At 42.5% G+C, this 121,896-nt stretch overlaps 2 protein-coding genes across 4 annotated transcripts; one reads left to right on the top strand and one right to left on the bottom strand.

The window, feature by feature from the left end:
* Positions 1 to 21,304: 21,304 nt before the first annotated feature.
* Positions 21,305 to 47,673, bottom strand: METTL11B (methyltransferase like 11B). The gene is made up of 4 exons (XM_033151001.1): positions 47,449 to 47,673; positions 35,170 to 35,345; positions 24,492 to 24,741; positions 21,305 to 21,839 (listed from the first exon to the last, which is right to left on the bottom strand). The coding sequence occupies exons 1-4, from the start codon at positions 47,600 to 47,602 to the stop codon at positions 21,550 to 21,552; spliced, it is 870 nt and encodes a 289-aa protein (XP_033006892.1). The 5' UTR covers positions 47,603 to 47,673; the 3' UTR covers positions 21,305 to 21,549.
* Positions 47,674 to 53,627: 5,954 nt separating this feature from the next.
* On the top strand, positions 53,628 to 121,549 carry KIFAP3 (kinesin associated protein 3). 3 transcript variants are annotated; one of them, XM_033151335.1, is made up of 20 exons: positions 53,628 to 53,648; positions 59,772 to 59,903; positions 60,571 to 60,725; positions 62,827 to 62,882; positions 63,535 to 63,676; positions 65,850 to 65,949; positions 66,162 to 66,286; positions 66,750 to 66,848; positions 68,895 to 69,073; positions 71,091 to 71,253; positions 78,893 to 78,993; positions 85,823 to 85,931; positions 86,865 to 86,977; positions 87,679 to 87,844; positions 88,651 to 88,776; positions 91,131 to 91,229; positions 93,156 to 93,241; positions 97,623 to 97,812; positions 99,883 to 99,982; positions 121,157 to 121,265. In XM_033151335.1, the coding sequence occupies exons 2-20, from the start codon at positions 59,860 to 59,862 to the stop codon at positions 121,263 to 121,265; spliced, it is 2,262 nt and encodes a 753-aa protein (XP_033007226.1). In that variant the 5' UTR covers positions 53,628 to 53,648; positions 59,772 to 59,859. The 3 variants fall into 3 exon arrangements, with proteins under 3 accessions (XP_033007226.1, XP_033007224.1, XP_033007225.1); XM_033151333.1 differs by lacking the exon at positions 53,628 to 53,648 and adding an exon at positions 55,941 to 56,119 and having other exon boundaries at positions 121,157 to 121,549; XM_033151334.1 differs by lacking the exons at positions 53,628 to 53,648; positions 121,157 to 121,265 and adding exons at positions 55,941 to 56,119; positions 117,555 to 117,672.
* The last annotated feature ends 347 nt before the right edge of the window (positions 121,550 to 121,896 follow it).

Here is a 121,896-nt window from a genome sequence, read left to right on the forward strand (position 1 = left end):
ACCCCCTATTCAGTCCACCCAAATGCCAAAACAGATCTGCCTACAGAACACTGTTTCTTTCCCTATTTTTGTGTGACTGATTATTTGCTCATAAATGCCAGCAGGGTATAAAAATAACCATTGCCAACTAAGCCCACGAGGACTGATTTTTAAATTTTATTTTTTGCACGTGCAGTCATGCTACATTTATTCCCCACAAAAAAAATATTATTTTACTCTAATTGGAGCCCTGTTTCTCATCTGTGACTAAGCCCTTCTAATTTTTAGCACCGAATAGTTCAAATTCTGGCATAGGATAAAAGATGCTGTTTCAGTGCGTTACACCTCCAGAAGAAAATGGGTTCCCTTTTTTTGTTCGTTTCACATCAATGGTAAAACAATAAGGCAGAGGAATTAAGGTAAAACATTGTGGTGAAGCCAACTGACAAAGTCACCTTGGTGGGATATGGAGGTGAAACACCAAATGCACACTCCAAGAGGCCCATTTACACATTTAGGGTTCGTTGAATAGAACCTGGGGTCATCTAGACAGTGAAAAAAATGGAAGCGCCAGGGTAGCATAAGTAAAGGACCCCTGGACAGTAAGTCCAGTTAAAGGCGACTATGGGGTTGCAGCGCTCATCTTGCTTCAGGCTGAGGGAGCCGGCGTTTGTCTGCAGACAGCTTTCCAGGTTATGTGGCCAGCAGGACTAAACTGCTTCTGGCACAAAGAAACACCATGACGGAAACCAGAGCGCACGGAAACGCCGTTTACCTTTCAGCCACAACAGTACCTTCCGGTATTTATCTACTTACACTGGCGTGCTTTTGAACTGCTAGGTTGGCAGGAGCTGGGACAGAGCAACGGGAGCTCACTCTGTCGCGGGGAAGCGAACCGCCAACCTTCTGATCAGCAAGCCCATGAGGCTCAGTGGTTTAGACCACAGCGCCGCCCGCATCCCATAAGTGCATAAGTGGACAGTGCTGGACACTGCCGGTGCCACCAGACTGGTGAGCCCATCTAATTGGTTTTCACTTTCTGGTACCAGAAATCACCTGGTTGGGGGGGAGAGCTACCATTTGTATGTGACATTTTCCATCACCCCAGGTTCACACTGCAGTTTGAACTGGGACCCCATGCGATGCTACAGACTGTGAACAACTATGGACCAAGACTGCCAGGAAATAGACCTGAAATAGACCAGAAACAAGGAGGAGATTTTGTTCTGCTGATGAGGAAAATGGAAGGTTCCTAGCATTTATATCAGGTCCACTCAATGCAGAGGTCTCATTCTGCTCACAGTTCCAGGGGATGAGGATGGACATCTTTATTCACTTCCATGCCCAAAAAAGAGGTCTCTCGGTATATTAGGGACTCAGCAACATTCGTCAAAAAACGACGTTTTGAATGTGTTATAAACATACAACACCAGATGGCGCCAGAGAGCAAAAAAGTTTTCTGTGAGATTTTTACAAAGCGTTTTTTCCCCTCTTTTGTTATAATAATTTAATTTCTGGCTTATTTGTAGCTTTTTTCGCCCTGTGTGTAGATCCACCCACGGTCGAACAAATCGCTCGGGACAGTCCCTACCTCAGAGTATACAGGTTCTATTTCTAATCCTAGATCCCATGACACCTCAAGGCGAAAGTGTGCACCACAATCACCCAGCTCCTACTACCCTTCTGAGAAATACCCCACCCCACCCTCCCACTATATCTAAGGGTCTGGTGACTTCTGTTTCAGTGTATCTGAAGAAGTGTGCATGCGCACGAAAGCTCATACCAAGAACAAACTTAGTTGATCTATAAGGTGCTACTGGACAATTAAAAAAAAAAAATCATTCCCCCCCCCCCGACTGCGTCAGACCAACATGGCTACCTACCTGAATCTAGAATCACAAACAGAGTTCAGTATAATTTTCCCCTGCTCATTAAACAAACAAACACACACACATGAAAAACAGTCACTGCTAGGGCTGCCATATTCCAAAAGTGAAAATCCAGACAAAGTTGTTGAGCTTGCTTTTTTTACTTTTACTTCTTTTTCTTTTTCTCCCCCCCCCAAAAAAAATATATTAGTTTTTTTAGCAATACATAAACAAGCAATACAAAAAAAATTACAACAAAATACAAAAACAATTAACAAAAACACTTATTTAACTCTATCTGTCCTTCTTTTTTAACATTGTGAGTTGACTTCCTCACGTCCTCTCCGTCTGCGTTCCTTAAAAATCATCTTTAGTGATTTCTTTACCTTTTTATGTTCTCATGTTAATACACTAATCATCTTCTCTTGTCTAATAACCTTAACATTACTTCATCTATTTCTACACCTTATTTCTATATCTGCTGCCTTTCTAATCTTCCTGCTTATTTTAAATACTACCGGTAATCTTAGCATAATTCTTTAAATATACTTTAAATTTCTTCCAATCTTTCTTCTTCTTCTTCTTTTTAATTGCTGAGCTAAGCATATACTTTTGTAAATCAAGAAATCTTTAATAAAATACTAAAAAAAATATAAAAAATCCTCCCCCACCCCATCCCCCAATGCCATACATCCAGGTTTTCCCGGACATTTTGCCGATTTGGCAAAAATCTGGCCAGGAGTCATTCTGCTGCCTGAATCACGGTTGTGTCCGGGAAAATCCAGGTGTATGGCAACCCTACTACTCAGAAATCAAAGAATGGTCAGTGAACCGCCCTCTTTTCGGTGAACCGCCCTGAGACCTCTGTGTATAGGGTGGTATTTAATTCAATAAATAATAATAATAATAATTGTACAATTAAACAGTGCTCAACCTTTTCCCCTGCCTTCCCCCTCCCCCTTTCCCCTTTCAAAACTGCTGTCCTCAAACTGCTTTGCTCCCTATGCGGGGAAATGCACAGAAACCGATATGTTTTCCTCTCTGAGGGAAAAAGCAGCTTTAAGTGACAACTTTAAGAGATCCTCTTGGTTGTGAGTCATGGAAGACCTGCTCCCTGCTATGCTAGCCTGGAAGGCGAGGCCTTGACTGACTTCAGTCACAAAACCCGAAGCTGCTGTTTAGGGGTTTGTGTCGTTATCGATATTCACTTTTTACATCTTTATTTTTAGACCTTATTATGATTTAATGAACTAATGGTTAATTTGGTTGCGTACTTTTTTGCTGCGTTTTATTTATTGTGTATGACCATTTTTAAGATTGCCGGAAGAAATACCTCAGATATGCTCGTGACACAAGCTTGATGGCAGAAAGTGAGGAGAAATTAAAGAACCTTGTAATGAGGGTGAAAGAGGAGAGTGCAAAATATGGTCTGAAGCTCAACATCAAAAAAACTAAGATCATAGCCACTGGTCCCATCACCTCCTGGCAAATAGAAGGGGAAGAAATGGAGGCAGTGAGAGATTTTACTTTCTTGGGATCCATGATCACTGCAGATGGTGACAGCAGTCACAAAATTAAAGACGCCTGCTTCTTGGGAGGAAAGCAATGACAAACCTAGACAGCATCTTAAAAAGCAAAGACATCACCTTGCCGACAAAGGTCTGTATAGTTAAAGCTATGGTTAAAGATATGGAAGTGATAGCTGGACCATAAAGAAGGCTGATCGCCGAAGAATTGATGCTTTTGAATTATGGTGCTGGAAGAGACTCTTGAGAGTCCCATGGACTGCAAAAAGATCAAACCTATCCATTCTGAAAGAAATCAGCCCTGAGTGCTCACTGGAAGGACAGATTCTGAAGCTGAGGCGCCAATACTTTGGCCACCTCATGAGAAGAGAAGACTCCCTGGAAAAGACCCTGATGTTGGGAAAGATGGAGGGCACAAGGAGAAGGGGGCGACAGAGGATGAGATGGTTGGACAGTGTTCTCGAAGCTACTAACATGAGTTTGGCCAAACTGCAGGAGGCAGTGGAAGACAGGAGTGCCTGGCGTGGTCTGGTCCATGGGTCACGAAGAGTTGGACACGACTGAATGACTAAACAACAACAACATGACAATTTTTGTTATGTTTATTTGTAATGATGTGGTGTTTTTTCATGTTGTAAGCTGCCTCGAGTGTGGCATGAACTATGGAAAGGCGGCATACAAATGAAATGATTTATGATTTATGCATTCTGTATGAGGATGGGTGAATGGTCAGTAGGGAAAGGGTTAAGCACCCCCTCCCCACCCCCTCTTTTTTCCTTCCTGATTGCAACAGCTGTTTTTCATATTAAACGAGCAAACAAACAAAAAATGACTTTTTTTGAAGGACATTTGTTGACAGCCTAATCAGCAAATGTCCTCTGGGCAGTTGCAACAGAGTAAAAACAATATACAATTAAAACTTTACAATATTAAAACATTAATTAAAACGTTTAAACCCAATCCATTTCCTTCCTAAAAACTGGTGTGTGCAGCGTAAGAGCTTTTAAAATGCAGCTTAGACAATATGTCCCAATAACAAACAAACAAACAAACAAAAAAGGCAGGGCAGAATAAAAATCAGAGAAAGCTATACTGTATCGCGCTATGCCTAACATGTAGTCTGGTCTTTAATCCCAAATGTTAATACATCAAGAGTTCCAAAATTCAATGCATGCTAGCAAAAGTTCTATAGAAATAGTGGAGCAAGAAGCTCCAACCGTTGGTGGAAATCCATTCACCACCAAAAAATAAAACAAACCAACCACCTGAAAGAAACCACCCACCAATTACCGTATATACTTGAGTATAAGCCTAGTTTTTCAGCACACTTTTTGTGCTTTAAAAGCTGCCCTCGGCTTATACTCAAGTCAACCATTCCTTAAGAAGTGTACAAGAACGGCGGTTCTTTACTCTCCCCAGGCAGCTTGTTCCATTCCTGAACTGCTCACATAAATGCAAACTTTAGACCCCAGAAGGCAGAAAGCCTATCAGTTAGGGAAGTATTAAAACCCCACAGGTGCTCACTTTCCCTGGCTCCTGCTTAAACAGGACAGGATCCCAGCCTTCTCTGTATAACACAAGGGAACATTGCGCTGTGAGTTAAACCACAGAGCCCTAGGGCTTGCTGATCAGAAGAATGGCGGTTCGAAACCCTGCGACGGGGTGAGCTCCACAGCAGCAAAGGAGGAAGAGGAAGGAGCAGCCCAAAGGGCTGCTTTGGGCTGCTCGTTCCTCCTCTACCACAGTGGCAAAGGTGAAACGGCGTATACTTGAGTCAATAAGCTTTCCCACATTTTTGTAGGGAAATTAGGTGCCTCGGCTTATATTTGGGTCGACTTATACTCGAGTATATACGGTAGTTCAAATAACATTAGAATTCACTATAAAGTTTCCAGAGACATGAAGAGCTTGCTTTTGGCATTGTTGATCAATTACTGAAAGGTTAAGGTTAAAGCTTACTGGGAAATGATATATAATGAATTGAAAAAGATGTTTAAAATAATGTTTGTTTTAAAAAAACCCAGAAGCCATTCTCTTGGGAATTATAGAGATAGAACTACCGAAACTGTGTAGAAACTTATTCATGTATGTGACTACAGTGGTAATAATGTTACTTGCCCAAAAATGGAAATAAGAAAAAGTCCCAGCAAAGGAAGAATGGATACAGAAACTTAGGGGATATGCAGAAATGGCGAAACTTACTGGAAGAATATGAAATCAAGATAACAAACCTTTTATAAAAGAATGGAAATGGTTTATTGAATATTTACAGATAAATTGTAAACAGATGAGAACATTGGCAGGTTTATTTAATAACCTGCAGTTTTATAAGAGTATATATTTAAAGGTGGCTCTGTGGTCTAAACCACTGAACCTCTTGGGCTTGCCAATCAAAAGGTTGGCGGTTCGAATCCCCACAATGGAGTGAGCTCCCGTTGCTCTGTCCCAGCTCCTGCCAACCCAGCATTTTGAAAGCACTCCAAAAAAGTGCAAGTAGATAAATAGGTACCGCTCTGGTGGGAAGGTAAATGGCGTTTCCATGCCCTGCTCTAGTTTTGGTGTCCCGTTGCGCCAGAAGTGGCTTAGTCATGTTGGCCACATGATCCGGAAAAACTGTCTGCGGACGAACGCCGGCTCCCTCAGCCTGTAAAGTGAGATGAGCGCCGCAACCCCAGAGTCATCTGTGACTGGACTTAACTGTCAGGTGTCCTTTACCTTTACCTATATTTAAAGTAGATAAATAAATGAGAGCAAATTAAGTTAATTTGGATCTACAGAAGATGTTAAAAATAAATTTAAGGAACCGCAGAAAGAAGGGGAAGGGAGTCGAGTTTTGAAATATTAAAATGATTGTAAAATCAGCGAAATGTATAAACCTGAAAAGTATAAATAATAAATAAAAAAAATAAAATAAAAAATAAAGAACACCTGTAGTGTCAGGGAACTGTCCCCGGCTCAGCGCAGGGTGGTGGAAGGGCTCTCGAGATGCTACAGAGAGCCCCGGCTCCACCTGACCACCAGCAGCAGCTCAGGGGCTTGAGAGCAAAGGCTCTGGGGATGTTGGAGAGACCCTGCACCCCACTCGCTCAGCAGGCGAGGAGGGAGACACGCCATTTCCGCCGCCCCAAGTGCGCAGAGGGGTGAAACGCAAGGAGGGGAGGCGGAGATTTCGGATACTGAAACTCTTATGTTGGGGTCCCAGCTGCAAGGGGCCACTCCTGGATTCTGCTAGTGACTGATACGCTCATGTTTTTCAGCACTCTGCACTGTAAATAGTTTGCACAATAAAACTGTTAAAAGACAGTTTGGACTCATGCCTGCTTACTCGTGAGCAACCCAACGCAGACCTGACATGTAGCACTGGATATAAAACGATGGTTTTTTCTCTCTCTCCCCCAAGGCTCTCGTGATCACTGCAGATGGTGACAGCAGTCACGAAATTAAAAGATGCCTGCTTCTTGGGAGAAAAGCAATGACAAACCTAGACAGAATCTTAAAAAGCAGAGACATCACCTGGCCGACAAAGGTCCGTATAGTTAAAGCTATGGTTTTCCCAATAGTAATGTATGGAAGTGAGAGCTGGACCATAAAGAAGGCTGATCGCCGAAGAATTGATGCTTTAGAATTATGGTGCTGGAAGAGAGTCTTGAGAGTTCCGTGGACTGCAAGAAGATCAAACTTATCCATCCTTAAAGAAATCAGCCCCGAGTGCTCACTAGAAGGACAGATCCTGAAGTTGAGGCTCCAGTACTTTGGCCACCTCATGAGAAGAGAAGACTCCCTGGAGAAGGGGACGAGAGAGGATGAGATGGTTGGACAGTGTTCTCGAAGCGACTGGCATGAGTTTGGCCAAACGGCTGGAGGTAGTGCAGGATAGGGGTGCCTGGCGTGCTCTGGTCCATGGGGTCACGAAGAGTCGGACACGACTGAACGACTGAACAATAAGGCTCTCATGGTGAGATGATAGTATCCTTCACTGCACCTGAGGTAGAAGGCCAGACCGGGGTCCCAGGACATACCACGGGACAAAACAGGACTAGCCAGGGAAGGTTTGGGTGGGACAGTGGCTGTCCCTCTGCATTTACCACCTGAAAGAGTCACCAAACTCTGCTAATGGGAAGGACGGACCTGTGACTTCTCCTTCCTGAGTCTCAGGGTTTGGGGCTTCCCACGGCCACCCAACTCATTCTCGTTGCTCTGAATACAGATGCAAATTTCCCAAGAGCAGCTGGTGGCCATCTCAGCCTCTTCAGCAAGTGATATGGAAAGCAAAAAAGCCATCCTATCCATTTCATGGAACTCTTAGAAACAGCATGGTGGCTTCGGCAAGCCTTAAGCTGCGAGGGAGAAGCTGAAAGCCTATCCGTAGATCATCTGTGGTATGCCTGAATTTCTGCCAAGGTGGATAAAAATAAAATAAGAGAAAATAAGGTCAATTTTTTATATATGGGGGTGGGGGTAACATTACATTTGAAAATAGGAGTAATTGTGTTCTATATCTGAAATGGCATCTGAAAATGATTTAGCTGAACAATGTGGTTTCTGATTGGTATTTGAATTGGTTCCAGAACATTTTTAACAACCATCATAAAGATCCCAATTATCTGATCCTTCCCCCCTCCCGATCCACCCCCCACCCCCAGCCTGGTTAGAGAGTTAAGTTTCCCAGAGGGAGATATTTTTCCCTCCTTTGCTTTCTGAACCTTGCACACAATTCCAGGACTACACATGCACATTCCTGTCTAAGTGAAAGCTACTCGTGTGCACAGTAAAAGCTCTTGATGTGTTTGAAATAGCAGGGTTTACAGACGGGTGCATTCTTGTACTCCGGTCTCGTGAATGAGGCCGCTAATTCTAGGCCCACTTGCTATTCCAGGGGCTATCCACGACTCATTTATGAAGCACTGTAGATCTCAACATTCCTCAAATAATTCCTTACTTAAACAGCTCCGTAAAACCCAACAATTGCAGGAAATACGAACCAGAAACCTTTCCTATTTACCAATGGTATCAGGTCTGGATGTCAGACCAATTTCTGATGTGCTTCCCCACAAACATCATCCCCTTTATGTCAGTAAAGAGTCCTTAGTACCGATAACAAACCTTGAACATAAATCTGGCCTGGCTGGGAGGTGGAGGTTTTCTTTTCTGGACCAGTTGCCAGATTGTGTGTGTGTGTGTGTGTTGTGTGCAGGCCAACATTTGGGTCTGATTGCCATAATATGTTTGACTACAGCTGGAAACTGGAAAAGTTGGCAGAATCGTGTTCACATGCTTGAGCTGTGTAGCTCACTAAACCTGCAAGCCAAGCTCCACTTACCTGGCAGGAGACACCCCCCCCCAACAAATTCAGTAGGACTTACTCCTGAGTAGAAATGGCTAGGATTACAGTGTAAGGACGCTTTCAGTGCTGAGCTCTGCTTCAACACACCATTGCGTTGCATTTTGTTGCCCTCCCAGCTCCACTTAACAGAAGCCAGCTGAACTGGTGGTGGAATCTCATATGAATGCTGGTGACAGAGTAACATCCTCTACCACATGGGAGGCAAATCGGGTCCTCCCTCAAAGAGGGCATGTGTTGCAGTAAGACCTGGAAACCGACACCCTGTGTTGTGGGTGGGTACGATTGGTCAGCCACAACATCCAGGATATGAAAAAAGGCAACACATGGACCAAATAATGTAGGGCAAAATGTTTCTTTATAATGTCAAATAATATGCAGCGAAATTTCTTTATAATGTCAAATAATATGCAGCGAAGACAGCATTCCGGATAAGTATACTGTTTCAGTGTAATCTTCTTCAGTTCATAACTATGAAAAAATAATAATAAATAATATATAAAATATAAAACAGAATATATACATCTAATCAATCATATAAAGGATCATTTTATTTTTTTATTTTTATTTAGAGAAGAAAAAGAAAGAGAAAGGAGGGGGGAGATATTTTCGAAGGTTCTCTTTAACCTCCTGACTTCCCTCCCATTTCCTTTCATGGTTCATTGAATCCTTTTCTGCATCCGTAAGTAATTTGCATTTTATTCTTGGCTTTTTCCCTTTCCAGATAAATTTTGTAATACCTTTTTGCCATTCTTTGAAGCATCTCGTGTTATTTATCACTGGGATTGATTGAAACAAAAATAGCATTTTGGCCAATACGTTCATCTTAATTACTAAAATTCTTCCTATAAGTGATAAATTAGTGTTTGAGGACTAAGGAACACAGAGTGGCTCCTCTTTTGCTTCAGACAAGAATAGAGTTTGAAACTAAGATTTTCCTCTACCAATTGTTTCGGAACTTTTACTATTCTGTAGCCAAGCGAAGCTTTACCGCCTGTGCAACTTTTTCTGACTGCTGTATGGAAAAGCACATGAATTTGGAGAGTTTTGTAAGTACCGGTAATATGAAAATGTTATATTGATGGTACCTAACACCGAGTAAATTGGTAAAAATGTATAAATCCAAATCAAATAAGTGTTGGCAATGTAAAGAGAAAGAAGGTTCATTTTATCATATGTGGTGGTCTTGTAGTAAGGTTAAAACTTACTGGGAAATGATATATAATGAACTGAAAAAGATGTTTAAAATAACATTTTATTTTTTTTAAAAGACCTAGAAGCTTTCCTTTTGAGAATTATAGGGATAGAACTACTGAAACTGTATAGAAATTTATTCATGTATACAACTACAGCGGCAAGAATGTTCCTTCCCCCAAAATGGAAAGAAGTCCCAGTGAAAGAAGAATAGATACAAAAACATATGGAATATGCAGAAGTGGAATAACTTACTGGAAAAATAAGAAATCAAGACAACAAACTTTTTTTACAAATAAATTGTAAACAGATAAGAACATTGGCAGGATTATTGTAACAACCTGCAGACTTATAAGAGTATATATTTAAAGTAGATGAAAAACAAATTTAAGGAACCGCAGAAAGAGGGGGGAGGAAGTCGAGTTTTCAAATGTTAAAATAATTGTAAAATTAGTGAAATGTATACAACTGAAAATCATAAATATAATAATAAAAATGAAGAGTTTTGTAAGTAAACCATTTTATGACTTACTAAGCGTGTGGAAGTGAGAGCTGGACCATAAAGAAGACTGATCGCCAAAGAATTGGTGCTTTTGAATTATGGTGCTGGAGGAGACTCTTGAGAGTCCCATGGACTGCAAGAAGATCAAACTTATCCATCCTTAAAGAAACCAGCCCTGAGTGCTCACTGGAAGGACAGATCCTGAAGTTGAGGCTCCAGTACTTTGGCCACCTCATGAGAAGAGAAGACTCCCTGGAAAAGACCCTGATGTTGGGTAAGATGGAGGGCACAAGGAGAAGGGGACGACAGAGGATGAGGTTGTTGGACAGTGTTCTCGAAACTACCAACCTGAGTCTGACCAAACTGCAGGAGGCAGTGGAGGATAGGGGTGCCTGGCGTACTCTGGTCCATGGGGTCACGAAGAGTCGGACACGACTGAACAACAACAAAAGCATGTGGTCTAGCTTTGTGCTTGGGAAGTGGGATACTTTGGAGAGAAGCATTAAAAGTGGGATACTTTCATAGTTCACCAGAAAGGGCACATTTCAACGATCTTGCAGCCCATATTTCCATGCTTTCGTTTGCTGCATGTTTTGCCATGTTAAATCTCTGTTGGGGTTCTCTCCCCATAGAGCCCTTGCCCCCATACTTACTTGGCTTCCAAGGATTTCCAGCACTTGTAAGGTCAGCCCTGCGGTGTTGCAGGAGAGAATTGCAGGGTAGAATCAGAACCAGATGGTTCCTTGATGGCTCTTCTTTTCAAAAATTCATTTCTATGAAAGATTAAAAGTACATGCCGACGTCGGAAGTCTATATTTTGGGTAACTTTTTGAAACATGGCAACCCTAAAATAGGAGCAGCTCAAGAATGTGGGCAGGTCGGTTTGTGGGAGCATGGGGAGGGGTTCTATTATTATTATTATTATTATTATTATTACTATTATTACTATTTATTAAATTTCTATACCACCCTTCAGCCGAAAGTGACAGGATAGTTTACAACAGGCTTCCTCAACCTCAGCCCTCCAGGTGTTTTGAGACTACAATTCCCATCACCCCTGACCACTGGTCCTGCTAGCTAGGGATCATGGGAGTTGTAGTCCCAAAACATCTGGAGGGCCGAGGTTGAGGAAGCTTGGTTTACAATATAAAAACACAAAATACATACCATAATAACAAAAGGGAATAGTACCCCCACCCACCCACACATACATAGTTTAAAAGGCCATAAATTGTCACCAGTCACCTAAAATTTCTAAATGTCTCCCATCAGCAGGAGGGGGGCAGGGTGAGTTGAAGGGTCGTTTTTTGCTCCTGCTGTTCCCTTTTAGATGGTTTCCAAAGAATGGGAAAATGCTCTGGGAGTGGAGAGATGGAACAATGAATGCTGACCATCCCATGTCACCCTCTTTTGTTTAGGGCTTTGCACATAATTTATGAGGTGTCAGACCAAAATGGCTTTGGGCAGGGCCCATTTTTACACTTCAGTTGTGGTTTAATTCTGTTTCTTTCTCCCGCATGGTCTGTCTGCTTAATCAGCGGAGCCTCACGCCTTCCAGAGATTATTTGTATAGTAAAGTAACTATACTAAGTCGCAGTTACACCAAGACATGTGTTGATCCCCGCCTTTTCCTTACTGGCCTTTTCATCCCTGATTAGATGGGAACTCCCTTTTCTTGGGGCTTGGCCATGGAAACGCTGGCTTTGACAAATTGCTCCGTGTGTGTTTTGAGAAGAGCTGGGAGGGAGGACCGTTATTAAAGATTCCTCCATACACTTGAAGAATCAGGAACTCGGGCAACCACCTTCATCAAACCGCAGCAAACCCAGATGCATCTGGATCCTAAGGTTTCTTTGCTGGGAATTTACGAAGGGAAGGGAAGAGAAAAAGAGGCCCCAGCTCAGCCGTCTCCTCCAAATCCGCTACACGTCTCTGTCTCTGTAAAAGCGTTCTTGGGACTGAAGCCCTGTTTCCTTTGGCTGGCATGCCCAGCCTCCTGGCTCCTCTTGACATGCAAAGCTGTAGACATTCTGCGGAGTATCTTGCAACCTTGCTTGCCAAGAAAACCCAATGTCTCCACAGAGAAATCTCAGCGGAGGCTCTTCATATCAAACCTCAGGCAGAGAAGAAGGGAGTTTGTTCCTGCTTTTTGGATTTTGAGCCTTTTAAGAAAAAGAAAGAAAGAAAGAAAGGGAGAAAGAAAGGGAGAAAGAAAGGAAGGAAGAAAGAAAGAAAGAAAGAAAGAAAGAAAGAAAGAAAGAAAGAAAGAAAGAAAGAAAGAAAGAAAGGAAAGAAAGAAAGGCAAACCATGTCAACGTGCTATATGAACCGCCCAAGGCAATGGAGCAAAAGTGTTGTCATATTTGGCTAGAGATGGAGACAACTAGAAGGTGCCTGATGGATCCAAAAATCCAGTGAAACCGCTGGGATTCTGAAAATAGTAGATTCAAGTTTTTCAAGTCTCTTAGGAATAGATTTATTTCTTGAAGTTTAAATACCAGGTGAAAGCAACCAGTACACGTCGACTTTGGGACTTTAAGACTCTATTAGCTGAAGAAGAATCACTGAAACAGGGCCTTGTCCTGGCACATTAATTTCACATGGTATATAAACTTCAAGAAATAAATCTATTCATAAGAGGCTTGAAAAACTTGAATCAATTGAATCATCATTGTGGCCTCAGTTCTTGTTTTTCTACTATTTTCTGCATCGCTTCTGCATCGAACCTCCCTTTCACACTCCCCTCCCCTGTTACTAAGTTTATTTATTTTTATTTTTTTATTGCTCAGGTGTTCCGGCTCAGACTAATTAGCCTCCCCACCTGTCCCTCGGAGGTCCATCAATGAAGTAAACACCCTGGTAGATACAAAACGGGAGTATCTTAGTAACCGGAGTGTCTTTGTCCAGCTGCCGCAGCCATTTATAATCCTTGCTCTGGGCTTCAGGGGTTAAACACCTTATTGCCTACAGCCCCAGGGTCTCTCTCTCTAGATCCCTCACTGTAGCAGTCTGCTAAACCCTTTTAGCAACTCAGTGGCATACACAATGTTTCAGCCCGCTAGCCCCTCCTGAGTGAACCCCCTAAGACACAAACTAACACCCCGCAGGACAGTTTGGACTCTTCCCTGGGTTCACCTCTTCATGAGCAGTTTATAACCCGCTGGACCCACAAATTGACGACGACTGACTTATAGCAACAAAACTAGTCTTTATTTTCTTTTTAGAGCATAACGGTTTCAGAGAATCAAATGTTTAAACGTAGTTTCATAACAGCATAAAAGGTTTTCTATTCAGTATAACATACTGTAGTAAACCTTCGACCTAGCCTAACATACCCACCACTATCCTGGTCTCTAACCCTCTCTCCCTCAGTCACCACTCACTCCCTCTTTCTCCCTCATGACCAACTGCCGCTCCCTCCTTTTAAAGGGTGAAAAGTCCCGCCTCCTGCGAGTGAACTGCCCCTCAAACAGACGGAACCTTAACTCTTCACACGCTGGGGTTTCTGACCATAACCTGCCTAAGAGCAGATCCGTTACAGCTTCTATCAAGAACTCCAACTTTTTTAGTTATTAGCCACTGGGATTCTGCCTTTTTAAAATAGCAGCAGACGGTTGCAGTAGAAAGCTTCCTTTTCTTCATTTCTCTTTTAAAAAATTGTGCTGCCACCACTGCAACAGGGTAAGACCTTGGAGTGAATTTTGTTTCCCCAAAATCACAAAAAATGCCTACCCCCTTCAGATGGAGGCATCTGGAATCAGAGAATATGAGTACCCTGGACTTGACCACAATTTCATTTGTGGGTGCATGTATTTTAAATGCAGGTAAGTAGCCGTGTTTGTCTGACGCAGTAGAAATATATACATATAAAATAAATTGTCTAGTAGCACCTTAAAGGTAAAGGGACCCCTGACCATTAGGTCCAGTTGTGTCCGACTCTGGGGTTGCAGCGCTCATCTTGCGATACTGGCTGAGGGAGCTGGCGTACAGCTTCCAGGTCATGTGGCCAGCATGACTGAGCCGCTTCTGGCTAAACCAGAGCAGCGCATGGAAACACCGTTTACCTTCCCACCGGAGTGGTACCTATTTATCTACTTGCACTTTGACGTGCTTTTGAACTGCTAGGTGGGCAGGAGCTGGGGCCGTGCAACAGGAGCTCACCCCGTGGCGGGGATTTGAACCGCCGACCTTCTGATCAGCAAGCCCTAGGCTCTGTGGTTTATTATATAAAATAAATAAATAGTCTAGCAGCACCTTAGAGACCAACTAAGTTTGTTCTTGGTATGAGCTTTCGTGTGCATGCACACTTCTTCAGGTGTATTTAAAATGTTCCATCATGCTTTCCCATTAGGACAGCTTCCAAGGCATCTTAACTCCAAGAGTTAAAGCAATCAGTTTAAAACATACAACAATCAAGATCATATAAAACAGCAGCAAAAGACCAATAACAAAACAATAAATCAGCAGTGAAGACAGAACTTTTCACCCCCATACCTCCAACTACACCTGTGGCTCCAAAAAGCCACCAATCAGAATGGCCGGGCCACTTTTCGCCTGAAAAGGCCCGTACCGATTCAGCCAGTCGGCTGCCTGTTACAGTACATATTTTTGAAATACTTCTTTATCACATGTGCTTCTCCGCTGCCCATACTTAGGGCCTTACAACTGGGCCAGCCCTTAGGTTTGCCTCCCATCCAAATGGCAGTAAGCCTGTTCCTCAAATAACATTTCAGTCAGTCGGCGGCACTGAAGAAGAAGAAGAGGAGTTTGGATTTGATATCCTGCTTTATCACTACCCTAAGGAGTCTCAAAGCGGCTAACATTCTCCTTTCCCTTCCTCCCCCACAACAAACACTCTGTGAGGTGAGTGGGGCTGAGAGACTTCAGAGAAGTGTGACTGGCCCACTACACCACACTGAGCACTTAAAAGCTGGGGACTCAGGTTTCCCATAGGCAAAGATGGGATGTGTTATGTACTGAGCCGAATCCTAGAACAATAGGATTCAGAATGCAGCAGTCTGATTGGTTCTAGAACAATAGGATTCAGAATGCAGCAGTCTGATTGGTTCTAGAACAATAGGATCCAGAATGCAGCAGTCTGATTGGTCCGCAGGAGCCACCCAATCCAGCTCCAGGGGGAAGTGAATCCGCAACCTGATTGGCCTACAGGAGTAGCCCGGAATTAGCCAATCACGTGGGGCGCCTGGTGTAAATAATGTATATATAGCAGATGTTTTGGGGAAAGATTCATTCATTACTACTATGAGCTGAATAAAGAGCATGAAATGCACACTTGACTCTGAGTATATTTCAGGATGGCAACGGAAAGTTGTTGGATGCTCTACAGATTTAAAGAATATGTAGTAAAGGTGAGACTCCAAGACGGAGAGAAAGTTCATAGAGATGATCATCCGCTTCCCTTTTGTTTGGTTGGTTTTAGGTAAGGGCTTCCTTGCCTCTGGAAAGCAAATGTTGGGAGAGAGGAGAGGTTTCTTAATCCGAGCTCCCAAGCCAAAAGAAGGATTAGTGGAAGGAATAGCTCCTGGTGGATAAAGGTCTCGCATGGATTTCTCTTGGCTTTTCACCTTAGCAGTCTTGGCTGGGGATTCTGTGCTACTGAACTCCACACAATGCTGCCTCTGAAAAAGCCGACCCAAGTGCCTGCTGGGAAGAGAACTCTGACACACCAGCGCCAAAACGTTTAGACAGGGATTTTGCCCTGGGTGAAGCTTCCAGAGGGCGCCATGGATGCTCTCGGCACGCCAGCCAGTCCACAGTGGCTGTTTCTCCCCATTTTACTGTCTGGGCTTCTTTCCAGCTCCTTTCTCTCTCACCCAGAGACCCTTCCCTGCAGCCCTGGGACACCCCTTCAGCCCCAAAACAGGGAGCTCACCCAACCCTAGGAGGGAAGCAGCAGTGCAACCCTTTTGAAAGGAGAAGGCAACACAGGAACGCACAGCAGTGCGAGACAGACACTGTGGCTCGGGTTCTGCAGGCCCAGCACCTCCCGTGGGGCCAGCGCATGCCAGTTATGCCCATCTGTGGCAGTCGGGGGGGGCACACAGCAGCTCGGTGTGCTGCGAGCCCAGCCCTGGCCTGTGCTGCTTTGGGGAGCGAGCGGCACGCTGGGCTCTGGAGTGCGTGGACTTGCACACCACCTTGGGCTCCGGCGTGCTGCCCCCAAAGGTAAGTGCCGTCAGGCACCCCTCCCCCCCGCGCTATGCTTACTGAAGCCCCCCCCCCCAGCCACGGCGGCAGCAGCAATCATCCGCAAACAAACCCCTGTGTTGCAATGTAGACAAGCTGAACAATATAACACAACACGATGGCCAATAACAGTGGCACTAAACACTATTTATAGACTAATACAAATGATCAGAAATGACAACCAAAGTCTCCAAATCTTCTTCACCAGTCGTGGTAGAATAATTCAAAAGTTCGATATATGCATAATCTGTCACCAAATATCGCCGGAACAGAGTTTCCGGATAACCAATCCGCATCGTTCAATGCTTCATCAGCCAGTCTTGATCAATTCTTCATCAGCCAGACTTGTAAGAATTAATATGAGAAGGACACAGTTCAATTTCTTAACAAGCCAATCATACATGTAAGCAAATATAAACGCTGTAGAAAATATACTCTGGATCAGTGCTCATATGATACTGTAGTCACTGATCAGCAGCAACAGCAACAGGAGGAGGAGCCACCAGCCACCCAAGGTGTGCTGGAACCAGGGGCGTAGCAAGGGGGGGCGTAGGGGGCAGACCGCCCCAGGTTCCATAATGGAGGGGGTGACAAATTATCAAGGAACAATTACTGCCCTACTAGGGCGTTTCATTAAAAAAAAACTTTTTTTTAAAAAAAAATGCCTGCTGCAAAGGTCTTATCTTACTATACTAGGGATTATATAGCTATATATATAATTTCATGCATATTGGTTAATATCTTGACCCTCCTCCACCAAAATAGCTGTTCACTTGGCTGTTTTCCTATGTCGTGAAGGCTGAAATTTCAGTTCTGTGGAGCACTTACTGTTCCCAACCCTAACCCCGTGGAAAGCCATCTAATTAGACTTTCATTTGATTTTGAGATGTTTTTAGGGGATAATTTAATTATTGTTTGATTTTATACCAATGTTATGTATCTGATGTTAGCCACCCTGAGCCCGACTTCGGCCGGGGAGGGCGGGATATAAATAAAAGTTTTATTATTATTACTTGTTATTATTCCTTTGTAAGAAAATATGAAATAATGCAAAACCATTTTTGCAAGGGGAGGAATCAATGGGGGGGGGGTGACAAGAAATTTTCCGCACCAGGTACCACCTGACCTTCCTATGCCTCTGGCTGGAACTGGCTCCGAGTGTGTCCCCCCCCAAACAATTCACACCCCTAAAAATATTGCAGGGCCCAAAGTGCCTTGGCCCCTAGGAGTTGGTGCCTATGCAGGTTTCTATGTTTGTGTGTGTGTCCCCCTGCAAAACAAATTCCCCCCATCCCGCAAATTCCCTTCCTCTCTAGGAATCTTGCTCAGTTTATTTTTAACCCTTTGAAAGGAAGGCCAAGCAGCACTGCCATCTCCCCCAGGTGGTCAGAGGAGATGCTAAGGAGGAAAGAAGCCCAGTCTCGGATGGTCCTGCCCACCCTATACCCAATGAGATGCACAAGCTGGTGCCCCTGCTGAAGGTCATCTCACCCATTCTACTCATGGCAGCCATGGCACCTGAATCCCTCCTGGTCTCAATTGTGCGAGGCTCCAGCAAAGTCCTCCCCACCCCACTTACAGTGGGGCTCCCTCCAGATCATGGGTGGGTTGGTGTCTTGCTGCAAATGAATCCATGAAATCTTTGAATACCAAGTTTTGTTTTTCTATATAATAATACGTCGCCTGCTTTTTATGCCCTTTAAAAACAAAAAGTGTTGAGGTGTATGTGCCAGATTGAGTCTTTGACTGGGTGAAATAAAGCCTAGTTTCACCTCTGGCCACACAGTCTGCAGTCCAAAAGCAATTTCTCACCATGATCTATGTGCACTGATGTATTATTGGTGGCAGGCAAATTGTCCTCAATCAATAGACCTTGCACAATTCCTCCGGAGAGCAACTCCATCAAGGCCCATTGCTTCAAAAGGGACTTGCTTTGGAGGTGCATTTTTACTATACAATGCTCTCCCCCCCCCATAATTATCTCATGAAATGTGGATATGCTGTCACACAGTATCAAATCCTATGTTCTCAACGTTAAGGAGATCAACGTACTGTACATCTTCTCCAAGCGCCTCAACTCTTCTCTGTCCAATGATGGATGTAAACGGTTACTCAGTTTCAGCAGCTTTCATGTGGATCAGGATTGGGCCTGTAAAGATGGAAGCAGTTTGCAAGTGATTTGAGCTCCGAAAGAGACACCTGGAAAAAGCTGGAACTTATGTCTAGCCCATCGACACAGTTTTTATGTTGTGATGATACTATTTTTCCTAGATGAAAAGAATTGCTTCAACCAGATTTTCTGTTTATTTACCAGGGTTATGATGACCTTCCAAAGGGAGAAGGAAACGTTTGCAAATAACTGCAGTAGCCTTTTCTTGAGTTTATCAGACAATCATCAAAAGAAGAAAAGAAAAGGGAATCAACACAACTGGTTTTAATCACACGTAACAGTTAAACGCATCTGACCATTATCTGACAGCGCGACAGGAGATGCTTTATAAAGGAAACAGAAAATCATGATGATGGCAACACTAGTCAGGATACACATATTGTAGATGGCTTTATTACATTAAATGTGAGACTCTGGTTGTGCACAATTTGTGTGTCCAATACAATGACCACTCCCCACATCAAATGGGGGGGGGCGACGTTTGAGTGGTCGTGCGCAGCCCCCTGAATTCCTGGGCGACACCTGGTAGTTCGGACTGGTTTTGCCTTCCTCCAGAAGGGATACCTGGGGTCTCTGCCTACCCAGTTAACCGTCCAATCCCGCCTGGGGGAGGCGTTGCCAAGGGATTGGCCAGGTAAGGGGAGGGACTACCTAGCCCACACAATAGAGTGTGTAGCTTACCTAAGAAGCAGCAGTCGGCTCCAGAGCTGCTCCCACCCTCCACTCCCTCAATTAATGCTCATGTTGCAGGTTAACCTCTTCTTCACAGGTACGCAGGCACTGCTATGCCAAGGCCACTGTTGAAGGGCCAGAAAGGAAATTCCCTGCACTGGCAGGTTTCGCCTTTCCCGTAGCAATTCGTCACAACTTTGGCGGTTTCAGGCCTTGGGCAGAATCGTTTAGTCATCTTCCTAAATGGGGGGAGGCGTGGGGCAGTGACTCCACGCCCCCAGTGTGGTGGCGATAACAGGCTTCCCCCTTAAAGTGGTATTGGGGGGAGGCATTGTCCATACGCCGAGAGGTTGTCATTGCTCTCCCCCACCAGTGGCGGCAAAACGGGGAGCGGGCTCTCTGCTTGAACATATGTTCTCCAGAGCCAGCCCAATCCCCACACATTCTGGATAACCCTGAAGTTTCCCAGATCCCTGGCTGGGGACTGGGAAGGATAAACGCCCAATGCCTGAGCCAAGGTCTCCCTACATCTGAATCTTAATAAAGTTGTGGCCAATTTTAATCCCATAGCATGTTGTCTTGTGTCATTATTCTGCTCGGGAGTCGCCTAGGGTTTGGGGGACTCCGCCTGTCCACGCAAATAGCTAATTATTCCCATGGACACTTTACGTACGTTGTTGCTATAGTCACATTGAAGGCCATTAATTTGGCTTCGTTTCTGTGTGCCGAGGAGCAACATGAGTTATGTACAATTTGCTCGAGGTGGGTGTACCATGAGGTACAGCCAACTCAGGCAGCAGACAGGTTTGGCCCATGTGGCCCAGTCCATTATCTCCCACTTGGACTACTGCAATGCACTCTATGTGGGGCAGTTTGAAGGTGACTTGGAAACTACAACTATTCCAGAATGCAGCAGCTAGACTGGTGACTGGGAGCGGCCGCTGAGACCATATAACACTGGCCCTAAAGGAATTCCACTGGTTCCCAGTGCATTTCAAAGCACTGTATACCTGAAGAAGCGTCTCTACCCCCATTGCTCAGCCCGGACACTGAGGTCCAGCTGCGAAGGTCTTCTGCTGGTTCCCTCACTGCAAGAAGCAAAGTTACAGGGGACCAAGGAGAGGGTCTTCTTGGTAGTGGCGCCCGCCCTGTGGAACACACACCCTTCAGATATCAAGGAAATAAAAAACTAACTGACTTTTAGAAGACTTCTGAAGGCAGTCCTCTATTGGAAAGTTTTTAATGTTTGACTTTTTTTATATGTGCTGTAAGCTGCCCCGATGGATGGGGTATTATGTTGTTGTTGTTGATGATGCTGTTGTTGTTGTTGTTGTTACCATTAGACAGTTCCCCTGCACAAAGCCTACTGAAATGAAAAGAGCAAGAGATGAATATAAAATAGGCTTATTTAGGAGAACAATTCGTAAATAGATTGTGCACTATGCATGCTATTTAGTATGCAAGGTTTTTATATATAGCTGAGGTGCCAAATTGTTGTCAGCAAATCGTAAGGTGTAAGAATTCGTTTATTAATTTTTCTGACAGTAACACAACATGCCCCTGTTGGAATTCTCCCTTCCCCTCTGACCTGACATTTCACACGTCATGAGGGTTTCTCCTGACACCTCCAAAATGCCATGTTTCGCTGGAGGGATTCAAGATGCATACTTTAGGTTTCCACATTTGAGGTGAGTTAAAGCAGCTGTGGCGCTGTGGTCTCTCTCTAAACCACAGAGCCTAGGGCTTGCTGGTCGGAAGGTCGGCAGAAGGGTTAACAGAAGGGTTAACGTAATAAAGAGTTGATTTCAAGACAAGAGAGGCAAATGACAGAGTCGGAAATAGAGTAGATGCTATCCCAGTCTGTTATCAGACTGCATAGGTTAGGATAGCTGTTTGATGGGTCCTCTACACCCATTGCATTAAAAAGAATGGCAACCATTCTTCTGAGCTCCGAAAACCGTTGAAACTGAAGAGGAAAAACATGGCAGTGCAGTGCTGCTGCTGTTTTACGACGAGAAATCCAGTCTGGAAACACTACTTCGATTCCCCCTACTCTGTTGCCCTGAATCCCAGCCCTATGTCAATGGCCCTTACAACATCCCATTTCTCATATGGATAGGATTCTTCTGCATGGCTATCATCCAGATTGGTACACACTGCTCAGGGAAGCCCTCTTGCTTTTCCCGTCTCACGATGGTGAGACCGCTCTTTTCAATAAGACTGCTGAGGATGTTCAGATCTCGGATGACACTGCTGTCCAACGGGTCGAGGACACAGCCCTCCCGTGCCACGTTGTCCTTCAGGATAATGACGCCGTTCTCCTTCAAACCATCCTGGCAGCGAATGAAAAACCCCAGTAAATCCTTATCTGTCAGGTTTCCTACAGGAGGTCAAAACAGAACAGGGCTATACTTCTCATTGGAACAGCGGCTTCAGCCTTGCAACAGTATGAAGTTCTTTAAGGTGTAGATGCAATATTTATTACTGCAAATTTTGTACAACATTGCCACAAGAGACAGAATAGGGACAAAGTAATTATTTTTGGGGGGGGAGCATTGCATTACATCTCTGATTTCTGGGGGGGGGGGCGAGAGCAGGGGGCAAACTAGTTATCAGAGGAGTACATTGCACTCACACCCTTGCTTAGCACCATCCAGGAACGCCTAACAAGTAACTATACTTAATATTCTGTAAACTCCACAACTGCTTCACTTTGGAACACTTTGGTTAGGGACGGATGGACATGTAAATTCTGGTCCATCCCAGATCTCAGATGAAATGGGACTAAGAAATTATGAGGTGATTCAAGGTTCGCAACTATCCTGTGTCTCCCCCCCCCCCCCAATTTTTCATTAAAAAAACTTCTAAAATAGGGTATCCAGTGACCCACATTCTAAGCAGCTAGTATTCATGGTTCCTTGCTACTACATATTTTGAATGTTCATAGAGCAAGTCCCCTTTGGAGCAATGGGTCTCGATGGCATTCTGTTGCTCTCCAGAGGAATTGGACAGAAAAAGCAAGGCTGTCCCCATGTAAAACTTTGCAGTTCAAGGATATATTCCAAGGAGACAAATACATTGGAGGTAGGCCCAGAAAAGGGTTGCCAAGGGGTGTGACCTAGTGAGAGAAATGTGGAGGGCAGTATTGGACCACATCCCTGTGCTGTAAGCACTGACTACCCAGGGAGTTTTGTTAGGAAAATGGGAAGGGTGCCTTATACCAAGTGCACTGAGTTGGATCTTCTAGATACAGACCCTTGTTCAGTAGGCCTTGGTTCTGTACCTGCAGCCTGTGATGCAGTGTGTGGCCATTGTCTGTACAAGGTATGAGGAAAGATGGAGAGAGGTAGCCGGGGGACATTTGGTCCACTGACGCCTAGGGCTTATTCACACCTAAGTTTGCCCAGTGAACCCTGCTCTACCTCTCTTTCAAATCTTTCAAGTGGAGGCAGTGAAGGTCCTGTGTGAGTTCCTGGAGGCAGTTGGAGGATGGATGGCAGCTAACAGATTGAGGTTGAATCCTGACAAGACAGAAGTACTGTTCTTGGGGGACAGGGGGCGGGTGGGTGGGGGGGACTCCTTGATCCTGAATGGGGCAACTGTGCCCCTGAAGGAGCAGGTGCGCAGCCTGGGAGTCATTTTGGACTCACAGCTGTCCATGGAGGTGCAACTCAATTCTGTGTCCAAGGCAGCTGTCTACCAGCTCCATCTGGTATGCAGGCTGAGACCCTATCTGCCCGTGGACAGTCTTGCCAGAGTGATGCATGCTCTGGTTATCTCCCGCTTCAACTACTGCAACACACTCTATGTGGGGCTACCTTTGAAGGTGACCCAGAAACTACAATTAATCCAGAATGCAGCAGCTAGACTGGTGACTGGGAGCTGCCGCCAAGACCACATAACACCGGACTTGAAAGACCTATATTGGCTTCCAGTACTTTTCCGAGCGGGACCCAGGTGGCGCTGTGGTTTAAACCACAGAGCCTAGGGCTTGTTGATCAGAAGGTCGGCGGTTCGAATCCCCGCGACGGGGTGAGCTCCCATTGCTCGGTCCCAGCTCCTGCCCACCTAGCAGTTCGAAAGCACGTCAAAGTGCAAGTAGATAAATAGGTACCGCTCCGTCGGGAAGCTAAACAGCATTTCCGTGCGCTGCTCTGGTTCGCCAGAAGTGGCTTAGTCATGCTGGCCACATCACCCGGAAGCTGTACGCCGGCTCCCTCGGCCAGTAACGCGAGATGAGCGCCGCAACCCCAGAGTCGGACACGACTAGACCTAATGGTCAGGGGTCCCTTTACCATCACCTTACTTTTCTGAGCACAATTCAAAGTGTTGGTGCTATCCTTTAAAGCCCTAAATGGGCTTAGCCCAGTATACCTGGAGCAGCATCTCCACTCCCATGTTCAGCCCGGACACTGAGGTCCTCATCCAAGGGTCTTCTACTGGTTCCCTCACTGCGAGAAGCGAAGTTACAGGAAACCAGGCAGAGGGCCTTCTTGGTAGTGGTGCCCGCCCTGTGGAACGCCCTCCCATCAGATGTCAAAGAAATAAACAACTATATGACATTTAGAAGACATCTGAAGGCAGCCTTGGACTGTTTTTAATGACTGATATTTTTAATGACTGATGGAAACCCAGCCAGATGGACGGGCTAGAAATAAATTATTATTATTATTATTATTATTATTATTATTATTATTATTATTATTATTATTATTATCCATCTCCCTAACCTACCTCATCTGAATCAGAACAAACAGTGGCGGATTGCCATTTGTTCCAATTCAGCACTAAAGAGCATGTTTTGGGGAGGAAAGCAGCGAAGTGCTCCTACCCATGCTTAGAAAGCAGACAACAGGACAAGCAGAAAACCACTTTGACCCATGTGTTCTAGGCACAGGAAAAGCAGAAGCGTGGACAGCCCCTCGCTGCTGCATAACCTGTGTCACTCGCGAACACGACCAGTTATGTGCCCTTCCCATAGCTTCTCTGGCTCACTCGTTTTTACATGGGGGGAGAAAATGGCGGAACTGACCTGAAACCCACTGGATCCAGATGACGTCATATTTTCTTGGCATTGGCGTGAATTCCTGGAGGCTGCAGCAATAGTACATGTCGACTTTTTCTCCCTGGCCCTGCAAGTAGTTCTGAGCTTCTGTCAGGAAAACATCCATCATGTCTACCAGCTCCACGTGCTCGAATAAGGGAAGAAGGACATGTTTGCTCACCCTCCCAATTCCCGAGCCGCAGTCAAGAGCGAAGTCGGTGCCCGCTTTGCCAGGCCCCTGCGGAGAACACGAAAAACAACGCTTGAGCGCTCTGACCTCTCACATTCATTACCTCAGTAAACCTTGCGGAAATCTCGCAAGGCCAGTCTTATCCTTCTGTTATTGTTGAAAGAGGCAAGGAAGAGAAACAGTGGATTGCCCAATGCATTCACAACAGATACAAAACCCTTTCCTTTTTCTTTTCTTTTTTAAAAACCCAAATAAATTGTTTTTGCATTTTCTATTTTACAAACAATAAGCGGAAAGCAAAAGACAAAAAGGAACAGAATACAGTACAAACAACGTATCACAGGGGTCAGCAAACTTTTTCAGCAGGGGGCCGGTCCACTGTCCCTCAGACCTTGTGGGGGGCTGGACTATATTTTGAAAACATATATATATATAAATGAACGAATTCCTGTGCCCCGCAAATAACCCAGAGATGCATTTTAAATAAAAGGACACATTCTACTCATGTAAAAACACCAGGCAGGTCCCACAAATAACCCAGAGACGCATTTTAAATAAAAGGACACATTCTACTCATGTAAAAACACGCTGACTCCAGGACCGTTCGCAGGCCAGATTTAGAAGGCGATTGGGCTGGATCTGGCCCCCGGGCCTTTGTTTGCCTACCCATGACGTATCCCCTTTGACTTCCTTCCCCTCCCCCCACCATTTATGGATCCTTATGTTACTATTTCCCCGCTGCATCTTCTCAAAAATTCCAATTATTATAAAGCCTTAATCAATAGGTAATTCAGTTTTTTTTACTAAAAGGTTTCTGCCAATCCCACTAATGTGTGTAATTTTTTGCAATAATTTTTCAGATACATTATATACTTTCTGTTATGTATTGAAGTTCTCACCCTAGGCCACTAGGGGTGTGTGTATATAGCTCATTCTGCTGCAGTTTTCACTCAGGTCCGCACATGCAAATGAGGGATTGAAAAGTGACGTTCAGGGATTGGGTAACTACAGAAAGTTGTTGCTGTTGCTTTGTAGCTGAGTTCTATATAAGCAGGCTGCTGAGGCCTTCAGCTCACTTCTGTTCCAGCCTGAGAATAAACAAGAGCTGTTTGGAAATCACTGTGTTGTCTGCTGTGTCCACCCACTACTTAACACTTTCCCCATGCCTTATTCAAGGGGGTTGAAACCCTTTCCGCCCCCTATAGCTGGCACCCCTGATTGACCCTGTGGGGTTGTATAGAATAACAACAGATTCACATGGAAAGCCTTCCCCGTCACTCCACGATACCACAGGAGCGATTAAGTTAGACTCCCTTCCCAACCCCTGGCGCCACATATATAGGAGCTATCCCAGGGCAGAATTTGGCTCTAAATAGTCTCCCTCTAACATTACTAATAGTGGTAAATCATGTCAGGTGCCCATATGCCATTTCTGCTTGGGCTGTGCTTCAGTGATTAATTCAGCAGATTATTAAGGTCAAACCAGGGGCAAACAGACAGTGTCATAGCTATAAATATCCCTGGTTGCAAAGAGTAATTGTAGAATAAGCTCAGTGGGCATTCTGCCCCCACTTTGCTCTGCTGGTGGTACCGTCCTCAACATAAGCATGCAACACACTTTAATTTGCTTTTTAATTTGCTTTTAGAAGGAGGAGAAGAAGAAGAGTCCTTAGTTCTCGCACAGGTGTCATGGGAGCAGATGTCAAATCCTCAGGCAGGTATTAAAAAAGGTAAAGTACCCCTGAGAGTTAAATCCAGTCGCAGACGACTCTGGGGTTGCGGTGCTCATCTCGCTTTACAGGCCGAGGGAGCCGGCGTTTGTCCACAGACAGTTTTTGCGGGTCATGTGGCCAGCATGACTAAGCCGCTTCTGGCGAACCAGAGCAGCGAATGGAAACGCCGTTTACCTTCCTGCCGGAGTGGTACCTATTTATCTACTTGCAATTTTTTGGCATGCTTTCGAGCTGCTAGGTATAACAGGTGGTTTTCATGCCAGAGGCAACAACTGTCGAAACGACCGGCTGTTTTGAATATATAGCTTTAGGACAAAATCCCATTTTGGAAGTACACAAAGTCTCTAACTCAGGAGTGGCTAACCTGTTCAATCGAAGAGCTGGGAAAGACTGTGGAAGCAAGGTATCAGATTTACGGCGTGTAATGTTCTGAGAGAAAATATTATGAAAATGATGTATAGATGGTATTTGACACCTGTGAAATTAGCTAAGATGTATCATGGAGTGAGTAATGAATGTTGGAAATGTAAAAAAGTAGAAGGTACCTTTTATCATATGTGGTGGACGTGCCCAAAGTTAAAGGAATTCTGGGAGAAAATCTATAACGAGCTTAAAAAAGTGTTAAAAAACACATTTGTTAAGAAACCAGAGGCCTTCCTGCTGGGCATTGTCAACCATGAGATTCCCAATAGAGATAAAACATTTTTTTATGTATGCCACAACAGCTGCTAGGATTTTAATAGCGAAGAATTGGAAAAGTAAAAATTTACCGACAGTGGAAGAATGGCAGATGAAGTTGATTGAATACATGGAACTCGCTGAACTGACCGCGAAACTCCGAGACCAGAGAGAGGAAGCGGTGCAAGAAGATTGGAAGAAATTTAGAGATTATATGAAAAAATGCGAAAAGATAGAGATTTGAATTGGAAATCAGTTGAATTAATGGCAACAGAATAGATTATGTTTAGTAAAAGTAGGATATAATTGCTAGAATTGTTAAGGTGTATAGGAATGATATAAGTTGTTAAAGCTAGAGATAAGATGATAGATAAATAAGGTATGGATTAATTGTGAATGATGATTTAAAGTTGTTATAAAGTTACTAAAGTAAATTTGTAATGAACGCAGCATAGAAGATGGGAGGAAGTCTATTAAGTAAGAATTAAATAAGTATAAGGATGCTTAGGATTTTTTTTGTTGTTGTTGTTGTATTTTTGGTGTTTTTAGTTTTTGTTGTTTAGTTGTAGTGTTTGTATTTTGTATTTTGTATTTTGTATTTTGTTTTTCTTTCTGTTGTTCCTGAAATATAATAAATTCTCTTTAAAAAAAACAACAAAAAACGAAGAGCTGCACACCAGTGGAGGGTGCCACCAAAAGTGGGTGTACGCACTTTGCATGCACACACTTATGGAGAACACACACAGGCGCCACCTCCTCGACTGTTCTGTGCTGCAAGCACAGCAGCGGGGATCATTCAGTGTGAATCCTACCAAGTTCAAGTTGTTGCAATACCATAAAACACCATATGAACAAATGGAAAGCAATTTTAAAAGACCAGTCAAAACTCACAGGGCATCTGTCACACATGACAATGGCTACAAAGACCCTCAGCAATTTTCGAGGAGCCTATGCGGGGAGAGGGAGGCATTTGGTAAACTCTGATTTTGCCTATTCCCACTTGTTTCCACACTTCCAATTATATTCACAAAGCAGAGCATTTTGTATAACATCCTATGACGAATTTCAGGGACACAAGAAATTTCAGGTGTTATGAATGCAACTGAGTAAGCATGCAAATCCATCTGAGTAACAGAGCACGTGGAGTCATTTTAATTTACACTTAAGCACACTCACTGAATAGACATTTTTTTTCATTTTTTCATTTACATTTATGATATGCAGTATAGAGTTGGGACTCTGGGAAACTGGGAAGGGATTAAAGGCAGGAGGACCAGTTGCCATTGTTGTTTTAAATTCCATTAACTTACCGGTACACTAAAGAAAATGAATATGAATTAGGAATAATTGATATTTACTGCAATCCTGCTCAGACAGCCACAAAACTTTATCTAGTAGTGTAAGCATTTGGATGGTGGTTAATGGACTGAGGTTAAATCCTGACAAGACAGAAGTACTGTTTGGGGGGGGATAGGGGCGGGCAGGTGTGGGGGACTCCCTGGTCCTGAATGGGACAACTGTGCCCCTGAAGGACCAGGTGTGCAGCCTGGGAGTCACTTTGGACTCACATCTGTCCACGGAGGCGCAGGTTAATTCTGTGTCCAGGGCGGCTGTCTACCAGCTCCATCTGGTACGCAGGCTGAGACCCTACCTGCCCATACACCATCTCGCTAGAGTGGAACATGCTCTGGTTATCTCTCGCTTGAACTACTGCAATGTGCTCTACGTGGGGCTACCTTTGAAGGTGGCTCAGAAACTACAACTAATCCAGAATGCAGCAGTTACACATGATTGGCAACAGCCACCATGACCATATAACACTGGTCCCAAAGGATCTACACTGGCCCCTAGTACGTTTCCAAGCACAAATCAAAGTGTTGGTGCTGACCTTTAAAGCCCTAAATGGCTTTGGTCCTGTGTACCTGAAGGAGCATCTCCACCTCCATTGTCCAGCCTGGACACTGATGTCCAGATCTGAGCGCCTTCTGGCAGTTCCTTCGCTGAGAGAAGTGAAGCTATACAGGGAATCAGGTAGAGGGCCTTCTCGGTAGTGGCACCCGCCCTGTGGAACTCCCTACCATCAGATTTCAAACAGTTGTTTATTTGACTTTTAGAAAACATCTGAAGGCAGCCCTGTTCTGGGAAGTTTCTAATAGTTGATACTGGGATACTGGGGCAACGCAGTCATATGGGCAGCATATTATTATTATTATTATTATTATTATTATTATTATTATTATGCATTTATTAGGTTATGTTATTTTGCAGTAATGATAAAGTTCCCTATTTGTAATATTAGCATCTTAAACCGAACCAGCAATACAATATTGGTAATATTTGGAACAGCTCCTATTAGTGTAATGAGTTTGCAAATTTTCAAGTTTTTACCGAACTTTGTCAGACAGAATGTAAAGGCAGCTCACTGTCAGACATAGAAGAGAAGGTTTTCTACTAGTACAAATTGAAGGGGACAGTTCAAATAGCTAAATATCCCATATTGATTATGAATGCCTTAATTGCTTTCTAAGCTTGTCTATTTGTGTATCATTCACAGCATTTGTGCATTAATATATTTTCTGTATTTTTCTGTAATATTAAGAGAGACAAAGGAATGTGCCTAATGTTGCTTCTTCAACTATTTCTGGGAAATCAGCCAAAACTAGCCAGCAGCTTCAAGGTAAAGATAACGGTGCACGATCTGGAATTAAAACAATGGCCTGTTAATACAGAAATAGCACCTTGGCTGTTACCATAGAAACACCATCACGAGAGAGGGGGACGGAAAGCCCCTTTTAAGGAATGTGCCGTTAATATTAATTGTGGTTAGCCTTTAATGGGCTTAAGAGCTGGTCTTGTTGATTGATCATACTGGAGGCATCAGGCTTGTTGGAGTTGTGTATCCTTACATGTATTGGTATGTATTGATTTATATTTGTGTATTGTTCCTATGGGTCTTTGGGAGAGGGGCAGCTCTGAGTTGTGTGAGCAAGGGGGGGCTCTCAGCCTTGGACGGGATGCATGCGCTTTCTGAACAGCCGGGAGGAATGCAGCTGGAGTTGGCTCCTGCCACCTGTATTAACATTATATTCAGTCCATTAAGATGTAAGGTATTTCCTAGTTAGTAGACTCATCCCCTTGCATGGGTATTATTGATTTATGCCTTTGTATTTCCTATCTAATGCAATAAGTATTATTGCCGGTTAACTGAAGTTATGCTTTCTTGCTGATTAGACACACACATGCCTTATGAATAGGTTCAACCTTCAGCATACAATAGGGGACTGTTGTTGCTTATGTTGCTATATTTCTGGGAAGCCTGCCAAGTACATTCAAAGCTCGCCAGGTACACATTCCCAGACTGGGGAGGCTTTGGGAGGTTACCCTCCTAGGGAACATGTGAACCTTGAGCCAATTTTCGGTTTCTATTTTCGGTTTCTGTATTATCTTTATAAGGAATACGCGCCAGTCTCTCAGTGCTCAGTCCAACTTTTGGATTGTGCCTTTTGCTTTGCATATGCAACTCAAAATAAATCCTGCTGAACCCTGCATGGTGTTTTGCCTCTTCGTGTTCCTGAATCCACCACTCAAGAGCTCAAGAGCCCATTATGGTCTTACAAAATGAGTTGGCAACAAAATCCTATCCATGAAGAAAACCCAAATTGCCATTTGCTCTCAATGAATGCTAAACAGTGCTCCCTGTGCCCTCCAGTGGGGGGTGGTGTGGGGGGAAGCAGCTGGACAAGAGGAATTGCGGATAAGCGCGTAATCTATTTAGCAATACAGTGGTACCTCAGGTTAAGAACTTAATTTGTTCTGGAGGTCCGTTCTTAACCTGAAACTGTTCTTAACCTGAGGTACCACTTTAGCTAATGGGCCTCCCACTGCCGCTGCGCAATTTCCGTTCTCATCCTGAAGCAAAGTTCTTAACCCGAGGTACTATTTCTGGGTTAGCGGGGTCTGTAACCTGAAGCGTCTGTAACCCAAGGTACCACTGTATGTACTCAACAGGATCTAGGACGGGGGTCCCCAAACTAAGGCCCAGGGGCCAGATGCGGCCCAATCGCCTTCTAAATGCGGCCCGCGAGCAGTCCGGGAATCAGCGTGTTTTTACATGAGTAGAATGTGTCCTTTTATTTAAAATGCATCTCTGGGTTATTTGTGGGGCATAGGAATTTGTTCTTTTTTTTTTTTTTCAAAATACAGTCCGGCCCCCCACAAGGTCTGAGGGACAGTGGACCGGCCCCCTGCTGAAAGAGTTTGCTGACCCCTGATCTAGGACATTATTGTCTAGCGTATCATAGAATCATAGATTTGTTGCCACCTATTTCAGCCATGTGATAGGACTATGAAATCTTCACCAGAGGTTTCAAGTTCCTTGGTTCCCATTCATTTAGGGTAGCTCTCAGTCATATTCTCCTTGAACCTTATGCCAAGCTCCAAAAATACACACGACACCTCTGCCAATAATGAATTAAGACTTAACTCATTCCTGGTGCTCATGGTTCATGTTACTGGGTGAGAGACCATCCATAGATTGTACCCATGCTTTATGTCACAAGTTTCAAAGGGAAACTGCTGTCAGTTTTGGAGACAGAGCTTTATTAAAACTTAGAGCTAAACTCACATACAAACCTGGCACGTAGGTTGTACACAGGAAAGGAAGGGCAGTCTGAACTGAGCACCCTCTGTCCTCTAACAGAGAATCGTGATAATTATATTTCGTATTTATATAGCACATTCTAATTCACAAAGTTCTTCATGTATGTTATCTTTTTGAAAACATCACTGCAATGTAGGTGAGGGATGGAGGAGAAATTTGATTTAGTTCTCATTTAAAGAGAAGGAGGAATTAAAGAACCTTTTAATGAGGGTGAAAGAGGAGAGCGCAAAATATGGTCTGAAGCTCAGCATCAAAAAAGCTAAGATCATGGCCACTGGTCCCATCACCTCCTGGCAAATAGAATGGGAACAAATGGAGGCAGTGAGAGATTTTACTTTCTTGGGCTCCATAATCACTGCAGATGGTGACAGCAGTCACGAAATTAAAAGACGCCTGCTTCTTGGGAGGAAAGCAATGACAAACCTAGACAGCATCTTAAAAAGCGGAGACATCACCTTGCTGACAAAGGTCCGTATAGTTAAAGCTATGGTTTTCCCAGTAGTGATGTATGGAAGTGAGAGCTGGACCATAAAGAAGGCTGATCGCCGAAGAATTGATGCTTTTGAATTATGGTGCTGGAGGAGACTCTTGAGAGTCCCATGGACTGCAAGAAGATCAAACCTATCCTTTCTGAAGTAGATCAGCCCTGAGTGCTCATTGGAAAGACAGATCCTAAAGCTGAGGCTCCAGTACTTTAGCCACCTCATGAGAAGAGAAGACGCCCTGGAAAAGACCCTGATGTTGGGAAAGATGGAGGGCACAAGGAGAAGGGGACGACAAAGGAAGAGATGGTAGGACAGTGATCTCGAAGCTATCAACATGAGTCTGACCAAACTGCGGGAGGCAGTGGAAGACGGGAGTGCCTGGCATGCTCTGGTCCATACGACTAAACAACAACAACAACCTAATCTCCATTTTCTGAAACAATGTTTGGGCCAAAACACAACCGTCCTTCAATATTTGCACTTCTCTGAATCTTTGTAGTGCAGTTCCCTGGCCAAGCAATGTGTTAAAAATAATAATAATAATGCACACGCTAGGGCAAAGTGTGTTAGTTAAAATAACATACAAGCATGCATATTAAGGAAAATTGCTTTGGGAACATGTATATAGTAAACAAAATTGCACACAAATGTGTATATTGGAGAAATCTGCACAAAAATGCTAATGAATTCTCCCCACCCCCACCCCATAAACTGATGTGGGAATGTGGAGAAGTGGACTGAAGGCTGGTAAAACGAGAAACTCAGAGAAACAGAAATTGGCCAACACATCCATCCATCCATCCATCCATCCATCTATCCATCCATCCATCCATCCATCCATCCATCCATCCATCTATCCATCCATCCATCCATCCATCCATCCATCCATCCATCCATCCATCTATCCCTAAAGGTAGGTGTGAATTATTACCCCTATCTCACAGATTGGGTAGTTGAAGCTGAGTGTACGGCTTGCTTAAGATCACAAAGCAAATTCCTGGCAATGGGAAGAATAATAAAAACCATTGGCTTCCTGGTTTGGTCACTTGGTCCCTATGCTAGCTTTTACCTTGAGCATGAACTGGAGGCTATGTGTGAGAAGGCTCCGTTCATGAAAGCCATCCATATTTCATGGCTGGTGCCAGATGTGACTTGGCTCTAAGGAATCATGAAATGACAACACAGCATGAGAACAAAATCTAAACATGTAGATGAGTAGCTCTTTGGAATTTTGGGTTGATTAAATTTTTAACTTTTTGCTGTACAAGCAACCATATAAATGTGACTGCTTTCAAGTCACTGAACGAACAGTTTGATCGTTGCTAAAAGTCACAGTGAGCACGGTGACTGAGTGAAAGGATTAAGTACCACTTGAGAGCTGTTTAAACAGCCCTGAAGTAGAATTTATTACACTTAATCCTTGTTCTGGCTCCAACGCCACTGAGGAGTTACAAACCTCTACAACTAAATTATTATTATTTCAGATATTTCTGATTGATTTTGTAGGTTAGGACCTTTTGACATCTTCTCAGAAAAGTTTTGTTATTTTCAAGCGACTAACTTTTTTATATTGAGACATGCCACCCCTGTCTCCAAGCGGTGTGAGATTTCAGGGATTCCAGGCACTTACACAGGGAGGAAGGCACAGCAGAGGCTGCGGCGGCAAACCTGTGTGGCCCTCCAAATGTTGCTGAGCATATTATGCATTCCTGGCTGGGGCTAATGCAAGTCGAGAGTCCATCGACATTGAGGGGCTGCTCTGCCAGACAATGGGAGAATTTCGACACTGTCATCTGTGTGCATGTTTCCAGTTGTCATTTTAAAAATCGCCTTTATATTCAGCATGGGTTGATTTCTATTCTGCAGTGTATTTCTAATTGGTTTTAAATTTGGTTTGCTTAAATGTCTTTTATTGGTTTCGTACATTGCTTTGGGGGCTAATTTTTTGCAGAAAGGCAATTGAGAACTGTAATAAAATACATAAATAAATCAACTGGTTGTCTGAGATACATCTTTCCAGTCTGTTTAACTTCTCCTTAAATGAGTCCCAGGCTTTGTGGTGTTGGTTTTTTCCCCCTCCAAAGTTGTTTTCCCTTCCTATAGGTCTATTCCTTCTTTAAAAATTAACGAAATGCTGACAGTCAGATATCTCAGGGCAGCCGAATTATATTAATGCATTGCCACACCTGGTGGAAGGCATTAGAAGCGCACTGAAGGAACATAAAACTGCTACCCAGGAAAACGTACAACCAGTTCGAGTCTCTGAGATAAAAGAGTTGCAGATTGTCATGGCTGACCGGAACAAATGTACAAAAGCTGTCGCTGCTTTCTTGCAAGGAGCCATTGAAATATCTTGTCATTGGAAAAAATGTCATTTCCTGTCCTTACCCTCAGCGAATACGTATACAGCCAGTTAAGGCCGAATTCTTCTCACAAGGGCCGACTGGATTTGAGCAACACACTTCCAAAGGCAAGTTTCAAATTTGTGGGCTATTTCCCCTCAAAGACGTTTACACACACAACCCTCGAAGAAGAAGAAGAAGAAGAAGAAGAAGAAGAAGAAGAAGAAGAAGAAGAAGAAGAAGAAGAAGAAGAGTTTGGATTTGATATCCCGCTTTATCACTACCTAAAGGAGTCTCAAAGCGGCTAACATTCTCCTTTCCCTTCCTCCCCCAACAAACACTCTGTGAGGTGAGTGGGGCTGAGAGACTTCAGAGAAGTGTGACTAGCCCAAGGTCACCCAGCAGCTGCATGTGGAGGAGTGGAGACGCGAACCTGGTTCACCAGATTACGAGTCTACCGCTCTTAACCACTACACCACACTGGCTCCATATTTCTCTTGCACAAAATGGGGGCATAATGATAAATCCAAAAGGGTTTATAACAAGAGATGTGAACTTCGAAGACAGGCACAACTCACCCCTATAAAATTCTTAAGGAATTCCCTGGAGGACTCAATATCTGTGTTGGACAACTCGATGAAATCCCCCATCATGCCTTCTTCCGATGCTGGCACCTCTTTGTAGAAATGTTTGGCTCTGGCGTAGAACTGCATCTCACCGTTGATGACTTCGCTTGTCAGAGCATAAAGTTTGACTGCCAAGAGACAAAAGCAATAACTGCGTGTGGACTTTCCCAGTTGTATAAACTGATTTTTTTTAATATAATTACTTCTTGTTAGAAGGCAGCTGAGCCGGCCCAACCATTAGCCTCAATGAATCAATTGCCTCAAGCGGCAGGTTGCAGAGAGCTGGGGCTGGGGGGAGGCAGATCTGGAAAGGATAGAGAGGGGCATCCTTGCGTGCCTTTGCAACTTTTCTGGCGGCTGTGGCTGCAGAATCGAAAGGATCTTGCTGCCACCCACCTGGGCATGGCTCCAGGTCTGGGTTAGTTCAGGTGAGGAGAGGCACTCCTTGAGGTATTGGTGTCTGTGTCACACCCTCCAACATTTCTCCGATGAAAATAAAGATTAACAGCTAAATAACGTTCAAATGCGGGCAAACAAGGAGTCTCATGCATAGGGAAGGCTCCTTGATGCAGGACCTCCCTTTTCATAAAACTCCCTTTTCATCATGCTTGCCCGGTACAAGTAACATATGCAGAGACTACAGCTGCCATTTTCTGTTATGTAATTCATAAAATCTACATTGCCTGCCAGTACAATTGCATTATCTTCTGGGTTTTCTTCTGCATTAACAAAAGTCACTTGCCGTGATACATATTGTTGGAAGTACAACAGCAGTTGTTTTGTGTTATGTTTTATGTTATGTTATGTTATGTTATGTTATGTTATGTTATGTTATGTTATGTTATGTTGGAAGGGACCCAGGTGGCTCTGTGGTTTAACCCACAGCACTGATCAGGGCTTGCTGATCAGAAGGTCGGCGGTTCGAATCCCTACGACGGGGTGAGCTCCCGTTGCTCGGTCCCAGCTCCTGCCCACCTAGCAGTTCAAAAGCACGTCAAAGTGCAAGTAGATAAATTGGTACCGCTCCGGCGGGAAGGTAAACGATGTTTCCGTGCACTGCTCTGGTTCACCAGAATCGGCTTAGTCATGCTGGCCACATGACCCAGAAGCTGTACGCCGGCTCCCTCAGCCAGTAACGCGAGATGAGCGCCGCAACACCAGAGTCAGACACGACTGGACCTAATGGTCAGGGGTCCCTTTACCTTTACCTTGTGTTGTGTTGTGATGTTATATGGGTTAATTTTGTTGTTGGTGAGTGAGCTAATCAAGAGGAAAGGGTAGATTGTTGTTTGGTAGAGTGGCAGAGTGGTCTGATCTTCACTGAGGTAGCATGTACTCTGATTGGCTATGTAGTTTTGAGGGAATTTTCCCTCTGTGTTTTGGTTGTATGTCTCCCTGCTTTGTACAAGGTTTAAATTAAGAAAGAGAAAGCCTCTCTGTTCCTTTCTCCTCCGATTCCATACTTTTGTGTTCAATTTCCTCAGTAAAATGTTATCAGGATTACTTTCCTCTCTGGAATCCCTCTGCCTTATTCAAGTGATTTTGCTAACACATACATTGTGAGAAAGACTAAAATACACTCTTAATTTGGTCATTTACAGTTTTGTTTTCTTTAACATTTGCTACTGACAGCAAATCCAGAAGTGTAGGACTGCACAGTTTAACAATGACGACATCCCTTGCAAGCATCAAGAAAATGTAATGGGAATAATTCACAGCAAGGCAGACTGTGAGAATAGGGCTCTTAAGTTTCATCTAAACAACATGCCTGCGCTGTTGCTCCTTCCAACAAAAGCAATGTTCCCAGCCCTCCTTGTCATCACCTGCTTAAGACAACTGCTGAGCGGATACTATTAAACCTTTAATCCATTACACATTTATGTTATGCCTGAGAGATGTATGCTGCAAGTGAGTGCTGAACTCAGCACAGGTCAGACCTGGGGTTGTTTTTACACCCCCTGGCGATTTATTTTTGCATCCTCTGCCTCAAACAATTTTGCAAATGGAAACAAACAATGGCAGATGATCCCCTGGTTGTGGGGACTGGGCTGTAATGGTTGCTGTGCAATTTTGGGAGCTTCTCTTTCTGTCTCCTGGCACATATATAAGCCACATATGACCTGCGGAAAGGAAATAGCATCTGGCTTCCGGTTAGGTGCCGAGTCAATGGCGGACGGGAGTCCGACGGCTCCGTCCTCCGCTAGGCGATAGGGATTTCCGTGCCTGCGCCACGGGTCCCTTAAAGCCACGGGAAGAGCGTCCCGTGGACCGACGGCTTCGTGGGTCCCAGACGTGCTGTCTCCGCTTCTGATTGACCCTCGTAAGAGGGAAAACCAGGCGAGCGGAGCCCCAGCACGGGACTGAAGAAGCGACTGCCTGCGGAGGATCAAAGCAGCGATCCCGCCAGACCTGAGCACCCGGCACTTCCTACACAGAAACTTCCAAAGAACTCTGTAAGTTAAAGAATTGGATTATTTTACAAGTTTAAAGAGCACTGCTTGCAGAGGAAATTGCAAAAGGAAGCCTGTTCCCTTTGAACTGTTTGCGCAAGCTTGGTAGCGCTAAAAGATCAAAGCCGCGACTAACGGGAAAGTTTTGCGAACTCTGCCAAACTTTTTAAAAGTTGATTAAAAGTTGCTTAAAGGATGTTTAAAGACTTAAAAACAGTTGATATGGCAAAAGAAGATGCCCCTCACCCTCTGGATTAGGATTCCGGGTCAGTAGCGGGCTGTGATACATTGTTGCCATTTTTTCTTTGTTGGTGTTTCAGTGACTGTTTACCAGTGGAGACATTTTGACTTTTTTGTAACCAGATACAAGTTACTTTATGGACTTTGGTGGTAACACTGCAAGTTAGGAACTGTTACTGACTTGGGCTATATGAAAATAAACCCTTCTTGGCTTTAAGGAATTTATATTCTGAAAAATTTAAACTCTTTGCCTAAAAGCTGGATTTTTGGGACTGGTGTGGGCTCCTGGCTCAGCAGTCTCTTTGTTCTCAGAACTGAGCTGCTGGCCACCTGGTGTTTACTTTTGGGACTGTTGGCCTTCTGCTGTGAATGTCTGAGATTGTTACCACAGCAACTGGAGTGACCTTGAGATTACAATTGCAGAGCCCACAGGAGATGGACACTAGATCAAAAACAACTGGTGCTAGCTCTGCACAAAAAAGAGGCTCTGTTTCCCTAACTCTACAGGAACAAATGGAGAAATTGGTTGTTAGTGTGGCAGAAATTGCAGCAGGATTGAAAAGCGTTACTGAAGGGTTGAAGCAAACACAAGATCAAGTTTCATCAGGAAATACAGCAGTGAACTCAGCAATAGAAAAATTACAAGCTGACATAAAAGCTGATATTAAAAATTCTACGCAGACCCTGGAAAAATCAATTGGGCAAATTGAGGAGAATGTAAGGAAGAACAGAGAAGAAATTAATAGGATTGGGCAGGAGGTGACCACCCTGAAAAAGGACTCAGAGGAAATTAAAGTGGTCAAGGAAAAAATAAAAAAGGTGGAGGAAAAATTGGACAATTTAGATTTGGAGCAGATAGAGAATATTGGAACACGACAGAGAACTGTTGAAGAGTCTCTCGCTTTTCTGCAACTACATCAGAGAGAGGGCAACATCCGTCTAAGGGGTCTTCCAGAATTAGAAGGGGAAGACCTAAAAGCATATATTGTGAAGCTATTTTCAGGATTTTGGGAGGTAGAAGAAGTTAACGTCTCAGCGCGCATAGTGAAGGCCTTCAGATTTGGTCCAAGAGGTTCCAGAGGAAAGAAAAGTAACAAAACAGTTAGTGACTGTTTGATTGTGTTACACGATCGACACGATAGGGACTTTTTTCTGGACCTGCACTATAGAAACAACCTGGTGGTAGAGCAGAATAAAGTAATTTTTTATAAGGACATCCCCAGATTTTTCCTGGACAAAAGAGTTCCTTACAACGACTTGGCAACTGAGCTTAGAAAAAGAAAAATTCCCTTCAGTTGGGAATTTCCAGAAGGCCTGGCATTTACGTTTGAAGGAAAAAAGATAAGAATAAGATCCTTGGCGGAGAAGCAAAAGTTTTTGGACAAGCATCTGGAACAATTTAAAGGCACACCACTCGACCCAGCACAATTCTACAGGTTCCCAGCGGAATTTCCATCACCGCCGGGACTACCAAGTTTACCAGGTCCAAGCCAGGATCCAGAGAAAGACAAGAAAGGAGAAGCAACTGGAGGAGAAGATTAAAGAAAGGAAAATGGCGCTCAAGTTAATGACATGGAATGTCCGGGGATTGAATCAGAGACCAAAGAGACGCAGAGTGTTTTACAGCATAGAAAAGAAGAATTTGGATATAATATGTTTACAGGAAACCCACATAGCCCGACGTCATAGAAGATTACTACAGAACAAAAAATTAGGCCAAGAGTTTATATCATCGGACAAGGTCAAGAAGAGAGGAGTAGTGATATATGCAAAGGAGAAATATAGCCCAAGACAGCTTTTTAAAGATGAAGAAGGGAGATACATCGCAATTGAAATTAATATACAAGGCGAAAAACTTTTGATTCTGGGACTTTATGCACCAAATGATGGAAAGTCAATTTTTTATAAGAAAATACATGATCTGCTGTTGGACTATTTGGATTATAAATTAGTTTGCCTTGGAGACTTTAATGGTGCAGTTTCCACATTAATGGACAGATCTCAAAGAACCAAATTAACGAATGATGGGAAACTCCCAAAGACTTTTTTCGAAATGGCGGATAATTTGAATTTGGTGGACTCTTGGAGATTAAAAAACCCTACAGATACAGAGGCAACTTATTTTAGTGAATCTCAGCAGTCATGGTCGAGGATAGATTATATTTGGATTTCGAATGAATTGGCTCCAAAAATACAAAAGGCAGAAATTGGTCCTAAAACTCTTTCAGATCACAATCCGGTACAGTTAAATTTAAAAATGATTTCCAAGGATTCTTTTAGATGGAGAATGGATGACGCTTTGATGAGAGACACCAAGCTAGTAGAAAGAGCGGCAAAAAAGATGAAAGAATACTTTCAGATAAATTGGAGTTCCGAAGTGGAGAAAAGAATTGCCTGGGATGCAAGTAAAGCTGTAATGAGGGGATTTCTCATTAGTGAAAAAGCAAAAAAGAAGAGACAACAAAATGCAGAAATGGAGAGATTGTTGAAATCAATCAAAGAAAAGGAAAAAGAATTAAGAGGACATCCCAGATGTGTTAAAATCCAAAAAGAAATCAAATACTTGCAATCCCAATATGCTAATATAATGAATCAGGACATTGAATGGAAAGTGAAAATGATGAAACAAAGAACATTTGAATCGGCTAACAAGTGTGGAAAACTACTAGCTTGGCAATTGAAGAAAAGACAAAAGGCAAATGTCATCAATACTTTGGTAGTAAATGGAAAAAATGTGGAGAAGCCGGAGGAAATCAGATGGTGTTTTCAAAGATTCTACAAGCAACTGTACAAGGAGGAGAAGATAGATGAAGCAGAAATAGACCGATTTCTGGAAAAGAACGGATTGCAAAAAGTCCCAGAGGAAAAATTAGCCACACTCAACCACCCAATATCGACACAGGAGATAGAAGATGCAATAAACAACATGCAATTAGGGAAGGCTCCAGGACCGGATGGATTAACAGCAAAATATTATAAGGCATTGAAAGACTGGCTATCGCAGCCGCTAAGAGAAATTTGCAACAAAATACTAGAAGGAGATAGGGCACCAGAGACGTGGAAAGAAGCCTTTATCACACTGATTCCAAAACCAGATACTGATAAGACTCAAATGAAAAATTACCGTCCAATATCCCTTTTGAATGTGGATTATAAAATTTTTGCAAATGTATTGGCTACAAGGCTGAAAAGAGTGTTGAAAGATTATATACACAGAGATCAAGCAGGTTTCTTACCAGGAAGACAAATTAGTAACAACACGAGAATTATTGTGGACATTTTAGAAAAACTGGAGAGAAACATAAACACAGATGCGGCACTACTGTTTGTTGATGCAGAGAAAGCATTTGATAAAGTTTCTTGGACATTTATGAAAAAGAATTTGGAAAGGATGGGAGTTGGAGAAAAATTCTTGAATGGCATTAAGGCCATCTACACAGAACAAAGAGCTAAAGTAATAGTAAACAGTGTGATATCGGAGGAGTTTGAAGTTGAAAAGGGAACAAGACAAGGGTGCCCTATCTCCCCTTTACTTTTTATTACGGTCCTGGAAGTCCTCCTAAATATGATACGAAAGGACAAACAGATAAAAGGAATTCGTGTGGGAGAGAAAGAATACAAACTACGCGCCTTCGCAGACGATCTGATGTTATCCCTGCAGGAACCGGAAAGCAGTGTCCCCAGAGCCTTGGAAATAATTGAACAATTTGGACTTGTAGCTGGTTTCAAATTAAACAAGCAGAAAACCAAAGTCTTAGGAAAAAATTTGAGTGCAGAACAAATTCAAAGAATACAGGAAGGCACTGGCCTCAATTTTGTCAAAACAGTAAAATATCTAGGTATCAATCTCACAACCAAGAATTTGAACCTGTACAAGGACAACTACGAAAAACTGTGGATGGAAATAAAGAAAGACATGGAGATATGGACAAGATTGAAATTGTCGTTAATGGGAAGAATTGCCGTGATAAAAATGAATGTCCTACCAAGGATGCTGTTTTTATTCCAAGCCATACCAATTTTGGACAAACTGGATTGTTTTAAGAAATGGCAAAAGGACTTATCAAAGTTTATATGGCAGGGCAAAAAGCCAAGAATCAAGTTTAAGATTCTAACAGACTCTAAAGAGAGAGGAGGCTTTGCCCTGCCGGACTTAAGACTTTACTTTGAAGCAGCGGCCTTTTGCTGGCTAAAGGATTGGTTTAAACTAGAGAACGTTGATGTATTGGACTTGGAAGGATATGATAATATGTTTGGCTGGCATGCATACCTTTGGTATGACAAGGTTAAGATCCACAGAACTTTTAAGTCGCATATAGTTAGAAAATCCTTGTATCAGGTTTGGATTAGATATAAAGACTTGTTAGAGAGAAAGACCCCTAGATGGATTTCTCCAGTGGAGGCCAAAGCCTATAAGAGACCGAACATGTCTGCAAATTGGTTGAGATATATGGACATATTGCAGCAGGAAGGGGACTCTTTTAAGCTAAAAAGCTACGATCAAGTGAAAAGCCAGGTCCCCGACTGGCTGCATTATCATCAGGTATATGAAACATTTAAAATGGACAAAAAAGTTGGTTTCCAAGTAGAAAAATCAAAACTGGAAACAGAACTGATAGAATCGAACTTTAAAAACCTTTCCAAAATGTATAATCTTTTGCTAGAGTGGCATACGAAAGATGAACTGGTTAAATCGTCAATGATAGATTGGGCGAAAGATGTAGGACATAATATTATGATGGATGACTGGGAGAGATTGTGGCAAAAAGGTATTAAATTTACTGCTTGTCATAGCTTAAGAGAAAATATAATGAAAATGGTTTACAGATGGTATTTGACACCAGTTAAGATAGCTAGGATGAATACCAAAATGTCAGATGTATGTTGGAAATGTAAACATGCGCCGCAACCCCATAGTCGCCTTTGACTGGACTTAACCGTCCAGGGGTCCTTTACCTTTTACCATCTTATAAAATTATTTTTAAAGCAACACATGCTTATTTATTTTGTATATACAGTGGTACCTCGGGTTAAGAACTTAATTAGTTCTGGAGATCCGTTCTTAACCTGAAACTGTTCTTAACCTGAAGCACCACTTTAGCTAATGGGGCCTCTCGCTGCTGCTGTGCTGCCAGAGCACGATTTCTGTTCTCATCCTGAGGTAAAGTTCTTAACCTGAGGTACTATTTCTGGGTTAAAGGAGTCTGTAACCTGAAGCATCTGTAACCTGAGGTACCACTGTAAACGTTTATCTTTCAAACAATTTTTTTTTTTTTTAAAGGCTGCAAAACTACTTTGGCAGTTGGCGATATCGTAAGCCTCAGGCAATACTAGGATGCCCAAGACATGCAGATTTCTGCTGACACGAAAGAGGAGTCATGCTGTAAACCTGCAGAACTGCAGCCCACCCACTCACCCACCCCTGTCACCTGCTTCAAAGCTCATCCCAGAACAAAGGAAAGAAGTAAGTGGGTTTGGAGGACAGTGACAAGGTTGCCCACTGTTCGTGAAGTGACATGTCTGCCTTCAAATTGAGACAACTACCCCCAGTCTCCAGCCCGGCTGAATACAAATCTGGTGTTCTAGTTATTGTTAAAAATTGTTTGGCATATGACGTTTCTCCTTTGCTTGCTTCATGATCGCTGCGTGAATGACAGTTCTGTGCTTACTGTGCTTCAGATTTTTAAGAGGTATGTGACAGCTATTGCAACCAAGCGCCTGGGTGTTTAGCTTCACAAGATCTTGCACCACAGGGGTTTCTCCGCAAATGTGTTAAACATTTTTGCTAGACAATGCATCTAGTCCTTCTCCCAGATTATTATTATTATTATTATTATTATTATTATTATTATTATTATTAGTACCCCGCCCATCTGGCTGGATTTCCCCAGCCACTCTGGGCAGCTTCCAACAAAAATCAAATACATTAAAATATGTAAGAAAATACATTAAAGTATGTAAGAAAACGGAACTTTAATGGATGTAGTAGGTACCACTAGAACAGTGGTGTGGGTCCATGCAAACTGGGGGTCCCAAATAGGATATGTGTCTTGATTGTAGACCCTGCGGGACACTGTGTACCCCAGTCAATGCTACTACAGGTATACGCAGCAGCAACAAATGCATCCAGACAGTAGTCCAGACCAAGGGAAGTCATAAAGGGACCCCTGACCGTTAGGTCCAGTCGCAGACGACTCTGGGGTTGTGGTGCTCATCTCACATACAGCTTCCAGGTCATGTGGCCAGCATGACTAAGCCGCTTCTGGTGAACCAGAGCGGCGCACGGAAACACGGTTTACCTTCCCGCCGGACTGATACCTATTTATCTACTTGAACTTTGACGTGCTTTCAAACTGCTAGGTTGGCAGGAGCAGGGACCGAACCGCCAACCTTCCATACCTCTCTATTCTGCATTGGTCAGACCACACTTGGGAGTCCTGTGCATAGCTGTCAACTTTCCCTTTTTTGTGGGAAATTCCCTTATTCCAGCGCCATTTCCCATTGCAAAAAAGGGAAAGTTGACAGCTATGGCTGTTTCCCAATGCAAAAAAGGAAGGTTGACAGCTCTGGTTTTGTGTCCAATTTTGGCCCAACATTTTAAGAAGGATGTGGACAAGCTGGAACATGTACAGAGGAGGAGGACCAAGATGATCAAGGGTCTGGAAACCAAGCCTTATGAAGAATGATTGAGAGAGCTGCGTATGTTTAGCCTGGAAAAGAGGAGACTGAGAGGAGATCGATAGCCATGTATCTCAAGGGCTGTCACATGGAAGATGGAGCAAGCTTGTTTTCTCCTGCGCTGTAGGGTAGGACACAAGCCAATAGCTTCAAATTGCAAGGAAGGACTAAACATCAGGGAAAAAACTTTCTGACAGTAAGAACTGTTTGAATGTGGGACAGATTCCTTCGAAGGTTGTGGACTCTCCTTCCTTGGAGGTTTTTAAGCAGAGGTTGGAAGGCCATCTCATACCCTCCAACATTCTCCAGTGAAAATAAGGACATCCCATTCCATGATAATTTTACTATTTAAACCCCACGCATCTTACTGGGCAGCTTCCAACATATATAAAACATAATAAAACATTTTTTTAAATCCTTCTCTGTACAGGATTGCCTTCAGACAGCTCAGAGGTCAGATAACTTCATACCCACCAACATTCCATCAATGAAAATAGGGACATCCTAAGGAAAAGTGTGACATTCTGGGATCAAATCAGAAACCGGGATGGCTTCTCTAAATCAGGGATGTCCCTGGAACATAGGGACACTTTGAGAGTCTGTCATCTGTCTTGTTTGCTTTAGTTGAGATTCCTGTATTGCAGGAGGTTGGAATGGATGACCCTTGGGGTCCTTTCCAACTCTACATTTCTATGATTCTTTATGTATCAGCATTAGCCATGGACTTTCAAAAATGCTGGGGGACACATGGGAACTGACAGTGGCTGGATCTACACACACCCAAGAAGCATTTCAATTAAATGCGTTTTAAACTTTGTATGAGAAATCGGGTTGGCAAAAACGGAACTCCACAGCGCCATCTGGTGTCACAGTGTTAGAATGCATAAGCAACGCATAGAAAGTACTTTTTCTTTGCTTTGCCAATGTAGCTGAGTCCAGTATCACCTCTTAGCTTCTCCCACTGCTCAAAGGTTGCTAGGTTCTTAGCAGGGGCAATCAGAATAAGGGCAACTATCTGACTGTTGATTCAGGACCCTAAACTGTGCTCTTATACTAAATTTCCTTTTTTTTCTGTGTATATTGTAATGTTTTGTTGTTGCCGTGGCCATCGGCTGATGCAAATAAAGTTTTATCTTAGTCTTAGTCTTCTCCCACTGCTGCTGGTCTCGCACATTCCCTTTGCTCTAGTAACAGTTTACCCTGTGTACATTAGCAGATCTTAAAACCGAGCAGCATACAAGTGAATTTCAAACACAAGACACAGCAGGATCATAGAACTGTAGAGTGGGAAGAGACCCTGAGGACTGATCTCTGCAAATTCTCTTTTCTTCCTGGGGTTACTGGCTGACCTGGTCCATATGACACACTAAGGCAAATCATGGTTTAGCATGAATATGTGGGCAAGTACCGATAGGTCCCCGGGGAGATTTTGCTTCTCCTGGTGCTGCACTGTTGCCAGCTAAGCCATGGTTTGGCATAGTGTGTTATCCAAACCTTGTGGTCTGTCTTGCACGAGGCAAGCCATGAACTGTAACCAAAGTTTGTTCTGTTTGTCTGAAGGAAGCAAATTACAAGCCCAGATTCGGATGACATTGGAAGCCAAACCATGGCTTAGCTCATAGCGGCGTAAGGGCTGGAGAAGCGCAGCAACTGCAATCTCCTCTCTGGGGACCTTCAGGCTTGTGGTATTTTTGCTCTAAGCCAAGAGTTTGACTTAGGGCTCGTCCCATGCATAGAAACCATGGGTCTGAGGCAGTTTTCTGCTTGCCCCCTGCTTTCTAGAATTGTTTCCAATTAGTTTTCCCTTTGCCGTGCTGCTTTCCCATGGAAAAATAAGCTTTTTCGTGCTAAATCAGCACATACGGATCATCTGCGGAAAACCCAGTTGCTGTTTGTTCCGATTCAGTGCTAAACTGCTGGCTTTCCTGGGGGGAAATAAAAGGCAAACAAAAATGTGGACGGGCCCTTAGTGTTATGTGTGAACCAACCCACTGACTCATAGTACTACATAGAGTACATAGAGTAAAGGTAAAGGGACCCCTGACCATTGGGTCCAGTCATGTCCGACTCTGGGGTTGTGGCGCTCCATCTCCATTAATGGCCGAGGGAGCCGGCGTACAGCTTCCGGGTCATGTGGCCAGCATGACAAAGCCGCTTCTGGCGAACCAGAGCAGCGCATGGAAACGCCGGTTACCTTCCCGCCGGAGCGGTACCAATTTATCTACTTGCACTTTGACGTGCTTTCGAACTGCTAGGTGGGCAGGAGCTGGGACCGAGCAACGGGAGCTCACCCCGTCATGGGGATTCGAACCGCCGACCTTCTGATCAGCAAGCCCTAGGCTCAGTGGTTTAATCCACAGTGCCACCTGCTTCCATAGAGTACATAGTACTAAAGCAGGCTGTACCCATACCTTTCTAACACAACCTGCAACTATAGGGGCATGCAAGAGACAGAAGCAGGCAAGGGAAAGGGAACCTGGTCAAACCTTGGTGATGGATTCTGGGGGTGGCCCACTATCGATTTTTAATATGCAATCAGGCCATTAACAACTGGTCGGTGGCATTGACTAATGGAGCTTACAGATGCTTCCTTCAGCAATAATTAAACATTTGGAGACGTACTGCCAAGATTTATTTTGCCGGTCGACTGCCATCCATATCACATTTAAAGATGACTGCAGACGAGTATTTCAGGAGCAAATAAATTGATTGATTTCACCTCTGTGGAAACTTTTCAACCAATATGAAAAGAGGGTGGGGCTTCCAGGGCAGAGGTCCAAAACCCCGGCCTGCTCTTAATTTCAGAAGCCAAACATACCCTGGCAAGCCACTCAACACTGCTGCTGCTTTTCAGCTTACTCACCCAAAGGCAGCCGCTCCAGAAGGTAGAGATAACTCTGGAAAAAATCGTTCCGAATTGCCTTGTGGAGGATGAAGGACATGCTGTGTCGACAGAGTTCCTCATCTGTCTTGTGCCAGCGTGATTTAAAGGCTAAATGGGCCCCCTTATACTCCATGCTGTTCAGGATTTTCTGGAGGAAGTTGCCTGGGTGCCAAGTGGGACCTGTCTGCCCTCTCAGAGGGCTCCGGCGGTGTCATTTAAACCACCGTCCATCTCTGTCACTCTATATGTGGCTGTCTGTCTGTCTGCCTGAGTCTCCTGACACTTGCTCAGAATAATCCCTGAAGTGTCATGCTCCCGCCCTAGCAGGTGCTGGGAAGTGATAAAAAGCCAGATTGCTTAGACAGGGAAAAAGTATATCTGCTCTTAGATAGGTCACTTTACCTCTCACCTTAAAACTCGTTAGCTTCCTCTTGAAAGGGACTGAAACATTGTCCCATGGCTACTCCTGAACCCCTTAGCACTGTTGTTTCCTAATACAAAGGTCATGTATTTAGGTTTATAAGCCAGCTGCAACCCCTAAGGGCTCAGAGCCACACAAAGACAACATGATCTTGCACTAGGGCATGTGAGAGGTCATCTACATTAATGAGAATAAAACAGAAAATTCTTTGCAGTAGCACCTTAGAGACCAACTGAGTTTGTTCTTGGTATGAGCTTTCGTGTGCATGCACACTTCTTCAGATGCATGCACACGAAAGCTCATACCAAGAACAAACTCAGTTGGTCTCTAAGGTGCTACTGGAAAGAATTTTCTGTTTTGTTTCGACTATGGCAGACCAACACGGCTACCCACCTGTAACTGGAATTAATGAGAATGTATCTGTAGCATAAAAGAACTACAAGGACACCTTCAGATTGTAGCTATTTGGGATTGTAGCTGCTTGCAAACCCTGAAACTTTCCCCTGGAGGTTCACCAAATCTGAATTTGCACTTTCATTCATTCTGAGCTGATGCAAGACCTTTTTTTTTTTTTTAATGCAAGCGGGCATTTAGTGGCCATGAATAAGCATATGCTAGCCACATTTCTCGAAACGACTAGCATGAGTTTGGCCAAACTGCGGGAGGCAGTGAAAGATAGGCGGTGCCTGGCGTGCTCTGGTCCATGGGGTCACGAAGAGTCGGACACGACTGAACTGCTGAACAACAACAACAACAGCCACATCCTAAATATCTGTATGGGCATAACTGCCTGTTGCACTGCTACATTGTGAAAATGCTGGCAACGTCACATCGTTCTGTCATGTTGTGCGGACACAGTTGTTGACATGCCACCTCTTCCACACACACCCTCCCTTTTGCATTTATGTTACCCTATCAAAGTAAAATCATGGCACCAAAACTTGCCCCCTCCCCTGGTGCCTGTGTGATGCTGCAGCAAGACACAGGATGGGGCATTTAGCAATAAGTTCTGTTTATTGTTTTAGGGTATCTGGGATGTGTCTGTATTTTTCAAAACACTGCAAACTGGGGTTTTTTGGGGGGGTTACACTTAAACTCTACGTGGGAAATCTCTACGTGGGACAAGAAGCTACAGTTAGAACTGGATATGGAACAACTGATTGGTTCAAAATTGGGAAAGGAGTACGACAAGGCTGTATATTGTCTGCCTGCTTATTTAACTTATATACAGAATTCATCATGCGAAAGGCTGGGCTAGATGAATCCCAAGCCGGAATTAAGATTGCCGGAAGAAATATCAACAACCTCAGATATGCTGATGACACAACCTTGATGGCAGAAAGTGAGGAGAAGGGGACGACAGAGGATGAGATGGTTGGACAGTGTTCTCGAAGCGACTGGCATGAGTTTGGCCAAACTGCGGGAGGCAGTGAAAGATAGGGGTGCCTGGCATGCTCTGGACCATGGGGTCACGAAGAGTCGGACACAACTGAACGACTGAACAACAACAACAACACTTAAACTAGGAGTGGGCCACATTTCGGCCACATGGGGTGGTGAGTGAGTACCTAGGAGCCACATAGCAGAGTTGTGGCCATAACTGGTGGTGGACTTAAGTAACCAATTAAGTCATAAATGCAATAATGGACACATAACAAAATAACCCAACTGCAAACCATCATGCCAAATTATATGGTATGCCACTTATTATTATTATTATTATTATTATTATTATTATTATTAAGCTGCTTTTTGTGTATAGTTATTTCAGACTGTCAATCCTGATATTTGTGTTCACTTTTCCTTTACTTTCTGACGCCTTGCTATCTGCTTTCTTCCCCTGAATCCTTCCCCCCTCCCCTTTTTTATCAACAGACTTTTCTCCTTCCTCATTCCCAGCATTGAAAGCTTCCTTTTTATTAGGCTCACATTCTATGACCTTGCTACAGTTACGGTAGGTAGGCGTGTTGGTCTGCCATAGTCAAAACAAAACAAAACAAAAAATTCCTTCCAGTAGCACCTTAGAGACCAACTAAGTTTGTTCTTGGTATGAGCTTTCGTGTGATTCTGTTTCAGTGTATCTGAAGAAGTGTGCATGCACACGAAAGCTCATACCAAGAACAAACTTAGTTGGTCTCTAAGGAATTAAACTGGAAGGAATTTTTTATTTTTTATTCTATGACCTTGTAGGAGCTGGCATCACAGAACTCCCTCCTCAGAGAGGCTCGCCAGATGTGTTCCACGGAGGCCCTTCAGCTATGCCATTTCACGTTTACTGCTAAATCAATTATATACAGAAATACCAGAAGAAAGGCCTCTTTTCTTCAGTCCCAGGGTTTCAAGGCAGGATTGCAGATATGGAACCTAGAGCGCAGAGCCTTAGGTTCTATCAGAGCTGTGTAGGTGATCCTTTCACACAAAGCAATGCCCCGTATATAAGAGCTCTCTCGAGAACCATTCCAGTTCAGCTGCCATATTCAATCCGTGACTGCGCAGCCTGTGACGGACAAAGCCAAATGCAGTCCACCAGACATGCGCCATGGCCTGCAAAGAGATTGACACCCCGGAAACTGCAATTAATCCAGAATGCAGCAGCTAGACTGGTGACTGGGAGCGGCCGCAGGGACCACATAACACTGGTCCTGAGAGATCTGCATTGGCTCCCAGTAGGTTTCCGAGAACAATTCAAAGTGTTGGTGCTGACCTTTAAAGCCCTAAATGGTCTTGGTCCTGTATACCTGAACGAGCGTCTCCACCCCCATCGTTCTGCCCGGATACTGAGGTCCAACGCCGAGGGCGTTCTGGTGGTTCCCTCACTGCGAGAAGCAAAGTTACAGGGAACCAGGCAGAGGGCCTTCTCGGTAGTGGCACCCGCCCTGTGGAACGCCCTCACATCAGAGGTCAAGGAGATAAACAACTATCTGACATTCAGAAAATACCTGAAGGCAGCCCTGTTTAGGGAAGCTTTTAATCTGTGATATTTTAATATATTTTAATATTTGTTGGAAGAGTGGGGCGGGGTACAAATAAATTATTATTATTATTATTATTATTATTATTATTATTATTATTATTATTATTCCCAGCTTGTGCACTCCTAGACAGAGATCAAAAGCAAGACATTTATTGTGTTCCTGGCAGGCCAAGGGATACAGCTAACCGAAGGATATTTAACTTGGTGGGTCACAAGTTGTGCATACAGTTTTATAATCTGAGAACTTGGCCTTGAGTTGTTTTGGATGCCTGTGTGTGTTTTTAAAAGAAAAGTCAACAAACTGTATATACCAATAGATAATTTGTGTTGGAAGACAGTGGTTTTTTTTTTAATGTTCTGTCAAGTGTGAGGATAATTTTACTACTCATATGTTTTGTATCAGACATTTATTTGGAGAGCCGGGTGGTGGTTTTAAATAAATCCACAAAACTTGATGGAATCTAGTAGAACACTACAAATGAACAGCTTTTGATATGGCTAACTTTAGAGCTTGGTTTGTTATCAGTTGGTAAGTGGTCATTTGTAATTATTCACTGACCATAATAAACATATTACAAACCATTTTATCTGCTTTAATTTTTAGTAGTTTAGTTTTACTGTATAGTCACTAATAATAATAATAATAATAATAATAATAATAATAATAATAAACTGCTTTTCATTTGAGGATCACAGAGCGGTTTAGAGTATAAAACCACAATAATACATAATGTAATTAAAATATTTCTATCTGTTCTTTCCTTGCATTGACATGACTTCAGCTCTGTTTAACTCAGGACTAGTAGTTAAAATAACATTTGTATCAAGTCGTCTCCAGTAACTGTGAAATCATTGTGACACGGAAAGACTAAAGATTTGCTCCAGAGATTGGGGATAAGGAGTCTGATCAAGTAACAAATGTGAATTTAAGAAAAACGCTTGAAGTGACCTGACAAGGGAAGCATACATTGTATTTTTAATGGGTTGGGTTGTACAAAGCTGTCCCAGGAGGGCTGTATCTCACTAAGAAAGCACCATGTTAAGTTTATCAAATATCCAACACCTAGATATTAATCCTTGGGGACTCACAGGACAGTATTTCCCCTGGATTAGTAAAATACATATTAGTAAATTTGTATGAAGACAATCTCAAGTGCCAGAGCTTTTAAGGTAAACATTAAAAGTGTTCTAGTTACAATGGAAATCTCATTGATAACCCCTGCTTCTTAGGTTATACTGCTTTTCCTTGAGAAAGTTTCCATAATTATAATGTTTTATTTTGAATCATTTCTTTGCAGGCCTTTCCCAACCCCACCCAACCTAGGAGGGTGAGGCCCTGAATGACTACAGATATAAAAACTGAGGCTGAGCAGAATCTTGGGCTAGGGTATGATGGTTAGAGTGTTGGACTATGGCCTGGGAGACCAGTATTTGAATTCCAACTTAGGGCCAGTCGCCATCTCTTAGCCTAACCTACCTAAAACGTTTGTTGCAAGAATGAAACAAAGAGGAAGTTCTTGGAAGATAAAGGTGGCCGGTAAATGAATGAATGAGTGAATGTGTTGTTTTTTTAAATTCAAAAATAATCTTTATTTAATCAATTTCAAAACTCACAAAAGAAAAATTCATCAATAAACATGAAAAACCCTTTACATAAAAATTATATTTTCCCCCTTGTCCCACCCCCTCCCCCTCGTCCGTGCATGATTTCATTTACTCAATATTCCAAATTCTCTTTCCTAGTTGTTATTACTTTCCTTGTTATTCTCCTATATCTTTATATTTCCTTACTATTTCCCCCTGAATGAATGAATGTTTAGGGTTTTTTGTGGGAGGGGGGAGCTTGTTGCTACTGTTGATTTTTTTTTGTATCCTTATTTGAGAACTTATTATGATTTATGTGGAAATTCTTAAATTTTGCTGTGTACTTTTTGACATTTTATTGTTTATGACATCTTTTATTGTGTTTGTAATTATGTATTTTTTCATGTTGTAATCCACCTTGAGCATGATTAGAACTATCAAAAGATGCCGTACAACTTAAATGACATATGATGTATGCTGATATAAATATTTTGGGCGGCATTCAGCATCACACTAATGAGATTGTCCTGTTATTGCAAACATTTCACCCCTCTCTTCCTGCAATGTGCTGTTCTGAGGGTTCTCTTGAGTCTCCTGAACAAATTTGGAAAAGGCACAGGGGGAGGATAAGGGGGGAAGTCCCACTGCACTAGCAAGACTTCTTGTGCTGGCTTCCGTAAGCACAACTTAGTTAAATCTGGCCCACTGTAATTAAAATGTTCCCTTAAAAATACATCCCACGTATAGGGAAGGAGGAGAATTTCATCTGGTGAGCATTTTTAAGCAAATGGACTCCATTTAGATGAATCAGAACATTATAATCATTTGGATTAAAATGTATCTAAATCTTACAAATTTGGCTCAAAAAAGGACCAAAAATTGTAAAAAATAATGTTATTTTTAGGACAAAATATGTTTAGAGATGCATGAAAAACAAAACCCCAGAAAGACAAAGAGCACAAGTTAATGACCACTGTGACTTTCCTTTTCTTACCAGCAAGTAAGTCTGGAGTTATAGTGATGTCACAGTTCACCGGTCACTAAGATGCTGGGTCTCAGCAACACCAAAGCCCTTTTCACCAAAGCTGCCTTTAAAGTATCAATTCAGGCAAATGCTAAAAGAACATCATAGACCATCATGATGGGCGAGGTACCTGGACAGCAGGAAGCCTTGGACCCATTTTTCAGCATCGTAACTAGGTAGGACTGCAATAATTCCATTTTATGGGCAGAGATCCCTTTTATAGTCATTTTTACCAACAACCATTTGTAGGTTGACTTCTGTATTAAATCAAAGACTATCAGTTAAAGTAAATTAAACAAACACTACAGACACAAAGTAAGGTTACGGTCTTATCTTGTATTAAACAAACTTGGACACTCTCCCATCACCTGCAGTGCAGATAAATTCTGAGTTGAATTCTAACGCTATGCATTTTATAACTTCACACAAAGAGGTCCCATTTAAAAAACCGTTCCTGTCATTCAAGTATCTATAATACTCCATTGACTAGCAGTGAGATAATGGGTTTTTTTAATGGCCCACCCATCTTCATGGAGATCAGTTTTATATCTAGGGAGCCATTCCCAGAATATTCCACATAATGAAAAATTGTTTCTATGTTGCTTGCTTTTTGCATATACGAACTCATATGGACCATTACTGGCATGTATAGGACTGTTTCAATTTCCCAGTCTGTAAATGGAAATATTTCATTAGAATTGGCAGTGGGATTGCTCACTAGAAGGACACCACCATTAGGATTACTTACCAAAATCCGTCCAGTAATCCTTTACTCCTCTGTCTGCTAAGCATCAGAGCTGTACAGTACATCCCAATCCCAAATTAAAGATTAGACTGAAAGCTATGATTGCCATTTGCAAATATCTCAAAGGCTTGTCACATGGAGCAATCTTGTTTTCTCCTTCTCCAGAGGAGAGGAACCGAACCAATAGCTTCAAATTGCAAGAAGGGAGATTCCAACTAAACATCAGGAAGAATTTTCTGACAGCAAGAGCTGTTTGGCAGTGGTATGGATTCCCCTGGGAGGTGGCGGACTCTCCTTCCTTTGAAGTATTTAAGCAGAGGTTGGGTGGCCATCTGTCAGGGTGCTTTAGCTGAGATTCCTGCACTGCAGGGGGTTGGACTAGATGACCCTCAGGGTCTCTTCAAACTCAAAAATTCTACGATTCTATGAACACAGTGGGACTTAACCCCACACTATTAAATCCGAGAAGAGCAGCCTCCTCGCCACTGCCAGCATGCTTGTGAATGAGGGGGGTGGGGAATACCCAAGCTACTGGAAGATTGCCACAGCGGGGAATACAGGCTTGCATTTGTGCACAGGGTATTTTGTAGTTACTTCTAACACCCGGAAACCCCAACCCAGCATTGCCATAGCCAGCATTTTTGTTCCCCCCCCCCAAAAAAAATTGTTGATCCTAACCTCCCAAAAGTTGTCAATTGGGTGTTTTTAAAGCTCGCCCAAAAAGTTGTTGAGCTTTGGGAGACAGCCCCAAAAAGTTAATGAGTTTTCAAAACAAAATAAAAAATTCCTTCCAGTAGCACCTTAGAGACCAACCAAGTTTGTTCTTGGTATGAGCTTTCATGTGCATGCACACTTCTTCAGATACACAGTTTTCAAATCTGAAGAAGTGTGCATGCACACGAAAGCTCATAGCAAGAACTAACTTAGTTGGTCTCTAAGGTGCTACTGGAAGGAATTTTTTATTTTATTTTGTTTTGACAGTTTTCAAAGTTTGTCCAAAAAGTTGTTGAGCTTTGGGGGACTCCCCCGAAAGTTGTTAATTTAGTGTTTTCAATATTTTATTTTATTTTATTTGGGAGGGTAGGGCAGTTGCCCTCCCTGCCTCCATGCACACCAGCCTACACCCCCTCCCCAGAAAATCTCCTCTATTATTATTATTTATTTATTTATTTATTTATACCCTGCCTTCCCTCCTCCCCCCACGACAGGAACGCAGACCGGCTTGCAGATTAATAACAAGAACAGTTAAAAACACAGAGGAATAGAAACCCCATCATTAAAAAAAAAAAAAATTATTATTAGAATCAGAAAAATCTTTTTTTTGCATCAGGCACCAGCCATAGCAATAAAATAAAATGTACTGAAGATAGAGGTAAAAAACTTAACTATAGAAAGTACATTTTGGGGATTTACATCAACAATCAAATAGTAGATATTATTGATTGATTGATAGATACCCTGCCTTCCCCCCGCCCCCACGACAGGGACTCAGGGCGGCTTACAGACTACAAACAAGAAAAGTTTAAAACACCGAGGAATAGAAACCCCAACATTTAAAAAAAGGCAACAACGAAGCATTAATTGAATTAAAACTCCCTCCATCACAGAGAGACGTAAAGAAACATATTCCAAAACTGACAGAGCTATTCGCTCCGCCCCTTCGTGACGCCACGCGCGCCCGCGCAGTTCGGACGCCGCCGACTGCGCCTGCGCCTCGCTGCCCTCCGCCCCGCCTGTCGCCTCTCCATCCCTCGCTCTCTCCGTCTCCCTGGCAACGGCGCCTTCCCCGCCCCCTCTGGCCCCCCCGATGTCCACCGGCGACGGGCGCCCCTCGCAGCCCCCCTCGCGCTTCAGCACCGCCGCCGCCGCCATGCAGGGGGAGGACGCCCGGTACCTCAAGAGGTAGAGCGCTTCAGGGCCTGGTGTTTAGGGAGCGGCGGCGAAACGGCCCCACCTCCCCCCCCCCCGGCCGAGCATCCTCCCCTTCTCTCCCCTCACCCCCCCTCAGGTGTCAACAAATTGGGGGGAGGGGCGTCGATGAGGGGTTCGCGGAGAGGTTTGGGGTCGGGGTGCTGTGGGTCGGGAGGTGGTGGGAGGCGGAGAAAAAGCCGGGGGGTGGAGAAGATGGCGGCGTGTTTGGGGAGAAGGTGAGGGTCTTTGGGGTGGGGTGGGAGGAGAAGGTGAGGGTGGGTTTGGGGAGAAGGTGAGGTTCCTTGGGGTGGGGGGAGAAGGTGAGGTTCCTTGGGGTGGGGGGAGAAGTTGGTGGTAGGTTTGGGAAGAAGGTGAGGGTCCTTGGGTGGGGTGGAGGAGAAGTTGGTGGTGGGTTTGGGAAGAAGGTGAGGGTCCTTGGGTGGGGTGGAGGAGAAGTTGGTGGTGGGTTTGGGAAGAAGGTGAGGGTCCTTGGGTGGGGTGGAGGAGAAGTTGGTGGTGGGTTTGGGAAGAAGGTGAGGGTCCTTGGGGTGGGGTGGGAGGGAGGAGGAGGTGAGGGTGGGTTGGGGGAGGAAGTGAGGGTCCTTGAGGTGGGGGAGAGAACCTAGTGGGATGGAGGAAGCTGCCTCAGGTTGAGTCAGACCATTGGCTCATCTTGCTACGAATCGGGTCCCCCCCTACACTCCGGTGTTGGATGGAACACAACTCCCATCATCCTTAGCCAACTTCTTCTTTGGCGATCCCTCGTAGCTGAGTAAGATTATCTTCCATGAACACGGCCTTAACAATGAGTCCGTAAGTGACTGTGGAGGCCAATTCTGGATCCACATATCCTTCCACAGTGGGGACAAAGGTTTCCGGGTGGGAGTTGATCACGGTGAGGGTCTGCCAAGCATGCCTTCCTCTTAGCACAGTTCTCCCTTTCGTCCTGAGTTTGAGCATCTTCAAAGCCCATGACATCTTTGGTAAAGGCTGTTCTCCAATTGGGGCGTTCACAGGCTAATGTTTCCCAGTTACCGGTGTTCATACTACATTTTTTAAGATTTGCCTTGAGAGAGTCTTTCAACCTCTTCTGTTGACCACCAATATTACGCTTTCCATTTTTAAGTTCAGAATAGAGTAGTTGCTTTGGAAGATGATATTCAGGCATCTGAAGAACATGAACAATCCAACAAAGTACATGTTGAAGAATCATTGCTTCGACACTGGTGACCTTTGCTTCTTCCAGTACACTGGCATTAGTTCACCTGTCTTCCCAAGTGATGTGTAAAAATTTTCAGAGACACCATTGATGGAATCTTGCGAGGAGTTGGAGATGGTGTTTATAAGTGGTCCATGTTTAGCCAGCACAGCCAGTGGTCAGAGATGATGGGACTTGTACTTCAGGGACATCCAGGGTTTCAAGCAGGGATCTCTCCCAGTCCTGTCTGGAGAGGCCAGCCCCAGCGTAAAAACTAGGTGCAAAAAATGGCTCTTTAAAACCAAGGTTGCTGTCGCCGAAACAGAGTGTCTGGTTGCTCTTTTGGGGGGTGAGACGACTCTAAAGTCTTATTTTCCAAATGATGGACTGACCGCAATTGATTATCAGTTCAATGTCTGGCTGGTTCAGAGGACGACCTTGAGCTGGGTTAAGAACGCTGAGAACTTGAAGAAGAAAAGTCCCTTGATCCAATAACAGTCCACACACACACACACACATATATATATATTGACCTATTCTGAGCTCTCTCTTTTTAACGCTTACTGCTCCTGTTCAGGGCTCAAGCTGCACAGAAAAAGCAATTTGGTTCCAGAAATTCATTCTGATTGTGCAGATAAAAGATGATAATTTTATTATTTATACCCTGCCCATTTGGCTGGGTTTCCCCAGCCACTCTGGGCATCTTCCAGCACATATAGAAAAACAGATGTCTTCTAAAAGTTGGGTAGTAACTGATAAGACTTCTACAGGATTGGCTAGTAACTGATAAGACTTCTACAGGATGGGTTATTAGTGTGTGAAAAGATTCCGGATCCAATGATTCCCCAGGCATACACCTCCAGATGGTGAGAGATCAAGTGCCATCCTGGCACCCAGACATCTTCACTTGGTTGCAAGTCTTCGAAAGCTAAGTGTAAAATGCGCCTGGCACCTTGCTAATTTCAAACACTCGCCAGCGGGGGGGATTGGACCTGGGGGGACCATCTGCTCACAAGGCACATATTTTCTTCCACTGAGCGTTAGGTGAGAGAGCTTGACAATGCCACAGTCAGAAGTGCTTTTGAATGAGAATAAAGAAATCTTGTATCTTATAAGAAGAAAGCAGACCGTGCAAGGGCATCTTTCTAAGGCATGATACTTAGAATAAACTTTAAATGTGAGGGCACTTTTCAGTGGCTGCTAACATTCATGTCTCTGAATGTTAGTTCCTGGGGAAGAAGAAACAGGAGGGATGTGACCTTCATTCCCTGTTTGTGAGACTTCTTTCTGATCACTGTTGGGTTTTGCAGCAGTCTAATAGTACTTTTTATATTTTTATGATCTTGATGGAAGGCCAAGTAGTGTGCTCAGCTTTATTTCTTCATCCGTTACTGTGACAAATAATAGGTGCTGATTGCTATCTGAAGTGTCATCCATGTATACTCTGAGACAGCTGCTTGAAATAGCATCTCCTGTATCAGTGGTTCCCAAACAACAACTCATGAAAATTGTTGAGGGTTTTGGTGGACCACAGTGCTTTTTCTGTCTGTTGTAGTAACTGAAATGTGTTGGGCTAGATGACACACTGTGGAGCATGTCAATGAAGCTTATGGATTATGCATGATGCAAATATGGCCTGGAACTGGTAGATACTGCTTTACTAGAAGCACCTGCATTTTGCTCTCTCTCCATTTGTCAAAATGGGAACAGTAGTAACTGCCTCAGCTGACTATTCCAAGGATAAACAAAAGAGTCTAAAGTACATTTTGCACTAAAAGTTCTCTGTAGGTAGCAAATAATTCTTTTCACCTGAAAAGGGTGGGGAGAATTGTATCTGCTTGTTTTGATGATGGGAAGTGGTCATTGGCTATGTCATTCCTTACTGAATTTTCATTAGAAATTGTTTTAATAGTAGTTAGTTGTATCCCACATTTCAGGAGCAAAAAAATGAAAGTAAGGCTTTGTACTGAGAGACAAAGCCAAGAAGATCAAATATCTCCACAATATTTAGGCACTGTTTAAAACAACAATAAACTCACCTAGAAGGTATACCACAGATCAAGAACTGTACCACCAGGGCCAAGAGGATGTCTTTGTGGATGAAGGAAGCTATTACAGGCAAGAAGGCTTTCTTCAGAAAATTTGAAGTCTTATCCAAATGAAGACAATAAAAAGCAACATATACTTTGGCCAAAGAAATGCAAGCAAGTCAATCAGGGATGCTAAAAAGAAAAAAAGGACTTTAGGAGCATATTGCTTAAAACATAAAAGACCAACACCAAACCAGTCTTTAAAGAAATACATTAGTAGCAGGAGACCGGCTAAGGAGGGCGGTAGGACCTTTGGATATCAAGAGGGTCAAATATAAGTTTTTCTTATTGTATCAAATACAAGTTTTCTTATCACCCAGCATAACTGCTACATGTAATTTTTCTTAATTAACAGGAAGGTAAAAGGGGGAAATATTGATGTACATCCATCAGAAAAGGCACTTATTGTTCACTATGAAGTGGAAGCTACCATCCTTGGGGAGATGGGAGATCCTATGCTAGGAGAGCGAAAGGAGTGTCAAAAAATGTAAGTGTATAGTATTCAGAAATTCTTGTTAAAATACCTTTGATATCTAGCTTTTTCATTTTTAAAGTTTCAAAATGTTTAAATCAGGAAATTTTCAATAACCTAAATCAGTTGAGACTTGATTGAGCATATAGTAAACTATATCAACTCTACATACTATATAAAAAATTGGGAGGAGCATTACTGGTTTGGCTTTTGTTCATTTTTATTATATATTTTGTGTTCTCATTTTGCATTTTAATGTTGTGAACCACCCTGTGATCTTTGCAAGAAGGGCGATAGACAAATAAAATAATAATAATGTCAAAAAGGTTTCAATAGCCAAATATTTCAGGAAAAAACAAAAAAGCATCCATTGTAACATTCTAACTTGAAATTGTGGGCAGCGGGCAGCTGGAAAGTCCTTGTGGCTTGCTAAGAGACCCACCCCAGAGCCCGAAGAGGACGTCAATGAGCCGAAAGTCCAGAAAAAAAGACTCTGAGAGCTCCAAAATGGCACATGGGAGCTCTCACTGCTGCTGTGCTGCCCCACTCAACAGCTGTGGGGTGGGAAACTATGTACTACAGTGGGCTCACCACAGAATGTAACCCCTGCTTAAGTGGGGAGTCACCTGTATATGAGATCTGCATCAGCTAAGAGTGAAAAATCTTGGATTATATTTTACAGCATCCGACTGAAGAGTCTCAATGCAAACACAGACATTTCTTCCCTGGCTCGGAAGGTGGTGGAGGAATGCAAGCTTATTCACCCCTCCAAACTAGCAGAGGTAGAACAGTTGCTGTACTACCTGCAGAACCGCAGAGACACCTCATCAGCAAAAGGTGGGCAAAATGCAGACTTTGAAGCAATCTGTGGTGTAGGCACCTCTCACTTTTATCTTTTTATTGAGGGGAGAAGAGCAATGGTGAAGGCAGCCTCTCTTTCCACCAGATAAACAACTTTATGGGCAAAACATAACCAGCCAAGTATAAGACCACTAAAATATGAATATCAGTATCAAACAATATCGCTGCGCTGGCATTTTTGTTGAAAGTTCTTTCCCAAATGTGTATTTATTGAGATAGAGAAAGATGCCACATGATGTTATCAGCTCTGATGAGTGTTTTTTATGGTGGGATGGGGTGGAGAGGGAAGGTAGAAGGAAAGTCCTTAAGGTTGGGATCTTAAAAGGTTGCATTAAATGATAGCCCCCAGCCCCCTGCAATGTCCTATTTACAGAGTATTTTAACCCATGATTCCCAAGCTCAGCAATGGCTCCCACTAACAAAAATCCTGGCTACACCCATGCTGCCTTTCTAATGGCAAATAATAACAATTGTAAAGTTATTTACTAGAAACTATTTCTCAAAATTAAAAGATGCGGGTGGCGCTGTGGATTAAATCACAGAGCCTAGGGCTTGACGATCAGAAGGTCGCGGTTCGAATCCCCGCAACGGGGTGAGCTCCCGTTGCTCAGTCCCTGCTCCTGCCAACCTAGCAGTTTGAAAGCATGTCAGAGTGCAAGTAGATAAATAGGTACTGCTCCGGCGGGAAGGTAAACGGCGTTTCCATGCGCTGCTCTGGTTCGCCAGAAGTGGCTTAGTCATGCTGGCCACATGACCTGGAAGCTGTATGCTGGCTCCCTCGGCCAATAAAGCGAAATAAGTGCTGCAACCCCAGAGTCGTCCGTGACTGGACCTAATGGTCAGGGGTCCCTTAACCTTTACCTTTACTACTCAAAATTAAATACAGTTTTTCATAATGTCAAAATCAACATCGTGACATAACATATTAAAATGTAGCTTATTCAGTTAACGACCAAGTCCAGTATGTACAAAATGCAATTCCTATTTTGTCAGTCCCGTAGTATATTCATTTCTTCATCTTCTCTTGTATATTTCTGTCTGACGGAGAGTACCATGGAATAGTCTTCTAAGTGTCTAATGATGATGATAAGGTTGGTAGACATAAGAAACTGGCACTGGTAGATGCTGGCACAGGCAGACAAGTCCTGGATATTCCCCTGTTTTGCCCCAAGGGGCTTCATCATTCATTCATTTCAATTGTGTAAGGTTCCCAGTTAGTTGCTCATGAGTAACCAGCCGATTCCGTTGCTTCTTTTCGTAGGTTTATTTTGCAAACTATTTACAGTGCATAGCTTACAAATACACGTCTGTCTCATCCATCAGCAGAATCTGGGAGTGCCCCCTTCCTGTCCCCCCCCCAGCAAAAAAGACACGGGATGCGGAACCTCCTCCTCCTTGCCCTGCATGGCACCCCTCTGCGCAACTGGGGGGACGGAAGTGGCGCGCCTCCCTCTGCGCCCGCAGGGCACAAGGGCTCTCCCACGTCCCCAGAGCCCTGGCTGCCCGTTCCCTGAACAACTTCCCCTTCTCCACTTGAGGTCTCACTGCTGCCCCCACTGGAAGACAAAGTGCTGCTTCTCAGGAGTTGTCGGGGCTCTCTGTAGCATCCCGAGCCCCCCTCAACTCCCCTGTGTAGGGCAGTTCGCTGACAAATTGTTTTTGTGTAATATAGGCGTTCTAGTGGTTTTGCCTTTCTAATGGCAGCTGCTCCTCTGGAATGTCATTCTTTAGGTTGCAATGAGCTGCTGCTAGGAGGGATAGTGTCCCCTTAGGTGTGCCCAGAGAAGCAGTTTGTGTGCTCTTTTCTTTTGTATGTAACCTAAGTGGTAATCTGTGATAATGGACTAGACTGATAGCCTGACCTCAAAATACGTCTACCTAGAAATAACTATACTCTGGATTTCAGTGGAACTTCCCCAAGCATGCATAGGCCTTTGGCATGTATGAGTGCGACTGACTCAGCACTTTTCAGTTCTCCTCCAGATCCTTTTTTGAGCTGAACATAAAGAGACGGTTTAAAATAAAGTGATAATGTTAAAGGAGCCTTTATTGCTATGACTCTGTTTTCTTTCCATAGAAAAGAAGGAAAAATCCAATAAGCCAAAAGATCCACCACCTTTTGAAGGGATGGAGGTAGGCATTGTTAAAGTTAGAGGATTGTAAATATTGTATAGTTAAACTTTTCTGTCATCTCCTCATTGACTTGTTTGGAATGAATTCATCTATTCTAGGTGAATAAAAAAATTACTGAAAGATACAGTAGTACATGATATTAATGTACTTCATAATCATTTTGTAAAACTGTAAAATGGTGATTTCCTTCCTTGAAGGGGTTTTAAGCTGAGGTTGGATAGCCATTTGTCATGGATGCTTTAGTTGAAATTCCTGCATTGCAGGGGGTTAGACTCGATAACCCTCGGGGTACCTCCCGATTATACGATTCTATATTGCTCTTGGTTGTTGTTTTTAATAATAATAAAAGTTTGATATAATTTTATGCTGCTTAACTATGGTGTTTAATGATACTGAAACTGACACTTAATAAAATGATTAATTTGGGTAGCATATTCATGTTCATAATGGCTATCTTCCCCACCCCAGAAGTTTTCATTCATACTTATCTCTCAGTGTCTCATTCAAACCTGTTTATACAAGATTTCATTCCTCACTAGCTACTTATACGAATTATCCTTTAAATGTGGTGGGGCTACTTATATGAAAAATAAGGAATTTGTTTCCTGGCGTGTCTGCAGTATTTTTCTTTTTCTCTGCTTGATATTTTCAGATTGATGAAGTAGCCAATATCAATGACATGGATGAATACATTGAACTACTTTATGAAGATATTCCTGATAAAGTGCGTGGTTCTGCACTCATTCTGCAGCTGGCCAGAAATCCTGATAATCTGGAAGAACTTCTGCTTAATGGTAATTTTAGGCTTATTTCTAACTTTCAGCTTGTGCTGGGAATTTTGCCTCAGTAAATGGAGCAAGCTTAGTAGTCAGATTTTTAGATAAGCTTTTCAGATTTTCAGGTAAGTGCTAGCTGAAGGCCATGGCGTCATCCAAAGAAGGGAAACAAAAACAAGAATAGCAGCCGCTACATATGCAGTAAAACCATGATCATATCCACCAAAACTTATTATTTCACAGAATAAAGAGTAATTCTCAAAAAAAAAAATGTGCAAATTCGATCTCGGAGTCCCCTTTGCAATTGACCGCTAGCCCATCCAGTTCTTTCTTCCTAATCTTCCTAGCCAGTGCTTTTTCTGGGGGAACGCATGGGTACTCATACCCCTTTGAATCTAAGTTTGGCCTCTCTGAGGGGCAGTATTTCAATATGAGTAGGAAAATGAGAGCACCCTTAAACATTTTTTAAGAAAACAAAGCACTGTTCCTAGCTGCTAAGGCATAGTCAGCCACCGTATAATCACAGAGTGATCAGTATCAATCAGCAGCCATTTCACCCTCTCTGCCCTGGTTGGACTTAGTAGTCTTTATGCATGTTTGTTTAGTGTCAGGGAACTGCCCTCGGCAGGGCGGGAGGTTTTGTCGATGTACCGAGGGCCCCAACACCCCCTCAGTAGTGAAACCTCTTCAAGCGGGAAAAGCGGCACCTCCTCCAGCGGAGAGGGGCAGGCTGGAAACAGCCAGGTGAGATAAGGGCTTGGAGATGCTGCTGAGAGCCCCAGCACACCTCATGAGTTTCGTTCTGAGGGGAGCACGCCAGTTGCGCAGAGGGGTCAAAAGGAGACCGGGGAGGCGGCGCTTTGGGGTGCCGAAATTCTTATGTTGGGGGGTCACAGCCGGAAACGGGCACTCCCGGATTCTGCGAGTGACTAGGACGGTCATGTTTTCACGTTCTCTGCACTGTAAATTGTCTGCACCATTAAACTGTTAAAAGGCAGTTGAGACTCATGCCTGATTACTCGTGAGCAACCCTAACGCAGACCTGACAGTTAGGTTTAGCTTAATTACTTATTTTTTAATATGCATATGCTTCACTCTGCCTCACAGTTGCTTGAACCAGGAATATTTCAGCCACTGGTTTGCAAAACTATGTTCCCTTGAGACACAGAATTCTAACTTCTAGCAGTGAGAAGCTGAAATGGAAGCTCTTTAGACACTGACTGTCTTGTTCTGGTGTTGGCTTCTTTTGCTTTGCTTTCTGGCTCCTAGTCGTTATACCTCTCCATCCTTGCTCCTTGCTGTTTTTTGTCTTTTTCCTTTTTAATTTTTTTTTAAAAAAATATTTATTAGATTTGTACATCGCCCTTTACCCGTAGATCTCAGGGCAGTTCACAACATAAAATTACACAAAATACATAAGAACCAAGAACAAATACATAATACACAAGAAAAAAGACAACGCAGTAATGCCCCCTTCCACAACACATTTAAAAGGGCACTGGATGTGGGTCAGCCAAAGGCCTGGTTAAAGAGGAATGTTTTCACCTGGTACCTAAAGGTGTATAATGAAAGTGCCATATGCAAACCTCCCTGGGGAGAGCATTCCACAAATGGGGAGCCATCGTGGAAAAGGCCCGTTCTTGTGTTGCCGCCCTCCAGACCTCTTCTGGAGGAAGCACACGAAGAAGCGCCTCAGAGGATGATCTGAGGTTGCAGCTAGGTTCATATGGAGAAAGGCGGTCCTTGAGGTCCTGAGCTGTTTCAGGCTTTATCGGTCAAAACCAGCACTTTGAATTGGGCCCAGAAACTAATTGGTAGCCAGTGCAGTCAGGCCAGGATCGGTGTAATATGCTCAAACCACCTTGCCCAGTTGAGCAATCTGGCTGCTGAATTCTGCACTCACTGACGTTTCTGAGCTGTCTTCAGAGGCAGCCCTTTGTATAACACATTGCAGTAATCTAACCTAGAGGTTGGTTCCCATTCTCTCTGCACCTACCGCAAACTCGCTTGTCGTTTTTGTGTGCCTAGATAGCATATTGTAAAGCAAGTTCTAGAGGGGTGCTAATCTAAAGTAACATGGCAGGATGTATTTTGTGGCTAAGTGTGTGTTTCAGATGGTCTTAGGGGCAAGAATGTTTGCTTTCTGATGCAATGTAATCCGCAACCTGATCGTACTCTTCCCCTTCTTTAGAAACTGCACTGGGTGCTTTGGCCAGAGTTCTACGAGAGGACTGGAAACAAAGTGTAGAACTTGCTACTAATATCATTTATATTTTCTTCTGCTTCTCTAGGTATGTCACATAATCTATAATGTATATGAATGTATTCTGATAATTTAATAAATATCTTTTTAAATGAGGACGCTGAAGCACAGAGTAGAACCTCTCTGTCGTTGCAACATCACTGATCTGTTTTTGTGTGTGTTAGATTGGCAGTAGAAGTTTTGTTTTAAAGCCAATCACCCTGAACTGATTTTTTTTAATTGGTATTTTTCATAACGTAGTTTTTCTCAGTTTCATGGACTTATCACACACTACAAGATTGGGGCTCTCTGCATGAACATCATTGATCATGAATTGAAGAGGCATGAGCTGTGGCAGGAAGAACTCACAAAGAAGAAGAAAGCTGATATCCTTTCTGTAATTTTATCTTAGCCTTCACCTTAGCTTTGTTATCTGCAGTAGACAAGTGGGACTACGACACAATATTGTAGCATTTAGTGCTCCTGTTCAGAGCTCCAGCCAGTCAACCACCTTCCCTTAAAAAATCCAGTCATTACTGTGCTTTCACTAAGCACACTCAGTCTCCATTGGAGTATTTTGGGGTCCCCTCTTTGGGTTCCTCCCCTAAAGTATTACTTCTCTTTAAGACTGGATAGTGTCATTTTGACTACATAAAGATGCACACCAATGGGATGAGCTCACTGTTCATAGGGATGAGACAGCAAATTGCCTCATACTAATCTAATTGCTTTACTTATAGAAGTTGCCAGATCCTAGCTTTGAATTGCATCAGACTGCTTGTCTAAAGAGTTTCTGTTCTTTATTTTTTTTCTGATGTGTTGAGAATATTCTTAACTCCCAATATTCACTTGATGAAGATCCTGATAATCAGACCCTGAAAAAAGAATATGAAAAGACCTTTAAAAAGTACCAGGGGCTTGTTGTCAAGCAAGAGCAGCTACTTCGAGGTACAAATTCCTAATTTAGTAGTTACTTTCTCAGTTCTTAAGGGAAATGGTTGACAAGGACTCCAAGGTGGTTCGTGTCCTTTTAACACTGAAGCTATTTGGGCTACTCAGAACTGCTGTTTCAGCGAAGCTTATTTTAGTTTTGCAGCTATTAATAGCAGGTGGGAACCTTTGCTGAACTGGTGTTGTTGTTTTTTTAACACCTGTTAAAAACATTTTTATTTCAGCAAGCTTACCCAGACTTGTTACTTTGTTATTGGAGTGTCATTGGTTGTTTCTAGAGTTGTGCTAACAACAAAAAACAGAGCTTTGTCATTGACCCAGTAGAGCAGGCATCCCCAACCTGCGGCCCTCCAGATGTTTGGCCTACAACTCCCATGATCCCTGGTTAGCAGGACCAGTGGTCAGGGAGGATGGGAATTGTCCAAAACATCTGGAGGGCTGAAGGTTGGGGGTGCCTGCAGTAGAGGTTCCGCAGGCACTTTTTGTTGAAAATGTAAATGCCTGCTGAAAACTTTTCTATTCCACAGGCATATTAAGGACACATCTTTCTGCAATAGCTAGTTGATTTTTAATAAATAAATAAATAAATGTATTATTATAAACTGCTTTGATTTTTTTAAAAAAGGAAATAGCAATATGTAAATATTTGTTATAAATAAATTACATTTATTTATTTTTAAAGTTTGATTATTTTATTGATTTTTAAAATAAACATTTTAGACTCTCTTATGTAAACTGCTTACTATACTTTTTCATTAAACAGTCTATGAATTTTGTTAAACAGCCAGTCATTTCTATTTACAAATCCATCTGTTGAGAAAAGCCCCCTGCTTTCAGGTTACATGAGGCTTGCATAGAGATAAGGTCCTAGCACACTACCAACATCAACTGGGTATCAGCTAGTGACCATCAGAAAAGGAGAAATTTCTAGCATTTTTAAAAGAATTTGTGTACAGTACTGGAAGTGAAAAGGTGCTGAATGGATAGAATATATTGAATAGATAAAACTTTCTATGGAAATTTGATACTAGACCATGGATATTAATAGAACAGGAAAATGTGGATCCCAATATTCTCCTAAATATTGTTGGCACAGTCAAACCACTGCGTTAGCAATACCGAAGTGACCTTCCCTGGGCACTGTGCCTAAATATGGTGGGGTGTTATTACACAATTTGGAAGCATGTATAATCTTTTGTGGCACTTGGTTGAAGTATAGATAAGACTACAGATCAATAGAGTATGAAATCTCTTAACACTTTGTTCATTCATATAATTCAACTGGAGAACTGAATTTGCCTTTCATTATGCGTTGTAGATTCCATTGATTTCAGTGGGATGTGTAACAAATATTGCTGCCTGAGTATAGCTTATTATTTATGCTTATGGTGGAATGAACTTAAACCTTCTCCTATAATTTATTTGAAATGTTTCCCTTTATTCAGAAGTTTTACTGTAGGTAGCAGGTTTAGAAAGAGAGCCCCTTTAACTTTAAGACTAACTGCTAGTTTAGTCACTAGCCATCAAATTCCAGCTCAACTGAAAGGCATTTCTCTGCCTCTGGAACCTCCAGGGAAACAGTTCTGAGCAACCACTCAAGAAATGAGCTATCCACCTTTGCTGCTTAAATATGGTCCACTGATGATTCTGTAAAGAGAGAAGGTGGTGCCGGGGGGGGGGGGGGAGATCAACAACTTTGTCTGGATTTTCACTTTTGGGAATATAGCCAAGCCATGTCTAATATCGTTATGATAATTGCTGTAAATATTAGTTAAGTTTTAAAAGACCAAGCTACATTTTTCCAGTAAACTAAAACACTTGAAATATATGCAGAGGCTTACTTCCACCTTTGTGCTGTTGAAATCACTTAAGGATCAGAGAGGACACACCATGCTTAAGTGGATCTCATTTCACTGCCATACACAGGAGATGTTTGCAGTATCCAAAATCCTTGGAAATATTTCACATTCTTAGAAATGAATGAGCGCTACATTTTTTGTTTCTCAGTATTGTGATTTCTCTCCTCCCCCCCAAATGTGCCAGTTGCCCTTTACCTGCTGTTGAATCTTGCGGAGGATACTCGTACTGAGCTGAAGATGAGAAACAAAAACATTGTCCACATGTTGGTGAAAGCTCTGGACCGGGATAACTTTGAGCTGCTGATACTGGTTGTGTCGTTTCTGAAGAAACTCAGCATCTTCATGGAAAACAAAAATGATATGGTAAATCTTCTAGCATTTTGCTGAAACCATGTTAGTTGTCTGGAAAGCTGATCAACAAAAGGCAATATCGTTGCTTTCCTGTTCTCCATTTGTAACTAAGTCTGCATTTGCAGTTTGCTTGAATTGGTATGGCGTTAGATAAGTTAGTTTACAATGCCTAAGTATCTGGGAACTTGCACCTTCATGTACCTCACACAGTGAAAGAGAAAAGCTCACTGGAAGTGTGCATGTCTTTCATGTAGAGGAGTCCCTCACAACTCCAGGGCTTGGAAAGGTCTCTGTCTGATATGTTGAAATGCTATGGCCAATCACAGTAGATTTCTATGGGATCAATGGACAAATGGCTGACTTGGTGTATGCAGGCATGCCTTTTATCTGAATAATTAGGTTATTCAAAACCAGCAATAGGGAGCCTACAGCCCTTCAGATGTTGTTTGACTGCAACTCTGATCATTTATTTCAGCAGTTAAATAAAGGCAACTCCTCTCTTTTATGGGGGTTACGTTTTGGCACCCCACACACCTAATGGGGAGCACCCTCTAGACCAGGGGTCAGCAAACTTTTTCAGCAGGGGGCCGGTCCACTGTCCCTCAGACCTTGTGGGGGGTCAGACTATATTTTTGAAGAAAAAAAATGAACGAATTCCTATGCCCCACAAATAACCCAGAGATGCATTTTAAATAAAAGCACACATTCTGCTCATGTAAAAACACCAGGCAGGCCTCACAAATAACTCAGAAATGCATTTTAAATGAAAGGACACATTCCACTCATGTAAAAACACACTGATTCCTGGATCGTCCGCGGGCCGCATTTAGAAGGCGATTGGGCTGCATCCGGCCCCTGGGCCTTAGTTTGGGGACCCCTGCTCTAGAACCCTTTCAATGCCCTGCCTGCCACACTCTTTGCACCTAGATAAAAAATACTGCACCAAAAATATCCACAACTGGTATTGAAGGAGACATTGTGCTTAATAAACTCGGTTTTTTGCATCATTCTGAACTTTATAATATTACTATGTTCAAAATTCTGCAACAGATGCCTTGAATTCAGTTACTGAGTTCTTGCATGTACCCTTCTATAACTTGTGTTGATTTAAAAAAGGGATGACAAAGACATTCTGATTTTGAAATTGAGACCTGCAGTTTTAATTGAATTTTTAAATTTGTATTTTAATCTGTTATTTTAAATTGATCGTTTTTATGTTTCTTGCTGTGATTTTAATTGATGTTAGCCGCCCTGAGCCCGGTTTTCTGGCTGGGAAGGGCGGGGTATAAATAAAATTATTATTATTATTATTATTATTATTATTATTATTATTATTATTATTATTGTTGTTGTTGTTGTTTTCTTTCTGTTTTGCTTCTTAGATTAAAGAAATAGGCATGCTTTTGCATAAAACTGGACAGAGTCTTGACATGTATCAGAGAAATGTTGCTGAGGAGAGAAATATTGTTTACTGCCGGTCATGATCAAATGTCTCTCTTTGCTCTGTCCTCTGTGCAGAAAACATGATATCGGGATATGATACTGCTCATAAGTCTTTGGAATATAGCTTTTAAAATGAATTAATTAAATCGTTGTGGCATTTAAAATGATATGCAGTTGAACATGACCTTCATACATCTGTTAAAGGGTAACATTTTGCTGCCTAGAATACACGCAGTGTCTTGGTAGTTATAGTTTCATATAGTTAATTGTTTCATCTCACCCCAGTTTTTACTAATTCTGGAATTGCATTCCTAAAGTTCTAAGCCTGTAGTATCACTTGAACAGGTTCTTTTTCCAGATGCTAAGCATTGCTGAACTTTGACTCAAGTATTGTTTGTGTTTTGGTAACCTTCAGCCAAAAGTTATTCATGAAACTTCAGCAGACCTCTTTTTAGAAAAATAAAAATCACTGTATTTGAGGAGAAACTGCTTTTGGAAGCCTTAAACTTTTAACTGTTGTTCCATTTTATGAAATCTTTGCAAGAAGGCTTTCAGAATTCTTACTTTTCCTATGCTTCTAACGCAGGTTGAAATGGATATTGTTGACAAACTGGTTAAAATGGTACCATGTGAACATGAAGACTTGCTGAACATTACTCTTCGACTTTTACTGAACCTTTCATTTGACACAGGCTTGAGAAATAAAATGGTACAAGTTGGGCTTCTTCCAAAACTCACTGCATTGTTGGGTAGGTTTCAGTCTTTTTTCACTACTCATTTTAAACTTAGAGCTACTGAAAGCATTTTCTTAGTGAAATATTTTCTGGAGAAATACATATTTTTGCTACTGATCTCTTTAATTATTACCAATTCTCTAACACCCCCTCCCCAAATGAAGCTGTTTCAAGCAAGCATAGTTCAGGGTATACCATATTTTTCGCTCCAGAAGATGCACTTTTCCCCTCCTAAAAAGTAAGGGGAAATGCCTGTGCGTCTTATGGAGCGAAGGCTTCCTGTCAGGCCTGCTTTTGCGAGTGGCAGGCAGCGGCGGGGGGGGGGGGAGCTCCACCACCACCCTGCCCGCAAAAGAAGGCAGCATTTCTTTAGCGCAAGCAGTTTCTGAGCTCTGGGTGCAGTTCGGCGCCTAAGATTTCAGATTAAAACTGCAGAGTGGAAGGAAAGGAGGACCTTTTTCTGCCTCCCCTCTTCCAGCTACTCTCTGAAGACTGGAGAAGAGACCCTCTTAAGAATATATGGGGTGGGTGGGCAGGGGAAGGACTAGACCATGTGAAAAATGAACATAATATTTTACCTGCAATTGATTCATTTTCAGCTTTGTATTCTTATTATTAAAAAAGCATGCCTAGACATTCCATTGTTGCGTCCATAACCTCGGTTTAAGGTGCCATTTAGCTCCTAGCTTTCATATCTCAGTTTCTAACACTGTTCTCAATATGTATTTGTGTGCAGTTCTTTAGTACAGGAATATAACAAGACTACATATTTATTTCTCTGTCCCGATCATCACTTTACATAGTCATCCAGCTAAAAGATGTATTTTGGAGGGCCATCCAATCTGATGAAGTTCAAACAGGTCACTGTTTGTAGTAATAATGAATTACTTATTGGCAAGGGGATAATATTTATAATTCTGAACCCTCACTTAAATTCTGCTTTTGATATGATCATCATAACAGTTGCTTTAAGTGGCTGAAAGTCCTTTGGTATATTCTCAAAGGCAGCACATCTCACAGGTTCTCAAAAGACTTCTGCTGATATGCATTCTGTTTCTTGATTTTTTCGTGGTGCCTTATGGGTGCTTTTTTATATAGAAAAATTGTGTCCATACTCACCACAACGTTGTTCTAGTAAGTGCCACACCTGGAAAAGAAGGTGCCAGTACTGTGTGCCTTTGAGTACCCGAGGGGGGTGGGGGGGGAAGCACTGGACCGTCAAGATAGCAGGGGGAGCTAATGGGTTAATCTCTAGAAGTTTTGGACTACAGCTCCCATTACCGCTAACCATTATACGAACCGCTAACCATTATACGAAGCTTAAACAAAAGGAACGGTAACAATCTAAGTGCACCAGTCCATCTTTTGAAAGGACAGGAAGGCCTTTCTTGACAACCTTTCAGAACATAAAGAGGATTGTGGCAGAATGAATTGATTATTGTAAGTTAGTGCTGGGCCCAGATAAATTATGCTTGAGTCGTGTTATAGTCCAGGGTTAGGGAGCTGGCCAGTGGACTGCATCCTGATCTCCCCCAACTCCTGTGGGTCATTTTAACAGGGTGAGTGAGGGTTGTCCACCTATCAGTCCCTGCTTCCTGCATCATTCCCTGCCTGTTGGGTTTAGGGCAGGTGGGTGTGGCTTGGAAGAAATGCCTTCCCAGCCAAATTAGATTCCCTACCAGGCCTAATTAGGCCTACAGGACCAAGGTTCCCCATTGCTGCTATGGTCCCTTAATTAATGGTCCCTCATTCTTTACCTTTGGTCTCAGCTGCACTGGCAAAGAAAAAGCACTTTATATGTGTAATTTATGCATTCTAACACTGTGACACCAGGTGGTGCTGTGGAGTTCTGGTTTTGCTAACCCGATTTCTCATACAAAGTTTGAGATGCATTTAACTGAAACACTTCTTTGATGTGTCTAGATCCAGCTTTTGTTTCCCTAGGAAATAATTTTCTTGACAAATACAGTGTAATAAGGCCTGTCTCTGAAGTCACTCGAGCCATCTGCCTATAAAGTTGAATTGTTCATCAAAATTGGGGCATTGTAAAACTATGTTAACCAAGATGATTTTTTAAGTTAGTTAATAGTTTTTAACCTTTTGACTGCAGTACCTTGTTCTTTCTCCTGAATCAGTTCTGTGAGGGATGCTGCTGCTCGTAAATAAATAAATAAACAAACAAATAAATAAATAAAATATGAAGGAGAAAATGTTTGTACAATCCCACTACAAAATTATTCTCCACCTCACCTTCTTTCTTTCACATTTGTGGCATAATTGAATGGCCTTAAGTTTGACTGTCTTGTTTTTTCTAAACAAAATAAAAAATAAAAAAATTCCTTCCAGTAGCACCTTAGAGACCAACTAAGTTTGTTCTTGGTATGAGCTTTCGTGTGCATGCACACTTCTTCAGTTTTTCACTTTTTCTAAACCCCCTCCGAAAAAGGCCTGGTCTTCAAAACCTGTTTGCTACTTCTGATTTCTCTGAAGGAAAGTATTGCAATTTGTTTCCTTAATAAATGGTGATTTAGAACCTCGAAACAGATGATCATATTGAAATCTGGAGATAAACAGGTTCATGGAGTGCTGAAGTGCTAAATATCTGTTTGGGCATATCAGGTTGTGCTTATAACTTGTAACTGCTGCCTCCTGTACTTTTGCTGTATTTGCAACACTGAAGTGACCTCTTAGACGAAAACCTGGGTAGTGTGTCTGGAGGTCCTAGGCTGCCCAAGACACGCCCCTGCCTTGCTGTTGTGGTCCAAAGAAAAGGAAAGCAATACATTTGGGACCAGCTTAGTAGCAGGAGTTGCCTGAAGGGGGCATACAAGACACCATAGCTGTCAACCCTCTGTGCTGTTTCCCAATGCTATAATAAGGGAATTTCCCACAAAAAAAGGAAAAGGATGACAGCTATGCAAGACACTATCCAACAGCCTTAGGGACTCCACTCCAGATTTGTGTAGGGTTTACTCCTTAGCCTTTTAGTCTCCCAAAGATGTACTGCAAGGCATTTCCCCTTGGGGTTTACAACCGAAGCCTTTCTCATGAATGAGTGTAGCCACAAGGCTGCGGTGGTTTAGGCCCAGAGTTTTCCTTCTCCTAGTTGCGCCACTTTCCCATGTTGCCCATCTGTTCACAAAGTTTAATTGATAGTCAAAAAAACTGCAAATAAACTTTGTTTTTATGTCTTTACACATGTCTTGTGGTATTATATGCTGCTATTGTGTTCAGTTTTATCTTCATCTTTTAAAACGTTGCATGCCTTCTTTGTCTACCAGAGCTATGATCTTTTTTTTTTTAATAAAGGTTCCATTATTTTTATGAACATTTATTTCCAAGAAGTTTTAAACCAGCTTTTCCTTTATGCCCTGGCTTGGCCTTTTCATAATGAATTTAATATGCAGTTTCACACATTTGTTTGAGAAAGGACCTTCTTATTGGCTACAGCAATGTTGTTCTAATTTTAATAAGCCTAATTTATCCTATAAAGAAACATACATTTTCCAACCCGATTAAGTGAGCAAACAATTGGGGTAAGATGTGGCAGATTGTAACAGAAAGCACATGTCCTGCCCTGAGAGCACAGCAAAGTCTCTTATCAGGATTGCTTGAAGTTATTCATGGTAGTAAAATGTTATGCTTCCTCCTGTTTTCCCAATTAAATGAGGAAACCTTTATTCCTATGGCAGTCCTACCACAGCTGGTTTCAATATTTTGTGTGTGAACATTGCCTAAGGTGTCCTTTTCTTTCTAGCAGTAACTAGCTGAATCATATTAAGAATGAAAGGGATTGGTCTTGGGAAAACAGTAATTATTCAGAGATTTATTCAGAAGGTTGGTTTTGTGCTATTTGCAGCATGCATGTCTTGGAAAAATATGTTGCCCCCATAATCCATGTAGGTCTAGAGTTGTCTAGATAGAAGGCACTATGGCTGTGCTTGCACTGAAGTCTCAACAGTGCTAGATTATGTCATTCAAGGGTGGGTGGGATTACAAAGTGCAGCTTTGCCTGTTTTTGAAGGGAAGCTCACCCATATTGCAGGATTTGGTTCTAGTGCTACTGGGATGGTCATTTCCAGAGGGTGATGCATGGGGCCCCATGGAGCCTTCAGTGTGGGGTTCCTCAGGGTTTAATTTTATTCCCTGTGCTGTTTAACATCTACATGAAACCACTGAGTGAAATTATCTGGAATTTGGGAGTATGTTGTCACCAATATGCTGATGACGCACAGCTCTACTTCTTCTTTACACCTGCAGGTGAGGCAGGGATGAATGGGACCATGGTCTTGCCTCAGTAATGAGCATGAGAGCCAACAAACTGAAACTCAATCCAGTTAAGACCTAGGCCAGGCATAGGCAAACTTGGCCCTCCAGATGTTTTGAGACTACAATTCCCATCATCCCTGACCACTGGGTCCTGCTAGCTAGGGATCATGGGAGTTGTAGTCCCAAAACATCTGGAGGGCTGAGTTTGCCTGTGCCTGACCTAGGCACTGTTAGTGGGCTGATGGATGGGGTGAAGGTGCAGGTATGCAGCTTGAGGGTACTCCTGGATCTCTTGGTGTCACTTGAAGCTCAGGTGGCCTCAGTGTTGTGGAGTGCCTTCCATCAGCTTCTGCTGGTGGCCCAGCTGCGCCCCTATCTGGACAGGTATAGATTAACTTCTGTTTTCTTTGCTCTGGTAACCGCTAGGCTGGATTACCGCAACACATTATACACAGGGCTACCTCTGAAGACGGTTCAGAAACTTCAGCTAGTGCAGAATTCTGCTGGTTAATTCCACCATATCTTATGCTTTGTCATGCAGTCAGTGAGAGGAAAGTTCCTTGTCTCAGTTCCAGGGCTGGTGTAAAGTTGCCCCATTGACAGGGATGTGCTCATGGTCTGGAGGGGTATAGCATATGTGTGTGCCTCCCTGTGTTGTCTCCCACCTTGTCCCACTTTTAGGTGTTTTCAATGGCATACTTTTGCCAGCAGAACTGCTACACTGATGAAGTTTTCCATTGGCCTATCTGCCATGGTGGCAGCATATTTCGAGTTGCATCGGCATAGTAGGACTTCTGCCATATTGCCTCTTGGCCAGTGTGACCTTTTTGCTGAATTCCTCTGTCGATCTAAAAATTATTGCACGTGGGAAACAAAACAAAAAGTGGAAAAATAAGCTCAATAGTGTACAGGCATTGTCTTGTTCTGTGCGGGAGCAGGCAAAGTTTATATGATGATATTGCAAAGGAAGGCATATATGTTTGGGTTTCATGTAGTGATGTGCACATATTCTTTAGCGCAGATGCGTCAGATTGGTTCTGATGAGTAGGGTGTACAAGTCACATAATGTAGAGAGAGGATTAAACCTCAGTGTTGTATTGCAGCCCTAGCATGGTTAGGGATTGTGTACTAATGAGCAGAATGGAGTAGTTTTGGTCCATAATTGCTGCTACATGGCTTGCTTAATGTTCAAAAGCTTAAAATAATTTTGAACTTTGGATTCATCATATGTGTAGTTGGAGCTTTTAATTTGTTGAAAACTTGTTGTGAAAACAGCCCAAGGGACACAATATTTTTCCACCCCAGCTGTTCCAGATGAATTGCAGCTGCAAATTTAACAGTATTATTTCTATAAACCACTGAGTATATTTTATAATGGCAATAATTTCCACAGAAAAACCAGTTATTGCTGCTAATGACTGGGTTGTTGAGCATTTACAGCCTTCAGCTGGGAATGACCAAGTGTTCTGGAATGGTAGTATAAATGCAAAGGACAATTGAATAACACTTTGGAATAATGATTTGATTAATCAATGATAAATTCCTGTGGGAATAAATTCAAAGTATTTCTGACCACCCAGTTTATTAGCCAGTGAGCTCATCATTATTTAACCTTATTACCATAATACATAATGTCCAGGCTGTTAGTTGCTAGAGCTGTCCTTAAGTGTTTTGGCCAACCCACTATTAGTCATTAAACGCTGTTGTTTTTAAACAGCTTGTCTCTCTGCAAGGCATCATATGACTATTTTTATCCTCGTCTTTTAAAAACCTTGCATAGAATTGGCATTTGTGTTTGTATCTGAATTGTTGCCTTGCTACAACTTTCCCTATGAAACATCATGAAATCTTGCGCTTAGATTGGGTCAATCTGGTGTGCTGTGCTTCTCCCTTCCCTTTGCCTATCAGCCTTCCAACTTTGTCCACTCCTAGCGCAAATAATTGGCAGATGCACAATGACATCAAAACTCCTTGTGGTAGAAATTGATGTGACAGTTATTTGTACTCTCTGAACGTTGTTAGTACAAAATGAGTGCTGACCACCCGTAATGTCTTGGTCTACGTGACCAACTGCATAACAAACCAGAGAGCTACCAGTCCCATAACCCTTTTCTTGCTCTTCCCATGCTTTCAGCAACCTGCTGCCTCTAGCATATTGCAGTGGTTGAGAAACTCACTTTCAAATTGAGATTGGCAAAGGGGGGAAAAAATCAACGTTGGACTGTTATATGGAACGTGCCTGTGATTTATATTAGAGGACACAGACCTGCGACAGGAATGGCAGGGTGTATGTATTCCTCAAGTTCTGGGACAAGGTCTAGAGTGGGCAAAGATGTAGGTTGTACAACTGAAATGGCCTCCTTTTCACACTAGGTTTGCAGGAGGAGTGTGTTGATGCTGTAGTACTTATACTAAGCTATATTGCTAGGTGCAATATCATCCCCCTGCTTTTTTATTTATTTTTATTGGGGGTGGGGCAAGAGAAGGATTTGCCACATGATTCGGTGGAAGGAGTGAGTGTGCATTTCTAAGCACTTTGAACTTAGATTGGACTTGCAATAGGATCTTTATAGCTTCTCTTGCCAGTTCCCTGTTGCTCTTCACCACGGAACCATTACAGTACTAAGGAAATTTTCTTTAAATGGTATGCATAAAAGGGGTGTGCATATTGGTAAAAGGGGTGTGCGTATTGTTAATTGCCCCTATAATAGAGCAGTTCTCTCTTATCTTCAGAGCACAGTGGGCATGATTAATCTAAAATGAAATACTTTTCAGTTCCATTGATTTCCATCGGAAAAATCCAGAACATATTGCAGCTAGACTGTGCTAAATCTATTTTTGATCAGATCTTTGATATGGAACGAGTTGCCTACCTCTACTCTAAAAGCCTTCATCCCCCAGTTCTTTGTTGAATCTTCAGAATCAACTGTTGGAATTCCCATGATAAATGGCAGCTCCGTAACACTAAGCTTATTCTTAGCTTACTGAGTTGAAAGGGTTGGGACGGGCAGGAAATGGCAAAGACAAGGGAACAGTGGGAGTGAAGAGACCTGGTAGCCTGACATCCTGAAGTATTAGAACCTAATACTAAGAGAGAAATACTTGGGAGCGTGAAGAATAAATCAGGAGATGCAACAACTGGCTCAGTGTGCTACCAAGGTGTATACAAAATGGTTCTTACTTTGATTCTGCCTGGTGTTGCATTTACTTGGAAATGTTTTCTTTGTTCCTTTTTATTTTTAAAGGGCAGTAACAGTAGAATAGTACAAATGCTTGTCTCTGAAATGGCAAACTTTGAAAAGTCTCTAAAAATGTGCATTAATGCCAATTCGAACATGATGGATTCATCTAGGTTATCCCTTTTTGTCCATTTCTTTTTCCGTAGCCAATGAAAATTATAAGCAAGTGGCCATGTGTATTCTCTACCATATAAGCATGGATGATCGCTTTAAATCGATGTTTGCATACACAGACTGCATACCTCAGGTAGGTGTGTTTTCTTTTCAAATGGCCTTTTCACCCATACTGGATTAATCTTCAGTTTCTTGTTGCAGAATTCATAAGGACATTACAGTAAAAGTGACAATATTTCCCCCCTTGCTAATGGTATTCAATGGCTTTGGGGGGGAATAACCACCCATTTTTCTTCTAGGCAATAGGATTTGCCCGTTGATTTGGCAGGCAAATGTTTCGCCTCTGTTTTGTCGCAGTGCTGCTCATGATAATTTTTAGAAATTGTAACTCCCAAAAGCTGCTGCTGCTTCAGAAAAATATCAGCGAGCAGGAAGGTTTTGAAATTTATCTTTCTTGTATGGTCTTGGGATTTTCTGTTTTCAGGCAATTTATGTAGTTTTGGATTTCTATACTTTTGAGCTTTCACTGATCAATGGTAACAGGTTACTCTCCTTGGTTCAGTTCATTCATTAGTAACTTTATTGAAAAAGGAATATTTAAAAACAAACTAAAATTTGTAGCAAGACATTCATGTTTATTACATTGTTTCAAGTCATGGTATTTCAAACTGGGTTCACTTCTTTTATCTCCTGCATAAGTTTATTTTGATATGTTAGCTCTCCCAAAGTCCGCATCCTTTTCCCTGTAAATTGGACCTAATGGTTTGGGTCCTGCTTTCTGGAGCGCCTTTTGTCTATGTTGAAATTGATATTAAACACCCCATAACCTACTTAGACTCCAGTTATATCTAGGTCGGTTCTTGCTGAACTTGCCAGTGGTTTGACATGGCAGATGATAAAGCTGGTAGCGAACAGCCTTGATGAGTTCCTGAAGAGCCTTCAGTAGTCTGATTTTGTACTGTTTGTCATTACAGAGATACTGCTTACTTTTAGTATTTATATTCCGAATTGGTTGCGTTCAATTTTAAAAAGTTAAGTCTGCATAATCAGCATTTTTCTAGGGCAACAAAGAGTTGTGATTACTGTTCTATTTGTTTGTAATCCTGCTAGTCTTTTGGCATCCAAATACCGGTACATATGCAGCTGTGAGAACTTGCGTCTTAAAAGAATAAACTTGAATTCTTAGGCTTGTAACTTGGAAGTTATACAAAAGTGCTACATGTACTGCAAATCAACTCACTTTTGTGAGTTAGACGCTTCTGTGGGTTTTCAGTTTGCAACCTGTAGGTTCATTGGGTTGCTATCTTTTTTTAAACCATTTTTAGTGGCTGAAAGGAATGCAATATCACTGGAAGGCCCTCATGCCTTCCCGGAGTTAATGGGTGCTATTGTAGTAAGAGTTAAAAGTGAGCATTAACAGTCCATTCTTGTTTAGACCCCAGCAGTGCATGCTTTATTTAAATAGGTGCAAATGCCATCCAGATGTTTATGAAAGCATTTATAGGTAATAGCCTGGCCAATCAAAGGGCATGGTTGTACTGTGATGTCATAGTGATATTCAATATTCTTCCACAGAGCAGTATGCAAACTCCTCTGCAGCTTACTTATCCACATGTTTTTCCACCACAGTTGTCAGTTGGGCCTCTCTTTGATCTGCAAGCTTCTTTTTAGCTTAATGCTGGTAAACGTTCTCTCTTGACAGCCCCCTTTGCTTTTGTCCACCATTATCTGCTGAAGTTCAGAAACCAGAGCATTACTTCAAACATTAAGAGTGAGGGAGTAGCCAGTCAAGAGAGATTCTTGAGGCATGCAGTTCTGGCATAATCATTCAAAGATGTTTGAGCCGGGGAGAGGGAGAGGGCTGGACTGAGGTGTATGAACGGAAAGCTGTGGGGGTTGGCCTCTGGTCACTGGTAAATAAGTGAAGTCAGGTGCCAGAGAGTCTAGACACAGTGATTTTAGTCCTGGGCTGTGGTATCTGATACTCAATATGGGACTTGTCTGATTGAAAACTACTGCCTCTTCGTTGCACACGCTGCAGCCCTTTTACTACTTTCCTGCTAAATGAAGAAAAGATGACAATGGACATAGTAAAAGCAGAACAAATTTAATTTTAATATTTCCTATTTGGCAGCAATTACACTCTCCTTTGAAGTGGCATGAGTAGCAATCAAATTAAATGAAGACATAATGGGAAACATGGAGCTCGTACCAAAGGATTATTCTAAAAACTTGAACTAGTTTAGATAAAATTACAGGACTTCCCTCCCTTTCTTCAGGAATGCAGTTCAGCGCTGGCAGCACACTTTAACTTCAATTCATTTTTCATTTAATTAAGAGAGGACAATTTTATCTTCTAAATACAATAGATAATTTACAGACAAACTACAGGTGAACTTTAGTCACACTCAGAGAAGACCTTTTGAAATCATTTAATTCAGTGCGTCTGCACTGCGCATGACTTAGTTGGAGGATCCCCTTTTGCAATTTTAGATTAAGTCCTTTGCAGATTCAAGTAGGTAGCCGTGTTGGTCTGCCATAGTCAAAATAAATTAAAACAATTCTTTATAAAGATAGTTAAAAAGACTTTTCTTAGAAACATAAAAGCTCCCTTAAAAGAATCAAGTCTTCAAAAAAGTTATATGATCTAAGAAAGTCTTTAAAAGAATCCTTCCAAAAGAATTAAAAAATGTTAAAGTAGCACCTTAGAGACCAACTGAGTAGTTTTAGCTATAAGCTTTCATGTGCATGCACACTTCTTCACATACTGTATGTACATCCTTTGCAGATGTTTTGTTTAATTCCTGCTCTGTAGCATTCCCCATTCTTGATATGAAAACCAAGCATCAGGACAGGTAAAAGGAAGTCCTCCTTCACACAGTACGTTGTTAAACTGCGAAATTTGCTGCTACAGAAAGGTTTTTCTGACTTCTTAAACTCTCTTCTGTTGCAGTTCTTTATTACATTATCTTTCTCTTTTTTTGCTGCAGTATGATCTCACAGTTATAAAACTGCTCAGGCGGTTGTGTAGCTGAAAAGCAGTATATAAATGCTTAAAATAAAATTAAAAAATCATAAAGTGTTGTACTCTAAGAGACTTTTATTTTAGGTATACTGAACATTAAAGGAGTATTCCGGGCATGTGGAATAGTAAGGAAAAAAGACCTGAGGGCAGGTCTGCACCATACATTCATAGCATGTGACACCCACCCCCAATCAAATCTTGGGAACTGTAGTTTCCTCGCCCAGAGCTGCAATTCCCATCCCATAAAAACTACATTGTTGGGTGGGGGGAGCTATGTGTGCATTTCAGTGTGCATTGAATGTGCCTTAATACATGGTTTGGATCTGTTCCCATGTGTGTTCCAAAGTGCTACCAGCAACTGAGGATAGCAGACATGGAGGGGCAAATGGGGGGGGGGGCAGGGCTACTGAGTGTGCCAAAGGTAGAAACAAAAGGTATGTGTTGGATATGATATAGAAAAATAGGGGTGGTTGGCTTCTGCTGCCCAACTCCCCAAGGGACTGAGTCCCCTAAGTCCATGTTCGGTCAGAGATGAATGGATGGAATCAGGATGCAGTGAATGCAAGGAAGATATTTATTTTTCTGTTGCAAAAGAGTTCCCTCCCCTCCTAGCAAGGAGGCAAGAGAGACCCAGAACCAAGAAGAAACATCTCTTTTAAGGGTTTGCATCCCCTCTACAAACAGTCAGAAATTACATGACACATAAGGTGGGGTTACTGTGGCTCAGGCAGGCCAAGGTGTGATATTCCTGATGATCCTGAGGATCCTAAGTTTCATATGGTTCCAGACATAGTTTACACAAAACATTAGCATGTCAGATATCCCTCAATGCAGAGCATCTGGGTGAACAATGACAATTAATACCAAGGAGGTTCATAGATATAGGAGAGGAATCCCTTCAGGAACTTTCCCTGACTGCTATCTGCCTGCGTTTTCTCAGGCAAGGGGGATTAAGGAGGCAGAGGAAATATTGAGAGCCTTTAGGAGAGCCAAGATGGCTTTTGGATTGTTCTCCTGTACTATTTTAGACATGTGGGTTATATACTTACGTATGTGTGTTTACCTTGTGCAATTATCAACATTTATTCTGTATTTGATTATTCTGTATTTGAGACCTTAGAATTCCTATAACATATAGGAGACTGGATTGAAGCTAGCGTAGAAATCTTAGGAGTGTCACACAGTATGAACTCTTGAGAGATGCGAATGTTTCTGGTGGTAAAATTCTGGATCTAGGTAAGAGGGACGAGATGTGACAATGAAAGGCCAGAGTGGAGAAAGTTGCAGTAGAATGAGAACATGAACCAAAGGTTTAACCAAGGAGATTGAGAGGTAGGGTGGTATAGTGTTGGTCTAGGACCTGGAATATTGGGGTTCAAATCCCTGCTCAGTCATGAAGCTAATTGGGTGACCTTGGGCCAGTTGGCTTAACTATCTCACAGAGTTGTTATAAGCATACAATGGAGTAATGTACAAGTTTGTACATTGCCTGAGCTCCTTGGAAGACAGGTGGGAGATAAATGTAGAAATAAATAAATATTTTTTGAACAGAAAGAAACAACAGTATTTGGCAGCAGGCGGAAGGTCAGTTAAATTTTAGAGAGTGGGTTATCTTTAACGCATTTTGATAAAGATAAAATCAGTCCTTTAGCTGGGAAGATTAAAAACCCTCCTTTTATGTATCTTTGCAAAAGCCCTTAATTATCCATATTAATCAATGAGTCGCAGCCTCAATGATCTCATTAGGAGTGTATTATGGATGACAATTTATCTTGTAAAATATATGTGTTAGTTAAACCAGGTTTAACCTCATCACCGAGAGGCCATAATATAATTACGAGGCCAGAACCCACTTTAGCAATCTAACTGATGACATTTTACAGAACTGTGCCGTTCCCATTTCTTCCTGGAGGGAAAAATACTCTAGCCCTCATACTGGAATACAAAAGGGTAAATACCGTATTTACATTTTTGATCCCTTAGGATTGGGAAGCAGAAAGGATCTGAGCACTGGAACTCCTAAAAGGAAATATTTACGTAAACTGGAATTGTAAACTTGTGCTGATTTGGGCACAGAGTGTGTCCACATTACAAAGGTCTGATATCAGCATGGGGCAGAGGGGAAATAGGTTGGGAATTATTTCACTGCATTGTAGTGCAGTGCTGTATTGTTGGAGAAGAAGGTGGGGAAATGCAGGGCCCAAATAGGGGTTGTGGAGATGGGTACGCTTTTAACAGTATGTAACCTCCACTGCACACCTAAGTCCTAAGAGATAAGGAATGAGGCCAAATTGTATGTCTTAGTTGAGGATGTTTATGTGAACCTACTTCCCTGTATTTATATGGGGTGTCCAATTCTTGCGAGATTTCCTGGGTCAAATAAAAAGCAGATAAAAAGTCTTGAAATCACATATTCATGGTCTAGAAACAATAATTCATGGTTCTGTTTGAGACCATTTCTCTCTCGCAAGTGACAGCTGCCTCAAATAGAGAAGTAACTGCGATTGGGCAGCGGTTTTTCTTCTTGCAAACCAAGTATGGCAACAAGCAGATACTCATCACGTTCTTTCTGACCCCAGCCTTTTTGCAGCTGAAATATGTGGTGTTAATTTTGTTAAGGGTGAAATGCTTTATAAACTGCCTTGCCAACGCAAAGAAGGTCTATCATTGTGATTCCCAGATCGCAGGTCGAGGGAACTGTGGCTGGGAGAGCATGGCTTGTTCCTCTGTAGTCGATTTAGAAAAGCTAATAATAAATGCAATCATAAAATTCTGCATATTGAAACACAATAAAACAATTCCATTCTGATGAACATATCCATAAAATATCTTTCTAATGATGAAAGTCTACACATTTACTAGGGAGTAAGCCTCATTGAACATAGTGGGACTTCTGAGTAAACATGCGTAGGATTATGCTGTATAAGGCATTTATGAGTAATTCACATGTATATACCGGTAAGCCCACACGACCATGTCTCGCAATGAATACATAAGGAACCTGTTTTAGAAAAATAGGGAGGCTGGCTTTTGCTGCCCAACCCTCCAAGGGACTAAGTCCCCTAAGTCCATGATTGGTCAGAGAAGAATGGATAGAGGCAGGATCCAGTGAAAGCAAGGCAGATCTTTATTTTTCTGTTGCAACAGGGTCTCCCCACCCCCCTCTCAAGAAGGTAAGAGAGACCAAGAACGAAGTGCGCAGGAACCTTTAAAGACTTTTGACATTGCCCAACCCCATAGCCAAAGACCACCCTAAAAGCATCTTACATACATCACACATTTCTGCATCCTGTGCTGGTTGTGTTTGCTCATTTATATTGGCCTGTTACACTGTCTATCTTCCATATACTTTTTTTGCTCTAGGACTAGCTTACTGCTTTTCTTTCCCTGCCTAAAAGTTGTCCAAGAACACCATCCACAAAGAGCTGCTGCACAACTTCCACTCACATTTTCATTGGTGACCTAAGTTGTTTCATCAAGGTCTGCCACCATATTTGAGCAATGCATGGGGCAGATATGTTGAGATGATGTGGCTGTGAGGGTTTGCCAAATGTGCATTTCTCTTAGCACGTTTCTGCCTTTCGTCCTGAGTTCGAGTGTCTTCAAAGTCCATGGTACCTTTGGTAAAGGCTCTTCTCCAGTTGGAGCGCTCGCAGGCCAGTGTTTCCCAGTTACCAGTGTTTATACTACTTTTTTTTTTTCCTTGAGAGTCTTTAAACCTTTTTTGTTGACCACCAGCATTACGCTTTCCATTTTTAAGTCCGAACAACATGACCATCTAACAAAGTTGATGTTGAAGAATCATTGCTTCGGCACTGGTGATCTTTGCTTCCTCCAGTACGCTGGCATTAGTTTGCCTGCCATGTGGGTTTCATGTAAGAGATGGGTTCATTTTTATTGCTGCTAATGCAGCTGCTTGAAATTTATGTGTTGATAGTTAATGAAGATGTTGTTTGAGTGCCCTGATGAACGTGTCGACCTCGAGCTCATTTCCTTTTGCATTAACCTGGCGGCTAACAAGAGAAATGTACAACTCATTTGTGAAGGTGAGTATTCCACTATGGCTGAGGAACTGCTTAACTATGAATAATGTCATGAATCAGGATTGGCTCAACCCTGACTTGATTTAGGAACTGAACTAGTTCCAATACAGATCTATAAAGGACCTCACTTCCCTTAGTTGAAGGAGCAGCCAGCTTATGCTTGCCTTCTTGTTCCATGTTTCAGATATGCAACAGAACCTGTTCTCATCCCCCATGACTAAGTTTATTCAACAGCTTTAGTTAGTAGCTTCTGTCAAAAGCTTTTTGGAAGTCGGGGTATACCATGTCTACCAGATTAGCCCTGTCTGCATACTTTTTGACACTTGAAAATTTCAGAAGACTGGCAAAATAAGACTTTCCTATGCAGAATCCATGATAAATCTTCCTTAGAAAGATGTAGTATTCCAAATATATAAATACATAATTTATAAGATTATAAAAAATGTATAATATATTTTGTGTATAAGATGTTTGTGGTTGTCATCTGCCCTGCAACCCTTGGAAGAAGGATGGGGTATAAATCTCAATAACGAATGAATGAATGGAAGTTTTCTATCAAATTACTAAGCCAGTCTTTTTTCTTTCTTTTTTAAAAGGGTCTCCCCCCCCCCAAAAAATTAAGAAAATAAACAACAAAACATGATAGCAGCTTACAGGAGAGCAATCTAATCAAGACTACTACCTTTGCCATAAATGGACAGCTCAATAGGTCTACTCTGAGTAGGACTAGCATTGAATACCACCCTTTGTTGACTACTTATAGCAAGCCCTTACCATGATGTGATGTTGTTTGTTGTCCTACATAACCAGAGTAGGCATCATGTACAATGTAAATAGATTGGATGGTCTCTTTGTTAATGTTGTATACAAAACGTTATAATCAATTGGTTCATACATTTCCCCCCCCCCCCTTTCATTTGGGTTGTTTCTTTTCAGGAAATGGTCTGAAGATGCTGATGAAGAGAGCACTGAAATTCAAGGACCCATTATTGATGAAGATGATTAGGAATATCTCTCAGCATGATGGGCCAACCAAAACTTTGTTTATTGTAAGCATGTCTTATAAGTAATTTCTACCCTTCATAAGGTGGGGGACTTGTTTCATTTTAATGAAATTGAATAAAGGATAAAATAACTTCACTTTGAACACTGCACTTGATTGCAGCTTTGCAAATGCTTTCACTTCACATGACTTAATTATGTTGGAATACTATAGTAAACAGTGTAAACTCTGACTTCTCTAGTTCATATTACTGCATGCCAGTATTTTTTTCCAAAAAAAAGATAATTTCTTCTGTCCTTCCTGTTGCTGTGCAGTAGCTGATTACTGAGCGTTCAGATCTCTGCATCCTTACCATCATCTGTCTTATAAGAATATCTGACTTGCCTTTATAAAGCTGTTACCATGTATATAGAGTTCTTTGAATACTGAGAATGTATTTGAAAGTATTTTTTTGGGGGGGGGAGTATTCATTAGCTTGACATAGGAAGAACAGTTAAGGGTTTCTGTTGCCAATATACACTCTTGATGTTGGATCCACAATATTACATGTGTGCTGTCTTTCTAATATAATCAGCAGTTTAGTAACCACCTAGGCACACCTGCTCATTCTAGATCACCAGCATTATAACAGTTTTAAAAAGTGGGGACAGACCATATTAATGGGATGGCTCTCATTCACTGCTCCAATGTCTTTTCCTTTATGCATGCAGTGTATTTGTTAAATGTTTGCTTTATTTCTTTGTTTAGGATTATGTTGGTGACCTAGCTGCCCAGGTATCAAATGATGAAGATGAGGAATTTGTGATCGAATGCTTAGGAACACTGGCCAATTTGACATTGCCTGATTTGGATTGGGAACTTGTCTTGAAAGAATACAAAATGGTACCATACCTCAAAGATAAATTAAAGCCAGGTATGTATTATGAATGCCTAGTAATTCAAGATACTTTCCGTTGCTGTGTGACATGGTAGTAGATTCATTAATTGGCATGGGTTTTACTTTGAATTTTGGGAAGCTGAAGAACATAAAGTAACACTAAAGCAAAATTTCACAGTTGGGCTAAAATCCCAAATGACAATCCAGGCACGGTCTATTTCTCAAGTCAGATGAAAACATCAGATATCCTAGTCAGGTTTTTGAAATAATATAGGGGGCTTTTCACCGCATCCAAAAAGCAAGTTTTCTAGAGGTATAAACCAATAATCATGTTTTCATTTACTACCCAGATACGCTTTCACATCTGTACAAGCTTTAAAATACAGTTTTCCCATAACTAGCCAGCGGCTTCCATGCTCAAACTCTTTCTGACCAGAAATTCAAAGAAGAGTCTGATGGTGTGTGTTTTATGACACGTGTGTGCTGATTTTCTTTGCTGGTGGCAGCTGTTTGCAAATTTTGGACTGCCATTCCAGAGGGTCTCCTGACCTTTAGGGGCAGCCTTTTAGAGGTTACAGGGGCTATGATAGAAAGGGTAAAGGTACCTGTCAGTGAACCGCCAGAGACCCGCGGGGTGGTGCAGGGGCTGTCAAAGGACACAGAGCCCCAGTGGATGTTGCATCAGTATAGCAGCCACCTCAAATGCTTGCTTGCTGGTAAAAAAAGAGGAAGTTTTGCTGGGCATATGAAAAGATTCTCTCTGGTTGTGGCTTTCTTCCAGCATGAAGCTTGGTGTGTGTCTGTGGGATTCAGCAATACCCTCTCTCTGTTAAATTTATCAGGTTCTGCAGAAGATGACCTTGTTTTGGAAGTGGTGATAATGATTGGCACAGTGTCCATGGATGATTCTTGCGCAGCGCTGCTAGCTAAATCTGGGATTATTCCAGCACTTATTGAACTACTAAATGGTATGTTATTAAGTATCTCCTATGGATGTTGGGGGGGGGGGTGCGTACGCAGTTCCCAGTTCCACAAATCTGTAAGCACTTGAGTATTAAACCTATGTTGTGAATGCTTATTTAATGTTAGATTGTTTATTGCCCTGTGATGCTCATCCAAGATAAATACTTTCAGTGGATATACCACTTCAAAAAAAAAAATTGTACAAAAATTACTGTGGAATTTTTTTCGACGAGAGCAATTTACTTCAGCTTAGCAACTCCTCTGATTAGATCTCTCATTAAAAACAATATTCAAGAGGTTGGGACTTGAAATGCTAACTCTCCTCTGCCCCTTCCTCAAGAAGGCCAGCTACTACTCATGTTAGGATCCATCTTCTTTTGACCTTGCACAAGCTAGAAATGGGGCTTGTAACTTCCCTCTACTATGCCCCATCTCTTATCCTTCCCAACCCTTGCCTTTCCCCAAGCTAAATAAGTTCTCCCTTGGCAAAGGAGAAGGGGCAATGATCTACAGAAGACTCCTTTCAGCTGTAACGAAAGGATGCATCGTTGAAAAGCAGCAGCTCACATGCGGAGCATGGCTTAGAGCTGAGAAAGGGACACATGCTCTCTGGAGAGCTGTTCTCAGTTCAGCTCAAAGGAGAGCAGAAACACACCACTATCCCAGAACTGAGCTTCAGATGGTTTTGACTTGGGAATTCAGTGTCACTTTCGACAAAGGACCAGCCCCTCTGAGGCAGCAGGGTCCTGGGAACCACATATTTCAGGGGAGTGTCTACTACCAAGGCTGACCAGAATTTGAGGACCCCACCCTTCCACAAGTTATGGATTATTTTATTTTATTTACTTGAGGAAGGGGGGTGTCTAGTAGTGAAGAGGGTGTGGTGAATAAATTGGACTTTTCAAGTCTTCCAGAGGAACACTCAAAAATCCCTTGAGATTTTTTTGAGCTTTGAATTGGAACACTTTAAAAGCCCAGTTTATCTTCAGGCCAATCTGGCACTGGCTCATACATTCCTGACTTTCCAGATGTGAGATGGACATGTAGATTAAGCCTGAAAACTGCACATTCTGTCTACTTCACGTCTTGAAACTTGTGGCTGCTACTTTCCCTCTGCAAAGTGGTATCAGGGCATGAGTGATTAACAGGAGAGGAGACATTTAGGAGGTGGGGGTGTGTCTAACTTTCCCCTTGCCTGCCATTTTCCGCAGTTCTCCTCCTAGTGGTTTTTATTCCATCTGTGGTACCTGTGCCTCCATCACAAACACAGATCTGGGATGCCAACTGGAAAGTAAGTGGCAGGGGTGTGGAAAGTTGGCAGGAGCATGATTAAATTCCTTTCTCCAAACTTCCACTTCTGTCTACACATTGCTGCTGCTTCTTCTTGGTGCTGCTTTGCTCAGGAAAAGTGGTGCCCAGATTTCCAGGATGTGGGGTTGGAGTGCAACGCGTAGTTCTGTCCTAAAGGCAAAGAGAGTTGTGCTCCAAAGCCCTGCCTTCTGTCCTTAATGCAGGCAACCACCTCCATTGTCCACCTCTTTCAGAACTAGTTTAAAAAACAAGCAAGGGGTCACTTTTTACTTCAAGCAGACCAGGAACTCCTAGTGTACAGTGGAACCTCAGTTCTCAAACATCTCTGTTGATGAGCAATTCGAAACCCGAACGCCAACAACCCAGAAGTAATTGCTTCCATTTACGAACGCGCCTCAGAAGTCGGAACAGCTTCCGAGGTGCGTTATTTCCTTTTTTCGGTGGATTTTGCTGACCACCCTTTGATCTTCGGCTTTTGAACATTTCAGAAGTTGGTCTTTCGGAATGGATTATGTTCAAAAACCGAGGTTCCACTGTATTTGCTTTGAGCTAGGCCAGGTAGCAGAGCTGTTTGGATTTAGAGGGTGGGATTTTCACTTTTGCTTTTTTTATGGAAGTGGCCTGAGCAAAGACAATTCTTGGGGTTAAGTGAGTGGAGCAAAGCAGAGTGCTAACTCAGAGTGCATATCTTCCAAATCTCCAAAAGTAAAATGGGGTGGGAAGATTGGTGGCATATTCTGCCCTCCCCCAACTCCCCAAAGCGAGAAGAATATGTAGAAAGCTGTAGAAGGTAGTGGCACTTTGTTCCTTCCAATGCAGGACGTCCCTTGGAAATATAAGCACACGCTTCTCCCCTTCTGTAAGTAACTCTGAAGGACCTTTAGACAAATGCCACTCCTGAACTTTGGTTAAAACTGGTATGTTTTTAGTGTATATGTTCGTGTGGATTATGATAATCTAGTAAATTTAATGCATCACCTTCATGATTACATGCTAGTGGTTGGGGATTTAAAGTTTGACGGGGCAATTTTTTCCCCCTTTTGTATAGCTCAGCAAGAAGATGACGAGTTTGTGTGCCAAATCATTTATGTGTTTTACCAGATGGTCTTCCATCAAGCCACTAGAGATGTCATAATCAAGGAGACTCGTATCCTTCTTTTATAGATCAAAGAGTCCTGCTGCAGTGCTTTTATTGGTTCTACAGAATATGCAGAAGCTCTTATTTCGGGTAGCATCACTATAGGTTCACCACAGACCATGCATTTCTATTTGAAATTGAATTGCTTTGTATTTTAGGATCAATCTTCTTTAAAAAATAATAATAACCAAACATTTTCTAGAGATGCAGTGAAGCAATTGAAGCTAATATTGATGTTGTATCTTAAGCTGCTATTTATTGAGGAGGAGTAACTCCTTTGTTTGGTCCTCCCAGGATTTCTGTGCCTTCCCAAGGGCAATGTAATGACTGCAGCCATGCCTACCATGGAGATACAGTGACGGTGAACGTGTATTTGTTACTCTTCTGTGTGTCATACAGCTTTCTTAACAACGGGAGCTCTGCAAAAACAAAAGGGCAGGCAATCCAATTATTCTGTGTTGCCTTCAGAAATGGCCCCACTTTACAGCTGTATTTCTCTTCTTCTAAGGGATCGCAAACGAAAGAACATGCCTCCTCCTCTTCTGTCCACCCCCACCCCTGCCACTAATCTTGGATGTCTTCATTCACAACAGGAGGAGAGGCAGTAGATGGTCAATTTCAAAGGATGATGGCAGGAATAGCTGTGGTTTTTGATCTGTAGTTTTTGTTTCCAAAGCTGCTTCTGCTGCTATTCTATGAAATCTGCTGCTGTCAGTACATGGGATCATAGCTATGGGTGGTATTCCATTCAGTTTTACTCAAAGTAGACCAATCGAAATTACTGGACCTTAGTAATATACATTTCATTGAGACTGTTCTTAGTAAATCTTAGTTGAATGTCACAGTACGTTATAACACTCATTTTTGCTCTGGAATAGAAGTTGTTTAGTGTAGTCAGGTCATAGAATGAGCTTATTACCATGTGTGCTAAACCATCTCCATAACAACTGTATTTTTTTGTGCATCCATAAATATTTACATGACTTTTTAGTAAGGTTGCAAGCTTTAATAAAATGTCCATATGATCTTAGATTAATGGGTGGCGCTGGGAACATGTGCATATGCAAAACAAATGGCTGTTCTTTCTGTTTTGCATGTGATGCTAGCATATCTTTATGCTTTCAAGATCAATTACTATGGGTGGTGATGTAATAGGGGATTAGGGAATGATCTGTATTCCCGCTTTCCAAATGTGATGAAAAGAAACACTTGAAGGTTGTTTTTCCTTCTCGCATGGTTAATAGCAAGTCTATCTCCCACTTAAAAAGCCCACTCCCTTTTCTTTAGAGTTCTCGGTAAGGTACCTCAATTAATGTTAACAGATGTGTGTTTCTTCCAAGCCTTATGAAGATGTTTGATGGAGCTGGGGATGTTTCGCCTGGAAAAGAGGAGACTAGGGGGAGATAGGATAGCCATCTTCAAATACCTTAAGGGCTGTCAGGCGGAGGATGGAGCAAGCTTGTTTGCACCTGCTCTGACAGGTAGGACTCGAACCAGTGGCTTCAAGTTACAAGAAAGGAGATTCTGACTCAACATTAGGAAGAACTTTCTGGCAGTAAGAGCTGTTAGAGTGTAGAACAGTCTCCCTCAGGAGGTGATGGACACTCCTTCCTTGGAGATTTTAAGCAGATGTTCAATGGCCATCTGTCATGGATGCTTTAGTTGAGATTCCTGCATTGCAGGGGGTTACACTTGATGACCCTTGAGGTCCCTTCCAACTCTGCAATTCTATGATTCTATGATTTATTTAAATTATTTCTGACCTACCCTTCACCACAAGGTTCCAGAATGAATTATACTAATTTAAAATGCTATGTTAAAATAAGTTTGAAACAGTTTCTTCACCCCTGGCATACACTGTTAACACCAAAATTGTATAGAACACCGTTCGGAGGCATCCATAACTGCTTTACGTCCTTAACTATGTCTTCGTAGAGGCTCCAGCATATCTTATAGACCTGATGCATGATAAAAATGCTGAGATCCGTAAAGTCTGTGACAATACACTGGATATAATAGCAGTAAGTGACTTTTCACTTTCTTCCTTCTGAGTATTAATGAAAATGACAAGCACCTTTTTTCTGAAAAGCGGTAGTATTTCCTGATGCGTGACAGTGAAAATTATGTCAATTGTGTTTCAAATACGTTTCAGTAAAATTTGTTCTTCATATTTTACTCAGTTATTTTTGTTTCAGAAATTATAGGTCCATTCAGAAAACACAGGATTGGTGGGATGGTTTATTATGTGTTGCCTTTTGAAACTCCTTATATGATTAAAAAATAATAATTCAGTGTGTTTATTTTAAGGCGTTTTCTCCAATCTTATATGGTGAATATTTTCTTATAAAAGAATAGTTGTTATACCATGTGGATCAGATCAGATTGAAATATTAGGGAGAAGCAGCAACTCCTGTGCACTGAAACACTGCCCTGAATGTCTGTGTGCATAAAAACTAGTAAACTATATTTTTTTCAGATTTTTTTTTAGATGCAAGTGCATACTTCAAATGACTGTTTACAGTACAGTGGTGCCCTGCTAGACGAATGCCTCGCTAGACGAAAAACTCGCTAGACGAAGGCATTCATCTAGCGGAAGGCTGCCCCGCTAGACGAAAAAGTCTATGGAGCTGCCTCGCAAGACGAAAAATTTTCGTCTTTTTTTTTCGTCTAGCGAAAGCGCGGCTGTCATTGCCGCTTCGCTAGATGAAAAACCCGCTAGACGAAAATTTTCGCAGGATGAATTATTTTCGTCTAGTGGGGCACCATTGTATTTTAAGACTTTGAGACTTTAATGGATGCAATGTCATATTTACAGTGAGGGGGGGGGGAAGTATTTGATCCCCTGCTAAATTTGCCCATTTCCCTCTGACGAAGAAACGACCAGTCCATAATTTTAATGGTAGGTTTATTGTAGCTGTGAGAGACAGCATAACAACAGGAAAAACCCCAGAAACCCAGAAGACAAAAGTCAGAGATTGGTGCGCATTATAATGAGTGAAATAAGTATTTGGTCCCTTTGCAAAAGATGACTTAGTACTTGGTGGCAAAACCCTTGTTGGCAATTACAGAGGTCAGACGTTTCTTGTAGGTGGCCACCAGGTTTGTGCACATCTCGGGAGATATTTTGTCCCACTCCTCTTTGCAGATCCTCTCCAAGTCAGTAAGATTTCGAGGCTGATGTGTAGCTACTCGAGCCTTCAGCTCCCTCCACAGATTTTCGATGGGATTAAGGTCTGGAGACTGGCTAGGCCACTCCAGGACCTTAATGTGCTTCTTCTTGAGCTACTCCTTTGTTGCCTTGGCCGTGTGTTTTGGTGTTTACAGCAGGTGCTTCTAATCTCAGCTCATTACATACAGTGAAGATACCAGGTAGCCTGACATCTGGCTGGTTGATAGGAGATCAAATACTTATTTCACATATTATAATGCACATCAATCTCTGACTTTCGTCTTCTGGGTTTCTGGGGTTTTTTCTGGTTGTTATTCTGTGTCTCCCAGCTACAATAAACCTACCATTAGAATTATGGACTGGTCATTTCTTCGTCAGAGGGCAAACAGGAAAATTTAGCAGGGGATCAAATACTCCCCCCCCCCACTGTATAGTCCTCAAAAATACTTAATTTACCCTTGTGAGGAAGTGGCAATCAGTGGTGTTTTGTAACATTTTTACATCTATGCAGTTCCCCACACCTGGATTATTTCACCTATTTTGTACTATGATATATTTCATGAAAATAAATGTTTCATATTTAGTAAGGCAGAGCTGTTTCTCCTAGACTTTGGATCATTTCTGTAGGTCATTCCTGTATAAGTATTTGCACATAGCATGGTTGCGTCCCCTCTGTGCCTTCTCCGGGCCTCCCAGCTTTCCCAGCTTCTGGCTCCGGTAGCAGCGTACTGAGCCTGTGGCGATTGCCATCTTGCCGGCATTTTCTCTCTTCAGAAAGGACACGGATGCTCTGCTCAAATCCGCTCTGCGGCGATTAATGCGGTGAAAGCTTTGGAACCGATTTGAGGGCTGGGAAAAAATGGGGTGTGACTATTATGCGGTGGCAACGATTATGCGATGAAATACGGTAGTTTCAGAATGTAATGTACCATCTCCACAGTGCGTCTTCACAATATATTTACAAGTCCAACTTGTCTCTCCATTTCAACTGTACTTTATTGCCACAGGGCAGATGATAATACTACATCAGCCTAATTTGTTGGACAAATTGTGGTTAGAAGCTATGTGTTGGCACCGTTTAAGATACATAACCCCCAAGAAGTAAAATTCAAGGTGACTGTTTTGTGATACAATCCTAATGGTTTCAGGCGTATTGTGTCTTGTCACAGTAGCTGTGAGCTTATGTAATGTGCCTATATATGTATGGCTGTATAACATTTCAAGTGATTTTTTTTTGCTGTGCTTCCAACTTACTGCATTGCAGCTTTAATTTAGTTGAGCAGTTGTCTTTAATGAACCTTATTAATGACCAGATTAAGGACCTGCCACATTAAAGAAAAAAGGGGAATCTGTTTTCCATCAGACACAGCGAAACACAGAACAGATTTATACAGTTCTCTCTTAGCACCGGGTATTTTAATTAGATAAGAGGTGTGACGGAAACCAGTGACAAAGGGGACCCCGATGGATAGCACCCAGATTTTGAGAGGCTACTTAATGCTTCATAATGTATCAGTGGTTTAGTACTCTAGGGAAAGGTTTAGTCGTTCAAAAAGGATGGCACATACCATGCAGAAATAACTTGTGTGTTTTCCACGATGGAGGTGCTAATAAAGGTAGAGGAGAATAACAAGAACTGACTAAACTTGCAGCAGAGGGAAGAACAGTATTTTCACTGCTATACATGCTCAAACAATGGTTTTGCCTCCAATGTTCTTATCTTCTGTTTTGGCTATTTGTCAGAAATCCCCGCACATCTGATTGAGAAATCCCCACACATCTGAAGTAACCCCCCACTCCAACCTTGCTTTCTGCAGGAATTATCTGCAGAGTTTCCCAAACTTAATTGTCCTACTGTCCCCCTTTCAGAAAAAAAAATTACTCAGCATCCCGCCCCGTAAATCTACCTTCTTTAGGCGAACAAACAGAAAAATGCAGTGACAAACTTGCATTCTTTTATGTATCTATATTTCTACCTACGTCGTACAACACTAGGTCCTATATTCTCCATGCCTGAGCTGCACACACCCCACCCGCTGGACCTTTGTGACTGCTCCTTTCCTCATCCCCATGACTGATCTCCAGTTTCAGACATCGTGATACATCGGAATATCGCAGTGTTTAACTGCTGATATATCACAATGTTGAAAACCAGATATCGCTCATCCCTAGGCTGTTTTTTTTAGTATGCCTAAAATCCTTTGCTTATAAGGGGCTACCCCACATTTTGTCCATAAAATTGCTTTGCAGAGGTAACTACCATGGAGTTATCAAAATTTTCAAAAGTAGGGGGTCCATGGATTGGCTTTTGAAAAATAGGGGGTCCTCAGTAATTAGCTAATTGGGAAGCACTGGCCTACAACATCGGACATGCAGATGAAACGTGTACGAACAGATTTTCAAAACTTGGCGAGGAGGTGGACTAGGCCTGCATGTTCAGTCCAGTCTGCCAAAGGGGTGGGACCAGCGCTGCAGCTCACCTGCCATTAGCCAAGTAGGCGGGCAAGCTGTGACCCACTTCTTGGGCCTGGGTGAAGCCAAAAAGTGTTCACCCAAACCCAGGAAAATCCCTCCCTCCAGCACAACCATCAAATCCAGGGGGAGGCATTGTTGCCATCTCGCCACAGTGCCCAACCTGGCAGTAAGTGTCATTACACAACAGACGAAACATGTATGAACAGCTTTTCAAAATCCTCTTCTTTCTTTATGCTTCCACCGCCCCCTTATTTTTATTCAACGCCCCCTAATTGCACTTGAGGCTTCTACCGCTCCCCTTGATTGTTCTAGAGCCCCCCAGGAGGCGTTATTGCCCACTTTGGGAAACACTGATCTTTGCAATCAAGTTCCCCATGGGGTACTCAGCTGCGCAGCCAATCCAGCCATTTCTGTACCTGCTCCAAACAAGACAACAAGTTAGGGGGAAATGGCCTTATGGGACAGATTTGGCCTAAGGACTGGAGGTTCTCCTCCCCACACTTTAAACAAACTGCAAGCAGTAATCTGAGAACGAAACATTGACTTTTGCTCATGATTTGTTGGCAGAAAAGTAAAACCTGAGCCTGGGTTCACACAAAATTACAAGCCAGACTCTTGTGGGAAGCGTTTTGATTTTAGCTTTTGAGGTGCCTTTTTAAATTACCAATCCAAGAAATTTAATTGCAAAAATGAAGAACTAATAACAGTTTTTTACTTTAAGGCTAGCTAGTATTAAAGCCTTTAAATCTCCCTAACAGGAATATGATGAGGAGTGGGCCAAGAAGATCCAGAGTGAGAAGTTTCGATGGCACAACTCTCAGTGGCTAGAAATGGTGGAAAGTCGGCAGATGGATGAAAATGAACAGTACTTGTATGGGGATGACCGCATTGAGCCGTATATTCATGAAGGGGACATTCTTGAAAGACCTGATCTTTACTACAATGCTGGTAAGACTGATACAGGTAACATAAAATTGCCCACTGCACAAGCTCCCCTGCAAGCATGGAGTCGATTCCCAGCACACCCAATCTTGCAGAGAGGTTCAGCTAAAGTTAAGATATTTTGCTGGGAAAGAAAAAAATGTTGGCTTACTTTAAGTTTGTTATTATAAATGGCTGAATGCATGTTTAACAACTGGCATAAGTTCAGAATTCACATGGTTTTTACAGTGATAAAGTTAACTTAATACATGCACCATTATTATACAATGCAATCACATTGCTTTTGATATGTATATGAATGTATTATGGGTGGCACTCAACTATGCTTTACTTTGGGTAGACCCACTGAAATTAATGGACCGTAGTCACGTTCATTAATTACATTGGGTCTGCTCTGCATAAAACTTAGTTGAATCTGTATCTCTAATACTACACATTAAAATGATGAGTTTTTAAGAGCGATCAGTTTGGTAGGCAGTGTTTTTCTTTCAAAATGTATTTTAGTACAGTGGTACAGTAATAACCTCCGCGAACGTCCGCTTCGTCTAGTGTCCATTCCGGCAAACGTCCGCTGCAAACCCAGAAGTACTGGAATGGGTTACTTCCAGGTTTGCTGCTTGTGCATGCACAGAAGCGCAAACTGCTCCGCGCACTTGCACAGACTTGCCCTGCGTCCTTTTCTGCTAGCGGCCGGGGCTCCAGAACAGATCCCAGCCGCAAAACAAGGTACGACTGTACCTCGGTTTAGGAACAGCCCTGTTTAAGAACTATTCGGTTTACGAACTCCGCAAAACTGGAAGTAGTGTCCCGGTTTGCGAACTTTACCTCAGTCTAAGAACGGAATCCAAATGGTGGAAGGGCACTGGTGGCGGGAGGCCTCATTAGGGAAACCGCGCCTCGGTTTAAGAACGGCTTTGGTTTAAGAACGGACTTCTGGAACGGATTAAGTTCGTAAACCGAGGTACCACTGTATGTAAAAGAGGCATTGGATTTTCAATACATTCTCAAAAGCCTGTGGAAGGAGATCTTGATTCCCCCCCCTTCCCCGGAATAGTCTAATAATAGTTTTGTCAGCTGCCTCCCGCAAAACACACTTGCCAGAATGGGTCCACAAAGCTGCCCTATTGACGGTGGAGTTGTGTCATTTAAATGGGATGGGGCAGGGCATGATGGCAGTGACGTTGGGGTGGTATGACTGCAACAGTGGGAGCACTGGATTGGCTATGCCAGTGTGCCCTTGCAACCTCACCTGCACCTCTGCCCTACCCTCCCCAATCATGTTGGTAAGCACGTTGGGTATGCACCCCCCCCCATGGTTGCTTTGATTCCGAGTCTTAGTTGTGAAAGAATGCAGTGGTAGGATATTGGACCTGCAGGTAATTGGTACGCAAAAGGGATTGGGACTCACTGAGAGCAAAACTGAGCTGTGAAGACACCCACCTGCTACGTACTAAAAGCCCCAACTATCGCATTGGTCAGTTCAGTTGAAATGGGATGGTATTGCTGCGAACAAAATCTTGTCTCTCAGTTGCTCCCTCTTACTCACCACCTTCTTTGTCACACCTTGTTTATGCTGAAAGCTTTCTTAGGGAACTCTTGTGTTGCAAGGGAATTTGTGTTCATTTACTACAGCGTCCATTTGTGCTTAATTTAGGGTACCATGTGGATCTGTTTATTTACTGCTTAGCAATGAAATTGTAAACATCCCCTGTTGGCCTGTTCTTTAGATGCAAATTGCAATTGTGGGAAATAACCGTCTAATGGGAATTGGTTTATATTGATAACTGCTGGGACTGAATTTACACAGGTTTGCCAAGACTTCCTAGGGTAGGGAAGGGTAGTGGTCAAAGGGTCAGACTAGGTTCTGGGAGACTAAATCCCCTCTCAGGCTTGAAGGTGACCTCAGGACAGTCCCTATGTCCCAGCTTAACCTACCTCACAGGGTTGTTGTGAGGATAAAATGAAGACGCGTATATACCACCTTGAGCTCTTTGGAGAACTGGTGGGATGTAAATGTAATAATAAATAAAAATGAATAAATAGCACACTCAGCCTCTACCTCTTCTCTTTATATAGAGGGACTGATAGCACACGATGGAGCAGTGAGTCCTGATTTCTTTGGTGATTACCACCTTCAGAATGGAGACCTTGTGGGTCAGCATCATTTCTCCAGCAGGTAAATTGATTCTGCAAAAGGCTAAGCTTATATTAATTCAAACGTTATCAATGCCACATCTTAAGCTTTGGATTTGTACATTTTCAAACACGTGTTTCAGGGTAGGTGCAATTCTGTACTCTGCTGCCCTGTGCCAAGAGAATATGGCAGCCATTCTCTTTCTGCATCTCTCCAGCCACCCAGTGCATAATGGGGTATAACTGTCAAGTCAAGCTACTTTTAAAAAGCATAATATGGGAACAAGGCTGCAGAGCAGAAACCATTCAGCTGTCAATTGAATCCTGGGTTTCTTCTAACAGATTGGTATAACAAAGTATTTCTGATGGCTTCCCAAAATCAGTAAAATAGAACATAAAACCAGACCACACAGTTATTTCCGTGTTATGACACGCATTGTTATTTGGAAACTGGTCTGTAGATATATTTGGAATTTTGATTTACTTAACAGAGATGGTTTCAGTAATTTTGAATGAGTTGTTAAATATAAATTTCTCTACTGCCATTATTATTATTATTATTATTATTATTATTATTAAACTAAAATCTTCCTACCTAACGGACAGCATTATTGCTGATGCCCTGGGCTCCAAAAAGCCACTCAGAGTAATTTTACGCATTGAGCTGAAATGGGTGGTAGTGGCATGTTTTGCAACATTTTCCTCTACAAAACGACCCTCCTTTAGGGATTTTCCACATCCTTATAAGAGAGGCTCTTCGCAAGAGTGTGTCAAGGAAGAGAGGGTGGGCTTTGTCATTGACCTGATGTGAGATGTGAATGAGAAGACACATTCAGAAGTGCATCTTCTAGTGTACAGTCATACCTCTAGATACAAACGCTGCGTGTTGCGTTCGTCATGGGTTACGAACCCGCTGAACCCGGAAGTACCGGAATGGGTTACTTCCGGGTTCAGTGGTTCGCGCATGCGCAGAAGCACCGAATCGTATCGCACAGATGCGGCGCTTCAGGTTGCACGCTGCTCATGCTGCGAACGGGGCTCCGGAACGGATCCCATTCGCAACCAGAGGTATGACTGTATATCTCAGCTCATGTAGCCATGTGTGTTATATGCTTCTAGGTCAAGGCAGATGCTGTTGAGCACAATAAAACAGCAACTGCAGTGTAGCAAAACGAAATGTTTCCCACATTCCTGTGCAATCAGTGGGAGGGCTTTTTTGCCCTTAGTTGAGTTATTGCAATATTTTATCTGGCTGGCTGTGTACTGCCAGGAAAAGTGAACCTTGATTGGCTGAGATCACAAGAAGCAACGTTTAAATGATAGAAAAGCAACCATATACATTACTGAAAAGAGATGCAAAAGATCACTAGGGTGTGGCTGTTTTCCCTAGGGCTTCTAGAATCACCCAAAAGCACACTTTTCATCTTGAAAATTTAATATCATAAAAATCCATTGCCGCACTAGTTTTTTCAGAAATGTGTGTCTGCACCTCTCCAGTCTCTTCCATTCTGATCATGTGCCAACTTTTCTGGGAAGACCAAGAAGGTGAACTTTGATTTTGCAAAAGATTTGGCACTGCTTCTTTGCTGGAATTATGGAACACCTTTTATTTAGGAGACATGTTTGTGAAATAAAGAGATAGGTTTGGAAGGTATCCCGTTGAACGGTGCATAAACAAACTGTAGTATTTTCCCCAGCAAGACAAGTCAAGGAGAAGTGCATTGTATGTGAATTTTTCCTAACGAGAGAATGTCACACAAAGGAAGAAATGGTAGATGGTAAGAAATGACACTGGAACTTTTTCCTGGAATACTACAACCTGGAGCTGCTTTAAAATTTTGGTATAGAAATGTGAAAGCCCTGAGAGCTGAGCTGCCCTTACGTGCTATATTTTAGACACCTAAATTGCCAACCAAATAAATATTACTATTTATCAGAGGAATTTGAGCATGGAAGTATGCAACCTAGCTTATAGAGTCTGAAAGTGAGGTTCACATATCTGTATTTTTATTTATGGCCCATTGAGATGACAGATTTCAGCAGGCAATAATCCATCTTGATCAGTAAGGTCCCTCTTGGCTGTATATTCTTATGAAAGATGATGATGGCTGCAATCTGGCTTGGTGTGTGTGTTTGTGTGTGTGTGTGTGTGTGTGTGTAACATCTTGTCTGTTTGCCAAATGAGGCCCTTTACTTCAGCTGTGAAAAAGCAAGTTGCCCTCACACGAAAGTTACATTTGCTTTCAGGACCTCGAATGCAAACGTATATGTAAAAAGACATCCTGAAAACGGATGCGTTTTGGTCCCTCGCAACTGTAGGGACCAAAGTAGCATTAGTGCTGAGGTCCCTTTTCACCAAACCTTTTACATTCTACAAAAGTGCCTCACTGTTTTGGTAGATTGAAGGAGATGCGTGAGAAAAGGCAAAACGCTCCCCTCCTTTCCAGTGGCTGCTTAGAGCTGTGATACATACTTTGGCCCCTCCCCTTCTCTTGCTTGCCAAGTGGAAGAGAGATTGTGCTGTGCATCGTTCAGCATGAAAAGCTGGCATATTTTGGCAGAATCTCCCCCCCCCCCTTTGCTCTTAAAAAAAAAAAAAAACCAATCCCATGGCAGCATTTGCACTGTAAAAAGAACCCTGCGAAAATTCAGGGCAGTGCTAAATTTACATAGCTAACATTTTGTGTAATTAATTCACTTTTTTTCAGAGATCCGAATTGCTTTAGAGTAAAATCAAACATAAAAATCAAGAGTTGACACTCCCTTTTCAAATGTAGCTTGGGGGCACTTCTTGCACTGTTAATTTTTCATAGGAATTGAACACAATGTGAGGGGCGATTGCAGGACAAGAACTTTGGGTGCTGCCTGCCAAGCAAATGTTTGTTCATTTTTATGGTGGTGGGTATTGCTTTAATGAAGGCTGATCACCGAAGAATTGATGCTTTTGAATTATGGTGCTGGAGGAGACTCTTGAGAGTCCTGTGGACTGCAAGAAGATCAAACCTATCCATTCTTAAAGAAATCAGCCCGGAGTGCTCACTAGAAGGACAGATCCTGAAGTTGAGGCTCCAGTACTTTGGCCACCTCATGAGAAGAGAAGACTCCCTAGAAAAGACCCTGATGTTGGGAAAGATGGGGGGCACAAGGATAAGGGGACGACAGAGGATGAGGTGGTTGGACAGTGTTCTCGAAGCGACTGGCATGAGTTTGGCCAAACTGAGAGGCAGTGAAGGATAGGCGTGCCTGGCGTGCTCTGGTCCATGGGGTCACGAAGAGTTGGACACGACTGAACAACAACAAAATTGCTTTAAACTGCTTTAGGTGCTAATTTTGCAAGTGTCCCACGGAGACCTACCTTAGGGGCATTCACACAGATTGCTGCAAATATTGAAAAGGGGGTTTTAGGTATCTGAAACATATTTATTCATATACTGTTCTATATGGAGGCCTCTCAGATGCAGAAAATAGCAATGCAAGAACCACACCCAACCCAAGTCAAAACCAGTCAAATACTTGCAAAACATCAAGGATTTTTGCAAGTGTTCAACAGCAATGCTCGCTTGGAAATTATTATCATTAAATTTATTTACCACCCTTCATTTGAGGATCACCTGGATCACTGAATTTGCGATACAGTTTATACTATAGGAATGACAATAAATTGCTCTCTTGGGCATCCTGAAAAGCACCATTTCAAGCTCAGAAACTGAATAGGTAACCCCATCAGTGAGCCCTCGCTGTTGCTGGTTTCCCCTTCTCACAATGTATCAGCACAAAAATGCTTCAAATGGGACTGGCAAGTTGTTGCACAGGCACAGATGTGATGTGATGATAATTATGCTGCAATATTGCTAATGCACAATAATATATGACTTACAGCCAAATATTAGAATTGGGGCAGCATAGTATGATATATGCACGAAACCTGTGTTATGATTTTCCAGTGCATTCCTTCTTTCTGGGAATACTACTTATATGGTTATCCGCAGAGCTATTTGTAAGACAAAAACTACCTAATTGAAAACATGTTCTGCTGCAAATACTCCGTTTCACATAGCAAAGGAGGGGGAGACAGTGATTTGCTTGAAAGAATAGACAGCAGCATGGATAGTGAATCCCAGTTTTCAGACATGTGTCATTACAGTTTTGAACTTCTTGGCGCCAGAAGCCAGGATTTCCTGATGTTTGAGCTTGATGTAAAATGCATTAGTGCTCTGGGGCATGAACAACAGAATTGCTATTCCCCAGCGTTCGGAGTTCAACTGCCCATCTCTTCAAATCTGAGTTGGTGTTGGAAGTTAAAATCATACTTAATAGGAAGGCTAATTAAAAATAATCGCAGAAAGGCGGGGTTCTTTTATATAGTATGCATTTTGTTCATTCCATAATATCATTCTAGGGCATTTTAATGCTTAACTGTTTACAACCTAATAAGAATCGTATGTTACTGTGCTTGAGGTTTCCCCTTCTCAATTTGAGAAACACTTTCAGCATTTCATCAGCTGTTACTGCATTTAACACAGTACTACCACACACATGTTTCTCGCTGTCTTTTGGTTCCTTACTAGATAACTTCCATAAAATAACTTTACCCAGAGGTTTGTAACTTTGGGCTGCCCTTGTATCCAAGCCAAATATTTTAGCCACCACCTCTTAACACAGTAGTATAGTGGCAAGTTCAGAAGTGCAGGGTTCATGATAGTCACACCTCACCCCCTGCCAGCCATGCCTCCTTCTAAGATTGTGCAACCTTCTAAGACTACAATAAAAAATGAGCTTTCAGTCTCTTACTTTGTTTGGAGTTCTGTTGAACTCCAATGCAGGATGAGGGTATTTTTTTCTGAGGTTCAGTAATAAGACGACGATAAACAAGAGGGGGGGGGAGTTGTTTTTTGCATAAAATAAAGCACAACTCAAAAAGAGCAAGTCTCACAGACACACTAAGAGCAAAAGTGTGTTTTGCTTTATTTAGCAGAGTAATGCAGTTTTCAAAAGTTTCATTAATGCAGCCCCCCCCCAGTGAAAAATACAGGGTAGTGATATAAATGCGCATAAATGAAAAGCCCTGCAGTTTCAGAATAACAGGGTCCTTGCCGAAGTAATAGCAACTTTGCTTTCAAATTAATCCAGTTTCAAACACTTCTCAGGAGAATGGAGGGGGAAGGGAAGGAGAAAGCGGAGAAGAGAATTTTCAGATAGCCCAGGAAATCATAGCCAGAGCTGTTCCTTGTTCTAACTAAGTCATTGGCTGATGCTTCGCACAGCTAAAACAATCTATCCATGTAGAAGGAAAAATGTAGGAGCCACAGCTACCCCAGTGGTAGGTGAAAAAGCAAGTGAAATAAATAGGCTTAACCCAGGCCTTTCAGCACAAATGGCCTAGAAGATCCATTTGAGAACCAGTATAGTGTAGTATCGCCTCCTGGCAAATATCACCTCCCATCACCTCCTGGCAAATGGTAGGGGAAGAAATGGAGGCAGTGAGAGATTTTACTTTCTTGGGCTCCGTGATCACAGCAGATGGTGACAGCAGTCACGAAATTAAAAGACGCCTGCTTCTTGGGAGGAAAGCAATGACAAACCTAGACAGCATCTTAAAAAGCAGAGACATCACCTTGCTGACAAAGGTCCGTATAGTTAAAGCTATGGTTTTCCTAGTAGTAATGTATGGAAGTGAGAGCTGGACCATAAAGAAGACTGGTCGCCGAAGAATTGATGCTTTTGAATTATGGTGCTGGAGGAGACTCTTGAGAGTCCCATGGACTGCAAAAAGATAAAATTTATCCATCCTTAAAGAAAGGGCAGATCCTGAAGTTGAGGCTCCAGTACTTTGGCCACCTCATGAGAAGAGAAGACTCCCTAGAAAAGACCCTGATGTTGGGAAAGATGGAGGGCACAAGGAGAAGGGGACGACAGAGGATGAGATGGTTGGACAGTGTTCTCGAAGCATCTGGCATGAGTTTGTCCAAACTGCGGGATGCAGTGGAGGATAGGGGTGCCTGGCGTGCTCTGGTCCACGGGGTCACAAAGTGTCGGACACGACTGAACGACTGAACAACAACAACATAGTGTAGTATTTAGTGTCGGACTGGGATCTAGGTGGTATTTAGTTTAAATTTGAAATGCTCATTGCAAAGGCATTGTGTTCCATTTGTGAATGGAGGTTTTAAAGTAAAGTTAGTGATTTTGGGGGTGGGGGTGGTAGAGTATTACAGTTTCGAGGTGGTAGATATGTCCTAAAAATGTAAGACTGTCACAAAGCTGGTTCTGTATGTACAATTTATAAGCTGGTAGGTTAAGACATTCTAATAAGGAAAGCTGGTATGTCTTAAAAACAACACATGACATAGAGTAAAAAACTGAAGACTTTGCCACACATCCTTTATTATATATTTGTCACACTTCTATCTATCTCCAGCTAATGACAAGTCGTTTGTGGTTTGTAAAAGCTGCTATTACCGTGGTAAAGTTCTCTTACTTTTTCTGGCCGTAGTAGAGCAAGATATATCACAGTCTGTAAAATTACTGCAGTTGCTTTTGTTTCAAAACCAACAAATTCTTTAAGATTTGTAGATGGTGGGAACCTAATCCCAGTATACAGTGGTACCTTGGTAGTCGAATGGCTTGGCTCCCGAACAAAATGGCTCCCGGACGCCACAAACCCGGAAGTGAGTTTTCCGGTTAGGTAACATTTTTCGGAAGCTGAATGTCCGACGTGGCTTCCAACTGAGTGCAGGAAGCTCCCGTAGCCAATCAGAAGCCACGCCTTGTTTTTCGAACGGGCTCCTGGAACGGATTAAGTTTGAGAACCAAGGTACCACTGTCCTGTATTTGCTGTGGAGTGTTGTCATGCAGGTGGGCAGCCCAGGTGGGCAAGCAGATGGGCAGGTGACCCAGGTGAGCCACTTAGGAACTATTAGGACAGACGGACTACCTTCCCAGCAACTGGGTTGCTCTGCCACTACCTATCTCAGACTCATGCCGCTGTTTCAGCCTCTACAGTGGCAATGGCCAAGGAGGCCCATGCAAGCCACAGAGGAACAGGCAGAACAGAGTAACTCCTTAGCACCTCTCCTCTTCTGCTACTGTCATCGGCCACTTTCCCTTTCCTTGTCCTCCACAGCTGAGGCTGAAATGATAATTGTTTGAGGCAAGCAATAAGGAGATGGGGGATGAACTGTTTTGGGGGTACTTTTATTGCCCAGTGATGTAACATGGGAGCTTAGCATGGTGCATGGAGGCAGGAGCTTTGAATTGGCTCCACCACCATGCACTGAGGTCCCCCCTTTTGCTAAGTGGCAGTGACCCACAGTGTTGGCAAGCTGGGAGAGTAACTGAACCCATGCCAGTTCACCAGCCACTACCAGGATTGGACAGTGGCTTGGACAAACTGTAAGAGGGTGGGGGGCTTTGGGTGAGATATAAGGGCGGGGTTGGCATGGTCTAAGGGAAGGGAGCTTGGTGGGGACAGGCAGTCCCTAGTATGCATACACTAGTACTATATCATTTTATAGAACCATGTATGTGCCTTTATTCAGATAAGGAGAACTTTATGGGGAACCAGGCTTATGTTTGAGGGTCAGCAAACATAGGGGTATATCAGATGCATGTTTTCATGTGCATTTGAAGATGGATGATACTATCCACACTGCAGCACTTTTAGCTGGTTGCAGATTTTGATGCTTATCTGGAGTTGCTAGACATCATAACTTCACGTAGCCAGAGTTGGATCCTGGTGATAGTGGCTATGTTGGCGGCGACTCTTAATCATTACAGTATAATGTGCACTTTTGTTGAATGTCCTTAAGACACTTCTGAGTTCCCTTTAAGTCCAGTGAAATGAAGTGATATTCAGCTTTTAGCACTTGGACATCATTCATTTGCCTACCCTCTCCAGGAAGAACTGAATTAGATTTTATTAGCAGATTGGGCCTATAAACCAGTAGTAACCTTTTATTAGTTTATCACACATCAGCATTAGCAAACTGTAAATCTACTTCAGTGAACAAGAAAAGGTCTCTAGAGGCTTTGAAAAACTGGTGTTTCCAGAGGAAAGAATGTTCTAATCTGAAAAAGGTATGACTTTAACAGGCAAATAATATCTTCCTTCCCTCCATTTCCAGTGCCCAGGTTGGGAGTCCTGTTGCATTCAAAACGCAACCCCCACATACAAGGAGGTGGGATTGGAGGTTTTGAGGGAACCCAAAGTCAGCAAAAATCCAAAGAATATATTTAGACAAAAGTACCCTAAGGAGATGGGACGCGGGGAGCGCTGTGGTCTAAACCACTGAGCCTAGGGCTTGCCGATCAGAAGGTTGGCGGTTCGAATCCCCACGACGGGGTGAGCTCCCATTGCTCGGTCCCTGCTCCTGCCAACCTAGCAGTTTGAAAGCACGTCAAAGTGCCAAGTAGATAAATAGGTACTGCTCCGGCGGGAAGGTAAATGGCGTTTCCATGCGCTGATCTGGTTCGCCAGAAATGGCTTTGTCATGCTGGCCACATGACCCGGAAGTTGTCTGCAGACAAACGCCGGCTCCCTCGGCCAGTAAAGCGAGATGAGCGCCGCAACCCCAGAGTCTTCCACGACTGGACCTAATGGTCAGGGGTCCCATTACCTTTACCTTTACCCTAAGGAGATGAACCCCCAAAACAGCCCAATGAGGATTGAATCATAGAATTGTACAGTTGGAAGGGACCCAAGGGTCATTTAGTCTAATCCCCTGCAATGCAGGATCTCAACTGAAGCATCAATGACAAATGGCCATCCAGCCTCTGCTTAAAAACCTCTAATGAAGAAAAGTCCACCACCCCCTGAGGTGGTCCAGTTTACTGTTGAGCAGCTCTTAACCGTCAGAAAGTTCTTCCTGATGTTTAGTCAGAATCTCCTTCCTTGTAACTTGAATCCATTGGTTTGGGCCCTGCCCTCCAGAGCAGGAGAAAACAAGCTTGCTTCATCATCCATGTGACTGCCCTTCAAATATTTGAATGTATTAGATATTCCTTTCATGTTTCCCCCTTCAATTCAAAGCAGAGCCACTGGGGGCTCTTTCTCCTCCTCCATCAGTGGCTCATCAGTGGCTCCCAGGCAACACCGGGTGCTTCCTATATCCCTTTCACTGCTGAGGAAGAGCTGTAGCTTCTCAGGAAAGCATCCAAACACATTTGCAACACAACTTTCAAGTACCGCCCATGCCAATGGCAACATCAGCTTGCCTGCTTTATGCCCAGGTATTGCTGACTGGTGTTACTTAATACAGTGGTACCTTGGTTTGCAAACGTCTTGGTTTGCATATGTTTTGGATTACAAACATGTCAAACCCAGAAGTGCATGTCCCGGTTTGCAACCTTTTTTTGGATTACAACCCATTTTTATTTTTATTTTGGATTACAAACAAAAGATTTTGGGAGGCCCCACTGGCGAAAGCACGCCTTGGGTTACAACCTGTTTTGGTTTACAAACGGACCTCCAAAACGGATTATGATTGTAAACCGAGGGTACCACTGTATAACTAAGACAGTTTTATTCTCGTGCTGTCTTTTAACACGTCACGTTTTATCAAGGATCTTAACTTAATCCTTTGTACCTACTTAATCCATATTACAAAACACCTTGGATTGTGTCCATTGTTAGTTATACTTTGTGCAGATACCCGTTGAAATTAAAGGATCCACTAACTTGGATCCATTAATACCAGTGGTTCTTCTCTGAGTAGAATTTAGTTGGATGCAGCCCCTTTCTTGAAAGTGAAGGTACTTGTCAGTGAGAGGAGGAAGCCCTGCTTCATACCACAATAAAAAACAACAACAATACAGTGAGTGGGTTGGGCTCAACTGATGTGCTTCTGGGCTCTAGGTGTAGGAGTTCAGTTATTTTGTTGTTGTTCAGTCGTTCAGTCGTGTCTGACTCTTCGTGACCCCATGGACCAGAGCACGCCAGGCACCCCTATCTTCCACTGCCTCCCGCTGTTTGGCCAAACTCATGCCAGTCGCTTCGAGAACACTGTCCAACCATCTCATCCTCTGTTGTCCCCTTCTCCTAGTGCCCTCTATCTTTCCCAACATCAGGGTCTTTTCTAGGGAGTCTTCTCTTCTCATGAGGTGGCCAAAGTACTGGAGCCTCAACTTCAGGATCTGCCCTTCCAGTGAGCACTCAGGGCTGATTTCCTTCAGAATGGATAAGTTTGATCTTTTTGCAGTCCATGGGACTCTCAAGAGTCTCCTCCAGCACCATAATTCAAAAGCATCAATTCTTTGGCGACCAGTCTTCTTTATGGTCCAGCTCTCACTTCCATACATTACTACTAGGAAAACCATAGCTTTAACTATACGGACCTTTGTCAGCAAGGTGATGTCTCTGCTTTTTAAGATGCTGTCTAGGTTTGTCATTGCTTTCCTCCCAAGAAGCAGGCGTCTTTTAATTTTGTGACTGCTGTCACTATCTGCAGTGATCATGGAGCCCAAGAAAGTAAAATCTCTCACTGCCTCCATTTCTTCCCCTTCTATTTGCAAGGAGGTGAGGGGACCAGTGGCCATGATCTTAGTTTTTTTGATGTTGAGCTTCAGACCATATTTTGCGCTCTCCTCTTTCACCCTCATTAAAAGGTTCTTCAATTATTCATTAATTTTTAAAAACAAGTTCAAAATTCTATTCACTGTCTGAAATGTTTACAAAAAAACAGGACCCTTCTCCATGATTCCAAATCTAAAAATAAATGTTGGAACCTTATTATTTAGTGAAACCTGTTTGATCATCATCAGAACATTTACTTTTTAATGGTATTAAGCCTATTAGTAAAACATGCTGCCAATGTTTTTATATATATATATATATATATCACGTATGGCATAAGATAGTCTTGGCATTCTCCAGGAGTTCTGGGGTGGGGTAGTCTTTACTTCCAGGTCGTCTGGCCTCTTGGCTGATGGGCAGGGCCTCTAACAAGAAGGACACATAAAAGTGGGACTTCCCCTTAATGTCCAGCACAACACTGTTTGGTTAGCAGTCAGCAGGATTCTGACCATACACCTATCTAAGCCGTTGTGAATCCACTCCAACTGCTTATTCCTTTTGCAGGAAAGAGGCACTTTTCTGGTCATGGTTCACTTGCGTTCTGACCTCAAAAACTTGAGGAAACACTGTTCCTAGGGCCTTTTGTATCTCAGCTTTTCTCCTTCCTTTGACAAACTACAGAATCAGGCAGAAACAGAACGCTGGGAAGTTACTGCTATTATCATCGGTCAATGATGCTGGCAACCAAGAGGGCTGGGAGTAGCTAAGCTCTTGAGAGAGTTCAGCCTAGGACAGTTCATTTATAAATCCTCCCATTTCTGAAACACTTCTCTGGCCTTAGTCTCAGTTTTTCCGTTTGTGTCTACAGTTGTCCAAAGACAGTGAAACCAGAGATCTGTCTGCAGAGTTCTCATTTAGATGTTGTTTCTCCACAGACCCTCCCGCAGCTTACCGTATTTTTTCGTCTATAAGACACCCCCTGTATAAGACGCCCTCTATTTTGGGGGACTCAGATTTAAGGAAATGGGGGGAGGTGGCCCAGAGTATAAGACGCCCCCTAATTTTTGACATTATTTTTTAGGGGAATAACCTAGTCTTATACACAGAAAAATACAGTACTGTATTTACTGGTGCCTCTGTGCTTCTAATAACTTTTTTTAATTGCTCAATTATATTTTCTACACTTCAGTCGTGTTGGGGTGTGTGTGTGTTTGAAGGTGGGAGACAAACGTAGTCCTGAAGTGGCCACATCATAGGTCTGTTCCCATTAAATTATACTTTTAGTATTGAACTGTGGTGAAAAAATGGGGAGGTGGCTGTGCAACACTGAACGAAACCTGCCAGGTTTTGGTTAACACATTTCCAGTTACATGCAGGTCCTGCTATGCATACGCTCATTATACAAAGATCCACTTATCCAAACACAAGAAGCTAGTACCCAAACTGCACTGTAAACAATACAGATTTAGATAGTCAGCCAGACTTGTGTGTAGTCCCGTAAGCAAATAAGCAGCCTTAAACAAGACTTGCTTTGTGTGTTTTGCTGGTCCACAGCAGCCATTTCACCAGAAACCATAGTGGGAGGTGGGGAGGAAGTGGGAGAGATCAGACCAATAAGTGAGTATTTTTTCCTTGTTTGCCATTTGCAAGGTTTCAAGTAGGTTTCCCCAGTGTTTTTCATCAGATGGGAGTCAAAATTCTGTGGTTGGGAACACATTAGAAATGTTCTCATAGGAAACAATGGAAATGGTCAACTCATTATGTGAATGCTTGTCTAACAGACAATTTCCTGAGAACGCATTGTGTTTGGATAGCAGGACCTGCAATTAGGCCTTGTAGAAGTGTGTCTTTGAGTGAGTGAGTGAGTGAGTGACAGCTCTGACAATGAATTTTGCTAAGTAACTTGCAGTTTGTAGAAGTTTTATGATTGCTTCAGCAATTAGTTTTTAATTATTTCATAAAATATCTGTGAACTGTAGGGAGTGGTGATAATTCTGAGCAGAATATTTATCTGATGCTTTTTTCAAGGAGACTGTGTATTCAGCTGTTAATCTAGCTCAAGTATTTAGCTGCATTGTTTTCTCACATGTGGCTCTTTAACTCACTTACACCTGCAGTCTGGTCAGCATTAATACATACTGAAACTGGGTCTTGAATGTTGGTGCAGTAATTTCAGGTTCCTCCATGTCCTACGAGAGAACAAAAAAAAATTGTCAATTTCTGAAACTTAGTATTAATTAATTCCCATGTTCTTGCTGCTCCCTGAACTTCCTCCAGATGTGGTGCTTGGAATAGACCAGCTCCTGGGTTACAAGCCATCTGGGCTGTGTAAACTGATTTGTGCCTTTATTAAACAATAATTGAACAGAATGCGGAAGACTTAATAAAGAAAATGTACATTGCCTGTAAATCCCAAAAATAAAATATTAAAATGTAGTAAATGGGCATGGAATGTGCAAATGAAGACCTGCTTATTTTAATGTGTTTAGCTGTGACCTTCTCAATTTCAGCCCAGAGGAGGGGGGAATCTATTTTTCTCTTTTTAAAATAAAACTCCCCTATAAAACTGCTTACAGAAGTATGTGAGACAGAAACAAGGAAATATAATGTTCTGAACTTGACTGGTCCAAACCACTTGAGCTGCTGTGACAGCTCATAAAACAGAACAGTTTTTAGGTGGACTCTGTTTTAGTTGCCAGAGTGAATTTTCTTGCAGGAAGTAGCCTGAAGGTTTATTTTAGTTTCCAGACTGCAGCTTTGATCTCTCTGTTCTGTCGCTTCTCAGGTTACATAGCCCTTTTTCACTGCAGTAAATCTGCAACAGTTAAATGGAATAAAATTTCCTCCTCCTCACTGATCACATGCTGTTAAATGCCAAGCCACAGCCAGCAGAACGTTTGCAGAGCTCCACTGCATGGTACAAAAGCAGTACGAACGGTTTAGTCGCCTTGTCTTTCTATTCTTCCTTCAGTACAAGTTCACAAATTCACTTCACAATAGAGATGCACACAGTGGAATTCGGATTTGCTGTCTGTCTGATGAAATGAGCAGCTATGTGCATGCTTTACTCGTGCGTAAGAGCAGGTTTGACAGCGATCCAAACCACAAGGACAGCAAAAAGTCTCACCAGGGGCCCAACTCAACATAAAGGCTTAAAAAGGGGATTGGACAAGTTCATGGAGGCAAAGTCTATTGATGGCTACAAGTCATGGCGACTGGTGTGCCTCCACTGTTGGAAACTGCGCGCTTCTGAATATCAGTTCCTGGAAACTGTTCTCATGCTTTGGTTCTGCTTATGGGCTTCTCATACGTATCTGGTTGGTCACTGTGAGAATGGGCTACTTTACTAGATGGTCCATTGGCCTGATTGAGTAAGGTAAAGGTAAAGGGACCCCTGACCATTAGGTCCAGTGGCGGACGACTCTGGGTTTGCGGCGCTCATCTCGCGTTACTGGCCGAGGGAGCCGCAATACAGCTTCTGGGTCATGTGGCCAGCATGTCTAAGCCGCTTCTGGCGAACCAGAGAAGTGCACAGAAACGCCATTTAGCTTCCTGCCAGAGCGGTACCTATTTATCTACTTGCACTTTGACGTGCTTTTGAACAGCTAGGTTGGCAGAAGCAGGGACCGAGCAACGGGAGCTCACCCCGCTGCGGGGATTTGAACCGCCGACCTTCCGATTGGCAAACCCTAGGCTCTGGTTTAACCCACAACACCAACAAGATCAAGTAGGCTCTTCTAATTTTTTAAAATAATGCAACTCCATGTGTTCATGCCTAGTTAGCGCTTTCCCAGCTTTCCCGGGCTTTGGGAAGGCAGCGCGAGGACTTCTGAGTAGACATGGTTTGTTGTTCAGTCGTTCAATCGTGTCCGACTCTTCGTGACCCCATGGACCAGAGCACGCCAGGCACTCCTGTCTTCCACTGCCTCCCGCAGTTTGGTCAGACTCATGTTGATAGCTTCAAGCACACTGTCCAACGATCTCATCCTCTGTCGTCCCCTTCTCCTTGTGCCCTCCATCTTTCCCAACATCAGGGTCTTTTCCAAGGAGTCTTCTCTTCTCTTGGGGTGGCCAAAGTACTGGAGCCTCAGCTTCAGGATCTGTCCTTCCAGTGAGCACTCGGGGCTGAGTTCCTTCAGAATGGATAGGTTAGGATTGCACTTTTAAATCAGGGATGGGAAATGTGTGTGTCCCCCCCCCCCAGAAGTTGTTCATGCCTGTCTACTGACCCTGCTGGCTGGGGAGAGTTGTAGACCTGGGGGGTCAAAGGTTCCCCACTCCTAAGCTAAATAAATTAGGTGAATTGAGGTTCTTTAAAAAAAAAAAGGCGGAGGAAAAAACCACCATTATTCCTAGAGCTTACTAGAAAGGCTTGTCATAGCTCTGTTACCTTAAAGAGCACCTCACATCTTATAGACATCTGAGGCCCTTTTAAATGTTGCGAAATTATTGGGTTGTTTCTGCTTTTGTTTTTGTTACGTATTTTGTGTTTTTTATTTTGTAGTTTTGTGTTGTGATCAACCCTGAGATCTACAGATATAAGGTGGTACACAGATTTAATTAATAATAATCCTTAACAGTGTTGAAACTTAGCATGTTTTGATAACTAAGGGATGTAGGGAGGGTGATGTTATTGTTACACCTATCAGTAGTTGCAAGAATTCAGTCCGTTGCAAAATTTAGCAGGAGTCTTAAGGTGTATGTTGATGAAAAATAACACTGAAAGCAGCTGAGAAATAGGCTCAAGTTCAGTGTGTATTTATTATTGCATAATGTATCAAATAGTGTAGAGACCAAATTCAGTACTTTAGGAAGCATTCAAACACTAGTTGTATTTATCTGTAGCAGAAGCTACAAAACTAATGATGATTGATACTTCCTTCCTCTTGTGGATTGTTTTGTTGGTGTGCCACTTATTTATTTACTTTCACTGTTGCTGGCTACTTTACTTCTATTTATTTATTTGTTTAGAAATTTTCTAGACCACATCCAAACATGAATTCCAGTGTAGTTTATGTAATAGTGTTTTGATGATTGAATTTTTAAAACAAAAACTGCCAATCAAAACAACGAAATAAGATTTGAGAAGTAGTAACGCAAAAACCATTCAGTTAGCTAAATTAATATGGTAAATTCTTAAAAGCCTAGACAAATAAAAATGTATTAATCTGGCAGTGTCAGCGCCTCCCTTTACTTCCTCTGGGAGGATATACCAAAGAAGGCCCCCTCTCCTTCCTGGATGCATAAAATACAGGTCTCCTACAGAAGGAACTCAAAGAAGGGCCTTGTCTGAAGATCTTAATGCTTGGGTAGGCAAACTAAGGCCTGGGGGGCCGGATCCGGCCCAGTCGCCTCCTAAATCCGGCCCACGGGCTGTCCGGGAATCAGCATGTTTTTACACGAGTAGAATGTGTCCTTTTATTTAAAATGCATCTCTGGGTTATTTGTGGGGCATAGGAATTGGTTCATTCCCCCCCCCCCCAAAAAAATATAGTCCAGCCACAAGGGGTGAGGGACAGTGGACTGGCCCCCTGCTGAAAAAGTTTGCTGACCCCTGTCTTAATGCATGGGCAGGTTGGTATGGGAGCAGGTACTCCTTCTGGATTTGGGTCCAAAGCTATTCACTGCTTGAAATAACAGCATCAGTACCCCAAAATGGGCTTGGAAATTAATAGGCAGCTGATGCGATTGCTTTAGAAAATTTCAGGCTTGAGTGGATGTGGCTGTGCAGAAACACAGCCCATCCACAATCCACTTTGCAGCTTGTTGGGTTTTGCTTTCATTCCTGTTTTAGACCCTGGTTCTTTTAGACTTCAGCATCAGTCTGCTTTCAAACTGAGCAGGAAAGTGCCTGTCCCAGCTCACTTGCATATGTGCCCCGTGGTGCTAGGCCAGGCCTTTGCACCATGAATGTTGTTCTGTGCCAGGTACAGAACCAATATGTGTGACAGGTGAGCACTCAACATAGCTGCAGTCTCAGGTAGGCAAGCTGTCTTTCTCCTACTCTCTTGAGGACTGTGCTTAGGAAAGAAATTAGGTTTTGTGGGCCACAAAGAATTATTGTAATTTATTGGTGTAATACTCTCCATTTTAACAGAATCATAAGAGTTGGAAGGGACCCCAAGGGTCATTTAGCCTAACCCTCTGCAATGCAGGAATCTCAACTAAATATCCCTGGCAGGTGGCCATCCAACCTCTGCTTAAAAATCTCCAATGAAGGAGAATCCACCAGTCCTTGTGGGAGTCTGTTCCACTGTCAAACAGCTCTTGCTGTCAGAAAATTATTCCTGACGTTTAGTCAGAATCTCCTTTTTTGTATCTTGAAGCCATTGGTTCAAGTCCTACTCTCCAGAGCGGGAGAAAACAAGCATGTTCCCGCCTCCATGTGACAGCCCTTTGAAGATAGATGTCTATAGTATCTCCTCTCAGACTCCTCTTTACTACTTTGACGTGTCTCAGCTGATTGAGGGATCCTGAATATATGTGGTATTTTTATTTGCTCTGAAGCAGCGCAAGTCCCAAGGACTTTATAAAATGCATCATGTATTTTTGGAACATTTCCTCTTTTGACAAGTTCTCACGAGCAAATTGGAAAGCTCAGCTGCCATTCCGAAGAGGTCCTAGATCATGCTAGCAGCCTGAGTTATCCGAGGGGTTTTTAAGTATTGGCATTTAGTTTACAGTGCAATTTTCTCTTGACAAGGCTGGCAGAGCAATAGGAAAAAGAAATATTTGTGCTCAAGAGAAGTGCATATGTAGAGACCACAAGCGTAACTGATGGCTGGAAATGATTTCAGACTAAAAAAAACAAATCATTAAGAGTGCAGAGGGGGGTAAAATATACAGTCCTATTTTAACGGATCTCAAAAGGATCGAGCAACTGAAGTTAGTATTACACAGTAATTAGCTAAGCTAAGCTGTTCACTACTTTAACTCCATGTCTCCCAGGTCACTATAAAGGTTCCAGGGTGCAACTAGACCTGGACCTGTTTTGCTTGTCAGTATATTCCACTAGTGGCAAGAAGCTCGTGAAATCTAAACCCATTGATACATAGTCTAAAAGATGATGATAAATTACTACTGTTCCCCCCCCCTCTATTTATAGCTTTTTGTTGGATTTCACAGAAGTGCAACTGTTGTTCCGAACAGCAGGAATTCTTACATCCAAGACCTGTAATTTATCCAAGCACACTTTGGCAGCTATATAAAAATTTGTATGTCTGAAAGGTGGCAATTGTTGAATATTATCTTTGAATTGGATTGCTAGCTTGTTAACACAGTGCGGAGGAGAATCGGGCTTGGGTAGCCTATGGTTTTGAACCATGAGCATGATGTTCATTATCATGTGCACGTTTTGTTAGCAAAATTCTTGTACTGGTGTGAATCCATTGCCTGTTGGTGCATTGTCTTGTCCCCATATACAAAATTGGGATTATGGTGTCACTTCTATCTGCAGCTTTAGAAAAGGAACCATTAGCTGAACAGCTTTTATAATTATATTTTCTATTCCTGCAACATACCATGGGACCTTAGTTGAAGGAAAGGCAAGAAATATTATTTATAAATAAATAAATGAAACCTTCAAATAATTCAGGGATTTTTTAATAAAGAAAATTAAGGAGATCTACGAAATGGTAGGGCATTGGTGCAGAGACAAGGAGTGATCTTGCTCATTTCTTTCTGCCACTTCTTTGTAGTTGCTAAAGCGTTACTTGAAGATTCATTCTGGAGTTCTAGCTGCAGAACACATTTTTATGTTCATACAAACTTATTTTTTTTAAACAATCAAACCAAAGCTTAAATTCTACCACATTGTGGAGGCCTCAGAATCTGCATTTATGACCCTGGGACATGCTATGATATAACCAAATTTGCAACTACTCTGAGCACATTAATTGGTGGGGAGTGTAGAAACATTCAACTTTCATTGTACAAATTCTACCATCCATTTTAGAGGTCAGAATTTGTGCTAATAAGCATGAAGAGATTAAACCTTCATTAGTTTGTATAATAGCTTTTAAGGCCTCACTGGTACTTATTTATTAACTGCACAAAGGCTTATTCTCTGCATGGAATAGTTTAAGGATTTCTGCTAGTCTGTTGCCTGGAATGTGTATTTTTCTGCTTCCATCTGAAGCTTAAAGATTCTCTTGTGTGGGGAAGAAAGGCAATGAAGAGCAAAGGCAACACATTTTTAGACAAGCAACTCCTAGGAGTATTGCAGATCTGGGCTGATTATCAGGGTGTCCCGCAAATTAGTGACAGTCTTTACTATGCTTGTCCCCAACCAGCCACGAAGTTATCTGTGAGGGTCCCCTAATTTATATGTTCGTGTTTGGGTATGATTGCTCCTCCCTCGTTGTTGTTTGCCACACTGACTAAGAAATGCCTAAAAAGTTCTGTACCAGCACCATGTCTCCATTGGACTTCTGACACTGGCATTAGAACTATCCTTACATTTAAAACTTTAGACACCAGCATTTCAATGTAGGAATTGACCACAAGGGAGCAGCAATTATGCCACAAAAGTAACATGTAAATTAGGCCAGATTCACAGCCTTCCCAGAGATCTTTCCAGTGATCTGAATGTTTTAATATTATGTTGGTTTAATGTCTCAAATTGTCATAGCGGAGCCATCACATACGCAAACCATTTGGAAATAACCAAAATGTCTCGAGCTCTGAACTGTAAGGCTCTGCACCTAATTACTTTCATGTTTATTGAACTAAAGGAGTTGATTTGATCGGAATGTAATTGAAACCATGATTCCCCTCCCTTACCTAATTAAAAATATGTTCAGGAGTAGTTTTGAGTAGGCAGAAGTAAATTGAAAGTGACTGGAAGCAGCTAACGACATCCAGAGATGAGGAGAGAGTGCCATCTACCGGTTCAAAAAGGCTTCTGGCTTGGCAGCCTGCTCCTCTCCCCACTTGTACCTAGCAAAGAAATGCATGGAATTGGGCGCAAAAGGTTTTGCCAGCAGGGCAGCTTCTGTTCAGCCTATGGAGGATGCTTCCAGGTGGACGCTTAATTTGCAGACGGGGTGTCACGATATCACCAATGGGCCATTAGCTATCAGGTTTTCCTCCAGAAGGGTAAATCCAGATTAAAAGGAATGTGTGGGAGTATGGGCCGGCCTTTTGATGATAACGACATGTGGATGCTGCAAAAACTTGCACGCGTGAGAAGCACCAATTGCACAGAGGGCCATCATTTAGCGGAACCAACATTAAAGATTTTTTGAAGCCAAGATTGTGTCTCACCTCTTATATGGGGTTACCATTGCAGGGAGAAACTTGCTGTGCTACTTCAAAATCGATTCCTGCGTACGATATTGGCAGTGCCACATAGTACACCTGGAGCACTACCAAGGACTGAATCAGGCCTTCCCTCTATAAAAGCTCGTATACACAAATCCATGTTTCTGTATTGGGGGGAAATATCACTGCTTCCAGAACATCACTTAGCCAAAATATGCTTTTTGTATTTGAAGAAATGAGAAGGCTGGGTAAAATCTCGTAGATGTCTGATGCAGAGTTATTCGATCTCCCCAACAGTGATATTGGTAGTTGCTCCTGGTCACAAGAGATGAAATAGCGTGTTTAGCAAAGATGGGGGGGAAAGATACTGAATATATAAAGAATTGCCACCCTGGTATTTGGTAAACTAAAATTAAATCAGACCACAAAAGGGTTATATGTACTTGCGAGAATTAACTTTCCCCCCTGTTATACGAGCTTTCACTCAGCTCAGATTTCAAACAATGCCTACTGAATATCTGGATGGGAGATTTACTAACAGATCTGTAAAAGAGTACCTTTGTATATGTGTATCAGGGCTTATTGAGGATCTGATACATTATATTTTATATTGTCCACTGTATGATTCACTCAGAGCTAAATTTATCTTCCCCTTTTCAGATTGCCTTAGAACAGTGATGGCCAAACTTGGCCCTCCAGCTGTTTTGGGACTACAACTCCCACACATCATCCCTAGCTAACAGGACCAGTGGTCAGGGATGATGGGAACTGTAGTCCCGAAACAGCCAAGTTTAGGCATCACAGCCTTAGAAGGTCACCCAGATGATTTGAAAATTAAATGGCTGCTGGCAGATGTTGATCAGATCAACTCTAGGGTGGCACCATTTACACTAATGGCAAGAAAGATAAGGGCAACATTTCCGGATAGTGCAAGTGCCAAACCCCAGGGACGCTGACCAGAAGGATTGTTTTTACATTTTGGACATTGTAGATTTGTCCTGGTCTGGTACATGAAATGTCTTTCGCTTTGTAAGCTGTGTGATTTGTGCTCATACTGCCCTGTGATGGCTATTGGCTATAAACAATAAAATCTGATGATGATGATGAATACTTGGGCAAGGTGGACCAACGATTTGATTGAGTATAAGGCAGCATTTTCCATGCAAAGCACTTCTGGCTACCCCTGTGTTAATTGCTGCTTCCATGTTACGCTGGTCACCCAAGTAGCCTTAATTTGCTGGAGAGACAGCTGATTTGAACTTAAGAACCAGTTCTCTAAGACAGGGCAGAGACTTCAACCCCCAGCATATGCTTGATACTAAATAGGTACATTTCAATATATTTGTGCATTCTGGAAAAAGCCAGAGGGGACCTTGCACTGTGTGATGTCTGTTTGCAAGGGTCTGTTTTCAAATGTCAACTCAGGTGTTTTTCTTTTCTGCATAGTGTTGCTGTGGATGGATTTGGCCAGCCTATGGGTATCCCAAGCCGCCCCACCACTGCTTACGGATATCGGCCAGATGAACCGTACTACTACGCCTTTGGAGCCCGATAAAACGTCCTGATGTATTAAACTATTACCTTCCCGTATTCTTGAACCGTAGTTAAATTAAGACTTTTCTCCGTCTTCTTAGTGCATGGTTATACAGTTTACAGGTCTTTGTGGTGCATTTTCTTCTGTATGTGTTGCAAAGAAATGTTAGTCGTTCTGTGACTCCCTTTTTGTACAGTTTGTGCTGTATGTTGAAATCTATTAACTGGAATGTCGACACTGTTATGTATATTAAGCAACTAATTTAATTGCTATTAAATGCAGGTCCTGTAGACCGTGGTACTGAATACTGAGGCTCTGTGAGTTTTTGATTAAGCTTACTACTGTTGATGAGCAATAATTTTAACTAGCTTCTGAAAAAGTAATTGATTTATCCTTTTAAATGTCCTTGAAGAAGGCTGAATAACACCCTTAAATCCAGGGTTGGCCACCTTCTGTGAGATGTTACGAACAGAGAGACACACTTTGTACTCCTGCTAGAAGTGATATGTTGTATTAGTGTCATTGAATGGTTCTAATACAGGTGTGCAAATACATTTGTGACCATGACTGAAATAAATTTCCAACTGTATATTGCTGCTTGCAAACTGCAGGAGAAATCCTATGCACATGGTGCCCTGTGTTGTTTAAATAC

Source organism: Lacerta agilis, chromosome 6, assembly GCF_009819535.1.
Source record: "Lacerta agilis isolate rLacAgi1 chromosome 6, rLacAgi1.pri, whole genome shotgun sequence".
Taxonomy (NCBI): Eukaryota; Metazoa; Chordata; class Lepidosauria; order Squamata; family Lacertidae; genus Lacerta; species Lacerta agilis.

What these genes read in the sequence shown, in the direction of transcription:
- METTL11B (XM_033151001.1), bottom strand. Translation starts at nt 47,602, where the DNA reads ATGGAGTATAAGGGGGCCCATTTAGCCTTTAAATCACGCTGGCACAAG. An exon ending in TCTGGAGCGGCTGCCTTTGG is followed by an intron (nt 35,346 to 47,448) that starts GTGAGTAAGCTG and finishes GTCTCTTGGCAG; the next exon opens with TCAAACTTTATGCTCTGACA. An exon ending in CTGGATCCAGTGGGTTTCAG is followed by an intron (nt 21,840 to 24,491) that starts GTCAGTTCCGCC and finishes GACCTCCTGTAG; the next exon opens with GAAACCTGACAGATAAGGAT.
- KIFAP3 (XM_033151333.1), top strand. Translation starts at nt 56,025, where the DNA reads ATGTCCACCGGCGACGGGCGCCCCTCGCAGCCCCCCTCGCGCTTCAGC. An exon ending in TGTACAACTCATTTGTGAAG is followed by an intron (nt 85,932 to 86,864) that starts GTGAGTATTCCA and finishes GTTTCTTTTCAG; the next exon opens with GAAATGGTCTGAAGATGCTG. An exon ending in ATACACTGGATATAATAGCA is followed by an intron (nt 93,242 to 97,622) that starts GTAAGTGACTTT and finishes TCTCCCTAACAG; the next exon opens with GAATATGATGAGGAGTGGGC.